At 37.7% G+C, this 144,179-nt stretch overlaps 8 protein-coding genes across 10 annotated transcripts; 2 read left to right on the forward strand and 6 right to left on the reverse strand.

Moving 5' to 3' along the window:
* The first annotated feature begins 1,404 nt into the window (after positions 1-1,404).
* Positions 1,405-6,936, forward strand: depdc4 (DEP domain containing 4). The gene is made up of 9 exons (XM_030149343.1): positions 1,405-1,488; positions 2,247-2,670; positions 3,190-3,338; positions 3,420-3,615; positions 3,904-4,154; positions 4,291-4,433; positions 4,567-4,692; positions 5,309-5,387; positions 5,723-6,936. Exons 1-9 carry the CDS (start codon positions 1,413-1,415, stop codon positions 5,920-5,922), a joined length of 1,644 nt encoding a protein of 547 aa, XP_030005203.1. The 5' UTR covers positions 1,405-1,412; the 3' UTR covers positions 5,923-6,936.
* Positions 6,937-7,793: 857 nt separating this feature from the next.
* Positions 7,794-18,454, forward strand: scyl2 (SCY1 like pseudokinase 2). Of its 2 annotated transcripts, XM_030149449.1 has the most exons (19): positions 7,794-7,927; positions 9,187-9,383; positions 9,551-9,708; positions 10,115-10,259; positions 11,061-11,210; positions 11,360-11,581; positions 11,752-11,868; positions 11,982-12,107; positions 12,359-12,535; positions 12,758-12,769; positions 12,971-13,093; positions 13,264-13,377; positions 14,126-14,258; positions 14,377-14,495; positions 14,666-14,766; positions 14,934-15,003; positions 15,113-15,190; positions 15,286-15,408; positions 15,564-18,454. In XM_030149449.1, the coding sequence occupies exons 2-19, from the start codon at positions 9,207-9,209 to the stop codon at positions 16,194-16,196; spliced, it is 2,778 nt and encodes a 925-aa protein (XP_030005309.1). In that variant the 5' UTR covers positions 7,794-7,927; positions 9,187-9,206; the 3' UTR covers positions 16,197-18,454. The 2 variants fall into 2 exon arrangements, with proteins under 2 accessions (XP_030005309.1, XP_030005310.1); XM_030149450.1 differs by lacking the exon at positions 12,758-12,769.
* Positions 18,455-18,459: 5 nt separating this feature from the next.
* On the reverse strand, positions 18,460-27,601 carry LOC115429749 (uncharacterized). Its single transcript, XM_030149451.1, has 13 exons — positions 27,553-27,601; positions 27,443-27,461; positions 27,319-27,346; positions 25,378-25,510; positions 23,989-24,133; positions 23,767-23,887; positions 23,610-23,682; positions 22,770-22,860; positions 22,409-22,514; positions 21,343-21,424; positions 21,198-21,258; positions 19,459-19,573; positions 18,460-19,323 (listed from the first exon to the last, which is right to left on the reverse strand). The coding sequence occupies exons 2-13, from the start codon at positions 27,443-27,445 to the stop codon at positions 19,262-19,264; spliced, it is 1,020 nt and encodes a 339-aa protein (XP_030005311.1). The 5' UTR covers positions 27,446-27,461; positions 27,553-27,601; the 3' UTR covers positions 18,460-19,261.
* A 1,274-nt stretch (positions 27,602-28,875) lies between these two features.
* On the reverse strand, positions 28,876-41,461 carry LOC115429234 (uncharacterized). Its single transcript, XM_030148512.1, has 10 exons — positions 41,417-41,461; positions 37,593-37,708; positions 36,678-36,861; positions 36,078-36,222; positions 35,154-35,286; positions 34,956-35,076; positions 34,779-34,857; positions 31,479-31,581; positions 30,727-30,832; positions 28,876-29,896 (listed from the first exon to the last, which is right to left on the reverse strand). The coding sequence occupies exons 1-10, from the start codon at positions 41,442-41,444 to the stop codon at positions 29,835-29,837; spliced, it is 1,077 nt and encodes a 358-aa protein (XP_030004372.1). The 5' UTR covers positions 41,445-41,461; the 3' UTR covers positions 28,876-29,834.
* Positions 41,462-45,332: 3,871 nt separating this feature from the next.
* On the reverse strand, positions 45,333-59,275 carry LOC115430850 (uncharacterized). The gene is made up of 10 exons (XM_030151109.1): positions 59,005-59,275; positions 56,283-56,478; positions 50,946-51,129; positions 50,078-50,569; positions 49,619-49,816; positions 48,796-48,912; positions 48,410-48,568; positions 48,119-48,321; positions 47,370-47,465; positions 45,333-46,217 (listed from the first exon to the last, which is right to left on the reverse strand). The coding sequence occupies exons 2-10, from the start codon at positions 56,469-56,471 to the stop codon at positions 46,047-46,049; spliced, it is 1,809 nt and encodes a 602-aa protein (XP_030006969.1). The 5' UTR covers positions 56,472-56,478; positions 59,005-59,275; the 3' UTR covers positions 45,333-46,046.
* A 1,430-nt stretch (positions 59,276-60,705) lies between these two features.
* On the reverse strand, positions 60,706-64,033 carry kera (keratocan). Its single transcript, XM_030149758.1, has 3 exons — positions 63,903-64,033; positions 61,838-62,712; positions 60,706-61,631 (listed from the first exon to the last, which is right to left on the reverse strand). The coding sequence occupies exons 2-3, from the start codon at positions 62,697-62,699 to the stop codon at positions 61,462-61,464; spliced, it is 1,032 nt and encodes a 343-aa protein (XP_030005618.1). The 5' UTR covers positions 62,700-62,712; positions 63,903-64,033; the 3' UTR covers positions 60,706-61,461.
* An 8,935-nt stretch (positions 64,034-72,968) lies between these two features.
* On the reverse strand, positions 72,969-76,779 carry lum (lumican). The gene is made up of 3 exons (XM_030150600.1): positions 76,626-76,779; positions 74,811-75,689; positions 72,969-74,479 (listed from the first exon to the last, which is right to left on the reverse strand). The coding sequence occupies exons 2-3, from the start codon at positions 75,682-75,684 to the stop codon at positions 74,325-74,327; spliced, it is 1,029 nt and encodes a 342-aa protein (XP_030006460.1). The 5' UTR covers positions 75,685-75,689; positions 76,626-76,779; the 3' UTR covers positions 72,969-74,324.
* A 16,785-nt stretch (positions 76,780-93,564) lies between these two features.
* Positions 93,565-111,939, reverse strand: dcn (decorin). 2 transcript variants are annotated; one of them, XM_030150297.1, is made up of 8 exons: positions 111,444-111,939; positions 104,565-104,790; positions 99,601-99,713; positions 98,718-98,931; positions 97,456-97,569; positions 97,009-97,102; positions 96,285-96,423; positions 94,798-94,998 (listed from the first exon to the last, which is right to left on the reverse strand). In XM_030150297.1, the coding sequence occupies exons 2-8, from the start codon at positions 104,770-104,772 to the stop codon at positions 94,798-94,800; spliced, it is 1,083 nt and encodes a 360-aa protein (XP_030006157.1). In that variant the 5' UTR covers positions 104,773-104,790; positions 111,444-111,939. The 2 variants fall into 2 exon arrangements, with proteins under 2 accessions (XP_030006158.1, XP_030006157.1); XM_030150298.1 differs by lacking the exon at positions 111,444-111,939 and having other exon boundaries at positions 93,565-94,998; positions 104,565-104,772.
* Between the last annotated feature and the right edge of the window lie 32,240 nt (positions 111,940-144,179).

Consider the following 144,179-nt stretch of genomic DNA (forward strand, 5'->3'; position numbering starts at 1 on the left):
ATAAATAACTTATATATACAAATGCAATGTAGAACATCAGTTTCATCCGAATACATGCAGAACGTTATGGTGTTAGGGCATGCTTTATATGTTCTAATAGATTTTAGACTGTAGGAAAACAAATCTGAGTCATTTCATGTAAATTAAAATGGCTCTGTTGGTAAATTTATTGTGAGAAAATCTTCTTTAATAAACTAACTTCACTACATTACATTTTTGAACAAATTTATTCATTACTTTAAAACACCATTATATTGGGGAGAAAAGAAAAAACATGGACAAAACAGATAATGTGAATAATGTACATTTATAAAAGTCACAGCCTTCATTTTAGTGCCCTGTAACAAGATTATTTTTGTGTTGACTTGGGGAAAATACGCTAAATACTAATGCTATAACAGGTTAACACCAATTTTGTGATATTACACAATGTTTTTTTTTATTTATTTAACTCCCTTTACACATAATAACCTTCCTCATTGTGAAAGAGTCACTAATGTAACATGATATTCATGACATAATAGGATATCAAATGTAAGATGAAATATAGCATGACATTATATTGTAATATGACATTATGGCTATAACGACGTTAAATTGTCTGGTCAGCACCAGCTTATCCAATTTAAGATCATCCTGAGACTACAATATGCAAAGACGAAGTTACACAAACTCTTTCCAACAGTTTCCCAATTATGTGACAATTGTCTTAGTGAAGAAGCCACTCTTCTCCATAGAAATTATCTGTGTCCTAAATTAATTCCATTCCGGACTAACATTTAAAACTTTAACAGATATGCTTCATATAGAGTTGAAACCTGATCCACTTTTGGTTGTACTCAGAGCCTCTAATCAGTTTTTGCAACTTAACAAACACCACCGGCATCAACTGCTATCTTATGTACTTATCATAGCAAAAAGACTTGTTTTGTTCTGGAAAAAATCAGAAGGTCCTTCAGTTAAATTGTGGATGGAAGAAATAGTTAAACTCTCTCATCTGAAGAGAATGTGATTCTTACTGTTAAGTAAACTAGACTGGTTTAATCAGATTTGGCATCCCCTTCGACAATATATTGATAACTCAACCTGAATACAGTGAGAATTTATGTGACGTCCTTTGGTGTGATAAGTCATAGTCCAGGGGTGGGTGGATGAGGGTTGTTAAAATGTGCATCTATTACGTTTGCTGTCTTTTGATGTACTTTTGGTTTGTTTACTCTATGTTTAATTTTTAAAATATGGACAAATTGAAAAAATGGATGTTTTTGTGATTAATTCTTCAATAAAAAGATTGACATTAAATTGTGTGATCAGTAGGGGGCAGCAGCAGCATCCAGCCTGTCAGAAAATATGGGGTCATAAGAAAACCACAGAAGAAGAAGCAGCAGCGGAAGTTGTCATACGGACCCCTGATGGCGGTGGATTTGACTCCTCGGTTCAGACGCTTAAATAGTCAAACACGAAGTTTTCGTGAAAATATTCAGCATGGTAAGTTTTGACTGAGTATTACCCTGTTGAACAAAGTTTATATCTGCTCCTCTTGGCTGTTTGTATCCTCACAATTAATTCACAGCTGTAAACGTAGCAGAATGTCTTCCCCTCCGCGGATGTGGGTCAAATATTTTTGGCAAACGGTTTCAGATGGTTAACATTCTCATAGGTTAACGAATTGGACATAATTAAACAGTCCATTGTATTTAGACGTTTCTTTATATTAAACAGATTAGTTTTTCAATAGATTTTTTTTTTTTTAATAAACGTGAATTTCTCAGGTTAAATTACATCTGCTGAACAAAGTCAACATTTTCCATACATGACTGTAAGAAAGGCAAAGTGAATGTGCCGACAAAGAACAGTTTTCAAGTTAACTTTACTCATAAATTGGGAATGTCTGCCACTGGGGGAAAAAAACTAACTAAAAATAATTAATATTCCAAAAACAGAACACATAAAGGAAGGAAGTGCTGCTATATTGAATTCCTACAGAAATAGACAGATGGTCTCATCATTATTTCCAAAGCTTTGTGTCTCACAAAAGCAGGATTATAATTACAGTTGTTTCCATAAAGTGGGTCATACTGGCAATAATCAACTGGCATATTTTAAATATTATACAATTTTGAAAAATATTTCTTAATATTGTGATGAGTATCAGTAAACAAGAAGAACTTAATGAAGTCCATCGTCACCATGGATAAAACCTAATTTGTGTGCTGTTTTTTCCTCTATTTTGTGCTGTCCTTTAGGTTTCTCAGGGCCTTTTGGAGCCACTCAGCTATGGCATAACATAATCCATGCCCTCCAAACACAGGTAGAGGTGCGTCGCTGCAGGAGACACCTACGTGTTCATGCGGAATGTTTCACAGGCTCAGATGCTGTTGATGCTGTCCTCAGTTATTTGATGCAGAATGTGGTGTTTTGCACTAGTGAGGTGTCTCGCCTCAAAGCAGCACGCCTCTGTCAGGCTCTGATGGAGGCCAAGGTGTTTGAACCTGTGGGTACAAAGCTGTTTCGCAGAGACAAGGAAGTGACCTTTGAAGATAGTAGCTGCAGCCTTTACCGTTTTCTGGAGTATAAGGTTCAGCCCATCTCTGCCATGAAGGACTGCAGTAATGACACAGAAAACATACCCCCAGAGGAGCTGGAGTCTAAGAAGAAGAAGAGCTCCAGGTTTGATTAACATAATTCCATGAATTATGTTCAGTAAAATAAATGACATTCTGCATAGAGAGCTTAAAAATTTAGCCTTCTGTTATATCATCATCTAACACAGTATAGATAGATAGATAGATAGATAGATAGATAGATAGATAGATAGATAGATAGATAGATAGATAGATAGATATGATGCAATAATTTATTACTGAGCTTTGTAGAATATACATGATTCTGATTGTCGACAATTTTTTCTGTGAATTACAACCTGTTTGTATGGTCAAAGTTTTGATCATGGACTCTGAAGTTCATTTTTAAACCTTTAAAATCATTATTTAAATAAGTATTTTCAGTCAAAAGATTAGCAAGCAGGCAAAAGTTGGCTAATTAACCATTCACAAGTGTTAAAATTAATCCCGTCATGGTGAACACAATACTGTTAGTTTTGTCTTTTTTTAAATTTCATTTTGCTTTCATAAGCATCACTAACTTCCTGTACTTTGTACTTAAATATCCTGTTTCATCTTCTTTCAGTAGGCTGAGGACCATCTCTAATCCCCTTGCAGTTGGCCCTTCAGACAGGAGGGTTGAGAGACTGCTTAGGGCCATAAACCTGCGACCCTCCTCAACCCAGTCTTTTAACAAAGTCTCTACAACCTCTACAACCTTTTTGTCTAAAGCTTGTAAGATAAGCTTAATTTGCTTGTATCTACATTTTGATGGGTATTGTGCAAGAGTACATATAAATATCTCTATTTTCACAGTGGTAGAGGAGGTTTGGAAGCAGCAGACACTCCTCCAGCTGCTGCAAATAGTTGAGCTGCCCATGCTGGACTGCATCTTGGCCTCTCCCTCCAGGGTTCAGCCTCAGGCCTTCATGGCTCCCTTGGCCACTCAAGACCTGGTGATCTCCAACACTTGCCTGGAGAGAGAACTGCCAGAGGCTCTTAACCTGCCCCAGTGAGTGGTCCAGTTTATACTTAGAGTATTTTCTGCACGGTTACAAGATAAGTGACAAAAATGAAATCTGATGAAAATAGAAGTAAACTTGGATTGGCTGTGTTTTAATTTGCTCTCCATCAGAATCTGAATTTGTTATTAAAAATGTATAGTTCTGTGTAATCTGAGAAGGTGCAGGATTTTTATGTCTGAAATATTTAAGTTTATTTCCTCAATATTTTACTCAGTATTTCTGTTTAAGGAGTATTTTTGAATGTGACACTAAACCATGATTGTTTTTTTTCCTAGGTTAGACGAGTGGCTTTCAGCAGCAGCAGACTGCTTAGAGCTCTTTCCTGACCAGCTGATAGTGGTTGCAGGGGAGCATCTCGGTCAGCAGGGTGTCGTTGTCTCTTCAGGTGATGACAAAGCAGAGCAGATGTTGTGTCAAAAGAGACTGCTCTTTGACACCATTGCCAAGTACTACAATGGACAGGAAAAAGCCCCACTGCTCTCAGGGCGGTATCTGGACATACATATTGCGATCCTGAATTTGTTGGGTAAGACATAGTGTACAGGATTTCAGTTAAAGTTTTTGTTTTCTTGCACAGTTAAATTCTGGTAATAACATTTGCTATCTCTACTGATGTAATTGTTTTTGCACTATCCCTTTTTAATGTGTCCTGTTTCATACAGATGGAGGGAACATGCAGGATGCCATTAGAGCATCTCAACTGTGTTTGCGACTTCTGGAGGCAAGTGTGAGAGATGAACTCCGGAGACTTTTGGCCTTCATGGCTATGGCAGCTCACCCAGAAGCCTGCCGTCTGCAGAAACAGGTATAAACAAAATATACATTCTTCTCTAAGTATGGAATGATTTCTATGTATAATTTCACTGATTTCCAAAATTATTTTGACATGCAGCCATGATTCCTTCACTGACACTGTTGATATCTGTCACTGTTTTTAGATGGATAACAGGCCCTTAGTCTGCCGCACCTTTCAAAGGGCAGTTGTCCAGAATCGTGAAATGACTCATTCTCAGAGTGAAACTTTAGTTCTGTTTCTCATGGACAATCACACTGAGCTCTTCAAGGTACACATTGCACATTTGCAAATTTTCTTGGCAGAAAACTACAAACTACACTGATTTCCTTGGAGCACATTATAGTAAAGTGCTGATAAACCTGCAGACATACACTGCCCAACAGAAAAAAAGCCCCCATTTAGATTTAACAAAGTAAATGGTCAGAACTTTTCACTTGGTAATTACTGTGTGCAGTGATGAATATGTTTTAGCTGGAAACACATACATTCTAATTCCTTAAACAACCATCATTTTGCTACAGAGGATAAAGATTTGACTGTAGAGCTGTAGAAAATCTGGACCTGAACCTCACTGAGAATCTTTAGGATGTGCTGGAGAAGATTTTGCTCAGTGACCCAACCTTCCCATCATCTATGTAATAATAATCTTGGTGAAAATGAATGCAACTCTGGAAAGAAATGACTGGTGTAAAATTGCATAAGAACTGCATGGCAGAAACAATGACGTGGTAAATGCATCTCATTATCAAAGCTCAAGATGGTCCAACAAAATATTGTGGATGACTTTTTTTGGCTGGGTAGGGTATGTCACTGGTATGGTTTAATCACTGAAAACATACATTTTTAACATTTTGCTTTTTTGCTTTTTATCATAATGATTACAGACCCCTACATCCCTTATTGAATCTGTAAGGAGGACACTGAGGACTATGCAGCAGGGCAAAGACCCTGACTCTATTCCCAGTAAGTTGAATCAAAAATTAAATTCAATATCAACTTTTGCACATTTCCAGTTTGATTTGGTTTTGATCTCTTTAGAAATTGTTCAAAGTCTTCCATACTATATTTTCATCTAACTTGACCTTTAAACATAAGACTAATGTCTGATGTCTGATCAGCTTTGATATGAACCCACATCTGGAATAAAATACACAGTGACTTTGACTAAATAGAGTTTCGTTATAGGCTGAAGGGAAAGTGCGGTGTTATGAAAATGCTGGACTACAAAATGAGTTCTCTTGATTCAAGTCACCAGTTTTTGTCATGAGCACTGACGTTTCCAACACTGCATGTTGCAGCGTTCACCTTCTGCCAGCAGGTGACACCACAGGAATATGAGGACCAGCGTGAGGCTACCACACTGGAGAGCCTTAAGCAGCTTCTTCATGACATCTCATTGAACGAGAACATGCCTGTCAAAGAGAAGAAAAGGCTGCTCAAAGAGTTTGAGAAACATCACCCTGTGGTCTTCCTCCAGCATTTCTCTAGTACCTTCTGAGAGTAAAGACAGGGAATGCTTTTGGTATGAGTTCCAGGTACACCTCAAAACAGTACTGGCAATACATTTATGTTCAACTTATACTGTAGGACAACTATGATCTTGCGCTCTTGGTACAGAGTACTGAGCGACTAGTCTATGTTTTATTGATTGGTTCCTAAATGTCATTTAATCATCTCACAGCACTACATAAACAGATAATCAAGTCTGACTGATAAAAAGGCTCAAAAAGGTGAACTGCAGAAGCTTTAACTGTTGCCACTAGATTGCATTTTATTTGATTATTTAAGGTTTTTATTAATTATTCAAATTTAAAAATGGAGTTTGTATTTCGTGCTGAAATCTGTTCTGGCTGTACAATAAGATGAAAAGAATTTAAAAAAGCATAAGGAATCAATGAATTTAGCACTGCCATCTAATTAGCAGCAGCTTAAGGCTGTAATGATTAGACAGTTAGTGTACTAACTGATGTATTTCTTGCAAGTGGAATTGAGTTTGACTGTTGAAGCTTTATTTTAATCTTGTTAAGCTGTCTGTATTTGGTGAAATCCAGTGTGGTTTTGCACTTATTTTTCTACATGTCAAATGAAGATGAACAGAATTACAGCAATTTGTTTCTCATTTTAGTTTTGAAGTTTGACTAGAATAATGTAGTTTAAAAAATATTAGCAAAAGTGGCACTAATGTAGCTGAAAGATGTTTTAGCACAGTTTTTAAGTGTTAGAGCAACAATAGCTCAGGTTAACATACTTTATATATGTTTTAATGTTTTTGTATTTTTAATTTTTTTTTAAGATTTACTTGAAAGGTGGATATAATGTCTTGGAAGAGGTATAATAACAGGTGACTACTTTAGGCTACTACTAATTAAATCTCAGATGTTTATTTTTTCATCATCAAAGCCATGGTTGTACAAGTCATTTATAACCAAAATGTCTTTCAGTCAGCATGGTTTGCTCTTTGCATTAACTGTAACATTATTAGGATGCACTTTATGATGCTGAACTGCTTTATTTTCTGTTGGAATAAGTTATCTAATAAAATTGGAGTTGATGTTCTCTAAAATCTTTCTTGTTCTTATTTTAAGTGTTTGCATGTATCCACGTGGTAGGTTCACTAACATGTTAAAGTTATTAAAATGTACCTTTTTATTTACATTTGAAAATAATTTTTAGTTGAATTTCATATAAAGAGAAATTGTAAGAATTTTATCTTTGTTAATCACATGTAGGTTAACAGCTGTATAACTATATTGTAATTACTCAAACTGATGTCATTTTCTGTGCGATTTGAATTCTAGAACTTGAAGTAGTAACAAAAATCAGTACGAGGATAACATTAGGTGATGCACCCTCTAAAATTAATGGTTTAAAGTCACAGTACTAAACAATGTGTCTTCAGGCCATACAATGAATACACTCCCATTGTATAATTTTTGTTTATTTTTACCATCAAAACTCTTAAACATAAAACCCTCTTATTAAGATGAAACTGACAATTTTAGAGGATTTATTGGTTTTTACATATTGAATTATTAACTTTTATTGATGTAATGATTTTATTTTTTCATTTTATTTTAGTGTGAGATTTTTACACTTAAAATTTCATTCAAGAGTTAGTCGGAAATGAAGAGACAGAGGATGCCTAATACTATTAAATGTTTTTCCAAAAGTATTTTATCTGTCAGTTTACCATTTGTCTTGAGATGACAGCAAATCTATCATTACATTTGTGAAGCACGATACACTGTCTTAGTGTGTACTTTTTCGCGAATTATATCAAATGTAGTCTGCATTTCCCCTCTGATGATGGTACCTGATGAAGCACCTGATACTTACGCAAACCCGGAAGTGGGGCTGTGCGTCGCTAGCGTGCTAAGCTAGGTTAACTCATTTCGTATGCAACTGGAAGACATGGGGGCTGTGTCGTACAGCCATTACTAACAGTCATACTGCAGAGAGTCTGTTAAAAATAGGAAAATAAACGGATATCCCTTTTATAGAAGGTAAGTAACGACAGGGTTTGGGACTGACAGTTGTGTACCGACACAAACGGGCTTTGACAATACTCACTGTAACGTCTCTGTCTACTGTTGGCTAGTTAGCTTTAACGGCGCTACATAGCTACCGTGATCTGTTTGTGTAAAAAGCGTTTCACAGTAGACACCGTCGTAGACAGCAGAAGCGGTGAGATTTTACAAAACTACAGGTATATATATATTTAAGAGATTTGGAGTGATAACCTTATGCTGTCAAGTTAAAACTGTACTGCAAAATTCATGTCAGTTTGGGGGGGTGCTAAGGGCTAAAGATGACGTTTAACTGAGCTAACATCAAAGTATTCCCCAACCAGTAATGCCAGACATTATTAACACGTCCTTATGCGGAAAATACAGTATCTTTCTATTAGTGATTAAATTACACTTTGTTCATCCCACATAGGACGTCAGATCATACATACATACCACACTAGTGGTGAATTACTTGGCATCTTGGCGGCTAAACACATCTGTGCTAGGTGTTATGTTCTGCACAGGTAGTTTTGAGAGTGAGAATGAGCAAAACCATGCGGTCATAGGTTACTTATTTGGTACTACAGGTAATACCTGTTGCCCTCCCATTGTATTTTTTGACATAACTTGAATGACAACACACGAGCACCTCACAACTCTGCATTATATTTACGTATAGTTATACTTTTATGGTTCTCTCTGCTTTCATTTGAGGTATCCTGCAAAGAACTTATTTACTTGCACATGATGTACATTTGTGTCCTGCTAAATGCTAATTCAACTCAGTCTTAAATATGTAAGTTTAGAAAAAAGTTTTTAGAAATCCTACATTTCTGGTTTACATATCATACAGGAAGTTATCTTATTTGTTCGGTTGCCTATTGCCTAATATGCTTATTTGAATAATGGTAAAAGGGAAGCATCATTGTGTTGGTTAAATTTGCTCTGAGTCATCTTACTTTTCTGAGGACAGCTGGGGTAGTTGTACCGCCCAGGGTTCAGCCAGCATTGGCAGGACACTGGGCACTTTGATGTGCAAATTTACAGACAGTTTCATTATACTGCATATCTAATGGTTTGTTTGAGGCTTTTTCCATGACTAGACCGGCTGAGACTACAGCTGTTACATTTTATGAATTTTAAGGGCTGTTACTGTGCTCCTACATTGGACTGACTGTGGGCTATAATTAATTAAAACTATTTGAGTCATTTACTTTTGCTTGGTTGTCTTTTATGTCTCTTCCCCACCTCAGCTGCTAGGTCAGACTTGAACATGGAGTCCATGCTAAACAAACTAAAAAGCACTGTCACTAAGGTGACTGCAGATGTCACCAGTGCTGTTATGGGCAATCCAGTGACACGTGAATTTGAGGTGGGACGACACATTGCCAGTGGGGGGCCTGGTATGTGCTGGAGGATCTACAATGGCACCAAGAAGTCCACTAAACAGGTGTGTGTTTTTATATCATTAAAATATCCCTACCAAGGCCAGCTCATCTTCAGAGAAGTTGAATTATTATGTACAATGTTTAGTAAGGGAAGAAATGTTTACACCAGTAAATAGTCAGTTCTGGGACCTGATGATGCTAATTTCAGTGTTTGTCTTTTTCCCTCTAGGAAGTGGCTGTGTTTGTGTTTGATAAGAAGATGATTGACAAGTATCAGAAATTTGATAAGGACCAAATCATTGATTCCCTCAAAAGAGGTGTACAACAGCTGACCAGACTGCGTCACCCTCGTCTCCTGACTGTGCAGCACCCTCTTGAAGAGTCACGGTGATTAACACGCACATGCAGTCTCTTTTGTACACACACTAATATCAAGGACAAATTGAATGAGTCATGGCTCAAAGAGGGGCTTGACATACGGAAAAATGTGTTTATCAGATAGGTTTGTCTCTGTGTGTGAATATGTGATCAGAAGCCTGTCAAGTTGAAAAGACTTTTTAGACTGGTCCCTGAATAATATATGGCCCCAGAGAGCAAAACAAAGTTGAGGCTGTCTTGTGCCTCTTGTTTTGTAACAGTCTGTCTCTCCTATATTCAAAGCAGCTCCTAGTGCTCACTACTTATTTTTTTTGCCTCTACTGATGTTATGAATTGTCTGTAAAAAAAAAAAACCTGAATATCATATTGCGGTTTTCTAAGTTAAACTAATGTGTATCTGTTTTTTCGCCATCAGAGATTGCCTGGCATTCTGTACAGAGCCAGTGTTTGCCAGCCTGTCCAATGTGCTGGGCCAGTGGGATAACCTGCCCAGCCCTGTACCCACCGACATCAAGGAGTACAAACTATATGATGTGGAGACCAAATATGGCTTGCTACAGGTGAGGATGTGAACAGTTATTGGAGATTGTTGGGTCTCATTAATATTAGCAGCAAACAAAGCAGTTCCACAGGTCAAGCTTTCTCTATGGGAAACAGGCAGTAAAGAACACCTCATCTTACATTTAAGACACAGATAGACACACGTGTGTAAACATACTGTACATCTTCTGAACAAAATCAGAGGAATTAAACTTCATATTTTCTGTTGGTCAGTGGTTTCAACAGTCAGATCCATTATTCCTTCTCAGTCTCCAGTTTACATATCAGTTCAACTTTCAGGTTTTCTTGCTTTCTGGTGTGAAGATATAAAAATGACAGACATAATGGCTAAGAGAGACAGATATTCTTATGTTCATTGACCAGTTTACACAGAACTAATGTGCCATTGTGTAGTTGGTTCGACATGTTTTTATAAAGCAGCATATATTCAGTCCCAGGCCCATAATTGCCATCTGGGACCTTCTACTTAGATAGTGTGTTTTTTTTTTTTTTTTTAAATTTTTAATTTTAATTAATAGTTATGCATGCATTGTTACATGTGTCTTTTCTGATTGGTCAGCTTTCATGAAGTCTTCAAAGGAAAGTACACAGGTTTGTGTAGGTATTAGTAGGTCATAACTACATACACAACATTTCTCTGCTTTTTTTTCTTTGTTCAAAACTGAAACTTTACAAACCATCTGCACATAAGCATTACGTAATACTACGCTAGATTTGAATCTTTGATCATGTTTAATTTGAACATCTCACATTATAAGGTATACCCCTGTAACTTCTCATTTAATTTTTTATCTCCTCAGATCTCAGAAGGTTTATCCTTTCTCCACAATGGAGTGAAAATGGTTCATGGAAACTTGTGTCCAGAAAACATCATCCTCAACAAAAGTGGAGCCTGGAAGATCATGGGCTTTGACTTCAGTATCTCCTCGACTAACCCTTCAGATGCTGATGTGAGTGAAATTTCTTTGAGGCTGTTACTTTAAATTTTTGACCAGGACCTGTGCTGTTTGTAGTGCGTTCTACCCAGTCTATTTTGCAACACAAAGCTTGTTGATTAGTAACACATTAATATGCCCCCATATTCTCTCACCCTCTACAGCCTAAGTACACATGTAAAGAATGGGAACCCAACCTCCCTCCACTCTGCCTCCCTAACCCTGAGTACCTGGCCCCTGAGTACATCCTATCTGTCAGTTGTGACTCAGCGTCTGACATGTACTCTCTGGGTGTGGTAATGCATGCTGTCTTCAATGAAGGCAAGCCTGTTTTCCAAGTCAACAAGCATGATATTTTTAAGAGCTTCAGCAGGCAGCTGGACCAGGTGAGTGGAGGTGCCTGATAGACGTGTGCTCAGTGACGGAATAGAGAAAAAAAATGAACACTTATTGGGTGCCAAATCAACAGTGTGTTACCTTTTATCATGAAGGCATTGATTTAATTCTCCTTCTGTCTGTTTTATTCCACCTTTTAAAATGTCCCTATCATCTGTAGCTGAGCAACATAAGTCCAGCGCTGCTGAATAAAATCCCAGAGGAAGTGCGTGACCATGTTAAAATGCTTCTGAGCGTCACGCCCAATGTTCGACCTGATGCTGACCAGATGACCAAGGTTTACATTTATATTATATTCAACATACATAGTATGTTGTTTGTGTCCTAATGCCTGCTAGCTTACAATTGAGGACAAATGTTTGATTTAATTTTCCTCTGTGTGGAATCCAGATCCCATTTTTTGATGATGTGGGAGCAGTGACTCTACAGTACTTTGACTCCCTCTTTCAAAGGGACAACCTACAGAAGTCACAGTTCTATAAAGGCCTTCCAAAAGTTCTGCCTAAATTACCCAAGGTAAATGCTTGTATGTTTTGCATAAGAATTGTCACATGCGTCAGGTATAATGCAATGAAGATTACCACAAAGATAAAATAGTAAGTTGAACCTATAATTGTACATTCTTGTTGAGCAGGGGTTTATGCTTTTTCTATGAAATGTTTATATTCTTATCTACATTTTATTCTAATTTCTCTCTGGCATTTTTGCAGTTATGTCAGTTGAGTGTACATGGTCTCTTACACATTTTTTAATGTCCTTTCTCTCAGAGAGTTGTGGTGTATCGAATCTTGCCAGCCTTGACCTCAGAATTTGTCAATCCAGACATGGTTCCTTTTATACTACCTAATGTCCTCCTGATCGCAGAGGAGTGCACGAAGGAGGAATATGTTCGCCTCATCTTGCCTGACCTCACGCCTGTTTTTAAGCAGCAGGAGCCTATCCAGGTAGACAAAGCAGACAGAGAACATAACGTCTACAACTGTACATGTGCTCACTTTAACATAAAAATGACCCAAATAAGTCTTTAGATGTTTGGGGTTTGTAAATATTTGAGATTTAGCAGTTAGATTAAATTGAATACAGTATAACCTGACTAAAAGCATGTGCAGTATGTCACTTTATCAAGACTTGTCTTTCTCTGTATTTTTCTTCCAATGCTTCTTCAGGCTAGTAACATGGTGAGTGGTCTGTGCTGTGTATATTTTCTTATTACAGCAGTTAGTATGTGTGTTGTAATATTTGTAATCCTAAACATATTCACTAAAGACACTAAAATCACAGTCTTGGCTTACTTCCACTTACCTCCTACTCAGAAGTAGAAAATAGCATGGTATTCTCCAGCTTGTGATCCTTTCTAATTTGGTCCATGTGTTGTGCAGATCCTGCTGATCTTCCTGCAGAAGATGGATCTGCTGCTGACCAAGACACCAGCAGAGGACATCAAGAACTCTGTGCTGCCTATGGTCTACCGTGCTCTGGAAGCACCTTCTGTTCAGATCCAGGTAAAAAAAAAAAAAAAAAAAATCATAATATAATATTCACCCTACAGAAACATGTTGTCATTGCCCTTTTTTGAGATTTGTAGTTAAAAAGTGTGGATCACTGCAGTTAATATTTTATTTACTGTGGTAAAAATGGTATCTGACTTTACTTTTTCTCTGTGGCTGACCAGGAGTTGTGTTTGAACATCATCCCAACGTTTGCCAACCTCATTGATTACCCATCCATGAAGAACTCTCTCATCCCTCGGATCAAATCAGCCTGCCTACAGACATCCTCACTAGCTGTGAGTTTCAATAAATGATTTTGTTTTCTCAGGGTATAAATCACTTGCTATTTACAGTGTTTTGCTTGGTAAATTGATTTAAAAAAAGGCCATGTAATTGTTAATTAATAATTAATAATTTATTAATCAAATTCATCAAACAGAGAATAGAAAGCTACAGCTTATAGACACTGTAAGATGCAAAGACACAATGAACATGTTTGATTTTGAGTTGGCAATGGAGGGGTTTGACGCAATGAAGACAAGGACAACATAAAATATCAGCTGTTAAACTTTTAGGCCACTATTACAAGTTGTAATAGCATAGATTTCAGTGACTATTCTTGAGGTTGACTATTCACCTGATTCTTCTCAAATTCAACCCACATTTTCTTTACTGCTAGGAGAGGTTCAGTGCTAAGTTTCTGGAATTTTTTTTTAAACAAATTTTTTTGAAAATTTCTCCAACTGATTTTTCCAAGAATATTCATGTGATTCTTTTCAAATGTCACACACATTTTAATTAATGCCGGACTAGGCAGGAAATCAGTGAGCAGGAGGGGCAAAGTGTTTTGTGGCAGGGGGGGCTATTAGTAATCTCAGCTTCCTTTTTCACTTGTTTCTAGTTATGTTTTCCAAGATATTTTAGCTTTTCCCACTACTGTCTACAATTACCTGTTTGAATTTACACTTTCAGCATTGAACTGCATATATACTCTTAATAGTCTGTATAGATGTTTGCCTCTTCATGTATCTTTGCCATGTATAGGTGCGGGTGAACTCTCTGGTGTGTCTGGGGAAGATCTTGGAGTATCTAGACAAATGGTTTGTCATTGATGAAATCCTGCCCTTCCTGCAGCAGATCCCCTCTAGAGAACCAGCTGTGCTCATGGGCATCCTCGGTATAGAAACCAAACACTTCACACGCCTTAAGAGGATAATAACATTTCATAATCCATGACTGGAACTGTATGAACATCGTAGGAACCTTATTTTTTTATGTATTTGCTTCTCATGTAGGAATCTACAAGTGCACCTTCAGTCACAAGAAGTTGGGCATTCCCAAAGAGCATCTCGCCACCAAGAGCCTGCCCCACCTTGTTTCTCTTAGTATAGACAATAACCTTAACCTGAACCAGGTAATACACAGATTAAGTGTTTCAGATATGACCCACGTGCAAGATGGTCAGAGCCATCTCAGCTTCTTCTGTTCATTCACATTTTGTATTGACTGCATAAAACATGTACCTATTGTTTTGTGATGAAATGTGAATTCTGAATGACTTCTGATATGTTCATGTTCTTTCAGTTTAACTCATTCATGATGGTTATCCGTGATATGCTGAGTCGCATGGAGGCTGAACACAAAACAAAGTTGGAACAGCTGCATGTCATGCAGGAGCAGCAGAGGTGATTGTTACAGTTCTCTTTAGCCAGTTCAGTATCCTCCTTTTTCACAATGACTCATCCCTATGGTTCTGGCTACAAAGGGAAGATGATGATGATTATGTTATGACTTATGTACTTGAGCCTCTCTCCAGATCTGTTTTGACTTTATTCATTGTTTGTTGTAATAGGAGTATGAACATCTCTAATCCAGGGAGCCAAACAGAGGAGACAAAGAGCCCACCTAACTCTGGCAACCAGGTGAGAAGTTAACAGATGAGTTTGTTTTTCTGTTGTAGTTCTCTTTTCAAGTTCTCAGAATATCTTATGTCTGTGCTGACTTCATTTTCATCTGTTTATTTGCTTTTAGATTGATGATATCTTTGGCAGCACAGGGGTTAATGGGAAAGAGAATGGATCTTCTGCAGCACCTGTGCAGCCCAATAGGGTAAGGAAACAATGCCTCGCCTAATTCACACTCACCTTTTAATGAAGCGGCTAATCCAGTTTGTTCATATCTTGTCTCCATTTCTCTTCTGTCAGATGTCTCTAACTCTGGAGGAGAAACAGCGATTGGCTAAGGAGCAGGAGCAGGCAGCCAAACTGAGGAACCAGCAACCGTTAGCTCCGCTGTCTGTCAAACCAGCCACCACAACCACTACACAGGTAACACACTTCTATATAGCCATTTTAGTTTGAAAGTTTTTAGTAATTGTTTTAGTTTCAAAATTATTTCCTCACAGCTAGATCAAGTCCTTTCTGTAATAATACTCATGCATACTTCACAATGTGTATAACTCTCATCCCGTTTTATTTTGCAGACTAAAGATCTGACCAGCAGCCTTCTAAACAACATGACGTCTCTAAATAACCTGTCCTTGGCCAATACAGCGCGGCCAGCTCCTGTGCAGGGCTCCACCACATCTGCCTTCCCCACCTCCAGCCCCATGGTGGGCTCAATGGGGGCTCCAGTGTCTAATGGCTTTAACACACCCATGGGTTTTCAGACAGGAGGAATGGGAATGGGCATGAGGCCCACAGGCCCCAACCTTTATGGTGGCATGGCCACCACCACCAGCACCCCGAACTTTGGTGCCCTCACGCAGAATCAAGGACCACTTGGCCAAACTAATAAAGCTCCTGACATGTCAGCCTTGGACAGTCTTTTTACACCCAGCAAACCCAAAGTCACCCTCAACCAAATGGGTCCAATAGCTGCACCTGGAAACAACTCCCCTTGGCTCAATCAGTTCAGTTCAGCCCAGAACACTCAGATGCAAGGTGCACCGGTAGGCCTGGGAGGGGCAGGGGTCCCCAGTGGGTTTGGGATGCAGGCAAACCCCTTTTTCAACCCTCAGAACTTTTCTCAACCTGCAGCTGCCCCTAGCATGAACCAAAGTGGGATTAAACACAGTGCATCAGTCAACAGCGATCTCAAAGACTTATTTGGGTAAATGCGAACAGATGCCCGGTTGAATATATTCTCAAAACGACTGTGGACAGGAGCCCTCAGTTCTAACAGAACAAGAAACTGACTGAATGTGAAGATTTAAAATCCTTTCAAGGGTGTTGCTGTCTGTATTTTTAATTGACCTGGGTTAAGTTGTAGTTTTGACTCTCACATTCAGCTGGTCACTTGGCCTTGGCAAATCAGTCTGCAACGAAATTCCATTTATACTTGACCACAAAGACAAAAAGGTCTCAAGGTTGGAACTTCCTCTATTCCGTGTTCTTTAAATGCTGGGTATGAAAATATTTTCCTACTGTTTTGTACTTGACAAAAAGAGTGAACGTGTGATGGGTTGAGATGAATCCCAACTCGGTTTATTCAGGAAGGTCTTGTCTTCATATCATGACTGAGTGCATTGAGTGACTTTCACTCCCTGAACATCAGAATTCTCCCTTTAGCCTGAAAATGACCTGAGGCAGACAAGTGTTTTCTGTGGTGTACATCCGCTCTGCTGCTTTTTCACTTGCTCTTGCTTGTGCACCTTTATTGCTTTTTTAGAGTATTTTAAGATGTGCTGACTGCCTGAACTGATCAGGAGATCGGCTTAAACGAAAACACCAAAACATCTGAGCCTGTGTGGGAGGCAGCTTGACATGTAGCGCTGACAATACTGCAGTCACTGATCTGCATCCAGGAAACCCTCTCCATTCTGCTTCAAAAGGTTGTTGATTATTTACAGCCTAACATTTATTTGCAGCTTAAGGGTAAATCAAGTAACCCCTTTGCGGCTTGTCACCATGGTAACTATTTGTCTGCAGTGATGGTAACCTCCATTTTGAGAACACAAATTGGACCGATGACAACAATTTTCCTGTTTTTCTTTAACCAGGTGTATCTGGGTAATCTCACCTGGAAAAGACTTTACTATCAAACTTGCCCCGTCAGTGCTTTGCTTTTCTTGCTAATGATTCGGGCAATCAACCATTTCATCTCCTTTGGCTCAAACAACATTGTATCAGTTTCTGTAAATGCAGTATGATTGACGTGACTGATGATTGCAGAATATAATATGTGGAGTAGCTAATAGAGCAGTGTCCGTTTTAATGAGATGCTAAAGTGGTGAAAAAGGATCTTGTGCACTGCTTAGGCTACTGTGCCTTACGTGTGTCAAACTAGACAGACAGCACCACACTGTTACTTAAGTATTAACACATATCCCCTTAACATTGCTTTCTGGTGGACACTTGCTTCTAAAATCACTTCAAAGGTTGCTTTGTTGCATGTTACTAATGTTGACCACATGATATTTAAACCCTGATTTCAAGCATCTTTCCAAATGATGATTCCTAACAGTTACAAGTGACCAATGACCTTTTATTTCCGCACTAAATTTACTCTGAAGTTTTTTACGCGCTTAAAAACTGCAGTATACCATTTCTTTTGAAGAATTTGTACAACGAAGGAGATATCACTATATTTTAATTTCAGCACTTTTCAGCTGTTGGAGGACATGTGCTGGTGGTATACTATGAAGTGTAAATATATAATTATTTAAAAAAAAAAACAAGACGAGGGCCGTTGCATTTCTATGTTTGTGTGATAATGGTTAAGAGGCCTTAGATGAGTTGTGTGCAATAATCCTTACTAGTAGCTGAGGGAACATGTCGGGTGCATTTTGATTGGCTCAAGCCGCCACCGATGTGTCATTTTCTTTCAACCCCTCTGACCGACGGTAACTTCATAGATCTGTCAGATTTTCTAAATAACTTAACTATATTGTGTACTCGTTCAAAATCTTACATTTTTGAGGAGAATCACACAATCACATTGTGTATCTGCGTGTAACCTTACGTGTATGTAACGTCTTTAATTGGGTTTTGTTTGTAATAATTCCTCCTAAATTCAGAGCTTTCTCTCCGTACACATGGCAGTGTTATTCACTACTCGGTTTTAATCAAGGTTCTCTTCATTTCCCAGTCTTCGTGGCAAGAATTAAAACATGTCCGATTGAATCTTTGTCATCAGTAGATCTATGTACTACATATGGCTGTTTTTGTGTTCTCATAAAAAAAAGAGAGTGATATTAAGTGCGAATGTAAGAAGTCCTGGCAGCACCCCAAAGCAGAAAACTAAAGCTTATTCTTCTACGAGATCCTTTGTATACTACTGCTGTCATATGTATAGTGTGGCCCTTGTTTTATGTGTAAAGGTGCTGGTCTCTGAGGTGATTCAGTGAAAATCTGTACATATAAAGAAAGTACACAATCTCATATTCTCACAGGTTGTTCATTTGTGTGACGCTTCAAAACAAACACTACACACAGTACAACTCATGATCTAGATTTATTACAATAAATTAGCATTTAGTTTACTGTTACAATTGCACATGCCATCAAACTTCTTTCACATTTTATGTTTAATGTTAAGTGCATTTATTTCATGGCAGTTTAAACAGGCATTTTAAATTCAGTTTAAGAATCTAGTGATTAAATTCACAAAAATAGGCAGTCTTTAATTTTTTTTTTTTGTAAACATCCAAGTTATTTAAGAGGTGTTGACTTCTGTTTTCCACTGATTTCCATTTCCTCTGACCTTTAAGTGTTCCAAAAAGACCCCCGACAAAGCCCTAAACCCCTAGCAGTGTTACAAACCATTACAGTATCATAATAAAAGGTAAACAGTCATTTGATAGTGCATTTCATCAAACTGGAAGCTACTTTGAGGAAAGTACAAAGAAGCAGCTTTTTGCATATAGAAAATACATACTATGCTGGACATTTAAATACCGTCCAGTAAGGACATCAAGGATATCTGTGTGAAGAATTCCTGAATAAGGCAGAATGAGGTGTGGGGTTCTCCTGGTGAACTGGGAAGATCAAGTCTCATCATAGATTGATTATGTTCGTCATGTCTTCCATTCCAAATGTTCGTTAGAGATTTTCTTTTGACGACAGCTCTGATGAAGGCTGAAGCTACAGCCGAAAACCATTAGCATGTAAAGAAAAACATCTTTCCTTAATTCTACTTGTCTGATCACAAGAAAATCTCTAACAAGTCTCATCATGTTGGTTACTGGTTAAGTCGTCGAACTGATCGGGTGGTGTTAGTGGACAGGTTCCTCTGAATCATGGCTAAAAAAACAAAAAAAATAGATACGTTAGCTTAGAAATCTGGTGTAATAACATGTAATGACCAAAATGTAGTATTATGATATTGGGGTGGTTTCTAATTGATAAACATTGTGGATGTCCATGTTTGCCTCTTACTTGAGAAATCCAGTTTGTAGGTGAAGGTCCTTGTTTTAAAGCTCATGATGCCTGATGGGTTCTGCTGGTAGTGAAGCTCAATGTCCTGACTGGAAACACTGCATTGACGATATCCCTACATGACACCAAGAGGATCAGTATAAACACTTCAACCGTGGAGTTTAGAGATCCTCTGCTGCGCGGTTTGATTAGCATATATTTAGTATTTATTTTTAGGCTAGGAGTATGTAGCACAGATTACTGCCACAGACCAAAGTATATATAGCATGGACCAATTTACAATGTCATTCCCTAGCTGGGCTTTTAATGTACAATACAAGCTAAATTAAAAAAAAAAAGAAAAAAAAGGATAAAGAGTGACTTATTCATGACAGTTTGTCTGTTCCCTATGTAAAGAAGGTTTCTAATTCATTTGAAAAGGATTGCAGTTAGAATATGTTACTTGTATTTTCTTCTAAGGACCTAATACTACTTTTACTATCAAAGGATTATATCTCCATAGCATTAGTAAATAGAGCCGTAAGAGCAGGGGTCTCAAACATGCGGCCCAGGGGCCAAATGCGGCCCCCCCAAAGGTTCCAATCCGGCCCATGGGATGAATTTGCAAAGTGCAGAAATTCCACATACAGACCAATATGATCTCAAGTCAAATAATAACAGTGTAATAACCCACAAAAAATAATGACTCCATATTTTCTTCTCAGTTTAATGTGAAAACAATATTACACTGTGGTTATAAATAATGACTTCAAATTTTGTCTTTGTTTTAGTGCAAAAAGTAACATTAAATTTTGAAAATACTGACATTTACAAACTATTCTGTAACAATAAAATGTAAATAACTTGAACAAATATGAACAACCTGAAATGTATAAAGAAAATGAAGCACAATTTTAACAATTTTCTGCATGTTATCCGTGTTAAGTGTCTTTGTGGCAGATACTTCAGGGCAAACATAGGGCTGACAAGCCACTCCAGGACCCACAAAACCTGAAGTCAAAGTCGTCATTGAGACTGATGGACAACCAACAGTGTCTTTGTCGATCCGATCCATAATGCACATGTATGAATGATAAGTTGAGGCATAATATTGTTAAAACTGCACTTATTTTTCTTAAGAATTTTTTTTTTTCAGGTTATTCACATCTTTTTTGTTGGGATAGTTCATAAAAGTAAGTATTTTCATAATTTAATGTTTTGTTTTTTTTTGCACAAAAGACAAAAATTTGGAGTTGTCGTTATTTATAGGTTATTATGCTATTATTTTACTGGTCCGGCCCACTTGAGATCAAATCGGGCTGAATGTGGCCCCTGAAAGAAAATGAGTTAGAGACCCCTGCATAAGAGGATGGTACCTGTTACTGACGTTAGCTTAGTGTGTTTGAGTCAAGCAGTTTAGGTAAATAACTGGCTAATAAACTGGCTTTCTAGATCTAGAATATAGACAATGAACAAAATACACACCACTCCAACACATAACTCATAAATTGTAGCAAATTTGGTGACAAAATATTGAATGGTTTTCCAGTTACAGTTGGAAAATGAGTACATGCTTGTATTTATTCTAGCGCAAAAGGAAACACTTGGAAATTATAACGAGGTTTCTGAAAAAATATTTGGTTTTGTCCAGGTAGGCTGTATGAACACATCTATGAAGGACAAACAGGCTGATCACTACATGCTCCACATTAAAAGATAGGACAATAATAATTCAGCAACAAAAGAAAACAGTTTCTTACTTTACTATACTCTTTCCATCCATTTACATCCAGGAACTGCCATCGTGGTGCTGAACCAGATCTAAAAACACGAAGATTTGAAGTAGAGACATTTGTCGCACAAAACATTCAAGTACTATTTCAGATGCTAAGTGCTAGTCCTGACCTGATGTTCTGTGGGTTCCCAGTACTTGGAGTCCTTCTTACTGCTCTTCTAGTCCCGGTATTGTTATTGATTTGACACATTGCTATAATGGAGATCATTTAGTAGCAAATTGAAGTAATGTATTAAAAATGAGCTTGATTTGATAGAAAAGCAGCTTTGTAGTAATATATACTTTACATCAGGGGCGTCCAATCCTGTTCCTTGAGAGCTACTATCCTGCATGTTTCAGATGGATCCCTCTTCCAACACAGCTGATTCAAATGATAAACCTATTATCCAGCTACTGCAGAAGCCTGATACAGACTGTCAGGTGTGCTGGAAGAGGGAAACATCTAAAACACAGGTGTCAAACACGTGGCTAGGGGGCCAAATCCGGCCCGCCAAAGGGTCCAGTCTGACCCTTGGGATGAATTTGTGAAATGCAAAAATTACACTAAAATATTAACAATCCTTTTAGTTCAGGTTCCACATCAGACCAATTCAATCTCCAGTGGGTCAGACCAGTAAAATACTATCATAATAACATATAAATAATGACAACTTCAAATGTTTCTCTTTGTAAATGTAAATATTTTCATGTGTTTACACTAAAACAAAGTATAATTTTGCATTAAAAGTTAATAACCTGAAATGTCTTAAGAGAAGTAAGTATAATTTTAACAATATTCTGCCTGTTATTAAATGTTTTGTGTGTTTGTAGATCCACTGTGATCTGTAAGTTATAATGTACATATGTAAATGATAAACTGAGGCAGACTATTGTTAAAATTACACTTATTTTTTCAGTTTGTTCATGTTATTCACATCTTTTGAAAGGATATTTTGTAGATGTAAACCATTTCATAATGTAAATTAACTTTTTTTGCTCTTAAACATAGAGAAAAGTTTGGAGTTGACATTATTTATATATTATCATGTTATTATTTTACTGGTTCAGCCCACTTCTGATCAAATTTGGCTGAATCTGGCCCCTGAACTAAAATGAGTTTGACACCCCTGATCTAAAAGATGCAGGATAGTGGTTCTCCAGGACCAGGATAGGACACCCCTGCTCTATATGCTTTACCTGCAAAATTGAGGGTGTAAGAGAACCTCCCGATGTTGAAGTGTAACTGGCCCTGAGGGTTCAACTGGTATTGTCTCTCAATGGCAGGGCTGTCGAATGAACATATCTGCACACAAACAAACAAATGAATCAACCAGACAGAGGAATGCACATGACCTGGACACATGTTGAAATGAATGAAAATGACTGTAAATCTACATTCATTAAGTTTCAATTTGAGAGGTATCACTGCTAATGTTGACACACTATGTACCAAAAAACAGCCCTCGATTTTAGATACGAATACCAAACTGTATCTCAGTTGTTCAAAGATGTGCATTTCTGTACATGTGAACATGCTCTGTGACTTTCTTCTACTTACATGTGCTTGGTATTCTGCCCAATCCCCCTCATCTGCATTGAACTCCCACTTGTAGCCTCCATCAGTGAGCACAGCTGAAGTAAAGTCAAGGCTGCAGAGACATGAAAGGTTAGAATGCATACTGATCTAAAGCTTAGCACTACAAGATCAGTGAGGCCCTCAGAATATTCATCAGTTGACAGGTTAATACAGTGATTTCCAACCTTTTTTGGCTCGTGACCCTATTTTAACATCACAAATTTCTGGCGACCCCGGACATTCAAAATGGAGACATTTTTTTTTTTTGCTAAAATTAATTTGTTTTTGATCGTATAATAGTTTGCTATACTATGTTGCAAATAAATGCTAATGCTTAGAAGACATTTAGACTAAATAATATATATTATTATGGACGGTGGCAGAAAATCCAGGTGTAGATTACTGCACAAAGTGAGACTTTTATTTTCCTTGGTCAGGATATGTACAGTCAGTCCAGCTTGGATTTACAAGGCTGACAATTAATACTGAACAAACAATAACTCAAACTATGAATTATGAAAGAGCTGCAGCATCTGAAACTGACCACAATGAACATTTGAAAGATAAACAGTACCACAGTGCTTCAGTTTCAGCTTCACAGTTTGACATGTCTTTTATGTATTGTGATTGTCTCTCTCAACTCACCATATTTTTATTAGTAAGTTTTTATTTATTTATTTATTTTTTTATCAATTACTAGAAATTTCAGGCAACCCCATTTGAATTCCAGGTTCCCAACCCCAAGGCTGTCAAACACTGGGTTAATAGTTGCAAATTGGAAGCAAAAGGCAAAGCAAAGGGTTTTATGAATATCATTCATACCTTCCTGAGTTGAATTTGGGACGTCTGCGTACTTTCCTGCACATGCCTGTAATGCAGTTTGTTTGGGTCATGGCTGCAGAGTAGATACCAGTAATTAGACTGAGTTTTTTATTTAATTACAGGCTCTCACAAACAAACTGAGCGAAGCATCACATACCACGGAAGTCAAGCTTGTAGTTTGTCGAGCCCACTGTGAAGCTGAAGGTCCCCTGAGGATTTAGAGTGAACTGATGCTCCACGGTTTTACTACTGACTGTGGAGGACATCATGTTGGAACTCTATGGAGGAGAATGAAAGAGGTCAAAGTGAAGTGAAATGCCAAACAAATGAGAGGAAACCCTGAATATTAGATTAGACTTTATAAAATACTGCTGGTGACCTGGGATCCGTATTCACACCAGAGCCTGTCATCTCTGAAGTACCAGCCGATCTCCTCAGCCTGGCCCTGAGGATTAAAGCTCATCCTCTGAACTGTGAAAGGTGCATTCTCAATCTGCATCTTGTCAAAGTCTATGAATAATTTCCTGTTGGAAAAAAGGAAACTTACATTCATTTGATTAAACAGACTTCATTTATTTACCATTGTATACTTTACATGCTATATTTTGGGAAAATGTCCACAAAAACAAAGTCAAATCAACCACATTTTGAAAATAAACACTTACAATAGAATATTCACCCCAATTTGAACTACACTTTTATTAATTTTTTGCTTATTTTCCACCGGTCTTGAATTTATCATCTGTTGTACGAGTGAAAGTATTAGTTCTACTTGGACTCCTTTATCTTGAAATGAACTTGTCTTATTGGTATGATTTTGGTTTAAGCTGTGACATGGAAATGGCAGCATTGGAGTTCACATTGTAAAGTTATCAAAAAAAAAAAAAAAAGTCAATGTAGCAATACTGGTTATGTGACCATATAACAGTTGTATATGAAAAAAACATTAAATAGTATGGTCATATTGCCACTATGGATCATCACAAAACTCTCCATCCTTTGCATGTCTTAAAAAAAAATTAAAAATATGTAACAAGTGTAAAAAATTTACCAGATGATCTAACTTTTCTGATGCACAATGTGTGAGAAAGTGGGGCTGTGTCTTTCCATTTCAGTGGGGTTAAATGATGGCCAGTGTGCAGAATACTAAAAGTTCCCACTGGAGTTTATTTAAAGAGTGGCAACTCCAAAAGGTGTAATAAGAGGACAGTGCTATAGTGTTACTCCAAGGATATTTGAAAACCTCTCAAACACACAGAGGTCCAGGAAGTTGTAAAGTCAGGGCAGTTTTAAACGTACAGACATATTAAGTGGGGATCATCTTACAGATTATTACACTACCACTGCTATTGTTAACAGATTTATATATACACTTTATATTTTTATACAGTTTATACTTCATGTTATCTATTTATTCTTATTCTATGTTTACATCTTTTTTTTAATTGCATGGCTTTTCAACTCACAAGGTGATAGAAAAACAGTAACTCAAATCTCTGTATATCCTGTGCATCTAGTGAATTGACAATAAAAAAAACCTTTGAATCCTCGAATCAGTGATTACAAGTTTGATCTATATCTGAGAATCTTCAAACATACTGAATTATAACATACAGCTGCTTTAGCATTAAAATTTCCACAGGACATACTGGTTAATTCCTAGTTGTTACAAACATAAGTGCTTTCTAGTCCATTCTCTAAGATTTGCAGATGATTGTCCACTATGCAAGAGGTGGAAAGTGAGATGAGTAAAAATGTCAAATCTGACCCGTGGCTGGCAGTGTTGATGCTGATCCCTTTTGCTCCAGGTTGGCAGTAGTGGGTTTCTATCACATGGTCATTGTCGATCCGCTGCCATTGACGTCCATCAGACAACTGCCACTCAAAAGGTTTTCTAGAAACTGTTAAAACAGAGGAGGTTGTGATATGTATTGATAGTTTCTCCAAAACTATATTTTCCAAAACCAAAATGAGTCACTGAGCGGATTTTATTAACACGTGAAAATTCACAACTTGGCCAGATAAAAAAATTCCTGACCTGGATTTAACTGAGCAAATAGTTCAGATCCTTCCATTGGATAATTACTGTATTGATTCATATGTTTCAGCTGCAACACGTTCTTTAACTCTAGCTGATGCAGTGAGTACCATCAGTTGGATACAGAGCACATACACTGGACTGTATCAGGATTCATCGGGTAATTCAGGAAACATGAGTCATCACTTTCACACATGGATTGGATGCCACAAAGTCCAGACCTGAACCACATTAAGAACCTTTGGGATGTGATGAAGAAGACTTCACACTTTGGTCTGACTCTCCCATTACCAAAACAAGATCTAGGCCTAAGATTAAGTCTGGATCAGAAACAAATGCAATGCTCATCTGTGGGATTTTAGTTTTTTTTTTTTTTCCCAGACTGTGTATAAAATAAATTTAGCAGTATTATATAGTATGGATAAAACATAACATGCATATGTGTTTTGTGGAAGTATTTATAAATGTTGACCTCAGGAAAGCCATGTGAAATAAAGAGGAGTCAAATATAAAAGATATAACTAGGTGAAGATGATGTAAAAGAAGAAACAAAATGGAGATGATGTGAAAAGTGTAACAAGGAAAAAAAACAATGCAAAAGGCATGACACAGTGGAAACAATGTGAAAGATGTAACACGATAAAAAATGGAATCCTGGTGGTTTAATTATGATGCTCCTCTAGCCTCCTGACACCGGGGCCACCTTAACCTAATGTTAGACCCTGGGGCTGAGAGGTTTTGTAGGCCCTGTCCCATCCTCCTAATTTACAGAATCTCATTATAAAAAATAATATCCAAGTCATCTACAACAGCAAGTTTTCCTTCTTTGACCCAGAAAACATAATTATATTTTTATTAACATTTCAATAAGCCCAAGCAACCAGCAACAATAGATTATACTCATCTGTAAAGCTATTGAGTGTGACAGCTTCCCTTTTTACCCTCTTCTTCTTTGTGTGTGCTGTTATTATTAGTATTATATTATTTTTTATAATTATAATTATAATTATTATTATTATTTTTTTTTATTGTGTACAGTTTTGTGTGTGTGTGTGTGTGTGCAGTGAGATTAGTGTGAATTTTATTGTGCAACTACTATGGTATGTGTTGATGTGTTATGTATGTTTGTCTATTGGAAATCAATAAAAAGCAAAAAAAACAAAAAAAAACAAAACAAAAACATATTCATCAGCCCACTTGAACATTAACACAGAAGACACTTTTTTTTTTTTTTTTTAGAACAACAACTCAACAACTTATGATGATAATATAACCAAGATGGGTGAAAGTTTGACTTTACATCATATAATAAAAAACATCATTATCAACCATCAGCTGTCTGCAAAAACATATAATAATAGCAGCAACAGATCAAACTAAAAGCCCTGTGAACCCATGACACACCCAGGAAAGTTTAAATATTGGCTTTTTTATATTAAAGAGTTGTTTGGAAACAGGATGATGAAACACCTTTTTCAGATATACTTTTTTTCAGTAAAACTGTGAACCTCTTATCCCCTACACAGGACAATCATCCATTGCTGGGTGCCACTTCAGATACTTTACAAGCTGCTGTCATGATATTTTCTTGCTTACAGATGATCAGCTGTAAATCTTAAAGGTAAATAGAAAGTCTGTCAACCAGACATTAAAAAAAACACCTGAACATACCTGAGGTAGACCCCTGCCAAGACATGTCCTGTGGAAACAGACAAATAATGTGTCATATATACATTAAAGAGGAACACTGGAAAACTGACAGAAAAACATCTGATCCAATATGGTCTGCACTCACCATACTCTGACAAAACGACCTGCAACAACAACAACACGTCTGATTAACCGAATATGCGATCGATTTTAATGTTTATGTTGATTTTACATCGATTAAATGTTATTACTTACACTGGCAGAGACGTGGAGGTTTTAGTCACTTCTTTAAATCCGACTTTCACTTTCGATTCTCAGAAATGAAAGACTGTGCGTAAACGGACACGTCTGCCTTCTGTTATTATGTTTCTGTTTTCACAGGCAGTTATTATGAAGTCTAAAATACATGAAAGGTAATTATTGATGCCAGTTTATATGGAATAAAGACCAAAATACTTCTTCCCACCCCTTTTCGGACAAGTAAATGGAACTATTGTGCTGTTCTTCTAAGATTGTTATGATTGTTGATATTTGTATTGATACTTTTGTTTGTTTGTTCGCATTTATATTAAATTTAATTGCATGAATAAATAATTAAATCACAAAATGAAAGTTACATCCAGTCACTATTATGAGGACCATATTAAGTATAACTGGTTTGTCTCAAACCCATTGAACTGTTTTTTTTTGTTTTTGTTTTTGTTACTGTTGTTGTTTGTTTGTTTTTATTTTTTCCCCTCATACAATCAATTAACCCTTTCATGCATAGTGATCACTACAGTGTACAGCTATTCTACAATGTAATTTAACCTGAACTTCTAAAACAGTACCTCCATATTATCTGCATGAGTGAATATAAAGGCAAGGAAATACAATGTTATTAATATTTAACCCATAAAGACCAAGCACTTCTTTGATGGCAGTTCCCAAATAATTTTTTTCTCTCTATTTAACCTTTCTTAAGTATTTATCACCATTTATTATTATATTATCCTCTGTATTTAGCTTTTTTTTTTTTTTTCCCCAGTGTAGAGTAGGTATTTTCCTATATTTAATCTGTTGATCATGTTGATGTTCATTAAAACTCAGAGTAAATTCAAAGGTTATTAAATCAGAAACAGGGAAAAAAAAGAAAAAAAGTGACTTCTTCAGCAAATCTATCATTAATCAAGTGTGTCCATCCACTGTCATTGATCCAACTCCATGGGTTTTACTGGTGAATCAATGTTTTAGAAGATGACGGTGTTTCCATGGTAACTATGGAGCCTCTGAACGTCCAAATGGGTCATATCTGATGACCATGAAAAGATGACAAACTGTACTTTACACTAGTTATTTACATTTTCATGGAGTTAAAAATGTTTAGCTAAGTGGACATTTTTTTTTTAACTCCATGAAAAAAGGGTTCATAATAAATTTCAATTGCCTTTTCTGTCGTGCCTAAAGAGGAATAAAATCACTCAAGAAAAAAAATATTGACTAAGGTTCTCATAATTCATGCATGAAAGAGTTAATAATCAACCTTCATACAAAATATTTTTATTTCACATCATTTACTGTAAGAAAGAATAGCAGAAATCTGATTAAATCTAATTAAATGTCACATTGTGCTGTTAAAACACAAAAACCAACAGATCAGAAGTGTAAGTTATGTTTTATTGTTTCAATAACAAGAAAATTGTCACTTCATTTTATTTCCAATGCAGAACACATACATTCATGATCAGAATTTATTGCTTTAGTGGAATATTAAACAGAATATGTAAACATAAACCCTATGCATCTGAATAAACCCTAGAATAAAACAGTAAAGTTTAAGTAATCAGTTGGAAAACATGTTCATTCATATGCGTATAATGAAGAAAAATATCCGAGTTTAGAAGCCATGCCAAGTAAAAACCCTGAAAGTCACAGCAAAACAGCAGCACATCAACCATTTGATTGAGAAGTAACGTGATGTGCAACACTAACGGAGGCAGTATGTAAATACAGGGTGTTCCTGTGTAAACCAACATAAAAAGTGATATATATATATATATATATGACTAACAAAAAAAAAAAACTGTTCATGATTGTAGAGGAGTTTAATTAATTCTGACTTAACCCATGAATACAGTATTTTTTAAGTGGCAGTCTGTAACTCAACATAACATTTTATACAATGATCAATATAGAAGTTACAGAGTAAAAAGCACCAAACATTACTGAGTGTGTTTTGATCCTGTATGTTTTTAGGCAGCATTTAGTTGTGTATTAGTAAACTTTATAGCCTTGTCATATAATAATGATAACAATAATAATAGAAATTAAAACAAACCACTACCTTTTTTTGTTGTTTAATTTTTAAATAGTTAGAATATTATTGTGATTTTATATTCTATTATCCTCGAGTTAGCTCTGTAGAGAACAGTTTTCCATAAACAAGTAAATCCAACATGCAATAAATTAAACCAAGATATGAGTGTTACAGCATAAAGTCTGGAATTGCACTGGTTTGTAGATTGTCTTCTTGATGTCTTCAAAATCTCCGTAAATTCTTAGATCAGCACTCGTCTGACCTTGCGTTTGTGTTTGGTAGTGAGGTTAAGTTGAGTCATTGCTGTGGGAAGAAAACAAAAAGGTTGGAACAGGTCAAGAACACCTGCAGCACTTGGAATATAAAACAACTTTATCAACCCATAAAGATCCAGAGCTACTGTTGTTGCAGTTCCTAAATTAAGTTCTCTCAATATTTAATCTTCCTTAAGGGATGTATCACCATTTGCTATAATATCATCCTCTGTATTTTGTGTTTTTTCAGTGAAAATCAGGTATTTTCCTATATTTAATTTACTGAACCTGTAGATGTTCATAAAAGCTCAGATTAAAGTTGAGGGTTATTATGTCAAAAATAGAGAAAACTGAAGAAAAAGTGGCTTTTTCAGCAAAGATATCAATAATGTGATGTAAAAACCAGTGTGTTCATCCATTGTCATTGATCCAGCTCCATGAGTTTTACTGATGAATCAATGCTGTAGAAGATGACAGTGTTTGCATGTTCATTACAGAGTCTCTGAATGTCTGAATGGGTCATATCTGATAACCATGAAAAGATGACAAACTGCATTTTATTCCAATTATTTACATGTATCAATAGATTTAGTGGTTTAGAAGTTATTAAACATTTTAGATCAGTAGATGATTTTGATTGCCAGAGGCTGTTTGGGTCTTTATGGGTTAAAGCTAAACCAGTGGAAAAGCAATAAAAACATTTTGTGTTTCATACAAAAATCTGTCACTATAGCTCAGTTTCTTGGAATGAACTCTATGTATAGGGGTGAAGTCAGAATAGTAAATAGTTCTCTCCAATTAACCATGAAAAAAACAAAAGGAGATTACAAAAAAAATCTAAAGAGTGCTATTGTTTTTCTCATTAAAACAGATGTCAACCTGTGAAGTCCAGTTTGTAGGGCTGTCCGTTCACTTTGAAGGCCATACTGCTCTGGTTTTGCTGATACTTCATCTCAATGTCGTCACTGGACACTGGGCATTCAGGCTGAGAAAAGACCATTCGTTCACATCACTGTGTATGTCAGCACTATCATCCAGATGCAAATACATGTAATCTACTAGTTATAATCACAGACATTTAGAGTAAAGACAGAAGATTCCAGTCTTTAGAAGTAACTCCACATCAGCATCTGTTCTATATGAATGGACTCTTATGGGAGAAGTGTCTCAGTTCCCTAAATCAACAACTAATTCCGAAAACAATTGGTTTCATCCAAATCAAATGGCCTCTGTGATGATCTTTACCATCTTATCCATAGACTAACACATTATAATGCCACCTGACAACATCTGACTTTAACTAAATGATCCTTTTATGAGATAAGTGACAGATTTGAGGTGTTACATCACCTCTACACTCATGAAAAATCATGGACCAAACATACATTTTTATACCTCTTTTCTTCTTTACTATCAAACCAAAGAAAAAAACAAAACAAACATGTCACTAATCGCTCCCATCATGACTAATAAATCCACTCTGCTGAACTACAAGATACTTAAGAGCAGATCAAACACTGATACATCAAAACTTTAACTAATTGTCCACATCTTAACCATTACATTTTCATTATTTGGAACTTTTTGTCTTTATTCTAAATATCTTTGTCATAACTGTGAATTAAACTTACCCTGTTTTTAAAAGTGTGCCACGTTCCACCTTTTCCCTCAAACTGCCACTGTGGTTTTTTTCCCAAAGACATATTCTGGAAAGCTGACGCTGCTTGAGGAACTCTGTAATAACAATGCAAATGACACATTTTATCATAACGTCCTCAGTGGGAAAGCACATTTTCAAACTGGGATTCCTCCTCCTGGAAACTGTGAGCATCAAACATTTCATTTCCTGCATTCTGGTGAATTTTTATACACCAGTTTGTTTTTCTATATCACACACACAATTCAGGCACTGGGAACAGTTTAATATTATCTCTGCTGACGCGCGCACACACACACACACACACACACACACACACACACACACACACACACACACACACACACACACACACACACACACACGCACACACATATATCTTATCTACTCTTTTGTCCTCTTTATTGTCTGTGTGATGGGTTAATATTCGTCCGTGTGCCTCCTGTTCATGCAAACATATTTTACTACTACTACTAGTTACTGTGGCCCATACACCTGGAATTAACTTAAAATGTTTACGTTGATCTCATTAATTCCACAGTTTAATTCTGAACTTAGTTAATTTTATTTCTTAACTCTTATCACTACTCTTTTTTTTTTTGTTAGTGCCTTTTTTTTTTTTTTTTTTTTTTCTAGACAAAACAGATACAGCCAGTGTTTTTGCTGTTTTTTAATTGCTATGTAGCTTAAGTTGTGCCTTCATTCATTTTATGTACTTAAGGTGCTGTTCAGAAGTTTGAAAACATCCCATGTATTTATATGCAACAAACTTGAGAATTTAACTGAATAAAAACAAATGTATAAATGCACAGAAACTGGAAAAAAAAAGTAATATCCATTAAACTGTCACTGTAAATAACAGCAGATTACAATACATAAAACTCCCTATAGACCATGATTCAGTGTACTCATAAATGAAATAAAAAGAGTTTGATGATTCATGTACACAGGTCAATATGACATCTGCAATAAGACAAACACCAGAAACATATGTAAGCGTTGTTTATACAGGGTGCATCAAAAAAATAGTAGACCCCCAGAAAAAACAACATAAAACCAAAATGTGAAGACATCTTGAAAATCTGATATTTGAAAATCATATGTTTACTGACCATGTAATTCTCCCTTGATTGACACCAGTGTCCGGGGTCAGTTTTCATGCTTCAGTGAACAACGCTAATTTGAATTGTGCAAAATAAAAATCTTTTGCATATGGAAGTGTAAGGGTTAATATAAGATCTGTCGCCATGGATTATAAGTTCCATTGGTCTTTTATCTGCATACATAAAATAGGACAAAAATAATTACATGTTAACCCCCTTCCGTTGATACAAAATTTTCACAAATCGGTAAGAAACTGAAGATGAATAGTAAAATTTGCTCAGTGAGTCAAGATTTGGGATTTACAGTTCAGGATTTGAATTGAAGGCACACACTTCTGTTAGTCAAAGGATTCAAGCACGTTTAGTCTTCCACATGGGCCACGTTCCTTGCCACACAAATTTGTACCCTCCTCAACATATCTGCTTGGTTATTGGTCTATTTCTAACAAATAAAATTACCAACAGGGAACACTCAGATGATGCAATGAATTATGTATACTGAAATGTTTCAAATTTCAAATGGTCAGCTCAAGACAAGCTTAAAGAATCCTCACTAACAGCATTAAACCCTTGTGTTTGGCATGATAGACTCAAATTGTTAATGTGAAATCTTTGTATCAATGGTAGGGGGTTAACATGTAATTATTTTTTTCCTATTTTATGTATACAAGTAAAGATCAATGGAACTTGTAATCCATGGTGAAAGATCTTATATTAACCCTTACACTTCCATATGCAAAAGACTTTTATTTTGCACAATTCAAATTAGCGTTGTTCACTGAAGCATGAAAACAGACCCAGGACACTGGTGTCAATCAAGGGAGAATTATATGGTCAGTAAACACATAGCATAGTTTCAAAATGTCTTCGCATTTTGGTTTTATGTTGTTTTAGACAGACAGACACATAGATAGACACATAGATAGATAGATAGATAGATAGATAGATAGATAGATAGATAGATAGATAGATAGATAGATAGATAGATAGATAGATAGATAGATAGATAGATAGATAGATAGATAGATAGATAGATAGATAGATTTACTTTATCAATCCCCAAGGGGAAATTCAAAATACAAAATATGGAGACCGCTCCACAAAAACAGTCATACCACATCAACAATAAATAAATAAAATGCAAAGTATAAATAGCTAAGAATAAGTTAGATTAAAAAGGAAACAGAATTAAAAGACAAAATGTGTATTCTACCTATCACATAAAAACATAAAAGCATAAAAACATAAAACCTCCCAGAGGACAGAAGTGTTCCTGTGCTACTTCCTCCTATACACCCTCACCACCCCACACCTTTTTCTGAGAGTCTACTTTTTTCTGATACACCCTGTAGATAAAACAGTCAGCAGGGTTGGTATTGTTGCTATCTCTCATACCCTGGCCGAAACCTACTCACCCATTCCAGGAAGAACTGGATCACAAGATCAGAAAGAAATATTCAACTAGCCAAATTTTACAACAGAGATGACAAAGTATTTTAGCTGCATGTTTGGAGAAATTAACCATACAGATACCACTTTGAGTGTGCAGAAGCTGCTAAAAAATAATGTTGACCTGGTTTTGTACCTATATCTGTACATTTACATACATTTGTTTAGTCAAAATCATTCTATTCTTACTGTTAAATTATGTAGTTTGTTGCATATAAACACAGGAATATGCAATAGTCTGTCAAAGACAATAAAACAGCGGGTGTTTTCAAGTGTTTTCCAGCATTTTAAATAAATGAATGAGTTGATTAATTTATAAACCTCTAGATTTTTATATCTCAAACGTTTCATCTCTTACTGCTCATGTTCAAAACAAATCACACATCTGTGGTTTGGGATTATTTTCATTTAAAGTAGAGCCTGACAACACATTATGATGAAATCATTGATCAAATTCATTAGAGAATGAGACTTTGTTAAAGTCTCTGTGGCAATGAAACTTATGTTTACCACTAAATATTCAGTATTTCTATGAGCTCATTATTCATACTCATATTTTGGAAGAAAAGAAAAATCCAGTGCTACAGAAAAAAGATGAAATATTGTGTTTATGTTACAACGGTTCAAATGAATCTCTTACATCGTCAGTGAAATCTACTTATGGCGCTACATATTTGACTGAAACACAACCATTCTGTTTACATAACAAAATCCAAACTCACGCTGCTCCTGCTTGTTGTTGTCTGTACAATGGGCGACGGGCAACTTTCCTCTTTCTCTTTTTTCCCATTTGTCGCATTTCTAACAAACAAAGAATGGCAAACAATGACGTAGGTGTCTAAGGATAAATCAACAGTGTTCTATGTGTAAAATCTAGTGAGAGAGGATTATTACTTCACCTCTGAATCTTATCTCAAATGTGTTGGCTCCGACGGTGAATGTAAAGGAACTTGCTGGGTTACTCTGAAACTTCCTCTCGATGTCTGAGCTCTTTATAGGACCAGAGTTGCCCTTTGAATCCTACCAGAAGGAGTTGATACATATTAATAAAACCAAAAGCAAAATCTATTAACATTTCCATCTTAAATGTCATTTACCTTGTCTCCATACTTGACCCACCCGCGGTGCAAGATGCAGTACCACATCCACACCGTGTTACCATCATCCAAACGTCTCACTTTCAGGTCCTTTCCGTAAATTCTCATCTTGGTAAAATCTATAGTCACTGCCCTAAAGACAGAAATGGAATGAAAGGTAAACCCATAAAGACTCAGTGTTACCTTTGTGGCAGTTCCCCATTTAATTCCTCTCTCTATTTAACCTTTCTTAAGTGATTTATCACCATTTATTATAATATTATCCTCTGTATTGTGCATTTTTTGAGTGAAAACTAGGTATTGCCTATATTTAATTTACTAATCATATAGATGTTCATAAAAGCTCAGATTAAAGTTGAAGGTTTTTATATCATAAACAGAGAAAACTGACTGTTTTTTTGGCAAAGATATCAATAATTGAACATAAAACAATTGTGTCCTTCCACTGTCATTGATCCAACTCCATGGGTTTTAATGGCGAATCAATGTTGTAGAAGATGACAGTGTTTCCACGTTCACTACAAAGTCTCTGAACGTCCAAATGGGTCATATCTGATGACCATGAAAAGATGACAAACTGCATTTTACACCAATTATTTACATGTATTGCTAGGATTAGTGGATCAACAGTTATTAAACATATTTTTGCATGAATTAAGCAAAAAAAAAAGTCTTCCAATGGAACAAGAGAAAATTATCGTGATAAGATTTCTTAAAATAAAATTTTCAAGATCTATTGTCTAAAAATAAATTCTTATATCTCACTGAAAAGTTACTCTTCAAGTGATTATGTCTTATTTTAAGTGTGATGAGATATTTTGACTAGAAATGAGAAAAATACACTTGATAAGATTTAGATTTTTTCCAGTGTATGGGTTAATGGCCAAATCTTTTCCACAACATCAGTTGCAACTATATTCTTACCCATATGGTGTGTTGTAGATTTTAATGCTTTTTGTGTGGGGCAGGGAGAACTGAGCCTCGATCACATGGTCGTTATCAATGTCTCTCCAGCCGTTTCCATCGTTCAGCTGCCACTGGTAGAAGCGACCATCGGTGAGCTTTGGGTCTGGTTACAAAAACAAAAAAATATAATAAGTTTAAGTTGAAATGTGCAAAATTTTCAAGCTTTAGTAAACTATAAATTAGACCAAGTATTCAGAAAACAAACAAAAGAAACCCATGGAGAAGTCATAACGGAAGGATCCCAGTGTTGTGATAAGATGACATGTCTGCACCAATACAGGAACTTTTGTAAATATATACTTTCTTGCTTAATTTTTAAAATAAATTCCGTCCATACAACCATTGTTTTACTAAATATCTCTGTCTACAGTACGATTAATAGACAGTGAAAGTGATGTTAGTTGGAGCCCTAAGGGTACAATATGGCTTCATTATGACTAGAAGAAGAATTTATTAAATCAGTAAAGTAATTAATATAAAGTTACAAGTAAGGTGGAAAAGAAAAGTTAGATTTTTCATCAGACAAATGAGTGCTTTTACATCCACTGCTTCACGTACGTCGTTGATCTGATGACTGCTGTCTTGCTGTAGGTGCTGCCTTTTGACCCTTGGGGTGTTTCAGTTTACACTGTAACCCATAGCGACAGTTTCCACTCAGGGCGTACATGCAGACATGTGCGTAATGACAACTGTCCCCAGCCTGACAGTTACCTTTGTTGTAATACTTGCAGGGTGTGATTTTCTGCAACACAGAGATAGAAAAAAATACAACATAAAGTTAAAATAGTATATGTAACATTAATAAATGCATTTCCCCAAAACTGAATCCTAAATCCAAATAAATGTAAGTACATACAGGGTTCCCATGCATCCTGGAAAACCTGGAAAATGATTGACCAATTTTCCAGTTATGGAAAACATTTGGAAAATCAGAAAAAAGGTTATCCTGGAAAATTATTTATCCTCCCCCTGCCTCGTGACCTTATGTGCCTAAACTGAGATGACACAAAGGAAATTGTTTTTTCGCGATTTATTGAAAATATACAAATATTTTTAAAGTGCAGGAGAGAAAGTAAGAGAGAAGAGAAAGTTGAGTTGGGAATTGTCCAGTTGAACATTGTAACTCCAGTTTGTCAGGCTAATGAAGTGCTATGCTGTAATCTGTGTGTGTTTAGAATTATTCTATGATACATTTGTCATAATTATTTTTCATAGATAAGAAATAGACTGCACATCATATGTCTGAGTAATAAACATAGACACAATCTGGGTAAATGCAAATTACAACTGAAGAAAAGAACAGTTCCAAAGAATGAGGGGGACAAGGGAATGTCTTAATGTATGACATGATAATTTGTCTCTGTCCCTGGAAAATAATTTCAGGGAAAGAGTGGGAACCCTGACATATGATATGTTGAAAAGTCTCTTCTCTCTGATCAAAATTAAACCTGTAATCGTAAAATTGATGCTTACTCTTCCATCATCTCTGTCTGAAAACTCCTGGCAGTTGATTTCTCCATCTGTATCTTCACTCTCTGAATTGTCATTGATGTCAGATTCAGGTTCAGAAGAACTGTCTGAGTCATACTCTGGAAAACACACAAACAAACAAACAAAAAAAACAGCTGATTCCAGATCTGCATGAGTTTGATGACTTAAATATGTGAACATTAAAAAAAAAAAAAAAAAAAAACTAATAAATAAAAAACAATTTTCAATCTTGTCCCAATACCTTTCATAGTCACAGGGGTAACATGTGATATGTGCTAAGTTTGTAATGAGCATTATGGACATTATGAACAATAACATTCAGTCAAGAATAAACCTGAGTAGCAGAGCCCAAAACAGGTTCAGTCAGTTGCATTTTCTGGTACGGGTTGTGACTGTTCTGCTGTGGAACCAACAGTGATTGCCATCATGTTTGGGTTGGAGCCTCTTGGTCCCTGGTTTCTATTTCAGAAATATCTGGATGACACCATTCACCCAAGACTTTCATTACTCAGATTGGGTGCAGAGAAACATGAAGCTTTGCAGGATACGATGTTTAAGCGACATGTAGCCCTTCATATGCTTTTATCACATCTTCAACTCGGCTCCACTGAAAATGACACTTTTCAGCTTTTCATTCCATTGGAATGGATTCAGGTATTAAAAGTCATCTGAATTTAGAATTTGTAAAACTAAAACACTGCTGTGATATACCACTAATGACATTATATTGATGTGCTGATGTGCTGGAGAAATTCTGATATCAGATTTGGAATTAGCAAAGATTATTTGGGTGAATTTGGGAATTTTTCTTCCTGTAGCAAAATCATCAATGACCAGTGATATCAGTCAGGCTGGGTGTTGAAATTCAGTATTTTTATGGCACAACTGATATCGAGAATCCAGTTTGATACCAAGATTCAGCACTGAAGAAGTAAATGAGATCAGTGTCAGCTTTAACTTCATAAATATATGTATTTTTTTATGTCATAAAAGTGTTTTGAGTGCATAAAAATGCGACCAAGCAGAAAAGTAAAGCTAAACATCTGTACTGAAAACTATTATGTAATTTTCTTTTTGTTCAAGTAGGAAATTTGAATACAAAAGTATCATTAAGGTACTGGTATCAAAACCAAGGCCACTGTCTGTCCTATAAAGCTGCCAGAAGTTGCTAAATGACATCATAACCTAATTTGCATAATTGCAAATGTGCAAGTAATCATAATGAACAATGTAGGAGAGAGGACTAACATTGTAGGAGACACCAAAAGTGAATATAAAAACACCTTAAATGTGTTTAGAACTACAAATGAACTATACTGTGTCAATTCTTGGTTTTTTTTAATGTCCCAGTTCCAACCCTCTTCCTTTATCTGGTCTTGTGGCGCAGTTAAAGTGACCCAAAAGAGACACTGGTGGAGTTACTTAAGTTATCTATGTATTGGCTTAGTTTTTAGCTTCAATTTCTTCAGTTTTGTTTGGTTTCTAGGCTTATGGTCCACTTAGGAGCCTACTACAATAGACAGTAAAACATGAACATTTTTAATTTTCAGTTTACATTAACTATCTAAATGGACCAAAAAGAGACAATAAAGAAATCAGTCAGTGAACCAATTTTTATTTATATTGTGGCTTGTTGGAGGAGCAGCTGGGGAAGTTTCCCAGCATGCATTGGGACAAAGTAATTTGGGATAGTTTTATGTATTTAAAGTGTTCTAAGTTTAAAAGAAGTGTTGTTCTTGTTTGATAACAGAGTTATGGTGCGTTTTACCCTTTAGTTAGTTATTTTATTGTGGAATGATTAATTCTATTGATTTCATTTTCTTGCACCATGAGCTAAGTTGCTCCTTTGTTTCATTAGACTCTGTAATGGTTAAGGAACAGAACAATTTAATATACTCTGAATGCCTGAACTTCTCATTTAAATACCATAATCTAATGCCAAATCTGAACAAAAATTGACCCATGAGACTTAACAACTAGAAGTGGTCAAATCCAAATGCTTAGTTCTCTCTCTCTCTCTCTCTATATATATATATAAGTAAGTATAGACACTCTAAAAACAGTACTGCCCATGAAATTGGAATAAAACATTTTGACCTCTTCTCATGAAATGATTACCTCCGCCAAGGAGGTTATGTTTTTGCCAGGGTTTGTATGTTTGTTTGTTTGTTTGTTTGTTTGTTTGTCTGTTACTGTGCAACATAACTCAAAAAGTTATGGACAGATTTGGATGAAATTTTCAGGGTTTGTTGGAAATGGGATAAGGAAGAAATGATTAAATTTTAGTGGTGATCGGGGGTGGGGGGGCCCACGGGGGGGGGCACGTTTGTCTGTCCGTTAGTGTGCAACATAACTCAAAAAGTTATGGACAGATTTGGATGAAATTTTCAGGGTTTGTTGGAAATGGGATAAGGAAGAAATGATTAAATTTTGGTGGTGATCAGGGGTGGGGGGGCCCACGGGGGGGGCCACTGATCAGCCTTGGCGGAGGTCTGCGCTCTCCAAGTGCTTCTAGTTGTGACATGTGTACACAGAGTGTACCTGGGACTCAGTATGTAACCACTGCACCAGGTCACATGTGAATACTGATGTGTATAAATAGGAATAAAAAGAGGAAAAGAGGAATAGGCCCTTTCCCACTGCAGGAACTTTTGCAGGAACTTTCTGTATTACCCTGAACTTTCAAAGTTCCTGGTGCGTTTCCACCAAAAATTACCCTGGTAACTGACCCTCCCCCGGCCCCGAATTTACCCCGAAGAAGTTCCTGGTACAGAGGTAGTACTTTCCAGATTACCAGGAACTTTAAGGGGCGGAGCTGTGTTCTGGAGAAGGCTGAGTGGTGGACTATGTGGGCGAAAACAAAATTATTCCAACTTTATGGGAAATGGTGTATATCTAGGCTACAGGAGGTGAACATATAAAACTCTGAATAAAATTAATATTCAAAACAATATTTGACCACATACAACTTGGAGGTACACAATTCCGACTTAATTCTACCACATATTTGAAAATTTTTTGTGTTAAAGTGTTTTCGGTCCGTGCATGTGTTTTAATTTACAGCAGGGGTCACCAATCCTGGTCCATCCTGCATGTTTTAGATGTTTCTCTCTTCCAGCACACCTGACGGTCGTTATCAGACTTCTGCAGAGCTTGATGATAGGCTTATCATTTGAATCAGGTGTGTTGGAAGAGGGATACATCTAAAACATGCAGGATAGTAGCCCTCGAGGACCAGGATTGGTGACCCCTGATTTACAGCCTGGGACTACATTAAATAACTGTGTATTTACTGCCCTCTGCTGGTTGTCTAAATATGAGGTTGAATCACAACTTCTCAGTTTGAAAACTAAAGCTGAACATAAAATGCGCATTCTGAGTTTAAATCGTTTGCACACTGTGACATAAAGCAAAATTTTCAGTCGATTTTACTTTTTTTTTTTTTTTACTGTCAGATTTGGGCTCCAACTCAACACAGATGTTTTATGAATTTAAAACCAAAACGAAAGTGAATATACACAATAACCTTCACGACATTTTTAGGTTGTTTAGAAAAACGTCATGACTTATGCATATGTATGAATATTTTTTATGATGATTTTATGATTTATCAGTTGTTTCTATAGGATGTAACTCTGCCGTATAAATGAACATGCAGGCATATAATGAACAGAGTATACACATAGTTACCGCTAGAAGGAGGCACTTTTATAAAAGAACAAGACAAAAACAAATAAAACGTGATTTAGCATCAAGCAATAACTGAAAGCAGAAACAAATGCAGTTTGTATGTGAGTAATACTTACGTTCAGCCTGCGCCATGTTGCAGTTCATACAGTCGATTACTTTCGTTTTTACCAGTTCCACTTTTGCCCACACCCAGCTGTTGTTTGCCAAGAGGCTGGTTCTACCGAAGTGTCTTTGAGCAAAAGAGCATTCTGCCTGTTAAACTACTAAATACAGTAGAAAGTCAAGAGAGGACACTGGATGTAATAATAATAATAATAATAATAATAATAAAACAATGTTATCATTATTATTGTATATTGACTAATTTGACACCTTAAGTTTGTCTTTCATGAGACATGGTCATCTGTGTTAATTTTTGGTCAATGTGTTCTGTACAAAAAGATGAAGCTAGAAACAACACAGCCCATGTGTGACTCTCCTTACATGTGTTTGGGATGTATGATGACCTGGGAAGTGTAGTGAAAGTAGCATCAGAAAACACCTAGATATGCCCACATGTTGTGTTAGACACAAAAGAGTGATCACTTCGTTGCTTTATTTCATTTATATGCAGTATTATTTTGTCATTTCTTACTTTTGGCAGCACAATTCATACTTCTAAATATCCTTTTAAAATCCTTACTTCAGTTCATTACAGATAGGTTATATATTCCTGTTTAAAATGCAGCTATTTGTACAGTATGTTCTATCATGTATAGTCTGATTTGAATTTTTGTCATTAATTTTGTGCTTGTTTGATTACTTTTGATCATTTGTGTAAACCTTGTTAATTATTTATGTTCCTAGTGCATTAATTTTGCATTCAGTTTTGTTAATTTTATTAATTTATTATATTACATATTGTTAATTTTGAGAATATTATTGAGGATTTTGTTTATTTTGTAATAACTGTGCTTTGTTTACTTTATTAATCCATTCATTCTGCTGAATTTCTTTTTATTTTTAATTATGTTGGTCACTTTTTATATTTTGTGAGGTGTGATATTTCAGTTTTTCCTCTGGATAAATTTGCAAAAAATTCTAAAATTCTATTTTCACTTTTCACTGTCATCATTGGGCACTGAGTGTAGACTAATGTGGAAAAAAAGAACTTAAATGACTGTAGCATCAGGCTGCAGCCATCAGTGGCTGGTGAAATTCTTTTTTGGTCAGTCAGTTTTTGGATGCACGATACCCACATATCACCACTAGAATATGCTAAAGTACATGCATCACTATTTAAAAATACTAATTAAGAAAAAAACAAAAAAAACAAAAAACAAAAATAAAACAGAAGTTAGCCTTTGAAGAAAAAAATAGATAGAAAGTTGTTCCTACTCCTGCCAGGATTGGAACCCAAAGATCCCGCATTGAAGAAAGTAGCTTTATCTACTGAGCTATCCAGCTACAGGTATATTTTAAGTTGTAAGATGTATTACTTAGCTATCCACTAGCATAGATCTTAATGTACTAGAGGTACATTGTTTTGTCTTGGTCACTTTAAAAGTAGTTCACAAGCTGAAAAAGTGTGGACACCCCTGGTTTAGATGATGTTGTGACATTGCTTTTCTGAGGAAGGTCTTGACTCTTGTCAGGATGTGACATTTGCCCCTGTGGGTGGTGCTTGGGTGCAAATTTTTGTGCCCCAAGGCTCTCTTATGTCTTGTATTGAAGGGGGGGGGGTCTATTGCACACCTGCCATTTATAACAAGAGTCTATAGGGATTTCTCAATATGCGTTCTTGTCTGTTCTGTTATTCTTGTGAAATTTCAGCAGTTGAGGCCCAAGTCCTGTTCTATTTAAAAGTTTACACAAACCAAGATCCAATAGAATATCCAGATGTTGTTCTCGTCTGATAACTTAAACCAAGGAAGCACTGGTAGGTGACTCGTGGGCTTGGCTGGCAAATATCCCGAGATGCATTTCATGCTACTCTCGAAAGCAATGGCAGCTTCTGTGACAACTTACCTCAGAAATGTTTTATCAAGTTGATGACCATCACAAGATGATGGGATAAAATGTTGTAACACCCGCAAGAGGCAGAATAGCGAGAAAATTTGTCTTTATTATCATGATACAGGATTAAACTAAATTTGTTTTTCCAGTTTTGAAGAATATACATAATGTATAAAAAATATAAATGAGATATAAATAGTACAAATGTATTGAAATCGAATAGTGACATAATTTGGTGGATTGCAGAAAAGGAAGGAAAGTTCACAAGTATGCAACCGTTCCAATAACAGAGACTTACACTCGTAGGCAGTCCATACTCTGGGGCCATTCGTGCTAAGACTGTACTTGGTGAGTTCAGACTTGTGTACTTGGCAAGATTCACTTGATATTGAGAAGTGCTTTATCGTAGTGTTTCTCAACCTTTTTTGAACTAAGGCTCACTAACGGCATCATGAGCCTCCTGACGGGGAGGGGGGTGATGTTTTGGGTACATTATTATTGTAAAATATTGTAAACATATTGTGACAGACCTTTATGCGGAGAATGTCACTTCATCATTACCCACCAGCCGGAGGAGGGGTATGTGCCTTTGTTATACGTCGGAGTTTACACAGGGTCTTTATGCGGGGGGAGGGGATCGAGTGGTGTATTATGTTGTGGTGTACAACAGTAGTCGCTGATGCCCCCCATTTGTGCCTGAACGCCCCAGTCTCAACCTTTCTTGTCCCAAACGTCCCCCAACAATGGCGCTTGCGCCCCCCCAGTGCGAACACCACCGCCTGTTGTAAAGGGACAGGGACAGACCAAAGAGGAAACATGTGACTCGACTGCTACGTTTTTAAACTACACTAGAATGCAGATTACACACAGTACTCAGGGCTGTATCTTGTATACCTCGTTTATTTAAATATAAACATTTTTGTGAAATTACTTTATGTGAGTCCTTTTGTCTTCTTCATGTGAGACAGGTGGGGCAGCGCCCTTATACCCTCTATTGACGAGCTGCTATTGGCTGCAGCATAACTAAAGTTAAAAAACTGAAGGGGGTTCTGAATTCGTTCTGAATGCACTGTATGATGCTATCTGCTTTGGTAGTGGGAGGGCCGGAGACTGAGGTTTTATTGAATGGAGAGGAACATGTGACAGAGGAGGGAAGCCACAAAAAAGATCACATTGTGCAAGAGGTAGAAGATGAGAGGAGCATGATGGACAGAGAAAGGCAGGTTATGGAGAGGGAGAAGAAGGTGATGGAAAGTGAACATCTGGTATTGAAGAGGGAATGAGCCGTGCTGGATGTGGACGTTGCTGCTTTGGATCATGCTTCACTTGAGACTGAAAAGGCAGCAATAAAGAGAGGGTGATGGTGGAGAAGGACAGGGAAGCTGTGAGGAGAGGTTAACAATCACTGGAGCAAGAGAAAGCTAAACTGGGAAAGTTGTCCATATCTGAAGACAGGACTGAAGCAAACATCAGGGTGGAAGACTCAAACAGCATGGACAAGAAGGAGCACTTCCTCTTCTTATTTGAAAAGCTCATTGATCCTTTTTGAGATTCTGTTTGGAACTGCAAATCTCTGAAAACTGTACTGTATTCAGTTTGACAATGTGAAAATACTGACTTCAGTGACCTTTGTTCAATCGTATTTATTTCAGTTTGTACAAATGTCTTTTGAGCAGTTTTAAAATTAGCTGCTTCAACGTATCATCTGTAAGTTGTCAATGAAAACGTTGAGCCACTCCTAGTTCGGAGAGGTCTTCAAAACAACTTTATTCACTTGTGGTTATTCCATACAGAGCACACAATAGCAAGCTGTTAGCATTATTCTTACCCCATCCACAATCAACAGCCCCCCTCCCAAATCAAACAATAGTCTTTAGTTGATAAGACTCCAGACATTCGAGTCTTTGGTATAGGCTATTGTGCACGGTTAAAACATCACTTTTTGAAATGTAATATACCAAATATTGCAGTTCATGTAAAAAATCTCTTTTCAGTATATATATTTTTATATTACAGTACAGACTTTACAACAAATGATTGTGTTTAAATGCGTCTTTTATTGCATTAGATACTCAATTTACCTTTCATTAAGCTCCAGCTTCAATAAGTTTATGCTAGTATACATTTCCAAAAGTGTTAGATTGGTCATTAATATTAATATTATTATTTTTATTTTTACAAAACAAACATATTTAAACAATGTCACTGGGTTTTTTATGCCAGTTTTGAACAGACACTGAACAGAAACATACATGATGTTTTGAGGGTTTCATCAATAAACTCACTTCTCTGAATGTCACCTTTTATGAACTTTTGATCAAGTTGTGGAAAAGTTTTGAGTTTTTGAGAAAGTTCTAGCATGTATGTGTGTATTTGTATGTGTGTGCATGCATTTTGGTCAGTCAGGGAATGAATTATACTGTGAAAGTGTGTATATGTGATGTTTTACAAAGTGTAAAAAACAACAGGAAGAAGGTGCATTAGATCAGTGCTTGATCACCAGAATCTGACTCGTAGTTCTAAGCTTGTGGGTGTTTATGAAATATAAATGTCCACACAGTGTTGCACAGCTCTGTAGTACACATCAGCAGCACGTTTGACACTTTAAAATCTTGCTCTTTTATTAATTTACTGACTGAGGAGTGAATAAATGGTTTGCGTGTCTGTGTGTGTGTGGCATTTTGTGTCAATATGTACAAAGATGTGTGCATGTGGTTGTATTTGTGGGAGTCAGTGTGTGTGTCTGTGTGGTTAAATGAGATCCCCGATGGGTATACGGGGCAGGCAAATGTATGCCTGTGGGGTCCTGCTGAGGTTGATGGGGTTGCCGTCCAGACGGATGTCCTCCAGTGCGTTCCTGATGTAGTTGAAATCTTTCAGGTTGCAGAATGTGTCCTCGTGCATCATTTGAATGTTGTTACGCTGCAAATGCAGACAGAGTACATTATGTAATAAGAAATCATCTACTTGTATATTAACCCTTTCATGCATAAGTCACTCCAGTGGACAGTTATTCTACACCTGTTCTCTTGTATATTAATGGGTTTAGTTGTTTTAGTTCCATATCAGCCAACACAGTGGACACTTACACATCATCTCATATCCTGACATTCATACCATACTATAACTTTGCTGTTCTTGATAAACCTGATCTGCACTAACATGTTTGAGTGTAAATCAATTGTTATTTGTTAGACAAGAAGTTTTTTTTTTTTGCACATTATCTCGATGAAGTGAGGAATTAATAGCATTAGAATATGTTAAAATGTGAGAAGACATCAGATTAGCAGCATTAAACATGTTTTTATTTCATTGTTTTCTGATATTGGGTTTTAAACACATGCTTCTTTACTTCAAAAATTAAATGCATGGATATTTTTGTAACTCCACAGAAAAAAAAAACTTGATTGCATTGTTTTTTTCATGCCGAAGGAGGAATAAAAACACTGAAGAAAAAAATCTTGACTAAGGTTCTCACAATTAATGCATGAAAGGGTTAATTTATCATCATAGAGAGATCAATGAGTAGAGGTCAAATGGTGGCATTCAATAAGATTTGAAGTTATTAAATGCCTTTACTGTTGTAGTAATTTGCTTTGAAGCACCCAACAATTACAAAGACAGAGTTAAGATGGGCACCAAATAACAGATACCTTTTGGATCTGGTTCCAGGTAGGTTAAGCATCTGCTGGGTTCAGTCCAAAACTTAGCTCAGTCCATATAAAAGAGTGTGTTTACCAGTCTAGTTATTAGTTTCATGAGTGAATCTCTGAAGACATTTATACCCGAAAATGTATATACTTGACTAAACACCAGCCTTTGGTGTTGGAATACACCACTTCTCCATAACCTCCACTGGCTCCCCATCACTTCCAGAACTGAGTATAAGATGACTCTCATCACCTACCTATGCATCCATGGAAACATCCCGACCGCCTTAAGGACCTTAAGGACCACCCCTCACACATCCACCCAAAACCTCTGGCCCCCCAGCGCCAACCCCTCCCAGAACCAAGCTTTGGACCATAGTAAATAATACAAAGGCCCCACAAGACATAGAGCCATATCAGGCACCTGTAAGTGTAGAGATCGCAGGCTGTCTGGTAGAGGCACAGGGATGTAATCAAGATTGTTGTCTGTTAGATACAGGTACAGCAGGCTGGTCATGTCCTGGACACAACAAAACATACAGATTATTATTGGCCTTGACACATCATTGATTGTAAGTATATCTTTATCAGGAGAAGATCTTTCAGGAATCCTCTACAAGTCTTAAGGTAAATGCACATGGCTGTAGTTTTACAGAGAATGAACGTCCTCTGTGCTTCAGCTTTAAACTCTCTACTTTCTGGTTCTGAAACCTTGTTTTTTCACCATACGATTAAACCATCCTCCTCAGCTCTCACTCATCTACTCCCAAAAAAGTCTTTAAAGGTTCATTGTGTAAGATTTAGGATTTCTCTGAAATATAATTAATTTTCCTGTTTTCTTTAGAATAAAATCACCTGGTTGTATTTTTGTTACTGTAGCGTTAGGTCTACAAAGGGAACAGGTCAGCCCATGTTGCATTGCCATGTTTACACAGCAGCTCACAATGGAGTCAGGAGGAACAAACTAAAGACTGACTCTAACATGGGCCTTTTGTTTTCACAGTTCTAGCAACCACCATAGAGGAGAGTGAGGGGTGTTCACCCACAGATGCCAATAGAGATTACACAAGGAACCTTAAATTACTTTTTGTTATAGTTATAGATAAATTAATGTTCATTTTTTAACAAGGATGCACAGGGATTATGTGAAGGGTGAAAGATCAGAATACATACTTTGAAGGCCTCTTTGTGAATGCCCTTGGTGCCAATGTTGTTATGGCTGGCATCGATCAGGGCCATTGTCTCTGGGAGGGCAGGCAGCTGTGAGATGTGATTTTCGCGGATCACCAGCTCCTCCAGCTCAGGCAGACCAATGAATGCTTTCTCATCAATGGATGTTATCTCATTTGCAGTCAAGTCGATCCTCTTCAGTTTGTCTGAAAGCAGATGGGTTAACACCAAATGAGATGCATCTTGGGTTTTTGAAATTACACTGATTTATTTTCATTCAAACAGGTAACATACTCATGAAGGCGAAGTCGGACTTGTTGATCTTGGTGATTCTGTTGTAGCGGGCATAGAAGTGAGTGGTCTCTTTGGGAAGTGGAGGTACATGATCCAGCTTCAAGTCATCACAGTAGACCGAGCCACCCAGGCATGTGCACAGCAAGCAAGTGGGCATTCCTAGTGCACATGACAAGGAAGAGGAGAGGAGTAAAATATAAAAACACAAGACTCAGAATAAGAAGGTGGTAGTTCACTGAGTCCCTTCAAACCTCCAAGAGATTTTCACCATCAAGGAAAAGAAAAAGTAAAAGTTAAATCACAATTCTAGATATCTTGACTTGGTAAACTAGATTTTGATCATGCTTCTTTCTCTAAATTTTGTTTCAGCATTTCTCAGTACTGACCTCGCCTGTCAGGTTCTTCAGTCTCATCAGGCTCTGGAAGTCCAGAGCCCACTGACCCTTCTACACCGCCTGTACCCTCCTGAGGAGGCTCTGTTGTAGTCGGAAGCAGCCCCTCCTCTTGTTAGAGACAAGATTAGGTGTTAAAGAAACAGGTTAGATCAGCGAGGAAATAGAACAGCAGGTTTGGCAAGCAGTAGCCCACTGGTTGCCGCAATGATTGATATGAGGTTAAACAGTATATTAGCAGTGTTAAAGCAAATGACATTTAACTGATGATGGAAGTTAAATGAAAGTGGCTTTTGGGTGTTAATGAAATTACATGTGATTAACATGATATTTGTTAAGACAAAAACAACAACAAAAACAATGATAATTTTAGAGGAAGACAATTGAAATTGTTCTGGGCTTCTGAGTTTCAGTTGAACTTTGCCTACTAAGTAACCACAGTGGACTATTCTTGAAACCAAAGTCCTAATCTGTGTAATTTTTCTTTGTGCCTGCAAAAGCTACAGCTGTCACTGTCAAATATTGAAAGTATACTTTAAAGGAAGTGAGACACAGAACATGACCTTCAGATAAATTTTAGAAATCAACAGTATTTGCATTTTTAGAGATCCCAAATTTTTCATAGCCTTTTTCAGGAAATAATTGAACATCAATTTACTTAATTTACACATTTTTAATGAGATTTTTAAACTTTTTTTTATTATGTCTTATAACATTATTGAAATGGGTATTTAATCATTTTGTTCTGCTTTCTGATGTGTGAGGTTTGGACCTTTACTTTGCTGTTAAACTTATCTCATGCCAGTCAGATACTGACCTTTATCAATGTCAGGGACCAGAGTTACCTCAGGAACCTCTACATCTCCAGAGCCAGAGACACCAGAGACTCCAGAGACCCCTAAGTCTCCAGAGACATCCCCTGAAGCCCCAGAGATTCCTGAAGTTCCTGAGAACTCCCCAGAAGCACCCGATGCCTCGTGGGGAATAGTCTCTGTAATGAGAGGCAGCTCCTCCTCTTGTTAGAGCAAAGGGGTAGGGTTAGGAGACAAAAAGTTAGGACAGTGAGGGCTGGGGTGGACAATCAACAAACACACAGTGCTGCAAATAAACACAAAGTGATGATCAACATTTAACTACACTGAAAAAAGAAGCAGTTAAATGGAATAAAGTACAATTTGCCATAAATCACAGTGTAGCAAGCGTTATATATAGACAGATGAAGGAAAGGTTTGTCACAGGCTTCACTAGCCCACACCTGAACTGTAAATGTACTAACCTCCATCTATCAGTGTTATCCCTGAGACACCGGATTCACCAGATTCCCCAGAAAACCCAGAGATTCCAGAGGCCCCAGAGATCAGGAGATCTCCAGAGAACCCAGAACCAGACAGGTCCCCAGACCCTCCAGAGCCCACGGGGAGTTCGATGGCAATTCCAGAACCTCCGGAGACAAAGTCCCCAGAGGCTCCAGAGGTTGCAGATCCCCCAGATAAATCCCCAGATCCCAAGAGATCACCAGAGCCTGAGAGATCCCCAGATATCAAGAGATCCCCGGATACCAAGAACTCCCCGGATCCCCCAGAGCTGATGAGCTCCTCAGAAACTCCAGAGATGAAGACAATGTCACCAGAACCCCCAGAGCCACCAGAGACCCCTGAGGCTCCAGAAGCAGATGCCCCAGAAACTCCTGAGGCCCCAGACCCCACGGAGCCCCCAAAATCCCCGGAGACATGAAGGATGTCAATGGGCGTCAGACGCAGCTCCACCTCTTGTTAGAGACAAGATTAGGTATTAATAAACAGACAGATGAGAGTGAAATGACACATGAATCATGACTGGAAACTGTGAGTTCACAATGATGATTGGGTTAAAGTAAGAAACAAACAATTAAAGAACAGTACACATTTAACCATTTACAGCTAGTTAAATGGAAGAAATGCACAGGAAAGATGGTTTTGAAGACATAGAAGATGAGTGTAGGACCGATTAGCATCACTATCGTTTGAACTTTTTCCCCCTGTGACTGGTTTCACAGTTCTATAGTTCAAGGGATGAGCAAGCTCTTCCCTAAAACTCAAACGTTGGGAAACAATTGTCCATATGCTTATGGGTATGCTGTCTGACTTATATGTTGTTTTTCAGACCTTTCTGTGTATTTGGGCCCATGAGAACTCCAGATCCCCCTGAACCCTGAGGAATGAGCTGGGGTTTTAGGGGCAACTCTTCCTCTTCCTCCTCCTCTTCCTCTTCTTCTTGTTCCTTTTCCTCCAAGGAAGCCTCAGGTACAGGGTAGTTATAGTCCGGTGGAGCCAGTGTTCCAATCTCTATCTGAGGGAAAAACAGCAGCAGTGAGTTAAAAACATATAGATATATCATTAAGATATTCAGGAACAAAATAGAAAATAAAGTTGCTGCACATCAATGTAATGTTTTCTCAGTCTGACAATGTATTAAAATCATTCAGTTGAAACCTAAGCAGTGAGCTCTACATCTGTTCTATGTCTGCTCAAATTGTCTATTGAACACAGTGCCATTAAAATAAGTTTGTCACCCACACATTTCACAGATGCCATTTTAACAGAGACGATGACAAATTGATAGATAACAATAATTCTCAGAAAAATATGAGATCATTATGACAGAATGAAGGTGATGTTTTTCTTATATAAAACCCATGTAACAAACTCTCCAAGGGTAATATTCTGAATCAGACTTGAGTATAGGCATCACACTCATCTGTACAGTATTAAATATATACATTAAATGTACACAGTTTGTGATACATAGATGATAAATATCGCCCCTTGCAACAACAACAACAACACTGTTTGACAATCCAGTAAAATGTTTATAACATCAAAGAATATTGAAAGAGCACCATTGTGTTTTGTGTACTGTATTTATAAAATCAAAAACAAATAAATGACAAGGATAGATAATGTAACTTTAGTAATCAGGGCAGCTTTGAAAATGTTGAGACTTTAACATGAACATTTTGACATATCTTGTAGTACTTTATTTTCTGCTAGTCTCAGAAAACTGTAGCACTCTGTATGAAGCTGTATGAGTAGGAAAAACTGCCTCTTCTGTCAGTACTTTTATCATACAAATGAAATATTTGTTTGAAGCAGTGTCGAATGAGGTTTTCCTGAGACAAAGTGAAGCAAATGCTGAAGAAATCATTTTTAAAATCATTTAAGAACCTGAGATTTTGCCGGAGCAAGAAAAACATTTGCTTATATAGCTAATGACAATGTCTCTTTGTAGACAACAAAGAAACCACACCTGCATTCTAACCACAACAGCAAATATGTTTGACATGTTTTATTTTGGCCAAATCAGTAAATTGCTTGTTAGAACACACACACACAAAAAAAAAAATCTATAATTTTTTTTGCATAATAATGCCTATGTATCTTGTATAATATTTAACTTCTGCCATGTTAACTGTCCTGTAAATGTGTTTGGTAGATACTGGCCTCCAAGGCGTGGAGGGTAGAGATATTCCAGGTCTGACAACTTTATTGTCAGTGTTTTTTTATTTATTTATTCATTCATTTTTTGTTCATGTTTGAGGTTATATGTTAGATATAACATAATATAAAAGCTTATACTTTGGACTATTGTGGTGATCTGTGAAATACAAGTTTCAGATGTGTTCTTAGTGATTATGCCATCTTCCAGTCATTTCTTAATGACTGCTTGAAAAGGCAAGAGGCCAAAGATGAAATCACTGACACAAACAGAAAAAAAATCCAAAACTGCAACTAAAATCTAAGGTGACACAGTTCAACTGAGGCATCAGTGAAATGTCTCTGAGAAGAGCACAACAGGTTCAATCACAAGATGGCAGCAAAGTGCCCAGTCCGCTGCAGAGACAGCATACTGCGGCTTCCAACGGCCAGAGAGGACACAGTACAGTAGATACAGACTTTGAATGCAGCAGTTTACAAGTAATAAACATTTGCACCTGCGTAATGCAAACAGCATATTCTATAATTCAGTGTACTGACCTGTATTTGCTATAAACTAGATTTTCACTGACTGGTGTGTTGCCATCTTCTCTACCACAGGACCAATTAACAACAGCATGAATTTCAAAAGTGTTATTATATATGACACAACTTTTTGTTGATTTAGATAAATTAACCACTCTATATGTTGCCTATTCCTAACCCCCCCCCCGCATTATTACTATTTAACAGCTGTAGGACTGATATTATTGTCTGGTCTTCACAGATATGTTTAGTTTTTTGGTAAATGTAAGCCACCAGAGCTACTGATATTTCCACTGTAGAGCAAGATTTCAACTTCTGTCTGGCTAGAAAAATATGAAATTACTTTATAAACACTGTTTCAGCACCTATTGTTATCAAATAGAATGTTCATTAAATAGTTATGTTGCGAAATGAATGAAGTGACAACTTTGTAAACCAGCAAAGCTTTATGAGCCACTCTGCTTTTGGTTCCTTCATTAAAAGCTTCAGGAATATCCATCTAGGTTTGTACTTGTGTGTATAGCCTTTGCAGCTGCTCTTTGATGATGCTAGTGTTTGTTGAAACCTGCAGTTCAGTCATTCCCCAGATGAGGGCAATGAACCCTCACACACCGCCACAGGTAATACCTGCCACTCTCACACTCAACAAGGCTGACTCAATCCTCCAAAAAAGGAATGGTCCTTGTGGAACCAAGACACACATGGTGACTATAAGAATTTATATTTTAGTGTTTTTAGTTACTTTCATTTTAAGTAAATGTCAATAGGCCAGGAGATACCCAAAATGAATGTATATCAGTACAATCAGTGCTGTTCAACTCAGTAAATCCTTGCGGGTTAAGTTACCAGAAATATAAATGAATGAAAAAAATTCATGCTAAGACACTAAATGCACCAATAAAAAGATATCCAGCACTGAATGTCACATTTTAGAGCTTGGCAGAGATGTAGTTTGGGATACAACAAGGTAGGCCTTTGAAAAGTCTTGCACAGAGTTAGCTTGCTGCAGCTCTCCCCTTCATTTCCCCCTTTTCCCAAAGCAAACATATACACCCGAGGGGAAAGAAGAGGCAAAACGCTGTGCAACCAAAAATATTGAGAAAAAAAAAACTCAGGAAACAGCATGGGAATACAGAATGCACAGGGAGAAACTCCGAATGTTAAGCATCAAGTGAAAGCAAAATGTTATGTTTCTTCAATAGTACATAGAGTAGATGGAACAGCAGATGTAGTCAACAAGGTAAATGGATGATGTTTCAGCTTCATGTAATAAAAGCACTGAAAGGGAAATGTGACTGTCCTCACAACAGTGGCACAAAAGTTCCATTAAATGATCATCAAACTTTGGAATGATCCATCAGTCCACAGGCTGGCAAATCCAAAACTTCAGTCACCTTCTCTCTGCACAGTTGGTGCTCAATACATACATGTGTAGAATAAAAGTACTTCACATAAATCTGAATAAAAGCTATAAAAAAGGAGGAAGCTGGACAGTCAATTCTTGATTTGAAATGGCACAAAAAAGTCTGTATAAGTATTAAGAATGCAGCTGAATATGACACAAGCAATAGATCAAACCCGTGACAGAGTCTCATCACCAAAATGTAATACACAAAGCTCCAACTAAACCAACTGTCTGATATATTTGAACTTGGACAGTTATCAAAAGGCAGTTATCCAGATGTCTGGGACAAATTAAGAAGGTCCCTGAATGAATCTAAAGTTTCTGATTAAAACATCTGCAAAGACTGTTGAGCACAGCAGACTGAAGACAATTTGCTTGGATAACACTGTGGATGAGTCTCTACTCCTTTCACAAGGGACAAGCCCTGAGGAGAAAAAGAGAAAAACCAGAAAAAAGCTGGATGTGAAAAGTAAAGACTCAGCATTCCAGAGGCATGGAGCTCATCACCGCTTCATTTCTCTCTTCATTTGATGTGTATGAGAATAAAATCCATTTAATCTTCACCCTTCTTTTCAACTGACTATCTGTCTGATGCTCTGCCCTCTCACCTTTAATTGTTTTGTCAACAAAACAAAATAACAGATCCGTGCAAGATGCTATTTCTCAACACTGCAATTATTCACTGTAGACAACAGGATGAGAAAGATTTGAGTAACTCTAATTGCACGGTTTCTCTTCTTACTACTCCCACAAGCTCCCACAAAATCTTGCGCAATGTGCTAAGTCACATCCAGGCCTGTCAAACACCGAGACATTATCAAAGCCATTCCTGTCTTACACATTAAAACTATCCCACACTGAGTACTGTCATGTGTAACACTCAGCTGAATATGGCCAAGTTCAGATTAAAGTAAAAGGTTGTACTTGTACTTTGTGCATTCCATGAGTTTCTTCTCATATTTGCACATGGGATAGGACTTAGATAACAGCAGCAGTGTGAGTGCAATCCACATCAGGTTTAACTTATGTTGCTGGCTTAGGGGAAGCCTGTTGAAAATCCTCTGTGGATGACTTGGCTCATGCCATCTTGCCTTGGCCTAATTTCCTTTTTACAAAGAAATATAAATGGGAACATGAAATTTGGCTATGCTTGCCATGCTAGACAGACCATACCAGGCAAGCATATTCAACTGGAGCTGATTTAATGGGCACTTCATTTTTCATATGAGGAACCCTTTTTGGTTCACTTCATCAACATCTATTAAGAAACAGAGAAGAATAAGAAAAGAGCGGCTCCAGCAGACAGAGCAGAACATTGACTCTTGGTAACTTACAAATATAGCCAACAAAGCAGAGTCCACAGCGTCTGTCCTGCAAAACTATCTACTAACGCTTTGTGAAGACTGAAACCAGTGTTATATTCAGAGGGCTGTGAAAGCAAAGACATGCACACAGTAAATACTTTTATGCATTTGCAGCAACACACTGTAGGCAGTTGCTGTTGCCTGAACCTGTAGCGGTAGGATTCAACTTATAAGCAACATAACAACAAGAACAAATGATGAAAAGCATGTGTAAAAAACAACTTTTAACACCTTTAAAAGGCAGTCCTCTAGGTCATAAATATTCCTTCACATCACACCTAAAACTTGGGAAAATACCATTAATGAAGGTGGACCTAGGTAAAAAAAAAAGTGAAATATTTTGGCCACATTAATGCGCTAAGCTGGAAAGCAGTTTGTTCATGTTCCAAATGGCTCCTGTTGATATCAGCAGGATGTCGGTCTGCTTCATGAACCTGGTGACCTCAGTTTAAAACCAGCCAGTACACCAATATTACAGAGCCACAATTGTGATTTGTTGTTTGAGGAAAATAAAGAAAGTTTCTGAAGTTTTTAGTGAGCAACATAAAAGACAACCTGCTGTGAACCATGTCATAAAAAATAACTCTGCAATGAATCACTATCTTCACTGACTGCCAGAGAGTAAAATCATCAATGGTGTTAAAACTGTGTGAAAAGCCAGTATTTTCCAGCACAACATTGAAAAAACATATTCATACTTATTCATTTTCTTACCTGAGGATCATCAATCGTCAGTCCATCTTCATAGTCGTATTCCTGGTTCTCCAAATTTAAATTGTCTAGATCCACATCGTAGTTGGTGCTGTCATATGAGTCTAAGTCCACTTGCCGGGAAAATCTGGGACTGGCCACCACCGTTTTGAGGACGAAGAGTCCTAACACAAGCCGTGCAAGCATCCTCATAGTCCACCTTAACACCAACAGGAAAATTTAAGTTAAAAAGGAGGATTATATATTCAATGTGGAAATACATTTAGTTCCCTCAAAAGTTGAGTTTTCACTTATTCATGGTCATTCACCCCTTTGAAAATGCAAACATTTTGCACAAAACTCTGATACATTAACTTTAAATCAGGACCATAGGGACAAAACTATCTTTGGTTAGAATTGGGGATTCCTCCATGTTGGTACATTTCAGTGGGGCTTGTTTCACAGATAGATTTCAATCACAGTCTTTGAGACATCCACTGACTACAGTAGAGCTGGACTTGTTTGCTCCAGACCAGAGTTTGACATTGTGACATCACTAAGGTCAGTGCATTCATTACCGAGGTGCAGACAGCACAAGGGATTGAAATATGAGGGCCTCCTGCCTCGCTGGAGCCAGAGGCGCAAATCAGCGCTTGACTGTGGTGTGTCAAAGGTCAGAAGTCAGAACTGATCTGATAATGAACCTTGGGAAAATTTTCATTGGTCTGCAAAGATAAACACCTACAACACATGTCAAGGTTTTTAAGGTGTTTAAAGAGCTCACAGTAGCTCCTTTTCCTGTGCACTCAGGTTAAAGTTTATTTTACATTCCTGTGTTTTTGTCCTGAGTTTCTATTATTTTTCCAAATAACCTCCCCCAAAAAACCTCTTTTGGCAGGCATATGAAGCAAAATACTTGGTAAATTTGAAAAATATGGAAAAGAAAAGAGAACCTTCTCTACTTTAATCTACAAAATTATTGTGTCATTTCCAGCGAGTGCAGATCCATGATAAAATGCCCTGACCTACATAGTTGCTATTCATAATCTTCCATTTCCTCAGACGTACTGATCTACTAAGCTTAGCAAGGTTGAATTAGTTCAGAAGTGTGCATCCCCGGTGGAACAGCTAATAAGATTAGCATATGTTAATTAGCTCCTAATTTACTGGCCTCACGAACATTGGACTGAAGAATTAATCATCTGACTGTTGGGAATTTCATAGTGCATTAAGAGTAGGTGTAGCCACAGGTCAGCAGGCCTGAGATAGATCATGTCAAATCCAAGAAATGACAGATGAGTTTAAAAAGAGTCCTCAAGGTTGAGGCAGAGAAACGGAGAGCAAGGGAAGGGCAGAAGAAAAGTCTGAGATAGAGAGAGACGTGGACAAGATGTTGGCCCTCAGGGTTAGATGGAGAGAGTGAGGAAAAGACTGAGTGGGAATGAGCAAGCAAGAGAGAGAGAGAGAGAGAGACAGATTTTGAAGCTAACTCAACCCCTCACCCTTTACAGAGGGCCTTTATGAGGCCTGGTCGCTGCCTGTCTCAGCACTCAAACTCCAAATTCCACCGAGGTTTGTGGACAGGATGGCAGTGAGTTACGGCTGCAAGGAAAAGCTTCATTGAGCAGCAAGGGTCCTCAAACACACATATAGATACACACACACACACACACACACACACACACCTGGAAAGACACATCCTCTCACAGATGCATACTCTGTTTCAACACACCTATCATTCACAGAGAGAAAATTAGAGAAACCTCTGCTGCTATTTTTGGGATGAGGGCAGATATAAAACAAAAAAACACGATTGGCAGGTTATTTTAGTCATGAATCTAATCTTTGTTGATCCATGAGGGTTTGACTTATTATGCAAATTACTTTCTATATTGTCCCATGGAAATGCCTAACATGCACTCAGTGCACCCTTTTCAGACAGGTTGAGGTGACTGGTTAGCATTCCCACTAAAATAGACTTTCTGTCACGAAGCTATGAAATCCAGCATACCTGCACTCAAAGACGGACTATACTAGAGACAGAGGTGCGCTTTTATACAGGCCATCACAGTGTACAGTGTGTGGAAACTGTGTATGTGTGTATGTGTGTAGCCTTCAGACAAGCTCTGTGTTATGCTTGGCTACGCATTGGGCATTCCTGATATCCAGTGATTCTACATTTTTCCCTCAAAAGCCACAAGCAAACTTGATGGACGTGCCTTATTGACTGCAAAGCAAACTACTCCATTTTTATCACCAAAATACTAAAATGAACTCAAGTATCCATCTACAGAAATTAAAAAAGGTCAGACCAAAGAGAATACATAAAATTGCTCTTAATAAGAAACAACCACCTCTTGACCATTTGTGATATGTAAAAGGGGATGTTTTGAGAAAAATAATTTCAATTTCTGCAAAAGTCCTAATTCATCTAGTCAAAAGAAAAACAACAAAATAAGTAATTTTCACCCAGATTGTCCACCTGTTGAAGACTCACATCTACTGAAGCCTCTTAAACCTCCAGCCAACACTTCCCTTTCACTAAGAGCTCCAAAAAACAGCCCAGATGAACAAATCCCTGAGTGAAAATAACGCTCCTGCATCAGCAACCACTTAGCCAAGCTGCTACTATGCAAGCTGTGACTCGCTGCGTTTTTGTAGAGGTCACCTGAGCCACTCTGCCTTCCTAATCCCCTGCACCAAAGAGCCATTGAGCCAGTATGAAGATAGCACCAAGAACGCTTACCTCTGTCTCCTGCTTTCCCGAATGGTCCCTTCAGCCGTGATGGAGATGCTGAGGGCTCCGGGACTTGGCCAATGGTGAGAGGTCGTGCAGGGTACCTTGAAGAGGGAGGGCGTGTGTGTGTGTGTGTGTGTGTTGAAGTGTGTGAATGGTGTGTGTGTGCGTGTGTGACTGTGACAAGTGTGCAGGTGTGTGTGTATGTGGAGGTCTGTGCGCTCTGGCAGACCTGAGTGCCCTGCCTCTTATGTGTGAAGGTAGGCACTGAGACTGACTGGACCAGAGCAGATTGCTTTTGGTCACTGAGAGTGCACCCACCCCACTCTCACAGTACACCTACATGTACAACCCTCTACTACACACATACACATCAGACACAGGAAAAGAGCAAAGGCCCCCCAATGGCAAAATACCTTTTTATCCTTTACAAGAGTAGCCTTTTATTTTTCTAACACTGTGGCTCAATCAGACTAAAATATTTGTCCGCCTTTTCCTGAGGTGAAACTCTGGCATGTGTTACTTTCATGTATGGGGGGGATCCACGGGGCCCTTGTACACAATGGGACCACTGTGAGGAGCCCCTGTTAGCATGGTAGTGAGAGGAAGTCCCAGCTTGGAGGAAGGCCTCTGCTCTCTCTTTTGGTTGAAGTTGCTTTCTCTTTACACCGTCCCTTTGGTAAATGTTCTCCTTCAACTACAGATCTGCATTCAGTTGTAAGACAAAGCAGTCCAACTTGAGGAAAATGAAGAAATCTGAGTTTAGGGCTGCAGAGGATAAAAGCAAACACACTTTCCCTCAAAAACACAGACAAGCAACCTGCTGTACTCTGTTAGTTGTATTTGGCCGCATTTTCGCATCAACCTGCCTCTTTCCTCTCTCATTCCCATAGTAATTCAAGACTTTTTGATGAGTGAAGAGAAAAAGGGCACAGTGGGAGTGCCAGAAATCACTCTGCACCTGCTATAAACTGGGATTTATATTCAGGAAAGGATCTGAATATCTCAACACAATGCCTATAATGTGACACAGAGAACTCAAGAAGTCTGGCAGAGCTGGTTCAGTCAGAAGAATTGATGGTAATCGACAAATAGATGGAAGTTTCATGCCAGCATGTTTCAGCTTTAATTCTGGTTGATGAATGGGATTCAGTGGAGTAATTGTAAGACAAGCTATACTAGAAGTACCAAGAAATAATACACTAATAATACTTCTTGCACTAATGTTCACTTAGTTTTTCAGTGCAGCCTGTACCAGTGTTGGAATGCAGCTAAATACATTTACTCAAGTACTACATTTATGTGATTTTATACTTTTACATTCTACCATATACATTTATACTACATAAGAGACAAATAATGCACTTTTTATTCTTCTATTTTATCTGATACCTATGGCTGATAGTTACTTTTCTAATTCTTACAATTAATTAAAAAATTAAGATTTATGATCGTGATTTATATTATTATAGATTATGCTTTCCAGCAGTACATATAATAAGTAAAACACACCCCATCACTGGCAGCTGCAGTGTTAAAGATGAATATTAATGCATCAGTCATTTTAATCCATCATTAAAATGGATAATTCTGTACTATTTTAAGATGTGGTATTGGCACCTTTACTAAAGTGAAAGGTCTGAATAGTAATTCCAACCACTGATCTGTATTTGTATACAGGGTTTTGAACAAATAATGACAAAAATCGTACAATGTTTATTAAGTTTATTGAGATTGAAAACAAATGAAATGAATTCTCTCACACAGACAGAGAATGATCAGAATGAAGTAATTTGGCATTTCTTAAAAACAAATATCACAGTTTTGTGTACAAAACTTAAAGGAAATATTGTTCATATATATTCATATGGTTCTCAGTTTTAAACTTATTTTTTGTAGTATTTAAATAAAAATAAATTACCTACAGTAAATATGCATATATGTAGTACAGACTAATTTATCTCATGTAACAAGAGCTGACGCTCATTTAGTCTTAGTTCTACAAATATGCATCATGTTTGAAAAGTTTTCCTGAAAAAATAGAAAAAAGTATTGAAAAAGCCTAAGTAAAAACCTACTCATTTATAAATTTTGTTTCCTGCTTAGATTAGATTAATCCCAATCCTCAGATTGTACCACATGTTATAAATACATATTGTCCTCCTATGTTTCTCACTATGCTGTCATGCTACTTTATATTCTGGTTTTTATTCAGAATTTTACATGCAGATGTTTATACTAACAAAAGGCACAACTAGTGGTCAACAGACTGAAGCTTCGTATCCATCAGTTCCTTTTAGATTGTTGTCAAATTCTGATGAAATATGCATTTATTGCAATAAAATAAGTTGATGCCAACTAACGTCTGATTTGAGTTCAACAAACATACAATGTGTCATCAGTTGACATTTCCAAGTAACCGCATGTGGGTAATTAGAATTACCCGAAAAAATGCTGGTTCATATTTTAGATGACAATCGAACTCAGGAGACGGAAGCACAGAATGATGTCTCTGGGAATTGGTGGTTTAATATCGTTGCCGTCCAGTCTGAGGTAGCGCAGTCGAGGAGCGCTGTCATTGACGGTGTCGTCCAGAGTGTCGAGTGAAACAGGACAGACACTGGAACCTGTTACATCTGAAAATATATGAAGGGAAATCAAATTATGAAGATGAAATATGTCGATGGAATCTTACTGTGATAAACCACTGCATTCTGTTAATCCATAAAAAACATGAATACAATTGTCTACACTTTAGCAGAGTAATATGCAAGTAAATATTGCTCATAACAACTCTATGGTGAACACATTAAAATGTATTGAGGAAATATGTGAGACGTACTTTTAATGTTGTTGTGATCAAGGTGCAGGTGTTCGAGACCAGATGGAATGACGGGCACTTCAGTCAGCTGATTGTGGGACAGCTGCAGGTCCAAAATACTGGAGACGTTAAACACGTTCTTGGGGACTCCACTGCTGCCAAGCTTGTTGTGGTTGAGCCTCACAAATGCCACCTTTGGTAAACCTTTAAAGTAGCCAGCTGGAATCTTCTCAATGTTATTACCATCTAGGAAAAGCTGGGTGGTGGTGGGTGGTAGTCCAAGAGGCATGCTGGTCAGCTGGTTCTTGGCTAAGTTGATCTGTACGAGGGTGTTTAGACCCTTGAGGCTCACTTCTGTCACAGCATCATCCATCAGCTTGTTTCCTTGAAGGTCCAAGAGGTTGAGCTTATCGAGACCAGAGAAAACACCAGCAGGGATCTTGGAGATACGATTGCGAGATAGTCGTAGATGCTCTAGGCTGGCAGGCAGGGGAGATGGCACAGAAGACAAGAGGTTGTCATCCATGTACAGATGAGCGAGGTGAGACATTCCACTGAGGACACCTTCTTCCACACCTTCACTTGTGATTTTATTGCGGTTCAGGTTCAGCCAGCGCAGCTGTGTAGCATTACGCAGAGCATCTTTTGACAGTGCTTCAATTAGATTATTCTGGAGGTAGAGATACCATGTGTATGGAGGGATATTAGGAATGCTCTTGAGGCCTTTATTGTCACAGTAGACAGCCCGAGGAAAGTTGGGAGGGCAGTGACACTCTCGAGGGCAGGCTTGGATCTGGGCCATCAATTCCTCGTAAGGCATGTCCTGTCCAAGAGCTGCTCCAACCAGGCACAACAAGCAGATAAAGCTCAGGAGACGTGCCATTTTGGTGCTCAACCTATGATGGAAAGGAGTGAAAAAATGTTATCTCAGCGAAACAACGATAAAGTTCTGCAGTGTTTCAAACAAAGTAGGGCAAAGAGACATCTGCTGCTCTTGGCAAAGAGGATCGGAGCGGTGTTATCATTTGCAGTGGATTGGGGACTTTAAGGAATTAGGACCACACTGAAATTGACGACCCACAGTCAGTGTACCATTTCAACAATTTGTCTATTTTCATAACATAATTTTTGAGAAACATTTGCATTTAAAACATAATCAACACTCATTAACTACTGCCAATGATGTGACAAGCTCAAAATAAAAACAGATCAACTGATTAAGTGTTCACAAATGCAGACTGTGGCCTGCATTAGCCACCATCAGTGCATGCTGTAACACTAAGATAATTATCTCGAAATTCCGCTGCCAGCTGCCAGCAAACCAAGCTAACCTACTGGTACTGGGTTGTAAGTGTTCTTGACAATGACTAGTAAGCCTCCAAAGACAGGATGCTGAGCCAGTTCAACTGTAATTGCATTACTACCTGGCAGAAGGACAACCTAAAAACTCAAGCATGAAGACTTTGCACGTCAGTTGTGAGATGTGTGCTGTGCATCAGACTGTACAAAGCAGTTAACCTGTAACACCTGATGTTATAATGATAAATGCAAACAGGCATTTGAGCTGAACATTGCACACAATAAACTGAGGATTGATAAAGATGGCAGTGAAGCACAGACTTCTTGGCCTGTATTTGTTTAATCAGATTAAAGGCCAAGAGATGCAACAGGTCTAAAAACGTGAAGACTATAAAAAGTAAAAAAAGCAAAAAATAAAAAGACTGGAAGCAAATCACATGTGAATTCTGCCGTCTGAACCTGTGTCCTGAGCTTCTTCTCTCCATCTGATGCTTGTTTAAATTCTTGATGCACTCCACACATTTGTCTGGAAATGATTTGGGAAGGCCATACTTTTCCATGGATGGGTGCATTTCAAAGACAAAGCGGCACACCTGTTTCATGAGCGGAGCCCCTGCTTTCTCACTGTAAATGCTCCATAGCTTTTGAAGAACAAGACGTGGTGGTGCAGAATACAAAAGCATGATACATGCTTTCATTTAGGTAAAATCCATTCACTAATCTTGTGAAGCAAAAGATCTCAACACTACCAACCCTGTTGCTGCAGATATGTAGCTGTTCATCTTACCTGAAACCCTTGCGTGTGTAAATTCCTTCTTGCCTTTGCTGACCCTTCGGAAGTCGCTGAGGGTAGTCCTGAGTAATGGGTCTAGCCCTGTCACTCTGCCTGTATTTGTACCACTAACGTTTTCATTCAACGTGTGCCAGCCTCTTACTGTTGATGACACCAAATCCTCTCCTGGCCAATCACATATTGACTGGATCAAAGGTCATAATCCCAAGGTGGTGGATAGTGTGCTAAGCCTTTTTAGCACTTGAGACATGGCCCAGTTAGAAACAGGCTAATGCAAATCTAACTGTTCTGTGTTTGCTAGCTTACACATGCACAACCCTCCCTCCCTTGACTAAGATGCTTAATCTCTTTTTACCTTTTTACTCACAAATCCCTGCAAGTCCTTTTCTGCCCTTTGAGCTAATTTTGTGTTGCTGCTGTCAACAGTGCAATTACAATTAATTAATCAGCTTACTTTGTATTATAAATATGTATAGAGTTTGAAGTCAACAGAGAATTTGGAATCACAAGAAACACTCAAACACTGTGCAATAAATGGGCACAGATGATAATCGTTGGACTTTAGTGAAAGAAATACCCAAAGGATCACCTCACGAGGTTAGCACCACTGTCTGCCAACACTATGAGCATATGATTAAGAAAGCCCAGCTATTTTAATGGGAAAGAATGCTGCTTGGCCTGATAAACCTTGGCTCATCTTTGATGTTTGGATGTCAGACAGACTAATGCATGAGTTGGAGATGGTTCAGGATCCAGTGATGTCATATTATGGATCATTAATATAATTAAGCAGGTGCATATTTTCATTCACGAGTGGAAGCAGGTCAAAGACAGGTCTAAAATTATAAATAATTATAATCTAGTCCTGAAAAATCTGGAACCATTGACACTTTCAAGTTGCAGAAATAAATACGATTTTTAGATTAACCGAAGCTTAACCTAAGATACAAAATATTTATTTCATGAGGACATTGATGGCATCCAAGTTATGCTGTTAGCTGATAGGAGCTGGGACACGTTGTTCAGGTATTACAGACACGGTGACGAGCACAAAGATGACCTGTACTGACGCACAGTTCATAAGGACAAAATGATGCCTTCAGGCATGAGAGCTAATGGTGTTATGGAACACTTAATCTGATGCCGAGGCGAAGTGTTGTTGTAGAAGCCAGTTAGTGTCAGGACTAGTGAACCCTTAACATGCCAGTGTGAGATTGCACTAATTTCCAGTGATGACGGAGGAGAGCCTTGAAAGGATAATCCCACTTGACTTGTGTGAGGATAGCAGCAACACTTATCCATGATCAGCCACGTAAACTCATTAGAACTCCTCCAGTGTTTGCCAAGTTAGGTTCGAGTACACGATCAGTCCTCAGCACATGTTTGTAATCTTGTCTGATCAATTAAACATTTGGACGTTAGATCTAAGTATTTATAGGGACAATACGTCAAAGACAAATTACATTGTTATTGAGTAGATACTGTACTATCATGCTTTACTAAAATTACGTGGTGATATGGTCCTCTAGAGATCATGTATGTTTCTTATTTCTGTCACTAAAATGCATGTGATGTAGCTGATCATTGGTTTGCTGGCAACCTGCAGAGACAACTGAACATTTAAGTGCTTGGCATACAACATCTGCCACCTGTCTGTTAAGCAACAAGACATCGTATTTGTCTACTCTGAACACTAGTAGTACTCAGCAACCTTATAAAGAGCAGAGACATAATGCCCAAATGTCCATCTGAGTTTTTACTCCAACAGTTTCTGAGTCTCATCTGTTCATCTGTTGTAAGGTGCATAAGCTGTCTGAAATGTGAAATAAAAAATGTATGAAATCATGTATATGTGAATTTTAATTTACCATAACTGAAACGCACTGTTGATAAAAACATTCCCAACACAATAGTCATTAAAAACAACATTGGTCAAAATTTATAGATAAATATCCAAAATGTTGAAAACTGCGAGTCTATGAAAATGGAGCATATATTCCTGAAAACAAATGTTGGCCTCAATATGCCTGACAGACTAAGAAGAAACACATGCAGAGGAATATGATAATGCTAATTTCCTGCCAGGGGCTTTGTGTGTGAGCCAGCTATGTTAATTACACAACAGACTGTATTTGTGCTGCATGGGTTTGAGGATCAGTTCCAGTTGATGGCTTTGCTTAAATCCACATCATGATTTTGAACCAATTGGAAGAGTTGGTGTATTTTAGTGAATCCAGACTTGAGGATGTATTTGTGGAAATTTGTTATGTGGAAAATAACATGTCTGGCATTAAAACATTTTCCAAGATCTTATTTGGAAACATCTGATAATTACAGTCACTTTTACTTAGCTCATTAATAGGTTTAGCATAAGCCTTAGTCAGTGTTCTTGATTAGCACCTGAATACTCTTGAAATGGAGAAATAGAAAAAAAGAATCACCTGTGACAAAGAATTGATATCACACTTTGAATGTTTTTCTAATTTTCCACGGCTACTTTAATCCGTGCAGGTAAAATCTGACTCTCAAAGATAGAGACGATTCCAATCATATGCAAATAATCTGAAAAATGTACTCCATCTCTATCCAACACTTTTCACTCCTTTATTTTAAACAGATGTTTTGCAAAAGAAGGACAAGATAATCAATACCTGCTCCTCCAACTGATGTCAGAGGTCTGCATGCAACCAGGTGAAGTCTGGTTCGTCTTCTCCAGTAACTTGATCCAATGATTGTTAGTAGTTTGTGATGTGACTCACCTTGTTAGACTTTGGTTAATGTTGATTTGATTCCCCAAAGGCTTGCACCTCAGACATGCACCGGTTGAACCAAGAGGATGGAGCCCGAATTGTTGGTGGGAGGACGATTGTGCGTGAGTTGGGATGTCCTTTTGGAGTTTGTGTTTGTTCTCTGCCAGCCCAACACTTTTTTTCCTTGCCTCCTCTTTTTTTTTTTTTTCATCTGTGAGAAGGTTAAACTGGAGTCACCCCTCCCAAGTTAACCATTTGGTCCTGAGAGGAGGATCACTCCAGGGGGAAGGGTGGATGACAATTTTATGGCTCATTTCAGTTCACAGGCCTTGGGGTGTGTTTGCTAGTCTGTCAGGTGAGGTTAAAGAGGGGCTTAAAGGGGGTTTGCACTCAGACACTCACAACCAACATTTACAAGAAAACTCCACCTATTTTACAACCTCTGTATTCTCTTTGTAGTTTTCCCCTATCATACCTATCACTTCATAAAATATGACCCATGGACATCACTGCAAAGAACTTGCACATGGCTTCTCACTGCAACACTTTCTTCTATGATGGAACAGGAGGCTCAACATTGAAATCTAACCATCGCATAAACTTGTAATTTCTATAAACTTGGCACAGTAGACAATCATTTACCTGTCTACTACAAAGAAGTGTGTCTTTATTTTGACATCTAGGCCCAAAGCACACAAACTGCATGTGTGTACATTTAGCAAATCAAACACCTTTACTGTAATGTGTGCAATACTTTACCATATGTGCATAAAGCTAAGTGGGCAAATAAGGCCAGATTAGTAATGGTCCTGACCAAGATCTAGGAAGTACAGTAGTTTGGCAATGCAACACATAGTTAAAGTAATTATTTGGGATTTTGCAGTGTCTTTTCTTTTTTTTTTTTTTTCAACCACTTTTAATCTCAAGTGAAGCTTGTGCAGCATACCATGTGGGTAAAGTTATGCATGGAGATTTAAAGATTTAGAGTGTAAACAAAGCAAAAAAACAGAAAAAAAGAAGAGATGGTTTCAATTAATGCTTCAGTTTTTTTTTTTTTGTCACCCTTTCTTTTTGTTTTGCTACTTTTTCTCGCTCAGTCCTTTGGGTTTCTATGATAAGTCACATCTGGAGCACATGGAGAGAGAGAGAGAGAGAGAGAGAGAGAGAGAGAGAGAGAGAGAGAGAGAGAGAGAGAGAGAGAGAGAGAGAGAGAGAGAGAGAGAGAGAGAGAGAGAGAGAGAGAGAGAGAGAGAGAGAGAGAGAGAGAGAGAGAGAGAGAGAGAGAGAGAGAGAGAGAGAGAGAGAGAGAGAGAGAGAGAGAGAGAGAGAGAGAGAGAACAAAAACAGGAAGGACAATATTAAACATCAACTACAAATAAAAAGAGTAAGCTGAGTGACAACAGTTAAAAGGCCAGAATCATGCTGAATGGATACCAAATATAAATAAAACTGAGATAAAAACATTGAACAGCTGGAGAAGACCCAGGCTGCAGGATGATCTTCAGACTTGAGCGGCCAGGTTGCAGTAGCTGATTATACTTTCACTTACCGTCTGAAGCAGGAAGATGTCAGGCTTAAGGCTTTATAAAAGGAGTTTATTGTCTAGACACAGGCAGCAGGAGCTCCAGTCTGGATTTAAATAAAGGCGACTCAGGAGGAAGGGGAGGAAATTGTCCTAGATTTGGAATCAGCACAAATGATGGTATAAAAACATGTGAAATGTGAATAAAGCTTTTAAACAAGCAAGTTACATGTTGTTAACAGGGGTGGCAGTGAGTTGGGTTTCTACCTCCCCACAGGTATTGAGTTTATTTGAGCAATAATAGTTAAACTGCAGTTTTAAATGATTCTAGTATTGAATGGCACGGGGAAGTAGTAGGTATTTAAATTTCCTCTCAGCACGTAATAATATACAGACTGCTACTGACGAGCACTTAAGTGGGTCAAACTGTAGTACAAGTGCCCTTTACAGCTGTCTTTCATTGCAAACACCTATAGAGGGAATAAAACAAGCACGTGGAAGTAATTTAGATTAAAAATTTGGATTGGGTCTAAAAAGAGTGGATTGCACTCCTTAATTATGCAGGGAACTGTGCAGCGTTTGCACCTGCAGTCTGTTCTGTTTTTTTCCCACCTATTCACATAGATTTTTTTGGGCAAATGATCTGCTACCACAAACACAAGTTCATGCTTCTGTGGTTTTTTTACATGTGTAACACAATATTGAGCTGTCCATCAAAATAGATTCCAGACGCTAATTCTTGCAAGTCTGAAACATTTAAGACAATGTCATGTGTCACAAAATTTATTTATTTGTTTATTTAGCAGGGACAGTACACATTAATGAACATTTCTGTAAATGTGCCAGTATTAACAAAAAAGCTATTTTTCAACTGTTGTTCCCGGGTAAGAAGTAACGCGCCAGCATTCATAAAATTCTATCTATCTATCTATCTATCTATCTATCTATCTATCTATCTATCTATCTATCTATCTATCTATCTATCTATCTATCTATCTATCTATCTATCTATCTATCTATCTATCTATCTATCTATCTATCTATCTATCTATCCAGGATACACAGTTAACCTTTAAGTATTAGTACAAACACCTGGACAGACATTGGTGCATGGGCAGGTGGTCATGCAGCACAAAACAGAGAAAACTTGATTTCAGTGAAGATGAATATGAACAATTTACTGGTTGCAAGCAGCTCTTGTTAGTGAGGTGCAGTAGTACAGATTATCCGGACACATGGGAGAAAACACGCAACGTGCATGTATCTGGGATCTCACAGAAACAGTCGTACAGATGTTCTGTTTGGTGTCACAGCTGGATGTGTGTCCCTGTGTCTCCAAACTAAAAACCATTACTGTGTGTATTAATGCACAGCTGTTACTTCAACAGCAGGTCAGTCAGGATCTGACTGTCATTAATGCTGTGTTCGGCAATTGCTAAACAGGATTTTGGGATTCTGAGGACATATGGATTTGTAATAAATCACTCTGATCCTCAGCGCTTTTTATATTTAAGTACCAAACCTCAGCAATAATACAGATATCAGGACCATCCCTCTAATATCTGACTCAATACCTGATTTTTTTTTTGCTTGACATCATTAAATATTAAATCAATATCATTCTAGCCTCACAACCTCAAAGATTTGGAGAAAGAGGGAGATATAGAGAGATACAGATAGGCAAATATAAGTTTGTGCTCAGTTAACACCAGCTTTCACCAGGTGGTATTTACACCAGCTGAACTGTGTGCAGAAATTTCTGTTGGTCTTTTGTTAATTAGATATTTTTAGCAACAAGGCTTAGTTGCATATATCTGCATAGAAATGCAACGATTTTGCAGCCAGTGTCTGAATATGAAAATAACATTTACATAGATCTAAATTTTATCTACTGGGCAATGCAGTTTGCAGTGACGTCTTTATGCATTGAACGCAATATTTTTGTCTCATTTGCAACAGTTTTGCACCCACAGACACCTAGCAATCCTTCTTTGGATCTGGAGTTGTAAAATGTCTGCTGATAGAGCAGTTCTCAACTAATACTAGAAGAAGAACCTCATGATTTCAGCACATGTGGCACACATCAGCCAGAATTTGTGGCTGTTAAAGTTCAGTTCTGCAGCAGCACTGATACTTTACAAAGATGTGACAAGTAGATATTAAGTACAGATGCAAATATAATGTCTATGAAATTTTGCTTCATATTTATTATCTGCTGTGTCAGGACACTCTTATATCACTGGTGATTTTATAGAGCATGTTACAATATATTTTAGTATCTTTTATTCTGTCATTTTCATTAGTGAAGGCATCTATGGAGTGCAGAAATGACAACAAAAGAGCTCAAATCTTTTAACATCCTTCAAAAATATTATCAATAAACTAATATAAAGCATATTCTCATCTTTTATACAAACATTTATTTGTGCTTGAATGTAAATGTAGTTACTTTTTCTCAGTACAGTGTCTTGTGTATTATGTCTGGTGTCTTCTATTGCCATCATAAACTTTTTGGAACAAGTTAGGTGGTGATAAATAGCAGACTTTTAATACTCTAACAGTAGCCTTTTTCTGATGATGTAGACATACTTTGTTCCAGTCTGGTGGCCATTATGATTAAGTGATACACACCACATGCTCTACAGATTGCATTACAGTTAAAGCTCAAAGAAAGAAAAACAAATGGAAAGCATTTCCAATCTTGTCGAAACAGCTGTACCGAATATAAGTTAAAGTGTTTATTTGTATTTGCAAACACACATTTTACTGTAACGTGTGAAAGTATTAAGGGCAGAATATACTCTCCTCAACATGCACAATTTCTGTAAAAACTGTTTAATATTCTGACAGTTAAATTCAATCTTTTTGACAGATCTGCAGAAACTAAAAAGAATCTGCTGGTTTTATTGTTTGCTTTCCGTTTAGTGTCCTTTGGAAAACACATTTTTCAGATTTCTTTCCCCATGAGAGGATAAGAACTTCACCAAAATAAATTCCCTTTAGTAAGTTTGTATGGACTTCCATAAAACAAGGTTGATGAGTGATAATATTCATCACTCTTGTTCACAAGTGATGGGAGTGATGACACAGATGATGTCCCGAGGAGGTAAATATGCAGACAAACATATGTCTTATTGGAAAAAGAACAGTTGAACATTCTTCTCTTGAAGAAACTGAAAATATTTTAATGCTGAAGCATGAAGCTAAACCCAGAAACCCCTGCATCCCTTGAGGACCGAGAGTTTTTGTTTGACTCCACTGCTAAATGGAAATGTCAGACAAAGCAAAGATGATTTGTCCCTGTATCTGCTTTAAATGATGACTCAAGTAGGTCAAAACTGGGAAAGAGGACTGCATAACAGAGCTTTTTGCAAACAATCAATGTTAATCGTGCATGTCTCAGATTCAATGATGATCACCTCTTTCCTGAACCTCTTTCATTTACTTGTTGCTAATTAAATTATTTTATCTAAAAATTCATGTTAGAAATGGAGGTGGAACCAGCATGGATGTAGTTCAAACTGTGTCAAAAAGCCTGCACACTCCACACACTGCCACTAATTACATCCTGCTGCAATGTTTAGAGGATGTTTGACACAACACATCTAAACAGAAGAATGACGCATCATTTCTGCAAACAAGACTATAAACTGTATGGAAAGTGGCTCATGTCCCAGAGGTGTTACGTGTATGCAGCCCATAAATACATACAGAAATGTACGCCAAGTGTTTTGTACCATTATAGAGCAAGGTCTGTTTAGCAGGTACACTGACCAGTTACAGATATCTGTGTACTATTGGTCAGCTTATTTACAGTATCTTAATGCATTACATCTGATTTACTCATAGTGTATCATTTGGAATTCATGTCTTTATCACACTAGCAAAAAGAAATGTTCTTAAACACAATCCAAGAGTTGTTGTACATTAATTCTTCATTAATTGAGGCCTTATTCAAAGAGGTCATATTTTGCTAAACCCACTTTTATTAGTCTTTGGTACATTTATTTGTGTATTTGTACCCTAATAGTTCAAAAAGTTTGAATTTGAACCCTCCAGGTGCTGCAAAACTATCTTTATATTCATTTTGGCAAAAATCGAGTGGATTTAAACAACCTGTTTTAATTCCTACTTAATTTTTTGCGTCTATAACTAGTTACGTCATGACATTTGCACATATAAGGTCAAGACTTCTGACAAACATTTCTCTGAGTACGACATAATTGTTTGTCAGCAGCAGCGGTTGTTGTCCATACTGAAAATATGTCCAAACTTTAAGCCGATTACCTAAAATGTTCAGTCGTTGGTTGTATTAATGAACACAAGTGGCTGAATAGGATAGAAAGCACAGTAAACAACCTGGGGTGGGGGGGTCATGAAGTGGCTCATGTGCATTTAAAGGGCCAGCACTCAAAACGACCTTTCTGGTGTCATTACTCAGAAATAGGGTTGAAGATGGACCTGTGGAGTTTAATTAATAAAAAAAATCAGACCCACAGCATTTACAGTTTATGTAGACCACAGGGAAATGTTTTAAAATGCATAATTCCATTTAAAAAAAGCAAAATATCACTCCATTAAGACTTCATTAATTGGTACTTTATAAACCCTTTGTAAAGGATGAAAGTGGTACTGAATTCAGTCAACTGTCTGTAGCTGCAAACCCAAACTGAAGATATTTTAATACTACAGTTATTTCTGCTCTAACTCAAGAAATGCCTTTCATTTTGTTTCAATGCAATCTCAAGAGTAAATTAGGTATAGTGTTAAAAAGCGATATCATACAAATATTTTGGAAACATAGTTTATTCAACTGTGTTTGCTTTCCTCACAGTATGAGCAGTTACTGAGTCAATGGCCACAAAATAAATCATCATAAAATGAAAAATTATCCCAAACATAATGGATTTTCTAATAACATAGCTACACCATTCAGTCATGAAATGCTGCTAAGTTGACTTTATATTGTATGAAGCATTTATCAGTCATGGTAAACAATGGTAACAATGAGAGCACCTTAACTGCAAAAGCTGTAGTTTATTATCAATGAATGGTACCATTAGATGCATGCAAGTAATGCAAGTGTTGGATACAAATCAGCAATGCGCATGACAGCTAGAAATCAGGTAACATATAGACACAATTTGATTCATGATGGCAATGTACTTTTACTTGTATCTTTTTTTTACCCTCTATTTTCTAACATCAAGGACTTTATTAGTATTTGATGCTTGGATTAATTGCTAGCTTGGATAAAGGTATGTTGCTACATTGACTATATTAACAAAAAACAATCAATGGAACATCATATTTACTTCAAGGCACCATTTATGCCAGTTTGAAGTCTGAAGGCCAATTAGGACAGACAAGAGTAAATAACACTGGTACTGACTTTAAAAACATTTCAATTCATTTAAGACATTAACAACACAATTGCTATTTTACAATTTGTTCATCATTTCTCACATTATATACTGAAAAATGGATATGCAGTCCTTATTTGCTGGTCCTTTGCACAGCAATGGATTAATTAATGTATTCTCATTTTATTATACATGCTAAACACTGGAACATACAGGACAAAAAAAAAACAACAAAAAAAACAAAAACAAAATGACACTACGATTGAGACACTACAGATACAAACAAAAGTTACTGTTTACTGCGCTGTGTCTAATGTCAAGTTGGAATGTTTAAAGTGTGTGTTCTATGATCAGTCATTTATCTTTGTTTAAAGAAAATTTTTAGATTTCATTAAATTTTTATGTTTTTTTAAATCTTTATGTTAATCCATAAATGACAAATATCATTAATACAATAGCTACAAATATAATGAGTCAAATATTTTTGACTGATTTAATATTACCTCACTGGATGTTTCAAAGACATTAAAAATGAGGAAAATTGCTTTGGTGATTGCTTTCATGCAATCTTTTTCACCTCAAATTTGCTCAGTTCATTATTTATTAAAGACAAAAATTAACTGATAAAGATGCCATTAAAATAGCCCAGATTTGTATACTGAATACGTCAGTAGTAGACATGTGAGTACCACAATGCAGGGATATTCTGACGTGTGAATCCATAAGGCTTTAGGCTGAGCTGTGGGGGACATGTTGGGGTTTACAGATTAAAGGGACATCCTTATTCAAACATGATATCTGAGGCTTGGCGCAGACAGTTGACGTATTCACTGGGCATGCTGCTGTGCGTGACGTAGTTGGCGTCCAGACGCAGATGCTTCAGACGGGAATACCTGTCAGGTGCAATGACCTTGCAGAAACTGGACAGCTCAAACTCTGCAGCAGATGAAAAAAAGAGAGAAAGCCGTTGAAGATGATAAAAACAAACTGAAAATCTCTCAACAAATTTGTGAAGGCACTCATTAGTACTTTATGGATGTCATTCTAGTTAGATGAACTTTTACTCAACACTTCAAGCACTGAAAAAAAACCCCAACCCAAACTTACTTATTTCATGCTTATAATAAACATCTGGTTCAAAAGTCAAAGTCAGCTTTATTGCCAGTTTTTGCCATATGTGCATCAGATACAGAAAACTGAAACTACAAGACTCTAAGGCCCAGAGTATCATAAAAAAAAAAAGAAAAGATAATCATTTGCCACTCACTGTTGATCTCATTGGCTTGGAGGTACAGCTGCTCCAGCAGTTCACTGATCTCAGGGATGGACTCCAGTTTGTTGAAAGACAGGTCCAGCTCCACCAGTGATGACACATTGAACACCCCAGCAGGGATTCCAGAGTCCACAAGCTTGTTGTGGGAGATCCTGAGGTACTGCAGGGATGGCAGCTTGTTGAGGTATCCCGCCCCTATGCTGTCAATGTCGTTGTAATCAGCATAGAGGATTTCCAGTGAACTAGGGACCCCGGCTGGAAGCTTCTTTAATTTGTTGTGGCTCACATCCAGGGACAACAGCTTCTTTGGCCCTTTGAAAGCCCCTGCAATGCTTTCGGAAGTCAGTTCGTTGTGCTGAATGTTGATGGAAGTTAAATTCTCCTTATCAGTCAAGAGTCCAGATGGGAACTTGTTTAACTTGTTGTGCATCATCTTCAGCTCATCGAGGGACTTTGAGGGGGGGATGACCGGCTCTGTGATTTCATTGTAGCTGAAGAACAGTTTCTCCAGGACTGTAAGTTTGTCAATTGTACCCTTTTCTATTTTGGCGTTGGTGATCTTGTTGTTGTCCAGTACCAGCCAGCGAAGTGTTGCAGTGACATTATCAAACACTCCAGACTTGATCTCTTCAATCTGGTTGTTCTGTAGGTACAGGTACTCGATTTGCGGTGGAACTGCAGGAATGGATTTGAGCTTACGGTTGTCACAGTACATGGCACTTTTGAAAGTAATCGGACAATTGCATTCTGGATGACAGTTGGCTGAAGAGGGCCCGAGCATGGAAACAGGCTGGTAGTCATAGTCATAATATTGGCATAGGGCAACACTGACCAATACGGCCAATAAGGGCGCACGGAGAGGAAACATGGCTTCTGGAGATACAACAGAGAGAAGGAAAGGGGAGGGAGGGGTTAGAGAGAAATTTTAGAGTGAGCAAAAACAACCAATTGTGAACTGATAAGTTTAAACAGAAGGCAGAGTAAATTAATCGCATTTGAAAATAATGTAAAATAATTGAAATATTAACAAGAAACTTTGAAACTGTGATGCTAAATAGATGTTTGTCCTGCCTCCTCACACACCCCACTCACCACACCTACTCCCAGGAGCATTATGTAATCGGTCAAGAGTTCATTTAACCAACTTGTCAATCAACTGGAGACGGGTGAATCCCACATTCAATTATCTGTGTCCAACCACATCTTTACAGCTGCAACTTGTACTTTCAACACTACCTCATCAATCATCCTCATCTTCATAGCTTTCTAAAAATAAGAGCAAAAATGCAATGCAGATGTAATATGAATACATCTAAACATAAAGCTATGTACCAAATGCATTGCATGTTAAGAAGGTGGTTATTATCATTTGTTACAGGAATGAAGCAAACACAAAATGGTGTGCTAAAAGAAACAGATGCTATTGTACTTTAAGATCAGTGCAGGACAAAATCAACCCTGCACAACAGGCAAAACCGCATATGAAATATGCAGACAGACACAAGATCCAAGTGCAACAGATTTTTCCAGCGTCTGAAATCTATGAAGCAGGAACAGAACATCCCCCAAAAAGCCTTATATTTATGTAATATATAGTTTAATAAGCTTTGTTGGTCATACTGATACAATTCATCAAACTGTAAGCACCCTATTTTGTCCACACACTATTGTTCTTGGTATCTGTGCTGCAGCACTAGCCACTGCCCAAAAGGTTACCAGTGACAGCTGACAATCCCATTCAGAAAACACAAATAAACGACAACAGTCAAACAGGAAATGACAAATCCATTCCTCCATATGCAGGCTTACCTGTGCTTGTCTCTTCGTGTGCGTGGGGTTGAAGGCCAGTAGGTAAGAACACTGGTGTTCAAAAACTGGAAGTCTCTGGAGAAAAACACAGAGGGAAAGGAGAGAGGGGGAGGAGAGAGAGAGGGGTAGATGGAGAGACAGAGAAGGAAAAAAGGAGGAGGAGGAAGAGGGGGGTGGATGGGAGGCTTCGTCTGCAGACTGCAGTCAGGTCGTCATATAAATTGAAGATGTCATCATGTCTGTGGAGCACCATCTAAAAACTACTGCGAACTAACCATGAACAGGTGCAACAAGGAAACAGGGCACATGCATGTTGCACAAATAAGGTGAAGAAATATATAACGGGATAAAGGCTCACAACTTTTTTTTTTTATCATTAATAATCAGTAGTTTCATGCACGTCATTGATAAAAAATGTCCTCCTAATTTCAGTAATTATATCCCTAAGTGTTGCCATGCACAGACTCCAGTTTAATTTGGTAACCTCTGCATGGAAAAATACAAAGAGTCAGAGAAGCTACATGTGGAAAAATGTGAAAACAATCTCTGGCTGCCTCTTAACCCAGACGCCGGTAATGAAGAAGAATAAATTCAGCTGTACCTCTTAGGTTGTGAATAAGACTTTGGAAAATCTGACAAAAGGGTTATGAGGCGGCCAGAAAACACTTGCGTAACACATGACACAAGTATTTCTTCTCCTTTTCTGCCTCTGAAATGTATGGCATTGTAAGGGAAGAAAGGTAAACTAAAGAACATCCAATTGATCCCACATGTCTCTGCTATAAATTATTTTGTTCTTTCATTCTTGCACTCTGACATTTTTCTTCATCACACACCTTAAAAAACCTGCAATCATTTTTAAATTATACCTCTTTACACAAATAGTGAGACAATGAGCAAAATGGAAAAGGGTGGTGTTTTACACATCTTAAAGATGTAGTGGAAGAGGGGGTGGGGGAGAAAATTGCCAAATGTTTCTCCCATTTGTTGGTAGACAGCCATCTATCACACCGTCAGAGCATGCTGGGAACTGACACCTGGATTTAATTGGTCACGGTACAGTCTGTAACCCTACTCACATACCATTTTTAGAGACCATACTGGATCATGAATTTCATAAATGTGAAAATAATCTTCAATTGCTTACCTTTTGTAATGTTTAATTTCCACAAATATGTAAAAACAAAACTGAGCTAATGTCTCTGCCTTTGCAGTTTTGGTCATGCTTGCCTCAGCAGACTCTTATTCAATAATTACATAACAGTGAAAAATTTTTCTTCTGTCTTTCAGTGCAATACTTTTACATAAGTTATTGCAAAAACACAAAGCTGTCTCCTTTCATTTCATCTCAGTCTTACATGTAAATAGTCAAACGGTAAACACTGACAGAAGACAGGGTGGGTTCATTTTTGTCGTAGTTACAAGTGTCTCTATGGCTTATATTGTATTTCTCACATTTTTAACTTCCTCCTGGGACCTTTATAGCTAAATAAATGCTGCGTAAAACAATAAAGTACAATGTAATATCAACAATATTGTGTCTGATTTCACATTGATGGAAAAAGTTCTGGGTTTGCATCCAAGTGTGTGTCTCCTCCTTTCACAAAGAAATAAGATCTGGGTTGACAGATCTCTGGAATGTCCCATCATGCAGACCACTGTTCTGTTAAACAAGGGGAAAGTAGTTCTAAACAGCGGGATGACTAAAACAAACAGTTTGACCTTCAAATCTGTCATAATGAGAAGGCAGGAGGTAAAAGTCCAGCAGAGAAGATTAGATGCATCTGTTTGACTCATCTCTGTTTTTATACATTTCAGTAGTTTTAACTCTTCCAGTTGTACCATATATTGTTTTCCTTCATTTTTTTTTTGTCTCTGCTTCTGAATCATTTCTCTTTCGTGCAAACTTTGATGATAAGCCCCTCCTTTTTCATCACTCATTTGTTCCTCACAGCTGAGGGCTAGTGAGTCACCCATGAAGACTGTTGAAAACACTGTAAACACAAAGGCAAAGAAACACAGCATTTTTACTTGTTGAGTTTGATTAGTTTATGCTGTCGTCTTATTTCAGCTTAAATGCTCTGTATAAGCATTGTGTGATAGCATATTTTAGATTATATGACATATAATTCATTTGATGCAAGAATTTATCTCATCAAAAAACAGGAGCAGAAATGCTGAAAGCTCAAATATAAATAAATAAATAAATAAATAAATAAATAAAAGTTCTTATGCTTGAGAAAGGTGAAAACATTAGATAGATGGATCCAAGTAAGTACAATGGATTTAACACGAAATTATGTATAACTGCATATGTGGACATACATGGAAACCACAGTGTAATACAAGAGAATGAATTAAGAATATTAATATAAATGCTGTATTAGATGGAAAAAGCAATGAAATTCCACTGTGTATGATCCAGTCCAATACAGTTTGAGGGTCTGTGAGGTTTATGTGACCTCTTACATCTATGAGCTCCAAAATCAACAGCTCAGGTAGGAGTTATTGTATGAAATAATAAATCTAACTGTTATAGTTTAACAATGATAATTATGGAATCTATTCAAATAGTAGTAATGTTTAAAAATGCTCATAAGTTTCAGAGCTTTCTTTAAAATCAAATATCAATCATTTTACATTTTTTATGATTTGGTTTAATGCTTATTTTAATACAGAAAAAAAGTTAATAAAGATATGATTAAAAAAATTAGTCAAGATGTACTTTAAAAAAACAGAAACAAAAACAATACAATGTTTCCTATAAATAATCAAAGCACTTTTATTACCTAAACTTGAAAACTTGTTGGAGCTGTGATGCAATTTGAGTCTCTAGTGGCTGAGAGCTGTAATCAACCTGAACCTGCATTTATTAAGATTAAGTCGAAGGACCGCTCTGTAGCTGTGTCTCCATGAAATGTCAAACAAATTTGAAGAAAAAAGTCGCACAAATGAAGATTTGAATTATGTACGTTTTCAAAAAAATCTTGACCTCACAATCTAGGCTGAGTTGTGGCTTCAACAGGTGGCGCTGTGGAGTGTATTACACGTAGGTCTAATAAACAAAAGAGAAGAAGTAGAGTAGACCAATTCTGACATGGTTTTTCATGAAAAATGCCTGTAATATTATTGTCATAGATGGGACAGAGGATATTACCTGTTGTACAGCCATACAAGTTTTCCAAACTTCATTGGTAATATCTTCTAAGTTGCACCAAATAACTGATCAGTCAGCTGATCTATCAAGTGAAATAAGTGAAACTGATTTGACAAAGGTGTTTCCATTTCTATCCGCATTAAATTTTTTGTGATAAAAGGCAAAAATTACCTCAAGGAAACAAAATATTTTAGTGAAATTCAAGATTTTTTTTTTTTTTTTAGCTGTGTGTTACCTTAAGTATTTTCCATGCAAAAATTCAATATATAAATTAGATATATTTATGGAAATGCACTTAATAACAGATTAGGTTGATATTATGGGTCTGTTCAAAATCCCATATTTTGTACTCTGTTAGCATACCTTTGTCTAAATAACCTGCTGAATGTATTATTACCTCCGCCAAGGAGGTTATGTTTTTGCCAGGGTTTGTTTGTTTGTTTGTTTGTTTGTTTGTCTGTCCGTTAGTGTGCAACATAACTCAAAAAGTTATGGACAGATTTGAATGAAATTTTCAGGGCTTGTTGGAAATGGGATAAGGAAGAAATGATTAAATTTTGGTGGTGATCGGGGGTGGGGGGGCCCACGGGGGGGGCCACTGATCAGCCTTGGCGGAGGTCTGCGCTCTCCGAGTGCTTCTAGTTTTAGATGCGCTGCTCAGGTGTGAGTACATGTTACTTCCTTCTGTACCAAATGGGGCTGATTTCACATCTATCCGTATGTGTGTAACAATATGGTTTACCCATGTATATAAGACAATGACCTGTACTGCATGTGCGTAACACAATGGACTGTCCATATTTGTGTATCATGACAGACTACAGTCTACTGTAACTGCATTGCATTATGGGATATTTATGCTAATGAATTGCATACTGTAATATTTACTCAAAAATAGCATGCAACTCACGTACTATTGGTTTCCTGCATACTGTTTTAAGCTACTAATCAACATGTTAGTGTGACATTTTGGACACAGACTGTATGTATCAGTGATGGCAATGTTTCGTTCTTGTGGGTTTTTTCTACCATCCTATGTGGCACCAATACTCTGTAAAAGTCTGTACTGCACCAACAGTACAGACTGTCATATTCAGGTGAAAAAGTTTGCTGAGGAGAAAAGTTGAGATTTTCTCTTAGAGGCTCAATTAAATTATTTCATACCACTTGGGATCCATTTTTACAGTATTTCAGTTCTTTAAATTTTCCTCAGAATATAGATGATTAAACATCATTGAGAAAGAGGGGAAAGGAGAGGAAAAGAGGGAATGAGAAATTATGTGTAGTCTTTTCCTTTCTTCTCTTATTTCTGTGTACTATACTAACTTTTTACTTTTATGATTTGAGTTCCTTTATCATTATTTATGGTTTCCATTTTTCATTTTCTTTTATGTTTTTCCTTATTTCTTATTTATTGATGGATTTTTTTTTTTTTTTTTGGCCTGTGGGTTGGGTGGGTGGGAAGGGATGGGGTGTTGACAGTCAGATATGTCATTCTTGATTGTGCATTGACTGTTACGAATTGATATGTCTGTCGTGTTCATTGAAAATGTTCAATAAATATAGTTGGAAAAAAAAAAAGTTTGCTGAGGAAGTAACCTTTGAGTTTAACAGGCTTTAATAAGACATAATGACACCCACCTGGAGCCATGTAGGAACGTACAACAGGATACTCATAAACTCCCTATTCTCTTTTCCCCAAGTTTTAGACATGGCCTAAATCCCCTTCACTGTGGTCCTGTTAGCACCAGATCAACAACTGAAAAAAGATGTGTTCTCACTATGAGACATGGTGCCTTCAAATATTTCTGAACACATGGGAGTAATACCATATCGTATTCCCTCTGCACTTCATTTATTTCAGTTCGTTTAAGGGTAATTTAAGGACAAAAATGAGACTTGATGTTTGTTATTGTATATTTCAAGACCGAAGGATCTATAAAGCCTCAGGATGCTGAATAACAAACATCGGTCCAAATGCAGTTCACATTTGTACCTTTCGACAGTGAGTTGCCCATAAATGTTTATTTCTTCAGAGTTTTTTTTTTTTTAACCTCTGTTCCTGGCAGTGATTTGGTGTGAAACCAGCTTAAGCTTTTCCAGACTTTTCACACAGCAGAGCTTGGAAAACAGACATTTTATAATGTTGCTTAGTCATTGTGCGTCTTTTTTCCCCAACTGTGTTAATGTCTGCCTCATGGCCCAATATTCTTTCCATTACACCAGATGGCAGACATTGGCTCTCAACTATGTTTTCCAAATTCGTTGTTTGTACTTAACTGTTGATTTCCTTGTGAAAATGCCAAAAGACGAATTACATGTTTCACTACATATATTAGAAAAGAGGGAAATGTGAATGTGACCAGTTCTGACACACATCAAAATAATGTATAGGAGATGAAAATCATAGATGATAAATGTAATTTTTATTATTTAAATCTAGAATTTATGTTAATTTTTGAAGATAATAATGCTCTGATTTGTTTTCTTTCCTATGAACTATGTTGAGAAAATATTGCATGATTTTCTCTTTTATGTAACAAATTCAGAAGTCCATATTTTCAGTATGAAAAGGAGCACAGAAAATGAGAATAAATAGCTTTCAGTGCATATGGTTTGTGTGTTTTTGTCCCAGTGTTTATTTCTTTTAAGGTTGGTTTGTCATTTACTGGCAGTGTTTGTGTGACCCTAAAGTGATACTGCCACAAACTGATGAAAGCTGGAAAGTACACATTTGGACATTTCATTTATTCAGCTTGTGTCCTCCTGTCAAACATCTTCCTACTGGCTTTTATCACTGTTACGTCTGTTTCAGTTCAGTCAAGACCACTTTTGTCAAAAGTAAATTTTATTGCAGCAGGTATTTTTAGTGGCATGGACCTTCCATCCACATACATGGAGGGGTACGATCAGTTGAAAGTGAAGATTTATTTTTATTTATTTTATTTTATTTATTTGCACACCACAAACAGCAAGAAAAAAAATTTAAAACAATTTTCATGCAAGTAACACCATTGTGAAGGAGAGGATAGAAGCCAAAAAAAGGCTTATGTAAATACCAATACATAAACATAAACATAAACATAAATAAACAATACACACACACACACAAAAAGAATAAAAATAGGATATAACTGAAATAATAATCTAAAGTAAAGAAAAACAAATCAAATGATATAAAGCCTTAAAAATTTTTTTTTGTAAATTAGAGTCCTTTTCAGATGCTTTTTAAATAATGATAAAAAAAGATGTTCATTGAAGTTCAGGTCGTAGATCATTCCAAAGATGTGGTCCACAATATTTTAGAGAATACTAACTGACAGAAGTTCAGCAGTATGGAAGATAAAATTTGCTTGAGTATTGTGTAAGATAATTGTGTATAACAGAAGACAACATAGAAAAGTTCTTGAAAACTTTTGGAAGGACATGAGTAAAGTGAACATATTTGTAGACACAGGTCTGGTAAACATTCACATCAAAAACTGAGAGAAGTTTGAATTTTTTGAAAAGAGCAGATGAGTCGAGTCTCCTACAAAAGCTGATCATTCTTGAAAATTTCTTTTGAATTAGGAGAATCTTATTGAGATAAGTGGGACAGGTTGCTGTATTGCAATAAATAGTGTAAGGATAAATTAAGCAATAATAAAAAATTAAGAAACAGGAATGATTTATCAATGAACATCAACATGAAAAACTAAATTTGCACACAATCATTTATCAAGTGGGCTCATTTTTTAGCCAAAGATCTCTACCTTTTTAAAATACCATTTGTAGAAAAAAACTTACAACCATTTTTATTGATTGTACGTTTTACACAATAGCCATGCCTCAGACATAAAAAAAAAATAGCTTGAATTTGACGCTAAAAATTATGGCAAAAATTTTTGAAAATGTATTCAATCTGTTGATTGTATAGATGACTGCTGAGTTTCAAGTTTTAGACTTTCATTATTTTGTGAATATTATTGATATTTATGAGTTTGAAAATTTGTGAGTTACTTAAAAGGTCCTGTCCACGTGTTAGTATTAAATACATTAAATAAAACATTGTGATTATATTGTGCTTGTTGTTTTAAAAAATAAGTCAACATTTTTGGTGACGCGTATGAAGGTAAAGGGTTGCCCACGTGTTACTATTGCAGCCTGTCCATGAATTACCACATTCTCATGTCAATAAAACAGAGGCTTTTCAATATTTAATCCAACATTTATTTTTATCAAAGTTTAACATAATATCTTAAAGGTTTTGTTCTATTTGTTATCAATTTCTGTCAAGAACAGCATGTTTTGAATGTTTGCGTAAAGCTTAAAAAATTGATGTCCGTTTCAAGTCCACGTGTTAACGAGCAGTAATTTGACAATTTTCATCTAAAAATTTTATCTCCCCACATTTTGTTATACATAATGTTAAAATGCTCATAAATACCTACTCAAATATGTATAATACATGCATATAAGTTATTCTGATTACATGACAGAGACTGTTGAACACCAAATGTGTCCATGTGTTACCGCTTAATCGGACCCAAAGGCCTAAAGCAGGGAGAGCAGCAGCATCACTGGCCAAACATTACAGCCATTTCATATGTAACACAGTAACAGAATTCTCTGCTTCTTCTACTCAGTGTATTAAAGCGATGTGTACTGTAGCCTACAGCACCACTACTTGATGACTCTACACAGCGTAGATAATGCTCTTCAAAGCCGTGTATGTAAATGCACATTCACATTTTATTTGTGCAAATTTTTAAGGGTTCGCGTCAAATTTTCTTGACATTATTTGGGAACACTACTAGTATTTCGTCTTCCAGTGCAGGAATGTGAAATAACTTGCTTTACAAATCTGAAGTCAACATTTTTCTAAAAAACAAACCTTTATTTAAGTAATAAAGAAGTCTGAGTCACATCATTGTATTCTATAAATATACATATATTGAAATTTTGATCAACCACAAGAGACTCTTCTGGTAGTCGGAGGATGAGTTGTGGTTTAACACTGTCACTGACTAAAACATTGTCAGTCTTTTCAAACACAATATTTCTCAACACATAATTGGATATAATTTCAGTCCTTCACTACCCACAGTACATAACAAAGTGAAAGGATTCAGGGAGTGTCAGTGTGTAAAAACCAAGCATGGAAACCACTGCTTAGGGCATTTTCACACAGCGTCCTCGAGTCCGTACCGTACTTGGATACTTTCACACCTTTCCCGCAGATGTTGCATTAGGATGTGTGTACCGCGGCCTATGTCGAATGGGCATGAATGAGTGTTACAGGGCCGAAACAGTAGGTGGCGATGTGGAAGGAATTCTATCACTATCCGACAAACGCAGAAGTCAGAAGAAGGCAAACCCTTACCTATCTGTTAGCCTGTTTGAGGCAAAGAGAAGCAGAGCGGCCTTCGTTGTGGTTTGGTTGGTAAGGTGAGCCTGTGCTGTGTGGATCCGGGGCTTTTTCAGGAGACAACAGGAGCGCCATCTATGTTCTCATAGTGCTTAACCCACTTCCGTTGTCGGAGTGGTGATTAGGTCATTTCCAGACTTGGGCACGGATCACATTCACATGGCAACGTACCGTGGTGGAGGACGGGCAGTCCAGACAAAGGACTACCCTCTACTCAGATACGGACTCGAGTACGCTGTGTGAAAATGCCCTTAGTGTGTGTGACCTTTGACCTTTAGGAGACATTAAGATAAGATAAGATAAGATAAGATAAGATAAGATAAGATAAGATAAGATAAGATAAGATACGACAAGACAAGACAAGTCAAGACAAGACAAGACACGATAAGATAAGATAAGATAAGATAAGATAAGATAAGACAAGATACGATACGACAAGACAAGACAAGACAAGACAAGACAAGATACGATAAGATAAGATAAGATAAGATACGACAAGACAAGTCAAGACAAGACAAGACACGATAAGATAAGATAAGACAAGATACGATACGATACGATACGATACGATACGATACGATACGACAAGACAAGACAAGATACGATAAGATAAGATAAGATAAGATACGACAAGATACGATACGACAAGACAAGACAAGACAAGATACGATAAGATAAGATAAGATAAGATAAGATAAGATAAGATACGACAAGACAAGTCAAGACAAGACAAGACACGATAAGATAAGATAAGACAAGATACGATACGATACGATACGACAAGTCAAGACAAGACAAGACACGATAAGATAAGATAAGACAAGATACGATACGACAAGACAAGACAAGACAAGACAAGATACGATAAGATAAGATAAGATAAGATAAGATAAGATAAGATACGACAAGACAAGTCAAGACAAGACACGATAAGATAAGATAAGATAAGATAAGATAAGATAAGATAAGATAAGATAAGATAAGACAAGATACGATACGATACGATACGACAAGTCAAGACAAGACAAGACAAGACACGATAAGATAAGATAAGATAAGATAAGATAAGATAAGATAAGACAAGATACGATACGACAAGACAAGACAAGACAAGACAAGACAAGATACGATAAGATAAGATAAGATAAGATAAGATAAGATAAGATAAGATACGACAAGACAAGTCAAGACAAGACAAGACACGATAAGATAAGATAAGATAAGATAAGACAAGATACGATACGATACGATACAATACGACAAGACAAGACAAGACAAGATACGATAAGATAAGATAAGATACGACAAGACAAGTCAAGACAAGACAAGACACGATAGGATAAGATAAGATAAGATAAGATAAGATAAGATAAGATAAGATAAGATAAGATAAGATAAGATAAGACAAGATACGATACGACAAGACAAGACAAGACAAGATATGATAAGATAAGATAGGATAAGATAAGACTTTATTGATCCCACCATTGGGAAGTTTCACAGTTTACAGCAGCAACATACAACACACCAGTGCAAGAGAAAGACAGGTAAAAAAAAAAATTAAATAAAAAAATAAATAAATTGCACACAAAATCATCATGCTACCATGATGAATACAGACACATAGGCTTAGGAGTACTCTGTTACACCCTTGTCACTTAACATAGTCTGCTGGTTCCAGAAATGCTACTTGACACTACATTACACAAGGATGAGGCTCTTCATCAGTTCTGTGTAGAAACTTCTCTGAGCTCTTCTTAGACGGTATGGAAGGCAGTGGAAACATACGCTGTGGTCAGGTGGGTCCGTGTTTCAGTTCGTTTTCAGGGAACACGGATATTGGGTTCCATCCAGGCTTAGCAGTGAAAGCTGCAAAGCCAGAATCTGTGATGGTCTGGGGGTGTCCACATGGATGACCTGCATATGTGTGAAGGTATCAAAGTAAAGGTAGAAATTATTACATTATATATTATTTGATCCCATCCACGGACCTTTCAATGTGGAGTTTGCATGTTCTCCCTGTGTCTGTGTGGGCTCTCTCTGGGTACTCCTGCTTCCTCCCACCATCCTAACACATGCACTGATAGGTTAATCAGTTAATCTAAACTGTCCATAGGTGGGAATGTGTGTGTGATTGGTTGTTCATCTCTATATTTCAGCCCTGTGATGAACTGGCGACTCGTCCAGGGTGTACCCCGCCTTCACCCATAAGTAGCTGGGATAGGCTCCAGCGACCCCCGTGACCCTAGTGAGGATTAAGTGGGTTCAGAAAATGAATGAATATTATTTGAATTGTATAGAAGAGTTACTGTGTATTTTGATTTTCTCATAAAATAAAAGGAAGTGCAAAGTAACTCTATAAATACAACTTTTTTTTTGGACACTTTCAACTCATTCTGTAATTTTTTGTGCAACAATAAACATTTTTTTCTCCTCGTCACTGTACACTAAAAACAAATGTAGTTAGAGGTGTCACAATAATGAAATTTTAGTTGAGGTTTAATTATTATAAGAATAATTCTGTATTATAAACCAAACAATTGTTTATTTATATACATTCAGCTCACTTAAAAATGTAACAAATAACAATTACATTTCAGTTTACATTTTTATATTGGACAGATTGGACAAAGTGAACTTATAACTATAAAAAAATAATAATAGTAATAAAAACGTATTGCTTAAGCATACAAAAAATTACTGATACTGACAGTGATGTGGAATTAGTGTTTATATATTTATATGATTATGCAAACTAATTACTGTGATATCAGGTTGGATTAAAGGATGGATTAAGCTCAGTAGTTGCACAAAAACACAATATCTGACAGAACTGGTCATTGATGGCTAATCTGTACTAAATTGCTCTGACAAAGAATATTTATTTTCTTCTGAAGCATATTTAAAATGAATCATGTTAAATGCACAGAATTATAGTCCACTTTCATTGTTAGTTAGCAGTTAGTAGATGTGTTCTGTGAAATCACAATGACCTTTGACCAGTTTATCCTTGAGCCCAAGTAAATATTCTGAATTTCAGGATATTTTATGAGATAACACATTTTAAAGATAATGAGGACTGATGGAGAAACTGACAGATAAACCTTACAGAAATACATGGAAGTGTAAGGGTGACCTCTCACATTCTAAACAGGTCAAATGTGATTAAAATAATAATCTTAACCCTTCTTTGCAGAAATATCATCCAGAATTCCCCTCTTTTCTTGAGTTATGACCATGTTACATTCAAGTTTAAAATAGTTAGAAAAAAATGGCCTAAAAAAGTTTCTCGACTTTGTAGTTTTTTCATACTTATACATAACACTGTAACAGCACAATAATGAGTTTAACGTCATTGTTTACAACTATAGCTGTATAAGTGGACAAGGCATACTGATACTTTCCTCTTGTGTTGTGACCTAAGATTTTATAGGTGATGTCATGACTGAATCTGCATACATGTTCTGTCCAAGTGTGTTAGTGGCAATGACACAGTGTGACAGGCAGATAATGTATAACACTACTGAAATCTCACAGTCTGTAGAAGCTTTAAAACAATGATGTTGGACAAGATGCCACTTTAAATGTGCCATGAAATCTACACAAGGATTTATACTATTACAGTAAATTCTGTTAGTTCCTTGCATTAATGTCAAGTGATGAAAGACATACTCTAAAAGAAAATGGAGTTTAACAGCAGTGGTTCCCGACGTTTTTTGGCTTGTGACCCCATTTTAACATCACAAATTTCTGGTGACCCCAGACATTGAAATCAGAGACATTTTTTTTTGCTAAAATTAAATTGTTTTTGATCATGTAATAGTTTGCTATACTATGTTGCAAATCAACATTAATTTTTGGCGATATTTAGTCTATATAATGTATATTATTATGGACAGAGGCAGAAAAGCCAGGTGTAGATTACTGCACAAAGTGAGAATTTGATTTTCCTTGGTCAGGATATGTACAGTCAGTCCAGCTTGGATTTACAAGACTGACAATTATTACTGAACAAACAATAACTCAAACTATGAATTATGAAAGAGCTGCAGCATCTGAAACTGACCACATTGAACATTTGAAAGATAAACAGTACCACAGTGCTTCAGTTTCAGACTCACAGTTTGTCATGTCTTTTATGTATTGGGATTATCTCTCTCAACTCACCACATATTTTTTATTAAGTTTTTACTTTTATCAATTACTAGCAATTCCAGGCGACCCCACGTGGGGTCCTGACCTCAAGGTTGAAAAACACTGGTTAACAGCATTTATTAGCTCAGCGTACGACTATTCATAGTAAAAACGAATCACATAAAATACTCCAGTTTGTTTTTGTTTATAGACAGACTCACTATTAGACATCACAAAAACACTACTGATATGACAATAATAGAGAAGTTTACTCTAAAAAAAACAGAAATATCATTTTAACTGAAGGAAGCAACAGTAAGTGAGTTTTGTAACATTTGTTTTTAATATTATTCATTGCCACTTGCAAAGAAGAGGTATAAATAAATAATGTTTAGCTTGTATATAACTGCAATATGGGATCTGATATAAACAACCTAAATAAAACTATGTCTGCAGTACTGAACTTTATGTCTTGCACTTAATCAACATGTACCAACGTATATTTTAGTAGGCAAGATCCCTTGAGGTCAATAGCTTCCTTTTAAGGGAATATTTGTTCAGGATTATAGCATTTCAATTCAGACAAGACCCCAAAACATCATTATCATCAACACAAATGTTGTCACATATTGTATAATCTTTTATCAAAATTAAGCATGAACTCCTCAGCATTTGCAGAAATACCCCAAACATCAATATCAGATGATATTAACCTCAAAGTTGATGTTATTCCTCCATCTCCATCTTCACACTCCATTTGCTTAGTAACTAAATCAGCACTAAACATGTGTCACATACACATAAAGGATCAAAAATATCACATGAAACCATCTGTCTTCTTCTTTCTTTCCAGCACATTCAGATTCACAGGTACATAAACACGAGCGCTTCAACAAAAACCTTTCACGAACACACATGCTGTGACAGGGAACACGCAGAATGAGATCCAAGCATATTAGCAAACAGGGATATTCTGGGATGTCTTGGCACAGACACACAGAGGCTTCTAATAAAATCTCAGACGGCACCCAGACACCACCTTCTGTTCCTACCATGTGGCCATGTGGTCAGCATGCGCTCAAAACACAGAGACTCAAGCAGGCCAAGTGATTCTCTCACCTTGTCTCTCATGGGCTCACATGTGCAGCAAGCAGCTTGAAAGCAGCAAAGAAAATCCACTTATACACAATAGATCTGTGTTCCTGTTCTGTACAAACACATCTTGAATTTTAATTACTAAATTACAGGATAAAGCACCAGATCTTGTCTTTGTTTTTATATAAACCTGCTGTCTGATAGACGGTAATTACTAGCTTTAACACATCATTGTAGTGTTGATAGGAGGATTTACTGAGGTCTTTACTTTCACAGATATTCAGACAGGTATAAGCTGGATGTATTTGTATGTCTTGGCTACGTTTGATTAATATAGTTTAGAATAGATACTTAGACATACATCTATTACACAACTGCTGTTTGGCTGGATCTCACCAGTCTTTACATTCTATATGGTGTCAGAGCTCATGTTACTGTGGTTGCATAACTCGACACAAACATGCTCAGGTCAAAACTGATTTTCTCCTATTGCTCTGTAAGAATTTTGCCCATTTACGGAAATCTCCAAAACACATTTGAGAGAAGATGTAGATCTAGAGAAGATACATTCATATCAGAAATACAGATGTTTACATTACAAAATTACAATGTGTGTTTGCAAATGGGTGACAAATTAAAGGAAAAACCTAATGGGAGTGGTCTGGTCCAGGATGATAATGCTCTGATCCACAGGGAATGAGGTTTCAGTGAACTGTGTGATGAGCATGACTATAAGGTGAATCAGGCTCTGGTGTTCAGAGGTGTCACCAAATCTCAACACAGCTGGACCCATGTGTTACACAGCACTGTCCACCAACACCATCAACTGGAAGCATGGTGTTCATCCCTCCAGTACTGTTCGGAAACTACAGAGAAACCCTGAAGCTCTTCTATCAAACGAACACCTCTGGCACTATATATTAGTTTTTCCTTTAATTTGTCACCTGTTGTGTGTGTGTGTGTGTGTGTGTGTGTGTGTCTTTCAATGACAGTGACGGCAAGAGAACAGAAAATGCTGTGCCCATAATAACCACATGGGGGCAACAGATGGAAGTACATTCATATTCTTGTGTTACACCAGGTCTGAGGTGCTGGGATGAGCGCCAGAGCTCCAACACTAATGCTTTTCAGACTGTCCTTGTCTGAAGAAAAAACAAGACCATATCAGAGGGGGTGGATTTTGAGCCAGTCATAACTCATGCATTTTCTTGTTTTCTCACAGCTTGCAACATGTGTTATATGATCCTTCATAGTTAGCGAAGAAGATAGTTTGGATCTGATGAGTTAAAAGCATACCTGAATATGTACATAGACAAAATATAGGAGGGAAACATTGAAATAAAGTACCACTAAAGTATAGCTGCATCATGTAAAGTAGAATGCCATCATGTACATTATTACCTTTTTTGCAGGTTATATGCAGCTTTTTTATACACACTTGATAATGTATATCTTTTTAATGAGCTAGGGAGGTAAAAATAAACAGTCATTTGGGAAAATGCCCCTTGAAAGTAAATGAAGAGTGAAAAAAAAAAAAAAAAGTTGCTTGTGCTTCAAAAAAAATAACAAAGAGAACTTCTTCCAATTGGACTGTATGCTATTTATTTTTGTCATTTTGATATAGTGTAAAATAACAGTGAGAAGGAACAAAGTGCTAACAGTGCAACCTGCTTTAGTCTTTACCACCAAATGTCTCGGGGGAGTTCCATGTCTTTTTTCTTTAACCTAAATATTCCCATTACAGTCTCGTGAATGACTGAAACACTATAAATCACCCATGGCTCTGAGGCCAGAAATGGTTCCTGTGCAAATATTTTTTTTCTAGCTCCAGTCCACAAACCCATCAATATGAGTTAGAGGCCCTAGAGTTAGCTACAGTAGAGGTGGATTAATCTATCATGTGTTTTATTTGTACTCTCCAGGAAAGTGTTTTTGATATCTGTGACACCTGGACGTGAAGGTGGAACACTGTTGTGGTCGAATTGTCGCCTTATAGCAAAAGGGAGAATTTGAATTTGCTTGTTTTCTCCTTGTCTGTGTGATTTCCACAGGGAGCTCAGGTTTCCTCCCACAAACCAAAGACTGGAGACTCTAAATTGAATGTGCCGTCTGTCTATTTGTATTTATAGATGTATATGTTGGGTAAATATATACAGCACATCCTGTGATGGACTGGCAACCTGTCCAGAGTGTACCCTGACTCATGCTTAGTGGATGCTAGGAGTGGTGTTGAGAAAATACAGAAAGGATGAATGGATAAAAAGTAAAAACGATGATAAACCACACTTGTAATTAAAACTATATCGTATATACGTCTATGTTTGTACATTATCAGTTTGAGGAGGCCCAGTATTGTTCGTAGAAGTCGGGTCAATGACAGGATACTATCACTGATTTATGTTACTGTTTTAATTAAAGCTGAATAAGTTTCCCCTGTTCCCAAACCCATGCACTGATGAATGGCTCCCAGGTTCTAATCTTTTTGCTCACATTGGACATAATAGAAACCAGGCCATCCTGTATGACTACTTGACAGTAGCGCAGCCTCAGTGGTGTATTGTAACATCTGTAACCTGACTTATTGTTCCCAGATGACAGGAAACCAATTCTTTGTTCAAAGAAAGTGGATAAGAAGTCAGATAAAAGTGAGGATGATTGATGACTTCTAAAGGTGCCCATGAGGCCAAAAGCCAGACTCTGTATACATTTTATTTTTATTTTATTATGCAGTCCACTGTTGGATACACAACTAAACAGAAGCTGATCCTATGTTGAAATTGGTGAATGTTGCTTTAGGCCACACTTTTATTCTGTATATTTTATCTTACCAAGCATGAACTCCATAAATACTCCCAATGTGATAAATAGATTCAAAATATTAGACTAGTTTTGGAACAACTAAGAAATTAATCAGGCTAACACACAAGTTTAAGAGTTTCAATAACTCTCATCTGTTATTTTAGCTAATGAACTTCTCCTCTGGTGTTTTCTCTGCATTTGTCATGGTTTCATCATTCCTCACCTGTCTTTCTTACCTGTGCCTCCTTTTGACCTTGTTCGCCAAGAACCAGCAGCGCCATCCGGTGACTGGGTACACTTCTCCGATGATAATAATGTACACTCTAATTACTACATTCATCAAAAAAACTTTTTCCATTAGTATTTTTATTTTGTTCAGGACACCGAAGCTGGAGCCCCTGCTCCGGAAAAAAGAGGAACACCTTTGTTGCCGATATATTACGTCTGAGCTATGGTAAGTGCTTGTGCCTTTAAGCAATGAGAGATCTCTTTTTTTATACAGCATTTATATACAGCGTCTATACATACAACATTCACACGAGCAGGGGTGCTGTGGGCATGCCAGTCCACATTCACCCTCAAATTTTTCTTAACTCTTGAAAAAGGGAAACAAACAAGAGAAATACATACAGGCATTAACAAGAGATTCCAGAAAGCACCAGGTTCAAGTTGATAGGAGAAGAATAAGAGCATGCATATAAATCTTTGGGAATGGCTTCGCTTCAAAACATATATGGTTTATTCTACGTTTATAGAAGCTATTTTTAATCTTGTTTCATGGAACAATGTATACTACAAGAGGGACAGGGTTGGAATGGACTGAAAACAAAGTGTAAAAAAACAAAACCAGAACTGAAGTAAGCACAAGAAATCACAATGTGATAGAAGTCACGGTTGCTTTTATCTCTACTTGAATTGAGTACAATACAATTCAAGGAGTGCAACAAGGAAATGTTACACCCTGAATGCTAATCCTATTACACAGGTAATACCTAGTACATTCTAGCATACCAGTTGTTAAAGGTATTGTAAAACACAAGTTAACCCCCTGCTGCCTGCTCTACAGGCCAGCCGTCTTTCAATTCATACAATGGCTAAAGGCTGAAACAGTTTATCAAATTGAGATTTATTAACATTTTCCACTGAGTGAGATTTCAGGTATTTTTGGTCGGGGTTTTCTTCTGTTTAGCACATATTCTGCACAATATTACATTATAAATGTGAAACTGTACTGTAATGTTCATTGTTGTTGAACTAATATGAACTGGTTTATTACGATGATGATCTGCTGTGCATGTGAGTATCACTATAGTATGCTGGTGTTAGCTATAAGCTGTAGGTACTGCTGTGCTGTTGCACCACCCTTGAAGCTAAATAAAGTTGTTCTTGAAAATGATATGTTGTGTTTGAGGTCCATGTCCACTAAAGTTTTGCGTGTGTGGAATTATGACATCATCTTCAGTGGGAAGACAGTGCTGGGAGGGGTCAGTGTTGCGGGGCTGTGGTCAAACACACACACTTACAAAACTTTCACACACTCATTTACAAACACACACTTCCTCGCAGAGGGGCGGCACGCTCTACTTCTTCCGGTAGTTGCCGAGTTGAATGGCGGAGCGGTCGAAGACGCAGCGGAAGGTGATTGGCTGGACTTCCCAGTAAGGCACAGGGTTGCTGAACAGGCTGATGCCAGAGTACATGGCCTTCTTGGTGTTGAAGCCAGGAGGACAGAAGTCCTCTGTTCCCACAGCAGCAATCTTGTTGGAATGGAGGTAGACCACCTAGAGGAGGGATTTAAATAATGACAATGTTAGGTCATTGAATGAGATGGGTTTTACAAAATAAAGTAGATAAAAAAGATAATAATAGACTACTAAATACCACTTGCTGCTCAAGAAAGCCAAGAGGATTTTTTCCTTCTTCAGTTTGAAAATACTTTTTACATGACTACAGTCCATACAACTGTGATGCTGAGAACAAGCATGTTACAAATGAGTGTCGAAAAAAAACAGAAGCACAAAAAGTAGAAATGAATGCGTGAGTCTCTATAATAAGCATAAAGTCCTGTAGGTGCTAAATGATCCTCATCGTGCAAGACTGAGAGGGATAAGAAGGATTCAAGACATAAGAACAAAAGAGGGAAAGTGCCACAAAATCAGTGGGGCAGACAATATAATGATAATTACAGACTCCAAAACAAAGACAAATCTTATAATGAATTACCGTCATACACAATGACGCATACAAAGGAAAGAAGAAAACAAACAAGCTAAAGAAATCCCAAAAATATAAGACTAAACACCTCATTTACTGTTTTTTAAACTTCATTTTGATGTTAACAGTTTGACGTTCACAATCACATTTGTTTTGACCTGCATTTTTTGTTTTATTTGAGACTTAAAAACAATCCAATTAATAGTGAAAGTTGTGTTGTGATGTTTCAATATACTCTCCAGTTTACACCCATGTCTATGTCCTGTTACTGCTGTGATGTCCTGTATACACAACTAGAAGACCCATTAGTTGAGTAAATTATGCTAAAACGTTGTAACTTGTGAACTCAACTGTGGTTCTTTGAATCTAATTTCACCACACTACAAGAGGCACAGGTCAGGATTGATGCAACTTTAACTCAGGCTTAAGAAGATCATTAAAATGAACTAAAAACCAAATTCAAAGTTAAAGGGGATGGGATTGAGTTTGTTTAGTTTCCCTTTTCCACCAAAATCTGTAACATCATAGCGTGTCAGTCTACCAACACTCTACTCAACAAACGGGCTAAGTTATTCCATATGACTTTTGTTTTGGAAGCGTCGGTTCACTTGTAATTGGTCGATATTAACCAAAACAAACCAAATGCAAAAATGCAACAGAGTAAACTTTTCCAACATGTTTTCAGTTAGAGAAAATGAACTGTGTTTGATCACACCGTAAGAAAATTAGAAACAGAGGTATAATACTCAAACTGAGTTAATTTGCTGGAACTAAATGGTTGTAATAGCAATCTACAGTATATGTCGGTGTTGTATACTCAAAACCGATTGTTGTTAATGAAAGCTGTGTGTACCTGGATGTACTTATGGTCAGGCAGACCAGGAGGAACACTAGTAAGAGCGTTGTTGTCGAGGTGCAGCTCTCGCAGGTGGGGGGCGTTTGCCAGTGAACCATTTTCCACAGAGCTGATCTCATTGTAGCTGAGACCCAGCCTGCAGGCAAAAAAAGACAAGCAAATGAGATGTAGATGTGCAAATTTGTGAAAAATGCATGAAAAAGTGAGCCCTGAAACCAAAAACCTGATGGGCAAATGGTCAGGCAAAGGTTGTATTATCTCGTAAATGGAGAGGAAATGAAGATAGTGAAATGTATCTACATGCCTGTCACTAATTTCCCCACTTCCCATTACTTAACTATAACCAAATGGAAAAATAAACACCATTTTACACATAGACCCTCTCCAACTGACTTATGCGGTGTCAAAGCCCTCCTTGTTCTTACTTGGCATGCTTTTCTTCACAATCCAAGCAGTGATCTTATAAACACAGTGTATACAGTTTTAATGAGCATTTTGAACATCCAATAACTACTGTTTAGGGCTATAGATTCTGTTTTAATTTAGCTGAATGATAATACCCAAACCAGTATGTCACATAAAGTTAATACGCATCAAACCAGTGATGAGACGGTATGAATAAATGTGTGAAAATGTTACGTAATAGATTCCCTGTGTGATAAATTCTTGTGTAATTCCAAGACAAAGTAGCTTTTAAATGGAGAATCATCTTTCTCATTACTTAGCCAGGTTCTTCAGGCCCTTGAGGCTCTCAGCTGTCACTTTGGTGATCTTGTTTCCATCCAGGTGGAGCTCAGAGAGGGAGCTGGGCAGACCTAGAAACGCACAGTATACGGATTACCCCTGTGAACCAACTGACAGCGCCAGCAGCAGTTTATGATATTAAACTGACAGTCACAGTTATACTGTAGCTATTCGGAACATTAAATTTGACCTCAAACAGCAGATTGAGTTTAAAGTTCCCACCGTGATGTATGGCAGTGTTGAATTACTGCAGTGAAGTTTATGTGTTCACTGAGAACATTGTTTCATTTCAGATATAAAACACATCCTTTTGATAGAAGATGGGTGTTTTTGTCTGAGACAGACTGCATAAGACTGGGATTAAAGTAAAGCCCCTGATTTAGGTTTTTTTGTTTTTTCTTGAAACAAATATCAGTCTCTGTACCTTTGGGGATCTCTGAAATGTTAGTGTCTGCGATGCGGATGTAAGAGACTCTTTTCAGGTCCCCAAAAGCACCGGCCTCAACTCCTGCACTCTTCAAGGGATTGGATCCAAGCTCTGAAGAAGAAAAAGTCCAAATGAAGACAGGATTAAGATTGCAGAATGAAGCAACAAAATACAAAGAGAAAACAGCAGCGATGGATCACATCTGTGACGAAAATTCCCCTCTGGTGTGTTACGGGAACTCAGAGCTGAGTCATGAGTAAACAGTGCTGAACGAGAGAAAAGCAGCTCTGCCTTTTGATACACCAGCTTTCTTGATTTGTCACGGCAGGATTATGATTCTTGTATCAATGCATTTTAAGTAAGTGAATCTACATTTTGTTAAACTTTAGTTACAGCATAACAATATAATTCAATAAAAGTCTTACAAGTTAGAAACAGGATCTCAAACTTAGGGACAAAGGCAGAATATAGAGATAAAGGACAAATTAGTGATTTGTTTCTATAAAAAAACAGCACATAGTCTGTGAAAACACATTTGAGGCTTCACAGTTTTATCATCTTGTCTACAACAGGCTGAGTGGGAGAATCCACTTTAGATATTTGACTGAAGAACAATGCAGCTAATCATACACACTGATACATACAAATAAATATACAATGACAAGGTACCACTGCAGTGTGCAGATATTCTGTTACCACAAAGCAGTTTCTTTTGTTATATTTGTATGATGGATGTCTACGTTTCACATAGCTATGGTCAACATTTATAAACTCCTTCACTGACCACTTTTCTTCCATTCTAATCAGGAAAATTAGGTCAAATACCATGTTATTGTTGTGTGTTTTACTCAATTTGTGAACCAAAAAGAAAAAAAAAAAACAGCTCTGTGACCCACTTTTAGTTCCAACCCTGGTACAAAAAAAAGAGCACAAGAACATTTTCTCCTTTGGTGTCTGTATTCACTGCAAAACATAACGCACTTGAAAAACTGTCTTAGGAGATATATTTCAATGAATCTTAAACGAAGCGGCACAAAGATGTTAAATAAAAAAATGTGTACATTATTGCCTATCTTTCAGAAACAAACTGTATTAGTCTTGAAATTCACTCTTTCCACAACTTAGGCAAAAAAAGAATAATGTATTTTTACACTCAGTCTATTCTGTAGAAAGAAAAAAAAAGGATTATTACTGGAGTGCAGCTGTCTTTTACATTTTCTAATTCTTTTTAAGTGTTTTTTTTTTTTTTGATTACATACCCATGACGATGATATGGGACATGCCCTGGAAGGAGGACTTTTTGATCTTAGTGATCTCGTTCTCATGGATCCTCAACTCTTGCAGGCTCTTGGGCATGTTAGCAGGTACGTCCTTTAGCATGTTCTTAGACAGGTAGAGACGCTGCAGTTTGGTCAGAGGGTTGAGAGCCTTGGCATGGATGACAGTGATTTTGTTGTTTACCAGGATCAGAGCCTAGAAAAAAGAAAAGAAAGAAGGTAAGATATACAGTACATGTATACTGCATAAATACTGGTCTGTGTTGCATTTGCATGTTGTATTTCCAAAATCATCATTACCACTGTTCTAACCTTACTGCTAAGTGCTCATTGCTGAGAGTTCAATGTACTATGGGACAGTTGAGAATTTGTAGTTTCTGGATGAAAATTGGTTTGTACAGTGCAAGTTCAAGTCCATTCTGCAGTCAGAGTTAATGCATTTTCAGAAAAATTTCACTCCCACTATTCTGTTCTTGTGCAAGTAGACACAAGACAATGTGAAGTATGGGATTGATTCCTCATGAGGCAGAAGTAACATTACAGTGGAAACCGCTCAGTCTCAGACAGAGGTATTTACTGCCAGTAAGAAAGGCGTGAGCGTGTGCAGCCTTCAGCTGAATAGTTTCCATGCACCTGTAGACTGGGAGGAGTACGGTTCTGTGAATTCACTATTTCTGCGTGGTGAATTTGGGAGGAGTATGAGTGGCTAAAAATGAGAATACAGTAGATGCAATTGTTTGACAATAGATCACCGAGGTTTTATATTAAAAAGTCCTTACAGTAACAATAGTAGTGAAAGTGACATTAAAGCAAATGTTACACACATGACAAATAATGCACTGGCACAAATTAAAGTGACTCTTACATGTAATCCTTTCAGGTTCTTGAAGTCATTCTCCTTAATCTCAGTGATCTTGTTGTTCTGCAGATCCAGCAGGGTTGTGTCATCTGGGATGTCTCCAGGAACTGCCTTCAGACCTGATGGCACATTATGATTGTTAACGTTACTGAATACTAATGTGAGCTAATGGCTGACAGCTCTTGTTTGAGTCATGAAAACTGAACCACAATAACGCTTCAACAGGAAATTAATACAAAATTAAGTCCTGGTTTCCATGAACATTACCAGAAACTCAATAGTCTGTTTTGAATCAGTATCAGTCCTGTTAGTGAGGTTTACTATAAATTGAAGTCACACATAGAAACCTGGAGGAGAAGGAAATAGTCACAGTCATGCAACAGGAACACTGATGAATATCAAAGGCTGTTTTTTGAAGCATGCTACACAGTTTCTGAATGATAGGGACTGAGGGGAAAAAATGGTTTTATAGTGACATTCCAAAGGAACAAACAACTATTTGACATGCTCCAAGGCACATATGGTGGAAATGGACCTTGAAACAAATTTCCTTTGGAGCATGTCGGTGACTGCATACCTGGACACTGAGCTCATGCTAAATCGTTTTGCTTGGACTTTAGCGTGGCACGTAAAAACCGTGTGACATAGAAAATGGTCTCGGTAGTGAAAGACTGTTTAGTTGGGTGGACGGTTTTGTAAGGGTGAGCAAAGACAGCTGGGACTTCTGAAGTACACACTTTTGCATCCGTGGTAACATAAGAAAATACACTGAGATTCATAATGGGCAGTTTACATTTCAGAGGAAGAGGCATAAAATAAACTGTTTAACAAAGAAGCTTACACTTTGTATCTCCAAAAGTCCACATACAAATGTCTGGACACATTTTTTCTTAAAAGCTTGTGACGACTTTGGTTCAGCTCACCCAAACATTACTTCCAGCTACGTTTGCTTTTCTGTCAGCTTTTCCAGCTCTGCAGTGGATGACCCACAAACCATCACAGCTGTTTGTGGTCTCCGCCATCATTACAGCACTATATTGTGTACCTCTATGTTAGCGCGCACACACACACACGCACACACACACACACTCCTGATTTGTGACTTATTGTTCTTATTTAAAACACATGACTTTTCCCTTTCATTGTAGCTTTTTATGCTTCTGTTTGTTCTAAACACAAAATGCTTAACATCCCTTTAAAATAGTCATTATTAACAGTTAAGATGACAATTGAATCATGTTATTTTTAGGGCTATTTATTCTTCCTTAACTTACACATACACTTTTGTGGACAGTTATAGTAAACAAAGCCATTTTATAACAAAGACAGTACAAAAGATGTTTGACGTGAGCAAAAAAATATACCAATGGATTGTGGTAAGAAACAATATGATGCTGTTCCTTTCAACTACCGGTGGAATTACAACAATAATGTGAACAAACAAGTGAGTATAGACTGTCATAGTAAAGTGTGACACTTCTCACTTTTCACCCAACAGTCACTAGAAATGAAAAAGTCTGGACTTCACTATTATATTCACCATGAATCAAATGATTAGGATATGAAGTGGAAGATTACTGGGACTCAATTGTACTAACTTTCAGCCCTTACCCTGATTAATGCTGATTTTTATATAATTTCCTTGTCTGGCTTTTTGTTTTCAGCAATACAAGTTCATATGGCTGCATCCTAAAAAAACAGAACGCCTTAAGGGGATGAGTGGGATGAGATTTTTGCACAGTAGGTCATTAATTTCCCAGTTAAGGGTAGATGTAACAACGCACTAGTGCAAATAAGTACTGCAAAGAAAATATATGATACAGGTGATTAGGTTATAGTATAATCTTCGCACATCCATACAAAATAGTTCTTTAAATCATTCGTAGGGAGATGAACCATTTTCTAATAGACTTGGCATATATAGTACTCACAACTCATGTGAACCCTCAGCATTTTTTTCTCTGAATGTTTTATTTGTCACCTCTCCAGCTGCAAACCACTGAGAAAAATCCACATCTACAAAAGCGAATTGCTACTTTGTGATGCTGAGCAGACTCTCTTGCCCAGGCCTGTGTATGCGTCCAAATATATGCATATACGTATATGTTTATTCTTATAAGTGTCTAAGTGCGGGAGTGTGTATTTGTGTGCCAGTGGGTCTGGGAAACAGATGGCGGCTCGGAGCCAACAGTGCTGATGCAGAAGAATGAGAATCCAGCCATGGAGCTGTGTCTCCGGGGAAAGTGGCGCTGACTGAGGCCCTGGCTAAAGCACTGATGTAATGGAACCGGCCGTTTCCCGTACATCACTCTCTCCAACTGTCTGTCTTTCTCTGGCTGCCTGTCTGTCGCTTTGACTGCTAAGCCACCTGCCCATGTGGACGTATCTGTGCTTATGCTCCCCCTAAACTTCACATTCTATATGATCACTCTCCTATCAGTCAATCAATCAATCAATCAATCAATCAAATTTTATTTATATAACACCAAATCATAACAAAAGTTATCTTGTGGCACTTTACATATAGAGCTGGTTGAAACCAGGCTCTCAAGCCAATTTACAGAAACCAACAGAATCCTATGAGTGTCCTTTCATTTAACCCTGGAGCTCATTCATTCTGCTTTTGACAGTTCAACTAAAATAGTTTTGCGCTGAGTGTTTCTGTCTGTTTCTTTTTTATTTTATCATCATGTTCCCAGTTTGTCCATTTGTGTCACTCCCCCCTCTCCATCATCTTGATTCCTCTACCCCTCCCTCTCCAAATGGCTCAAAGCTGAGCCAAAAAACTGTCATACCCAACTGTTAAGCAACACACTTTAATGAAACATACAGGAAATTGCCAAATTACGTCAGGGACTTTTCTTTGACAAACTTTGCAATTAGACTCAGAGTCATTGTATATGCTATACATGAGATTAGACAAACACAGTCGATAAGCTCCAAACACAAAAGATGCCAAATGAGTAAACTGTTGTGACTGCACTGAAGTAAAAAGCCAGGTTAGTAATTGTAGACTTTTAATCTCGGCGAGTGAGCATTACACTGAAAAACAATCTCTGGAACATTTGTTAAAAGTTGGAAAGGTTTCTTCTGTCCAGTGTGACCTTTAATTGAAATCACTTTAAGGAAACAGTTTGCCTCGGACAGACAAAAAGATGTACTTGTAACAAAACTGGAAAAATGCTTAACACCATCTGTGAGCATTTACTGAACCAGTTGTTTGTGTGACGCTCTTGGTGGGAATCCCCAGTGATGCGTAACATCAAACACCCTTTGTGTGAACTGGTTTATTTGGTTGAATGGAGGAAAGATTGGAACATGTAAAGTCAGTGACCTCCTCCTTTTCTTACAGTAAAATCAGCACTGTTGAAGAGAGCAGTCATTCTTGTGCAGCCACCCGTCTGACCTCAGCAGAACACCCATTATATTGAGTGTGGATGTTTGGAATTCACATCAGAAAGCCAAATGGAGGAGTGAGTGAAGAAAACACAATTGATTTCCCTTGAGATTTCTGTGCATTATTACCCTATACATTCATGAATGTTAAACGCACAATATGTAATTTCTGCTGCAATGAGTCTCAAAGCAATGATAAAATACACTGTAAATGATGATGTGAAAAAACAAGTAATCAGAGAATGTTTAGTGATGAGGTGATGTAGTAGAGTTTAATATCCATGCTATACTGTTTTTTTTTCAGATTAATACCTTCAAGTAGCACTAAATATTATATTTAACATTTAATATGTTAAAGCTAGTAAAGGAGTTATGGTCATTAGGGCATGAGACTCTTAAGCTCTGGGTCATGGATTTGAGCCCCATGTTGGGTGACAGTACGTTTGAGGGCAGCCTAGAAGGTTTGAGTCGATCACTAGTTTGATTGCCTGTTAGATGTGGCATAAAATAATAGACATCTGTTAATATGAACTCTACATCCAGAGGCAAGAATTTAGAAACACAATCTATATCACGATACAGGGGTGCAATTTGATATATTACAATATGATACTGTAGTGAAGGAAGTATATTGTGATTTTTTTCTAAGCTAATTTAAAGAAAAATAGTCCTTGTATAAAGATCACCCCACCATATACTATTTACTGTGGTGGCTGCATTCATGAAGTGACATAACATAAGTAAAGAAATTAATGAGTTAATATATTTGTTTTATCACATACTTTCAGGGTTATACAAACAAATGTATAAATTAATACATATGAATGTGGATGAAGTGGAAACACTAAATATGTGCCAGGAAACAAAGTGTTCACCTCACTGCATAATCCCCAAAGTCATATATTTTTAAGGTCATAGCCAATGTTGAAAAATGAACCAGCAGTGTTAGGAGAATAAAGTTATACAGGCCAAAAATATGACTTAGGGAATTATGGTATAAGGCTAACGGTATGTGAGTATGAGCTCAGATTTGATGTTGTGTTTGTTCATGATAATGTACTAATTGATACTTGTTTGACTTGATATTTGACGCTTTGATAATTTTCATTAGCAGGAGGTAGACAGCTAATATCACAACGTAAAGTAATATTGTAATGTTGGAAAGGAAGTAATATAAGGGTTCAGTGCTGTTGTTAACATAGACAGAACAAACTTAGTGTGCTACTATCATTAGCTCTATCTCCTCAGAGCCTTCTTTATGAGGGAATCCAAAATGAACCATGGAGTCAGAACTGTGTTGGATTCAGCTATCACTGCAGAATGTACCAGTGGATAACTAATATTAACTAGAAAATTCACAAAGCAGTTTTATGCATCATACAGTGTTGGTACGTATCAACACACCCCTGAGTAAATTCAGAGATGAAGTTTAAGATAGTAACGGTACATATCATAGCATGAATGAATAGTATGGACACACTTCTTTTTACTGAAGCTATCTGTGCCTTGGATGATTCTGCCACCTATTTCCTGTAATTCTCTTAGAAATAAGAGATGAAGGTGTGTTGTCTTACCAAGGTCAGAGCACTGGATGACACGCAGGTGGCACTGGCATCGGAAGGGGCACTTGGGGCCCTCGGCCATGGGAGGGATGCTTATATCTGTGGTCGGATCACCCGATCCTACCTCATCCTCCATCATGAAGTCTAAGAAGCCAGACTGGCGGAAGGGCAAAGCCCAGCAGGCAGTGACCAGGAGCAGAGAGAGACAGGCCGACCTCATGGTGCTGCTGTAGGGAGCCTGGAGGATGAGAGATGTTCATAATAAATACAGAGCGAGAAGCACTGGTAAAAGTCTAGAAAGGCAAAGGGCAAAGGTGAGATGTGATATGCCTGGGGTTAGAAGGTTAAACACCAGGGTGTAAAAGTTTACAGAGGTTGGTCAAATATGACATTTAAATTGTTAGTTTAGGAGGAAGGTGAGGGGTCTCTTAGAAATGAAAAGAAAACTAGACAATTTTTTGTCTGAAGAAACAGACTGATGTTTGTTATTAAGGGGCCAAAAACAAACCGAGGACATAAACTACTGATAGTGGAACTGACAATCGGTCTGCTCATAAATGAATAATAATTCATTGTTCTGAACATAACCTTGTGGATGATGCCATATGCAATTTCACAGAATAAATTCACTTTTTCCACTCAGAAAAACACAACATTGGCCTGATAAGTTGCATCTGCATTAGCTTTCAAAAGGAACACCCTGGGGACACCTAATGGGAAAATGTACAGCTTCCACTGTATACAACTGTATTCCATTTTCATCTGTCCAGAGATAAAGACTCACAGCAACGGCCTGTTTACCAGCAGTATCAGTGCATACCTTCTTTAGCATCTGTGTGTCCAAACACACAATGGAAACCCAGTGTTGCAATAGTTAAGAGTCACTGGGAGAACCCTATTACTCCAACACAGTCTTCTATTTCTAAAGTCAACCACAACCCAGATGACACACACTCATACGTCTCAAGACTCAAGTTGTCAGTGAAACTCCGTGACCTTTCACACACACACTCACACAAATGCATCCAGTGTTTCAAAGACCCAGCAATCTGCATGTCATGTATATAGCCAAGGGTTGCTCCTTCCCTTTCAGTGCCACAATAATTGAAGAGTGGGTTTGAGCCGCAGCTGCTAACAAATGATTTGGGAGCAGTTGGGCTGCAGCGGACCTTGACCCGAACATCATGACCAGGATGATGAAACTAACCCAAAACCATCAGCTGGCTCGAGTCACGCTGTCCTCGTTTATATAGTCTGTGAGCCTCTCTATGATGCACATATAATGGATCTTTGCTTAGTTTATAGTTGTATTTGTGTAGTTTACAATGTGACTGAGTCAAATATCAACAAGTACATGTTCTTAGATCTTTTTCATATGTATACTAATACATTATATGTATACATGTAGGTTCAGATAATGTAACAGATGCAAATACTATATTTTATAAAAAATTATAGCAGTCATTGGAAAATATGGCAGACTGAATCAGAAGGAGCGGCAGGTTAGGGTTATGTCAGGTCATGGGATCACAGCTCAGTGACTCCCAACAGCAGCAGTAATTATAGTCCTCATCCACAAAAGAGCTACTGCTTTGACACACTGTACAACTTCAGTCCAGTGGTTACAGTGCCTGCATACAGTATGCACACGTCAAATCACTTTGATTCAGTTTACTGCATATGCTAGATGGGATTTCTCTTTAACTCTCTTTCTTTTTTACTCTGTTGGTATGAAATGGAAAAAAGTTTGAAGAGGTGATCTCATTCATCAGCTGTCACATCTTGAAATGAGTCAAATACGTAACAGCAGTTTTCCCTACATTTTGGATACATGGAGCATGTGCAAGGAGTTGTTTGACCAAAATGCTCCAGTCTGAAACTAAAGTAGATCCAGAGGACAGGATGTTCTAGTCTCCAGACTGACTAAGCTTGGCTGCCTCCAACTCTCTTATCTAAGCGAGGTCGAGAGCTTAATCCAACAAAAACCTTGTTTGCAGATTTGGCAGGTGTATTCTGTTGGAGGTAAAGCACTCTTGGGTTAGATAATAATTGTAGATGCTTTGGATGGTTTATTTTATCCTGCTTGAATACCAGATGGGTGACCTCATCTTGTAGAATGATACATTAGCTGCAAAGTATTTTAAGGAGGGTATATCAAATGTTTGTACACATTCACCTATTTGTGAATTCCACACATACCTGACACACCTAGCAAGTTAAAATAATTAGAGAAAGCTAGTCTTCCAGTTCTGGTCAAACGATCAGAGGCACACATGAAATAACAGTGGTTTCCTTGCTCATTGCTGAACCTTATCTCTCAGGTCTGACCCATGGCCACAAACACATACACAGATATACATGCACATGTGGGCTAGATTCCAACAGCCCACCATGTGTTCTACCATTAATCCTTAACCCTTTGTCCATAAACTTTTCGGCAGCTTTTAATATGTGCCAGACATACAGTAGAACCATCTAACTAAGCTCTTTCCGCTCTTAATTGTTTCAGCGTTACTGCAGACGGACAAGAATCAGTGTAAGTTTGTGGGTCACAGTGTAATCAGGCCCAGAAGCTGTTGTTGGGAATAAAACAGGAATTTGAAACAAAACCAGGAAAAAGGAATAAAAGGGATTTGAAGGGAATTATTGCTTTAACTATCCACCTCTAACAGCAGCCAGAGAATAAAAACTAAATGTTGCTGATATTATTCAGTTAGGGGACTTTGGGGCATTAGGAGTTGTGCAGCTATATATTACAAGTATTGGTATGTGGTTATCCAGTCGCTGGCCAACTGGTGAGCATGAAAATAGCTTTAAATTCCAAACATAGAGTAAGGAATAATACTTGAATGCAATCTTCAAGAAATAAATTAAACAATATTTTAGATGGCTTTCCCAGCTGGATGATGATGCATGAGACAACCTGCTGAGCTTTAGGCATCAGGTTCTTTCATTAGGTCCAAAGGCTTGATGTCCTGCTCTAATAAGATGCCCCCACCTCACACACACCTGGAGCATCTACTAAACACATGAGGCAGACTCTTCAAACACTAAACCCAGAGGGATGAACACAACATGCCGAAACATGACTTAACAGGGCAGACCTGCCAGTATTAGTATATCCTTTCCTCTTTAAGAAGATGGAACCTAAAAAAACATAAAGTCAACATTTTTACTGAAGAATTCTTTTAAAACCTCAGGTTAGGTTTGATATTGCAAATGTTCAGTATTTGCTTGAAGGTTTGCAAATCCTACTGTGACATTATAAATCATTTCTTCAAAGCGATGCACCTTTAGGGTAATATTTTAAAGTGATTTAATCTTTATATTCTCAGATGTGTTTCATTTTGGTTCCAGTGAGACCACATCTACCTTAAAGCTGTCAGATGGTTTTCCTTCAAAAGAATGGTTACAGTATCATCAAACAAGTACATGAAACCAAAGTTATTTTCATGTTTCAGTTTAGTGTTGCTTCAGCTGACAACAGGGACAGTACAGACATACTGTGGCACAGCTGTTTGTCAGCATACAGTATGTAAAATGGACTGGATTTAATCACAGGAAACCACCTGAAAATAAAGAGTGCAAATGTGGCAACAAAGAGTACCTGATTATCTTAATGTCAAAACATATATGTATATATCATAAGTAAACCAGGCACAGTTCACTGGAAGTTTACTTTGAAAGATGAGGGCAGTCCTTGTTACAGTAATGTGAATGGGGGTCTGGTGAATATTGAAAAGATGTATCTGTGCTGAACAAAAGCACAGGCAGCTTTGTTTTGAATTTACCCTGTCAGATTTATAACCAACTATATCCCAGTAAGAGTCGTGGTAAATGGAAACCAAACCATTTTTATCTTCTTCTCTTTTAAAACCTGTGATTCATCATTCATGTCTGACCAAAAGGAGAAAAAAAGGGGACAGAGGTTGACATTTCCTGTAGTAGCAACACCCTTGTCAATTCTCCTGTCTTCCTCTTTTGTCTCATCTCTCTTCTCTCTCTCTCTCTCCCCCAAGTCTGGCCTCAGCATTACTAATGATTCCCAGACAGGAAGCAGAACTCGCATGAGGGAGTAAGGTAATTTTCCCTCCTTTGCTCTGTCACTTTCTCCTTTGTCATTGAAAGTTTGCGCTTAAAAAAAATAAATCAATGAAACACCCTTGCAACACTTACCATATCAAACAAACTGGTGCTGGTATTCCCGCACAACTTTTGCAGCACCTTGTACATGCCTGAGCATTAACCTGTCTGGACTTAAGCAAAGCAAAACAAGCTGTGAAGTGGAAACAATATAAAGTACCAACTACTATCTGATCCACCCTTGTCCGTCAACTCCCCCATTTTCTCCAACTCCGCAAAGACCCGTGTCTGCCTCTGCAGAGCGTCTGTCAGCAATGAATCATTGGAAGGTATTTACAAGGCCACAGGACATTTAAAACACGTGTGGCCCTTTTAACCCATCAGCACATGAATGTAAGCTCCCCTCCCACATGGCTGCATAAACACGTATTTCAAACACAATCATAATCTGTAAAAATGGTAAAATAAAAATAAAAAATAGATACATTTAAATGGCTTTTCTGGCTGAGGAGTCTGCGGTTGTTTTCACAGATTTCTGATATCAGGGGATTTTGTGAGTGAGAACATGTGTATCTGAAAATATGCAAAGACACAGCCAACAAACAATTTCAGAGCCAAAAGGTTCTTGTAATATGTCTTTGGCCGAATCAGTCTTGTCTGGAAACTGATCGGAGTCCATGCAATCAACTGTACTATAAGTCTGCATAGAACACTGTGGATCAGGGATATTAATTCTGATTACCACAATAAATAGAATTTCTCTGCACATCCAAGAAAAAAGTGCTAGAGCCATAAGTATTATTAGAGACGTTTACGGTCTCTAAAGCATGGCTGTTGTTTGGAGATACAGACACATGAAAAAGCCAGTGAGTGGTTAAACCACATTTCAGCTGTTCCATGAGAAGAGCTGTCGGCCTGCCATCAACCTCAGTCCCATTATCAACAGTCTGTGCTGCACAGACGTGGATGAACTGCCCAACCTTCACTCCCTTTCTTCTCTTTCCATCTCCTCCTCCCATTTTGTCCTCTTTCCTGCTCCGGCTTTTCTCCCATAGCTTATGGTATTTTCTTCCTCTGTCTGACCCTTAAAATGTTGCCCAGAAAGACTGACATGTGGAACTTTCTGGTATTTCAGTGAGCAGGGGCTGTGGAGGGCTTCATGGCTGATGTCCATTCAACTGCATTGTTCTTTTGCTCTTTCTGACCCAAAGAGTTGTAGCCCAGATGGAAAAATGCAGTCCCTGAGTGCAAATCTGGGCCTTGTCTCCTCCAAACCTTCCCTTCTCTCATTTCTGTTTCAGAAGTTAAACATCTGCTCAGTTCAAAAGTATGAACTACTGCTGTACTTTTATAGCTCTGAATGTATTTTAGTTCAGTGTTTAGGCCCTCTTTTTAGCCTCTTTTCTATTCTAAGTCCCACTTTGCATTCTATTTTGTTTGCCTCAGTTTTTCCTTGTTTCACTTGAGTCCATTCAGTGCAATTCATTGCAGCTGAGCCTTATTAGGTTTTTCCCCTCTTGGCAAAAAGGATGTAATGAGTTAGCTGGGAGTTGTGTGGTGGCTTGTCGGGAAGCCTTCAGACCTCTCTTTGATAGAGGAAGCTGTACCATTATGGGATTAATGGCACTATGTGTTGCCAGGTACAGTTTTTTTTTTTTTTTTATCTCCTCTTCAAAGCCTCTCACTTTAAGTTGCCCCTAGCAATTTGGGTTTTCTTCTGCTCCTGTGAAAACACAGTCACAGAGCCACAGTGAGCAGAAAATGCTCAAACTGAGAAGAAACAGGTCCACAGAGGAGACAGATAAGAGATTAGGGTTGAATGGTCTAGTTGCAGTCCCAAATGAACTGCTGAAATGGAAAGTGTGAGACATGCTAAAAACTTTTCCAATCAAAGTCATGATAAACAGTAATGGGCTGAATCAACACAAAGAAATCCTCTTTGTTGTTTCAGCTTTTTTTCCTCATTTGCTTGCAGACTGCCCAAACACCAGAGGGACTGAAAAAAAAGGAGGACGAATGAAAGAAAAGTAAACAAATGAAACAAACTCTAATCTTTTCCACTAGCCCTTGGGAAACAAAAAATTCATGTTCTGTTTCACTTTCTCAACTCCTTGAGTTTATGTAAGCATACCACATCATGTTTGCCAAATAAAAAAGTGACATTCTAATCAAATAAATTGGCAGAACGCAAAACCCATACGGGGTACATCCAAACAGTCAACAAACAGATGTCCAAACAGTTGTCAGGGAAAAACAACCAAGAACATCACATCACACTTTAATGAAGGGCCAGAAGAATAGGCTTTTGGCAGAAGGGAGAGTATCAGCATCAACAGCGCTACCACACCCCCTTTCCTAGCCGCTGCTCTTTTCACTGAGCTGTATGCAGATTGGACTGGAAATAATTAAGGTCCCTCATCACAAAGCCAAGAGTGCCGTGGGAACAAGACCTGGCAACATATCTGGAATACACACACAAATGCTGTAAAGTAAGTTGGAAATAAAATGTTACATAAAAATTGAGTGGTAGTCTAAGAAACACATACACACAAAAAAGTGAAAGAAAATAACAGTCAACTTCTGAGATAAAAATGACATCACCAACAAACAATGACACTTTAAAATCACCAAAAATGATATTTGTCAGACTTCGATTTGAGTCTCAATCCAGCAAAAGCTAAATGATTCCCTGGAGATTTTTTTTCATATCTTAGAAAGAAAAACAAGCTGTAACTCCTTATTCCTAACACATCCATCCCTGTAAAATCCATACATTCTTCTCTCCCAGAATTAAAAGGATTGACCTACCTGTTCTCAGTAGAAGCAAGGCAAAGAGAACAGAAGTGAGCGAGATGAAGCTTGACTCCCAAAATCCAGTCGAGTGGGGGGGATGAGACTATGAAGAGGCTGCGAGGGCCTGTGGGGTAATTGGACTCGGAACGCGTGCAGCCAAGATCAAGCAGGTGTGCTCTGTCACAACAAGGGGAGGAGAGAGAGAGAGAGAGAGAGAGAGAGAGGGAGAGAGAAAGAGAGACAGAGGAGAGAGACAGAAGGAGGGAGGGGTCCCACCGCCGAGCTCCTCTCAGGACCGAAACAATTGGTGGAGAACTTCCCCCGTTCTCGCTGCCTGCTCCAAAAACAGCTGGAAATGGAGAAGGGAGGAAGACGAAAAAAAGGAAGAGAGTGAGAAAAGGGAGACAGAGGGAGTAAAAAGAGAGTAGAAGAAAATGAAGAGGAGAAACAGGCAGAGGGTTTGGTGTTTAAGGCAATGAGCTGTGATTGGGCTGGCAGCCACGCTCACTGTGACATCTGGTAATGATAGGTCCTGTGTGGAGCTGAGCACAGACTGCTGCACACAAACTCTCTTTCTCCCTCTTGTACACTCTCTCTGTCATTCATCCCCATTCAGCCTCGACCCAAAGAAAAAGAAAAAGCACCACACAAACACACACACATGCACATACACGCACACACATACACACAGTCACAAGCATACTGGACTGGTCTATTCACATCTGATCCTCCCTCTATTGAACCTTCATTCCTGTTTAACCCCATCCCCAAATCTTCACCAGGTTTGTTCAGGGTGCCTCAGTTAAGGATCTATTTAGCTTTATTGGACATAAAAAAAAAAAAAAAAAGAGCAGGGGGACAATTTTAGAGGTAGCATACTCCTAATTTTTATGGTCCTCTCTGAATTTGCTGAATCTTACTTTCTAATGAGCACTTACCCAGAGATGAGTTGGAGTATCTGGCATTGAATCCTGATGGAACCAGATTTCATCTTATCATAATGACTGAAAGGACGTGGGGTTAACAACAGGAAAGTGGTGGGAGCGGCTATCATATGCTGCAAAAAAGGGCTGTCGGAAAACAAGATAAAAACACTAAATCTGAGGAAAAATGTACTCAAAACAAGTGAAATATCTGTCCATGCAGCAAGATAATTCCACTTGACAAGATTTCTTGACTTAAGATTGTTAAATCTTGAAACTAGAAGCACTCAGAGAGTGCAGACCTCCGCCAAGGCAGATCAGTGGGCCCCCGTGGCCCCCCCACCCCCGATCACCACCAAAATTTAATCATATGTTCTGTGTGCCAGTATCGACATTTCCTGAAATTTTCATCCAAATCCGTCCATAACTTTTTGAGTTATCTTGCACATGGACAGACAAACAGACAGACAGACAGACAAACAGACAGACAGACAAACAGACAGACAAACAGACAGACAGACAAACCAACGCTGGCAAAAACATAACCTCCTTGGCGGCGGTAATAAGCATGTCTACAGATGTATGGACACTTAAAATAAGAAATTAACTCTTAAACAAGATAAATATCTAACACTTCTAAATCTAAGCTTTTTTAAATTCTTGGTAAGAACCAAATAATTTGCAGTGTAGTGCTGCAGGAACAACACTATAACTTTTTCATTGGTTTGCATTATGTTTTTGTTGGCAGTCGTGCACAGTCACAGCTTCGATCTGTTCATTGGAATTCACTTTGGGTAGATAAAAAGGTATTCAGAATTAACATGGAAATGCTAGCCCAAGGATAATGCATTTGTTAGTAATCTGGGTGCTTGCATAAATCCAGGATTAGTTCCGCTTTAGTACATCTAACCACATCTGAAATTTCCACTGAGTCAGCACTGATTGATGTGTCATAACTTGAAGATACTGAATGTGTGTCGATGTGGTCTTAAGTTTAGAAGTTTATTTCCCAAGTTGAGGTGCATTGAAGGAACATTCTTGTATTGGACTTGAGTCAAAAGTTTACGAACAAGCCATGTTTTTGCAAACCACAGATACATATAATTTCAGCATTTACAAGCTATGTTTCATATAAACATTTCTGCATATGTGTCTCTTACAAATTAAGTCCATATGCTAACTACTGAGTGATTTTTATATTTAATGGTTTTGGCACTAGTAGCATTTGGTTAGAATGATAAGAGGCCTTGGTGTTTTCCAGAAAAAGTCTGCAAACTTGTGATAAAATTGACACGCAATGTATTTATTAATATACACACCGAACCACAATCTTTTCTTAACCCTTTCCAAAGTGGTTTTACTGCCTAGATATAAAACCTATGGGATTTGAGATGCAGACTACACTTTGTGGAAGCAAAATCTTGAAGTTTATATGGTTTGTACTCTATATATTCACCATCCATCCAAACCAATAATTTCCAGCCAACGGAGGGATGTGACGCTGGTAAAACAATTTTAACACCGACATACTCATATTCAATATATACATGACACATATTATTGGATTCGATAAATGTACAATGCAAACACTTTGTTCTGGTGAATGGGTTCTTATAAAGGCAGATTTTATTTTGAATACTGACACTATTTTACACATAACCATTAACCCTTTATCAGGCAAGTGACTGTTTTTGGTAGTCAGTGGTCAGGGACAGCAACAGTGGGACAATACAATCTCAGGTCCAATGTGGTCTGTAAGGTCCACCTGTGCATGAACAGTGAGTGCACCTGCTTTGTTAGGTACCATGAAGTAATGGTACTAATGTAAGGAATGATGTTCAAAGGGGGAATGTGGATGTGGACACGTGTCTGGATCAGCACTGATGTTGGTCTAATGGTACAAAAGTCATGTTCCTTTCACCTCATGTGTTTTTCTTTTATTTTTTATATATACTTTTTGTATACATATATTTTTTGCCACTTACAGAATGGACCAAATATGGTAACTTCATTGAACTTGATTTTCTACATAATAACATTTTTTGAAAACTGTCATCAAAGTAATAAGGTCTTGTTCTGTCCTCTAATAACACACTAAGGTTGAAATTTAGAATTTCAGAGTCTTTCTGAGTGCCCTATAAAGCACAGGTGTCAAACATGCGGCCCGGGGGCCAAAATCGGCCCGCCAAAGGTTTCAATCCGGCCCGCGGGATGAATTTGCAAAGTGCAAGTTAGGGCATCAAACTCAAAAATAATGTCATAATAACCTATAAATAATGACAATACCAATTTTTTCTCTTTGATTTAGTGCAAAAAACATTAAATTATGGAAATGTTTCAATTAACAAACTATCCTTTAACAATAAAATGTGAATAACCTGAACAAATATGAACAACCTGAAATGTCTTAAGAAAATTACGTGCAATTTTAACAATATTCTGCCTGTTATTAAATGTTTTGTGCCTTTGTAGATCTGATCCATAATGCACAAGTATATATAAGTCGAAGCATAATATTGATAAAACTGAACTTATATTTCTTTACAAATTTCATTTTTTTCCAAGTTATTCACATCCTTTTTGTTTGGATAGTTTGTAAACGTAAATATTGCCATCATTTAATGTAATTTTTTGCACTAAAACAATTTGGAGTTGTCATTATTTATTGGTTATCATGCTATTATTTTACTGGTCCAGCCCACTTCAGATTAAATTGGGCTGAATTTGGACCCCGGAAGAAAATGAGTTTGACACCCGATATATAATTATGTTATTATTTTACTGGTTTGGCCCGCTTCAGATCTAATTTAGCTGAATGTGGCCCCTGCACTAAAATGAGTTTGACACCCCTGCTATAAAGGGTTAAAGCAGAATATTTTGATGATGTCCTAGTCCTACAAGCAGTAAAGGGAGACTCAGAGTTCAAATGAATATGTGAACAGCTGCAGTTCTGAAGGTGTTCAGGTTGATTACTTGGATCATATCCCTGTCTATGCTCTCTGGTTGTGTCTTCATCAAGCTCTTGGTTTGATCAAAAGAAAAAATGCTTGATGAGTTTTATCACAGAAGTCTTACTATCTCATTCAGCTGCCTCCTCAGTCCTTATGTATATAGGTAGAAAGAGTCATATAGCAGAAAAGCAGGTTTCATCCTGTCTGACTATTCCTTCCTCAATATGACTATTTTCTTTACATGAAGGCAAACCGCACATATGATGATACACTTTAGAAACCATTCAACCAAGTTTTTCCTTCAGATGGATAATCAATATGTCTTTTATGGTTTTTGTGCAAAATAATGACTTAACTCGTACATCTTGTCACTTTGGGTCTAAGCTGTAATTTTCAAATATGGGTCTACAGAAAGAAGGAAGGAAGGCGAAGAGGAAAAGGAGAGCATGGAAAGAGGTCAGAGGCCAAGAGGATTACAGCATGATGTGGAGCAGTGGACAAAACCAGGTGTCCAACACAAACGCTGAGATCATACCTGGCACATTCTACAACAATGGAATAAAGAGAGATGAGGAAAGGCTATAGAAAAATTTGTCTGCATCCTTCAGTCTTTGGCTGATAGAACCTTGGCTCTTTACGATACAATAACTTTTTAGTTGCTTGCAGATATTTTGCCATGACACGTGGCTGTTGCACAGACATGAAAGCGTTGTGGAAATATAACCTTTGTCCTTCTGGTCACTGGGTGGCCTCTGCAGAAGACAAACCCTAGGCAAACTAGAAACCGCTCTGTAGGGGAGCTGATGTCTGAATGACCTTAATGGAAACCTTTGTGGGAAAGTGAAAAAATGTACTACAACAAAAAATGTATTCCATCTATGTGTATGTGTCACTATGAACGACAGAAGAACACAGACAAAACCTTCAATGAAGAGTAAAGGATCAAACAGCAAAGAGAAGCTCAAGGACTTAAAGAAGTGAAAGAAACACTGGACTGAAGTAGGTTTTCAGGTGACCTCATATCTTACATCTCTCTCTAAGAAAGAATGGAAAAAGGGGGAAGATGTGCAGGGCATTGCAGGTATTATACCCTAAGGTTTAAAGTCTCAGAAAGAGGTCATGGATTCATACCAAACACTAACTTTTCTATTTGTAGAGGATTTACTAAAAAACAAAAGTACAATGCAGTGATCTAGAAGTTGCCAGCTGTGCTTCTGAGAATAGTCCAAAACTGTGCCACTTTTCTGCAAATATTTTACTTTTATTTGAGGTATAATGCAACCATAGCTGTTCAATGTATGCTTGGCCTGTGCAGACGTGTTCAAGTAGTAAGACTAAACTGTGCATCATTGCCCCATCACTCAAAATGCAAACACAGACACATTTTCTGGAAAGTGCTGGAGGCTATATGTATGGTCTACTTCACTCCTCTATCCACCATATGGCTTCAAGAATTGGCCCTCGTCCAACCACCTATCTGGCTTACTTTGTGTCATAAGAACTTGTCTAAAATGTGCAGCTTTTATCCTATTTAAACTACATTTTCCAAGGCAAGTTGATCATTCAAATACAGCTTAGTGCTACCATTCCCACATAGTTGGTCCCTATGATTGTAAATTAGGTATAATTAGTCTGCAATGACGAGATTTTTAGACCATTAAAGTCAGTCAATGATGCCCTTAAGTGAAATGATGTCTGACAGCTTTAATGGCAAACACTTATATTGGTGTAGACGACTGTTTAATGGGTTGTATCTTCAGGTCAGGACATACATTTGATTGATGAGCGATGGGATGTGATTGATGATGCATGTGTGTTGTTTTTTTTTTTCATATTTACAAGCATTTCATTTTGAGTGTTTTCTTATCGCCATGTCTTCAGGGTCGACTTCCTTCTTTTTCATTCTGTTGCCATATACACTATTGAAAGGCCACCTCAGCTTTTCACCCTCATATAAACTTTAGACTTTACTCTATGCAGGTTAGCGTCATGATGCTAGTGGAGACTCATTGTAACTAACGCCTTTCTCCTCCTGTCTGTACAGTTCATATACTGCAATAAAACAGCTGTGTAACCCACGGAAGCACCTTCTCTTGGAAAAAAAATCCGTGTCATGTTCTCGTATTCTGAAAATGACCCGGCATGTCGTTTGTGGTTAGCTAGACAGCAAACTCTACTTCTCCATAATGAGGTAAAATGATGTTTCATTTAGAGAGTCACTTCAAGAAGAACTTTGAAGTGGCTTGATTTACCATTGAACTGGGATGTGATGGACTCTGAACTGCTCCATGTGTGAAATCATAAAGCCAGATGACACATACTGGTACCCACTTCCCCACTTCAATCAGCTGCATATTTGTGAAAATTACAACAACGTATACTTGTAATTCGAAACTAGCATCACACTCTCAAAAACTAATTCTTCTTAAGAGAAAATATCTAAAATAGATACACACCTGCAGGATCTTATAGTAAAAAACACACTCCACAAAGAAGAGTTTTATGCTTGTCATTCTCATGACAGACCAATGGAAGCTTTATAAGCGGTTACTAAGTAAGGACTGCGCACACAAATCCCTGGTCTGCTTCTTTAAGTAATTTAGCAGCACTGAAGCGGAGGAGCACTGTCATTCCCATCTCTGACTGGAGTATCTCAGACATGATGGACAAAACAGACTCAAGCGTACACACATACACACACGTAGACACACAAATGCAGAGCGAGGGCATCGACAGTGACAAGCTGACAATTGGGCCGTACTGTGGGAAATGACCCTATTCGAACCAATCATGAAGAGTCTATGTGTGATTCTTATTCATATGATAATTACACAGGAGGAATCCCATCAGTTTGGTTCACTGTTTACACCCTTTAAGCCATGAGAGACCGTTCACACACACACACACACACACACACACACACGCATGTACACATACACACACAAACTCAGCCAGTTAAATGCCAGCTTTGATGGGTATTTTTCATATTTGAGGTGAGATAAGTAACATGTTGTGGTTCTGATAAACCATTACTGCAAAATAAAAAACTAGTAACTCCATCATTAGTGGCCTTGATGAAAGATGCCAGAAAGTAAAAGTATTAAAGTCCAGACTTTTCCTGTTAGTAGCCATCCATTATTAAATATGCTTTTATTTGATCTTTGGTCTCCAATTCTTCAAATGGACTGACATAGAGAGTAAATACCCAGGGATTAAAGTACAGAGTGCACTAAAATAACTGTCAAACTTGGAGGCTGCTATCCATGCTGATCTCAGTATTCCATATTACTTTTTGTGTGAAGAACTGGATGGAAAAAATGTTGCACAACATCTCTGTATTTCAAGGATACGTTCATCACCAGTGTATTGTTATGCATGTTCACACAAAGGCCTTTTCAGTGGTGTGATTCTAGCATTCACTGTTTCTCCACAGCTCCACATGCTTCGAGGAAGAAAATGCACACAAGTGACGGAAACACTCGCTCAAGTGGTGTTTTGGTATAAACGTGGCCATTCAACACCGACAGGACTTTTTGTCTCCATGGTGACAGACTCCTGCTTTGCGGAAAGCTTAGTGAAAGAGGGAAGCCTTCACAACCGGCCAAGTTTACATCGCACCCTGTAATAAAGAGAGATAGACAAACACAGCTGCCTGGCTGGTGAGCAGCACAGAATTACAACAGTGATTAATTGTGATTGCAAGTTTTTGAAAAATGGATTTTCTTTATTACAGGTAGAACATTTATAAACCCAGTTCATGGGGAAAAGGACAAAATAAGGACAAATATGAGTAAATGTGCAGTCCTTGGGCACTACCTCACCAATGTTACCTCTACATAATTAAATCATTCACAAAGTCTCATTATAAATAGCTAGTCAAATGCAGCTGTCTGGCAGCTTAACAGTATGGTATTAGAGTGCTGATTTAAGGTGATTGCATGGTTTTAAACACAGGGATGTAGGATTGATTATGAACAAGAGCAGTTGTGCAATAAGCAATGGAACAGATTCAAAGTGGATTATTTATATGGAATCTTACAAACTACCTTATCATCATGTGACTCAACATAATGAAGCCCAGTATTTAATTCAGGATATTTACAAGCAATTTCAGGCAACTATGTGTGGTAAATTAAAAGTGGACTATGTACAGACATCCAGCTCTTAGCACAAACCAAGCTCTGATGTAAACTTTATACAAGCACATAGCCATGCCCAAATCTTACATAGGGAACATATGAACTTGTATGCAGTCAAAATTTAAGCTGCTGGCAATATATGCATGTGAAGGGTGAGTGGCAATACAGAAATCCAGGCTTATAAATATGACCACAATGGAATGTATCCCAACAGTGTATAAATTAAATAATTCTACCTCTGAAACTAAGTACATGTAATGTAGAACTTAAATGTGTTCATCATGATGAAAGCAGAACAAATAATCACCAGTGCTATCATTTTAGCCTCTGATGAATGCTTATTTGGTTTCCCAGTACATTTATTGCTTGGTTCAGAGTCAGCACTCTCAACGATCCTACTTTAGAAGCAGCAGGCAGCTTTTAGAAGTAAACAAACTCTAATAAACCTGCTGTACACGACTTCTCCAATAACTGAACATAAACCAAACATCTCCATCCATTGTCACTGATCCAACTCCATTGGTTTTACTAGTGAATCAGTGTTGTAGAAGATGACGGTGTTTCCATGGTAACTATGGAGCCTCTGAATGTCCAAATGGGTCATATCTGAAGACCATGAAAAGATAACAAACTGTATTTTACACCAGTTAATTACATGTATTGATAGTTTTAATGGATCAACAGGTATTAAATATTTTGCATTAGTAGATGGTTTTGGTCGATGGTGGATGTTTGGGTCTGTATGGGTTACCAAATCTGATCCTATAAATATGATGAGCATGAGGTAGTACATGAAGTCTATTTGTGGTTAAATCTATATCTCATGGATTGTGTTTTTGTCTAACATAAAGGTATCGGTGGTGTAAAATCTCCACCAATGTGAATTTATAAAGTTTAATTGTAATTGTAATCATCCCATTGTCAACTGCCTAGTTTCTATAGAGTGTAATACAAATCCATCTACCATTTTGATGTGACAAAGAATTTATAAATCTACTGTGTGGATTTACTGCACATGTTGAACCCCTGAAATGATCAATACTGATGGTGCCCGTCTTCATCTTGACAACTTTAACGAAAAACTAAGAACAAGCATGGTACCTTTGTATTTTCTACATTGTAACAACATGCACACAACACTCATCTTGTGCTACTAAGGTCATGGGTGCTCCTTAAGAGGACAGTATCACTTTTTTTTTTTTTTTCTGAATTTGACTTATTTTATTGAACAAATAAAACATAAAAAAATAAACAAAGAAAATAACTACAACTTGTGCTCATTTCCATAATCAAATCAATCAAATTCAAATGCACCCCACATAACTTTATTTCTGTCATTTTACTGATCATCGAGCTGTCGTTCAGATTAAGAAAAAAAAATCATATGAGAGAGTATGAAAGTGTGTTTTTTTTTTTTTTTTTTTTAATTCTTATAAGAAATGTAATCCTTAGCCAATTTTATACTTAGTGCAGTTGTGATAATATAGCTTTACAGAAATAGTTATACATAGATACTCTGTCGCCAAGAACAGAAAGCTTGTTAAAAGGACAGATGTCTCCACTCTTGTCAGAAGAAGATACTGTCGGGTTGTTACATTGTGTTACCTTGTGTTGATGACAGAATAACTGCTCCCTCATCAGGTTTGCCTAGAAGTACCTTAATTTGCATTAATTTGCACTGCTGTTTATAGGTTGGGTTTGTAATGACTGAAATTAACTGGCTACAATTTGTAGTCTTAAATTTGGACACTGCTCGACTACAGAAAGGACCAGCTCTTTTGGTCCTGTTTTGGATTATTTTCATTCATTAATTTCTTCTCTTTAGAGAATCTGGCCCTGGGTGTCCCATCTGTAATCTACGGTTCATCACGCACCATAAATTACTGTAGTACAAGTGTTTTTTGGACGTTTCAGAGACTTCATTAATCTCTTATACTTTTGGTGGGCATTTCCTGTCTTTTCATTTCAGTCTGTTTCTGATTTGCTGGGTTAAAGTGAACAGCCAAGCAGCTCTGGTGTCTGCCAGCGAAGCTAGTGTGATCACCAGAGCCATTTGGACTGAACGTATGATATGGAAGCTGCCAAGCTCTCCAATAAAAAAACCTTAAAGAGAAACACCTACATTTTCCCTTAATAATCAGATGCGATGGAAACACAGTAGTACTGTATATGTAGTTGCTGATGATCCAAAATGCAACAAGTTTTTATTGTGTAAGGCTGCCAGAATTATCCTTTATAAAATTAATGGATGGAAAACATATACACATTGCGTTTTACAGTGTTCTGAAAACATGTTTTCACACAAATTATATTTTGCATATTTTTTCTGTAAATAGTTATTGGAGCCTTAAATCTTCAGTGCACTGTAGCTCACTGGTTCACACTGACACAAGGAGATCCTGGTTTTCAACCACAGACTGTATATAATTATTGAACTTATGAACTGTTTAAACTTTGTAATTTGGCCATCACCATGTTGGTTTTTGAACCCAGAAATGATCATATTTAGACAAAAGCAGCAGAAAAGGGGTGTGCAGGGGTGAGCTATAGTGACTGGTAGGATGGTAAACTTCATCTAGTATGATGTAACAAAGTCATTTGATAGTCTTGTTAGTGGAAACTATGAACCACAGGTACAGTGGTCAGGAAAGTATGCATTTTATTAAACTGAAACTGTGAACTCAGCAGGTGAATGGGATGTCATACTGCCAATCAAAAAATGACAGACATCAAAGCTTCAATTTGCTCTGAGATCTGAATAATGGAGCAAAAACTAAGTGACTCCTGGAAAAAATTATTGACTTAGTAATTTTAGAGTTAAGGTCAATGTAGGTCTACAGGAGCCAGTGCTTTGGAACCATCACCAGAGGCACTCAGCTGTATGTATTACCATTTTGAGGAGAGATATTTGCCCATTGGTCTCAACCCAGAGCCTTCTCAATCTGAACTAGATGGAATCATGAGAGTGACTACTTTTCTGTTTTCTACTTTATTATGGTGGCATCCAGTATGAAGGTGTTTTGCTGACACCTTGAACTCCTTAACTAAAAGCTTGGGGAATATTGAGGTCTTCTATGTTTTAAGTGACCACCATAAGGAGGGTGGTGTTGAACTGTTTGCAGTCTGAAACTCCACTCATAGATGCCACTAAATATCACACATGGAACCTTCAAGTACAGATACATAAACTTCTGACGTGCTACATAAGTACTCTGTGGTCATGTTTTCATTAAACAGCTATGACACTACTACCAAGACCTGGAAGCAATGATGTTGGAAGAGGAAACTCTCCAGTTTGGCCAAAAACCTTTGTGTGACCACATCAGTATGATATCTACTTGCCTGGAAAGTATTATGTTATTTTGTTCTTTTCTACTATTGCCTAAGTCTTGAATGTTGTGTTCACAAGCTATCCAACATCAAGGCTGTGTTTGCGGAAATAATGTACATGATAGCCTCATTTTCTAAAGAAATTTACACAGAATATTACAAATAAGAAGCTGGTTTTACATGTCCTTGTTATCAATGAGACATCAGGAATAAATCATAGTTGACTTAATTCTTTAATTAAGACTTTTATTAAAAAAGGATTAGAGTTCTTTTTAAATTCACTACATTGAGTTTCACTTAAACACTGGAAAAATGGTCTAGTTTGTCCTTTACCTCTGATTACACTGTGATTCAGCCAATTTCTTACAAAGGTTTATATTTAACGTACATTTTTCCTCTGCATGTTTGACTCATCTTCCTGTTTCAGTAAAGTGGACATAATTACTACTGATTCAGACCCAAATACTGGAATTTCACCAGGAAGTTGCAGTAAATGTTCATGACGGGAGCACTTACAGGCAGCACCTTGTCAGCATTTTGTTAGAATGGGTAACTCACCAAAACAAGACTAAACCTGTCCGAAGCATTCATGTCACGCCAAAAATAAAGAAGGTGATACAGTTTTACTTGCTGGTGATTCTGCATAGAATCATGAGATATAGGCAGGATGCACAAAGCACTGAAAATAAAGCCCTATGGGCAAGCCTGGATTAACCATATGGGCAACTGGGCAATTGCCCAGGGGCCCGCGACCTCTGAAGGGCCCTGGGTAGCTCGGGCATAACAAAAATATCTGGTTATCTTTTGCTTATAAATGAAACTGTCCGCTGCCCGGAGCCATTGCACTGCACAGAAACCCTGCTCCTGCTGTCTGTGACTGTGAGCTGAGACCCTCTCCTCATTGGTCAGTCCAAAAAGCGAATCAGCGGTGACGCAAATCAACGTGTGTGCACTGAGCGGGATGTGAGACGTCTGGAACTACGCGACATATGCGACGTACGCGAATCAAAACATTGCAAACATGGAGAAGCAGCTAAGTGGGAGCGCCAAACGAAAATTAAAAAGGAGAGGGACATTAAAAAGCTGAAAATTTAAAGAACATAGTGGTTTAATTTTAGATTATACTGATGCTAATGTGTTTTGTTTTCATATCATCATATGCAAGTGAGTGGCCTTGACAAGAGGCTATAGTGGTGCACTTGTAGTTCTACGAGAATTTACACATTTGTACATCAAAATGCATTTGATGATAGTTAGATATTGAAGTATGGGGTATATTTACATATATTCCTGGAACTTATTCTGTATTTTGCCAGATTATAGGGATCCTGGGGTTGTGATGATGGGGCCCTTGAATATTGTTGCCCAGGGTACAATGAAGTGTTAATCTGGCCCTGCCTATGGGTAACAACTAAAGAGCAACAGAGGGAAGTCAAAGGCATTCACTTACCATGAATGAGTCCAAGGCCCAGTAAATCACTGCAGTGTAGATACTGTGGAAGGCAATAATCAGATATCAGTTGTTATATGCTCACTAGGGCCTTGAGCTGTGGAGTCCAGAGTTGGTAAAATGGGGAGCTGAGCTAAACTTACTGGTGCAACAGACAGATTAGGAAAAAATATAATAGCCCTCAGTTTGTTTTGTATTGAAATCAAAAGTAGCAGAAAAGAATGCATTCATAACTTTACCTTTTATATTTCTTTGAAACGGCTTTACATCAAACTGTATGACTTCATCACATTCACAACACTTGGTGACTTGACTAAGTTTACTGGTGTAACACACAGATTAAGAAGAAATCCAATGGCCCTCATATTGTTTTGTGTTGACATGGGTGTGGACCACAGACCTGAACACTGCACTGGACATGACAGTTTACTGTGACCCACTGCCGGCCTGTGTCCAGACCCACTGAACTCCGTCTGACCGGAGTCTGTCACCGTGTTACGGTGAGGGGGGGTGGTCCAGAGGTGGGGACCAGTCGAGTGCCACAGTAATAACTACACTGACCTTGTTAGTGTGTGATCCCGTTGATCCAGATCCAGCCCCCCACCCCCTTTGTGGCTGTGAATGGACTCCTCCGCAGGCTGCCTGTAAGCCCTCTGTAATTTTATGATGCGTTCCAGGTCGGTTTTTGAGCCCGTAAGTCACGACTTCGACGTACGACTCACGACTTTGTAACTTTCCAGTCAAGTCACGCCAAACTGTTTAAGCGCAAGGAATTGTGGTAGTTAGATGTAAACAAACCAACATGGTGGACGGTACGTTATGCTCATTTACAGTCATTTCTATCGCCAAAGGTGCTCGTTTCTTGCTTATTTGAGGGAAACAGAGGAGTAAAAACGGCGCATAAGGCAAGAGAAGCTGTTCTACCTTTTATGTTGTGTTATTTGTATATTTGTATACATCAGGGGTGTCAAACTCATTTCAGTTCAGGGGCCACATTCAGCTAAATTTGATCTTCAGTGGGCCGAACTAGTAAAATAATAACATAATAATATATAAATAATGTCAACTCCAAACTTTCTCTATATTTTACAGTGAAAAAAGTAAAATTAAACAATGAAAATGTTTACATCTACAAACTGTCCTTTCAAACAATGTGAATTACTTGAACAAACTGAAAGAATAAGTGTAATTTTAACAATATCATGCCTCAGTTTATCATTTCCACATGTACATTATAACTTACAGATCACAGTGGATCTACAAATACATACAACATTTAGTATTAGGCAGAATGTTGTTAAAAATGCACTTATTGTTCTTAAGACATTTCAGGTTGTTCACATTTGTTCAGATTATTCACATTTTTGTGAAATTATACTTTGTTTTAGTGTAAATACATGAAAATATTTACATTTACAAAGAGAAAAATGTGGAGTTGTGAGTATTTATAGATTATTATGATAGAATTTTACTGGTCTGACCCACTGGAGACTGAATTGGTCTGAATGTGGAACTTGAACTAAAATGATTGTTCATTTCTTAATATCTCTTTTTGCATTTCACAAATTCATCCCATCTCATAATTTAAGGATTTTTGCACTAAATCAAAGAGGAAAAAATGGTGTTGTCATTATTTATAGGTTATTATGACATTATTTTTGAGTTTGATGCCCTAACTTGCACTTTGCAAAGTCATCTCGCGGGCCGGATTGGAACCATTGGCGGGCCGGTTTTGGCCCCTGGGCCGCATGTTTGACACCTGAGGTATACATATTTGGTATTAATTTATTCTTGCACTCAATGGACCAAAAACTAGCTAACGCTAGAGCAACTGTTGATTATGCAGACCATTTGCAGATAAATAATGTAAGCAAGTATGTAAGTAAATTTTATTTATAGAGCACTTTTCACAGACAGAGTCACAAAGTGCTTTACAGTGCAAAGTACAAATAAACAGTAAAAAATAAAATACTATTAAAATACCATTATAACACACTAAAATACAATTAAAATACAGTTAAAATATGATAAATACATAAAGTGCAATCAGTTTGTAGCAGCCCTGAGTCTGTTGGGAAATTCAAAAGCCTGCTTGAACAGGAGTGTTTTGAGGTGTGTTTTAAAACTCTCTACAGAGTCCATGGACCGTAAGTGTAGTGGTAGGTCATCCACAGACGTGGTGCTACAGCTTTAAAAGACCTGTCACCCTGTGTGCTAAAACAGGTGCAAGGAACCATCAGCAGGTGCTGCCCTGGAGATCTCAGGCTACGAGCCGAGCTGTAAAGCTGAATCAGGACAGTAATGTATGCAGGGGCCTGGCCATGTAAAGCCTGGAAAGTTAGCACCAGAATTTAAAAATGAAAACGATATAAAATAAGGAGCCAATGGAGTGATTTAAGAATGGGAGTGATGTGGACTGTTTGTGTGGGTCAGAAGGCTCGCAGCAGAGTTCTGGACAAACTGTAGACGAGTCAGCTCCTTCTTGTTTAAGCATGTGAACAGGCTGTTACAGTAGTCTAAGCGAGAAGACACAAATGCGTGGATGATCATCTCACGCTCATTGATGGACACCATAGACCTGAGTTTGGAGATGCTGCGAAGTTGGAAGAAACAGTTCTTCACCAGGTGTTTGAAGTAGTGCTCTAAAGACATGGCCTGGTCAAAGATGACACCCAGATTCCTCAGTTTGGTCTTCACTGAAGAGCTCAGGTCACCGAGGTGCTGTTTAATCCCTGGGAAAGCACAGAGCAATACCTTGTTTTAATAACCAATAGAGGGTATGCGCATACGTCACTTCCCCCCCGGGTCACGCCCCTCTAAATCAGACTGAGTGGCAAAAAACCCACCTGCTCAACATGACGGAGTATAGCAGTAAACACAGCGAGACTGGGAACATGTAAAATATGAAATTAAATTAAGGACTGGACATGGATCCATACGAGCTACCAAAGAACAAGTGGTCCATGAACATTGACATGTAGCCCAAAATCACATATCCTGACATCCAGGGTGTAGGGGATCATCGCTATTTTTACCTGCAACAAATATACATGGTTTCATTGTTACTGACAACCAGGGGCCAAAACTAGACAGAGAACCAACTGATCCAAAGTCCATTTACAGTAGACCGTGGACTGACCCCAGTGAATATATGCATAATCTACTGGTACTGAGGATATTTACGTCTAGTTCATATCTAGTACTTTATACAACACAGATACTACTGCTGTGGACCAGCAGGGTACAAGTTTATTCTTGTAAATTATGATATTTTTCTCACCTGTTTTTAAATTACGACATTATTCTTGTAATATTATAGCTTTATTGTTGGAATATGACGACTTTAATTTCATAAACGAATGACATTTTTGTGAGGTTTTTTTTATAACTACGACTTTATTCTCAGAACATTGTGATTCTTTTTGTATTCGACTTTATTATCATAAAATTACGGGTTTTATATCGATATTTTATGACTTTATACTCGTAGTGACAAGTGTTTTTATTTTCTCATGTTGCCCTAAAACTCCGTCGTAGCTTTATTCTCCAGTAACCCTATATTTGAAAAACTGGGTTAGCCTCAGTTTAAATTATTTTACAAATCATGTAGGACAAGGTTCAGAATCACAAAATGAAGACAAAAACCATGAAAGATCTGATCATGAAACCAAGAGCTTTAATAAGAAGTAACGTTAGCCAAAACAATACATAATGTAAGGTATGATTTTACCCAAAAATACAGCATAAATTAATGTTACCTGACACCAAATGGGATCCACAAATCTAGGTTTGGTTTCCTGGATTTCTGGATCCATCTACTTCTTTTTTCTTTGACTTTCGGTGTCTGTAAATGATAGCTCCGACTGCTTTTCAAACCTGTTCATACAATCAATCTCTCAACAGCTCTTCCCCATTTTTTTTAATTACATATTGTTCTTCGTGTTTAGACAGTATTGAAGCCAACGCTGCTACTCTACTCCCTCTTTCTGTCACTCAGTGGGCGTAACCGCGGTGACTTCTGCTAGCAGTGACATCACGTGCATACCCTCTATTTGCATAAACACTGCATCCATGGGGGCCGCCATTGCTGCGTGACGTCAGAGCTCGGAACTGGGAGCACATCAATCTAGAATGAGTTCACAGGTGAGAAGTCTCGGGTTTGCCTGCCATTCCAGTGCATTTTCACCAGTAGAAGGTTGGAAAAACACGAGTTATGGGTGGCCTGGAATGCAGCATTAAAAGCAACTAACTCCAAAAGTATTGGTCGTATCAATAAGCAGTTTTCGCCTGTCTGATCCTTGACCCTAAATACATAAGTACTCCAAAAGGTAAAGGCTAGCTCTGTCCAGTTTGTCAATTATAAAGCAGACACACTTACACGAACACAGAGGTCACTTGGCTTTTATATTATAGGGATTTGATCATCAAAATACTGTAAATTTGAAATTGTTGTTTTTAGACATTGAGCATAGCCTATTTTAGCAATAGACATACTAACATCTTTATGAAGGCTGCAGAGTTTCTTTTGTTTCAAGTTTGCATATTCCACATGTCCAGCGCAAGTATATCTTTATATCTTTATATCTGTCAACATGTAACCAAAATATTTGTGAATGCACTATCTGTCTACTGTAGATGTCCCCGTAGAAAACTATAAGAATATAAGTGTACTTTAGTGGAAACATTCAGTCTGGCTGTAAAATGAGTGATGTCTTCACCAGGCGACCCAAGGCTCTCGGGTGTCATTTGACCGGCCTGAGCCAGAAAGTGTCTGACTGGGAAAAACATTACCAGCCAAATCCCACCATGGCACTGTCAGCTCAGCGTGGCAGGACACTCATCCCTAACAAGGACTGGTTTGTCTGATTTTCACTGTACAGGTCTGAGTGAGTCAGAGAGTGTTTAAGGATTTAATGAGCTCAAATGTCGTGGTGATATGAGGAAAGTAGCAAGAGAAATGTAAGACGTCAAACATCCTGTTTTCTAATAACACAGAATTTGAAATTACAGTAAAATTTCACAAGCTAGTATACATCTGGACTGTAGTCAGCCAGCCCCGGTACTTTGGGGGAGCATTGCTGCCAAATAACTAGATAAACAGATGTTGACATCACATTCACAGAAAGACAGACACTCACAGAGTAGCATTAGGCAATATTTAATGCACCATTTCAGTGAAGATAGCTCTGTGGTCAGTGCAGATGTTCATGTGATGGACCAGCCAGTTGTTTCTTAGAATGTCAAATATGTTCAGTATTTTTCATCGTAGTACAAATATTACATAAAATACAGAACCTCTAAAAAGAACTGCTGTACACTAAATACATAAATTACAAACAAGATGTCAGCACGACAAGACCAAACTGTTCCTGAATCTGAAGAACAGCATAACCTATTTAGATTATCCACTTGGAAACAGGATTCTACAAAAAACACATGGAGTATGTGTGCTTTTCTGTAAGTAACAGAATGGCTGTCAGACTGCTTTATGCCCCACTGTCATTATTTCCATGGCATGCACAAATGGCATGGATAAAGCATTAGGGACATCATGTTGATTGAGTTTAAAAGTTGACTTAAGCCATGTTTTCCAACTGTTGAACTTCCTTTTTATGTTGTCTGTAATTGGTGTTGATTTTATGAAATACTCTGAGGCAGCTATAGAAAATGGTAAGTCACAATGACTGTTAGTGCTCACATATCTACTTTTTTCTCTTTTGTCCATTTTGTTTTTCCATCTTAGTCTTCCCCCTCTTGGAAATTTGAGCCACAGCTGTTCTAACTTCCAGGTAGGTATAAAATCAGGTATGCATTCGTCTTCTATGAATGAGTTTGGCTTATTAAGCCTCAACTTTCCTCTTTCCTAGGACCTGTAAAACAGCATTTGTGTGTGTCACGACTGAATGTTCCTGCCCGGTTAGAGAAAGCAGACCACTACAGGCCTTATTGATTTTATAACTGAGTTGGCAAGACATTTGTTACACTGGGATACAATTTCAGTCAGTTCATCGGAAAAAGTTTTACCAAACATCTTGAACCATTACACAACAACATAGAAACACAGGCCAGTCTTGGTCTGTTCATAAACCTTAATAACTGAGTTCTGTTCATGGAAAAAACAACAACTTCTAGCTGTAAACTGAGCAAATTGTCTGAAATGCCCTGAAAAGCAGATTAACCTGATTTTGAACAGATTGTGATCTTGTAAATGTATATTATGCCCATATTTCATGTGTACATTTGCATTTTTCATTTTCTACTCTCAACCTGTGAATGTCTCGATGTTTTAGGTTTCAGTATCAATGCTCTTTCTTCAGCCTCTTGTTCAGACATGTCCATAAGAAACAAAAAAAACAAAACAAAAAAAAAAACAAACCCAAAAACTTGTATGAGGTATCTGGCCTACATAGCCTTTCATAAGCCATCATGATGTCCACACCCTGCACTGGCAAGTGTGTAACAGGGCTTTTAGTGAATAAAGGTCAACAATCTTTTTTTTCACTTTACATTTAGGCCAGATGAGGGTTAAGTGCCAACACAGATCCTAATGAAACAGGGAGTACTGGGTAACTTTCTTCAGACAAAACATTTCCTTTGTATACACTGGGGCCAGTTTCCAGCCAGACTGACATCAAAATGGACAGATGGCACTGTTTGTATCCTTAGAAAGTTTCTCCGGTTCCATCCACATTTATCATTTTGTGTGCCAGAGGAGTAGCAGTCCAGCTTCCCTTTTTAGCTTTCAGAAGTTTATTTCTTCAGTGTGTGGTAGGAACCTGCAGGCTTATTACAGGAACAGTTTGTGATGGAGGGAAGTAAGCGAAGCTCATAGGAGAGTGTGTTATTGTCAAGCACCTTGCTTTTATTATTTGCAGCCGTATTTATGTATTTTGGGTTAGGATGGAGAATTCTTCATACTCATTCGAAATGTCATGCTTATTTTTCACTCCCTCGGTGACATCATGTCAAAACTATGAAGCCATATCCTATCTCACTTAGAGCTACACATGCATCCACACTTTAGAAATACCTGAATTCACAAGGGGCACAACTGAAACTACATTTAGTATCCCTTAATATTCAATGAGATTTTAGCTCAGGTGTGAGGAAAAGTTTGTACAGTGACACAAGGGGATGGCCAGTAGTGGAAAGTGAGCTAAGGGCTCCTAATGTCTGAGACATGTGCAAGACACATGTTAAAGTCAACTGTGATGGATATTGCACAGCATTTTGGCGCGGTAGAGAAAAGCAAAAGGAGGAGCTGAACAAGGCAAAACAAGAGGCAAAGAAAAAGAAGAGTTTTGGTGGAGTCAATTAGGTGTTGGCCACATCTGTTCTCTCCCAGACTCTTGATAATTTATCTGTGGTCGGTGGCAGAGCAGCTTTGCATGGAACGGATGAGATGTGGTCAGTCTATTCTCCAGTGTTCCCATGAAGTTTTCCAAAGTGTAGTGAGCTCCAAAACTTTAAAAAACTCCATGTGTCCTTCGCTGTAAGATGATATTAAATAATCTTGGAGTGGTCATCAGTGACCAACCCAGTGGCACTGTAGCAGTCAGTTTATGGCAGGGAATCAGAGCACTGGCAGCCAATGACTCAGTCTAAGGCTTTACTTATGGGGCCCAGTGTTTCTGATCCAGAACTTTTCCCTGGTTGAATCTGGATATTTTACCTCTTAAAAGACAGCAAGCCAATGGATCATGCAGTTGCTCTTGGATTACTTTAAGTTTACTCAAGAGTCTGCCCCCATTCTTTCCACATACTTCACATATTCACATCCAAGCTTGCGTGGCTTTGCAAAGTCAATCCTGCATGTCTGTAGTCTACCAGTGATGGGAATGATGACCACACAAAAGCAGGTGTGGACACAATGTTTTAAGGTACAAATCATTAGAGATACACACATGCAAGACGATAGAACATTTCAAGGCATTTAATTTGAGTTTCTAACACTTTAATGCAAATTGTTTAAGCTCAGAGGTTTGTAATTTGAGAGTTCTTAGAAATAAAAGAACAGAACAAATTTGTGAAAGTGGAATTCTGATTTTCTCACACCATGTGGAGTTATCAGAAAATGCAGATCATTTTAACTGGATAATATGACAACAACAGTCTTTGGAGTTCATTAATGAAAACATACATGTATCTGAGAGTTTAATTTCACTAATTGTTAAATTACAGTACTAATACATTTTTTAACAAGTACAGAAGAAGAACTGAATCAACTTTTGAAAACAGTGGAGGCCTGTTGTACAGATGTCAATAGGGCGACACACGTTCTTCTTACAGTACATTTGGAGCCAAACCAAGGTTTGGCTCACAGACAATACAGTGATCTACTAATGTAAAATGTGAAACTTCCATTCACCTACTGACATCTTTTCCCCACAATCCTACTATAACATTTCTTCAGTGAGACATTTTGATGATGCTGGAAGAAAAAATCAGCAAATGTTAAACTTGGCTGTACTGTATTTTCATACAAAACATGAATGAATGGTCTAATTTATATAAAACTTTTTTCTTACTTTTTTACTTCTGTCAAAAAATGTGTCCTTTTTCACAATACCAAGGACAAAAGATCAATTGTCTATAAATCCTTTAAGAAAACACAAAAACAAAAAACTTGAAGTTAGACAGTTTATATCTCAACTCCTCGAACACACCCTTAGAGGAGGGTCGTCTGCCTTGACCAGAGTGAGAGAGAGTTGGGGGGAGGGGGGCAAATAGATGCAGAGCAAACTGAACTATAACTATTAAAAACTAGAATTGCTGTTATTAGTATAAGTACCAATAACTAGTACATATATCCATAACTGCTAACACTACTACTCCAAATACAAGTACTAACAGTGGATATATGTTACACCATTTATTATATTCCAAAAATACTTTAGATACACATTATTTAATTGCCTTCATATTGATATATCAGTGAAAGTGAGAAAAGGTGAAAGTTAATATTTTCATATTTCTGTTTTTAGGTAACTAGTTTTCAGTGGTTTGGTTTTACATAAGTTACAATGACAAATGAATCATAACAAGAGACTTAAATTAATGGGTTTAAGGGGAAGATGTTGGGCGTCAGGCAAGAACATTTTCATATTCATATATAAATCCCTTTATATGAGCACCCACAACAAAGTTATTAAATGCTCATTACATACATATCCTTTATTTAAGCAGGTGAAATCCTCATTAAAATCAGAATTTCTTGATCTCAGACCTGGCCATGTGAGATAACTGTGTAGATAACCTGCACAGATGCAATGAATACAACCTGTGCTACCACTGAAGAGTAAAAAATGGGCTTTAGACTTAAACAATAATTGAGAACCACTTAGAAATTGTGTTTGTAACTGAAAGAAATGTTGAATGTGGAAGGTTCTCCCACATCACTCTTTTAAGAACAATTACAACCAGTTGTTCTTGCATGAAGCCCATTGATCCTAATAAAATCCACACTCACCTTCTCTTCTTGGTTAAAACAGACTTGTGGTTAAGTAGATCTGTGCTCAGCATGTTAACTTACAACAGAAAACTCTGCAAATGTTTGACGTCCCTGGTTTGGCAACGTGTCTGAAAGTTAGATGTCACAAATCTGTCTTCTGACTCCTTTCTGGAAACACTGAACTTTGATGAAGAGTTAGGTCTGTTATGTTTTTGCCAAATGTTGCTTCAGTCCCTGCTGATGCAGCAGATACCATCACTCTTCAAAAAGTGGATCAAAATCAACCTGAACTTTGGGGAAAATAAGCTATTGGGTTAAAGTGTCAAAAGTAGAACAAAGTCTTCTCTTTTTGCAGCTAAAACAGGAAGCTGTGAGAAATAATAAAACAGTATGTGGCAATTTCAACTTTTCTAAATGCATTGTAGGACAAGTCAGATAAGTAGCATTATGTGAACCAGCTTTTTACACACATATTACAAGGATTTATTGACCCATAAAGACCCAGTGATACTTTTGTGGTAGTTCCCAAATGAATTTTTCTCTGTATTTAACCTTTCTTAAGTGATTTATCACCATTTATTGTAATATTATCCACTGTATTTTGCATTTTTTCAGTGAAATTCAGGCATTTTCCTGTATTTAATTCACTGGGCAGATGTTCATTAAAGCTCAGAGTAAAGTTGAGGGTTATTATATCAGAAGCAGAGAAAACTGAATAAGAAGTGACTTTTTCAACAAAATATATTGTTAACTGAACATAAACCCAGTGTGTCTATCAACTGTTATTGATCCAAATCCATGAGTTTTACTGGTTAATCAATGTTGTAGAAGATGACAGTGTTTCCACGGTAACTATGGAGCCTCTGAATGTCCAAATGTGTCATATCTGATGACCATGAAAAGATGACAAACTGTATTTTACACCAGTTATTTACATATATTGATAGGATTAACGGATCAACGGGTATTAAACAGTTTAGATCAGTGGATGCTTTTGGTTGCCAGTGGCTGTTTGAGTCTTTATGAGTCAATATGCTCATGTTTACATCTTTTCTTGTCATAAGTTTTAAAGTGGTCTTCTACTGAAGTTCATAAAAAGCATGGCTGTCTAAATTTTTTAATGTAATGTCAGTGTCACTTAAAGGTGCGGGAGACTTTTTGACCAATTTTTCATCAAATCTGTAAAACCTCAGTCATAGCCTAAGTATCACAAATCTGTAAGTCTTTCTGTGATTACTCACCTGAATTCACCTGCATTACGGTGAACAATTTTGAAGTGCCATCCACCATAAACAAACCATATGTTTACATTCAGAGCCAGTAGGCAACTCGGGCATCTTCGGGATTTTGTCACGACGTGCATTGTGGGAAACGCTGGTTTGTGCCGCTGTCTGGCAGCGGCAGCAGCTAAAGACACAACGTGGAAATGGCGGGAGCTCCCTTCCCTCTGTGCATATTCCTCCAGCCATTTCCGCGTTGTGTTTCATCCATATAATATCATATGCTCACACTGCTGCTGTCAGGTGGTGGTGCGAGCCTTCGCTTCCCACAATGCATGTCGCGACAAAATTCCGAAGATGCCCGAGTTACCACCCGACTCTATTTGTAAACATACGGTTTTGTTTATGGTGGATGGCACTTTGAAATTGTTCACCGTAATGCAAGAGATTCAGGTGAGCAATCACAGAAAGCCTTACAGATTCGTGATACTTAGGATATGACTGAGGTTTTACAGATTTGATGAAAAATTGGTCACGAAAGTCTCCTGCACCTTTAAGTGTTTGATGGAAACAAATCATTCATGATGATCCTTTTCCAGTTTGTTCAGACACTCCGCTCGAACTCCATTCTGTCTTCTTGTGTCTTGACTTGCCTCATTCTCATTGAAGTCTTCATAGCCTCCATGCTCCAGTTACCAACCTTTCTTAAATTGTGTCGTACCCTTCCTGCTCACATTAAAGTGGTGTAATACCCACTGTAATCAGAAAAAGAAATCACCTCTAATTGCAATCCTGTTGCCAGTGCTACTAATTCACTTTATAGCTGTCAGATTAGAGACAAAACAGGAAGTGGAGCAAACTGTTGTCTCAGATGTTTCAGTGCTAGTCGATGACAGATTGTGATTTGTGGTGTCAGGTGATTTGTTGACTGTTTTATGCAACCCTTGTTGTGTATTTGGGTCATGTATTGTGGTTCTGGTGCCAGAAAAATGTTACTAAGTGGCCTTGGAGTGTTCTTAGTAGTTCTTTCCCAACATCCACTTTAATGACTAAACTGGCTTTGTCCGCTTTACTTTCTGTTCTCTGACTTTCAAAACAGACTTCAGTAAAAATGGGAGTAGAGGAATGATTGCTTAGGTAATGTCTGCTGCTTTGCATGGAAAACCTAGCTGTAAGCCTTAGGAGACATGCACAAGTGAAAATTATTTATTCATTATTTATTTTTAAAGGCTTGAACAGCGTGTGCTTACTTTGTCACTTCATTTCACTTTTTTTGGATCCTTAAACAATGTGTTGTTGTTAGTGACATGGTTTGTCTCACACTAACCTGTCTAGACTTTGATTAAGGGTGCTACCATGGTAATAGCCAACACAGGAAGAAGGAGAAACAGGGGAAGCGCTTCCTGTGGTAACCTTGTTTATAGTTTTTGGGTGTCCTGTGACTGTCCCTGGGGCAGACAGATGGCTCAACATGCAAGATGAAGCTGTTTACAAATACTTAAATTACAGTTAGTTTAAGGAGAAGGAGGATTCACACACCATACGTGCAGATATTCATATCACAGATATAGAGGTAGCTATCATCCTACACACTTGTTAAATTGGAGTCACTAAAAGTTGATCCATTAATGAACCCTATAAAATTTATTACAAGCCCACGTGGAATGCTATTAATCCCATCTGTGGTTTTGACTTGTTTTCATTCGCATCGGGTGGACACCTGAAGGCTTAAGGGGTTTTCAGTTTCACTGGTCTGCCAGTGTAAAGTCAGGAATGTTCAGGAAGTCAGTGGGGAAGTTTAACCTTTGACTTAGAGATCTGATGATCAAATCAAAGTAGGAGATAAGTCTTACTTGGGCAGGATACATATCCAGATTTCCAGATTATCTGGATGTTTGAGAGTATGGGTTAGGGTCACTGTTTTAAGGCTGACCTGGTTATCACAAAAAGTGCTACCAATGTATGTTACTGCAAAGTGATGAATCAAGTTTCAATGCAATTTGTCTTTAAAGGCTCTGTGAGTTGTTTTTTTTTTTTTTTTTTTGCCTTTCAAAAGCCAGGAGGATGGGTCTGAAGTGGACACTGGTTTTACAAAATCCAGGACTTCACCACTAGGGTTTAGAGCTTGCATCCATACTTCTATTAAGTGCTTCATAGTTTTGGTGATAAAAAGCATCTCCTCCTAACTAAGTGATTGGTCTACAACTAACCATAAGTAAGTTTAAAGGAGCTGTATGTAAGAATTATATTCTAAATGATCATAAAATGGCCCTGATATGTCACCAGACATTGAAGAATCATGTTCATTTCAAATACTGATATCATTGACAATAGTTGTCCAGCCAGAATATTCATATTTGAAAAGCTAAATGTCAGCCCACAAGTAATGTTTATGTTGTCATTTTGTGTTTTGGTCTGATGCTCCGCCCATCATCTACCTCCCAGTCACCAAGTCAGTAGTGTTTCGGCATCCAGGTTGCCAGTTCCCACTGAGCTGCATCGAGGGACATTTCTGAACATAAATATCTGACTTTACTGAACCGAAATGGAATCATTATATTCCCAAACTGGGGCGCTGTTGGGGGGGCGGGTAAACATGACAAATTCATGGGGCCCAGCATTCCCAGGAGGCTCATACAGCAGTGGAGGGGCCCGGAGACTTAGGGCCTGATTTACTAAGATCGCAAATAACGGGCGCAAATGTGCTTGTGCTAAAAAAAAAAGCGTGTGCTATTGATTTGCGTGTCAGGGGTGATCAGGTAAGATTGCCTGCGCAAATGGCAACAGGCGCAAAGTCTTGGAGATCGCCCTAATTAAATGAGGATTTTGCCTGCGCCACTGGTTGTCGTCATGGAGACAGTGCACTGTAAAAACTGCTCTGGGATATCCCAGCACTCGTAAATATGAAGTTGCTCTTTTTCCACACAGAGGGGTGAATAGATATTTCTCTGTTGTTGTTTGTCAGTGGTGAAATCTGACAATCATGGACCACCATCCCCCCTGCTCTGACAATCATTAACCACTACCCCCCCACTCCAACAAAGTGAGAAACAAAACAAGGATATGTACAGGAGATGCTTCTGAAAGATGGAGACGGCTGAAAGCAGAGAGGATTTTGAAGACTGAAGCCAAAGTTGCTAATTTTCCCTGGACAGGTAAGATTCAGCTAAGTTTGGCTAACTTAATTCTACTTATTGTAAGCATGGACATTTCAAATATTCTCTACAGTCGAATAACGTTGTGCATGTTTGTCCATAGTACGTTAGGCCATATGCAGGTGGATCATCGAATGACCAGGTAATAAATTGTTTCAGATACAAAAACGGTGACTTGTTGCTAACATTCGGAATGTATTATGCTGAGACACTGTTAGCACGGCATGACAATATGAAACGTAATTAAGACATTACATCAGTCAAATGAGTCCTCTTTCAGTCTTTACACATAGTATAGTTGCCTGTAGAAGAGACAGCAGGAGCATACTGAGGTACTGGCATGGATTCTGTGGCAGACGCCTGGGTGCCATGGCACGTCACTGTGGCACCCGTGGCTCAATCTTTAATTACTTCGCAAACCATCATACATGAAACATAAACATAATTAATAGATGATAAACTTACAGTGTAGGACTCGTCGCTTGCCATGGTAGCTCCTTGTAGTAACGGTCATGCTGGATCTGGCAACCTGTAGTCTTGGGGGTGGGGGTACCACACTCTACAGTATTTTGAATGTAATTGCAGTACCAGTTTTGACCACAAACCCATATGCGTCTCCTTTACTAATACTGCAATAATGCTCAGAAAACATGTGAAATATGGTGTCTGTGAAGAAATGAAAACTACATTTACATTTATACCAGGAGCCATGAGTGGCTAAAACAATATAACCTTGACATACCTACAAATACTGACATGCAAGTACTTTGGTCCAGTTTATTCTGGCACATGGATTGGATGGGCACGTACAGTCACCATCATGGTTTGATTAAAGATGCAGGGCATTTGCAAGTGGGCTGTTGGTTTTTTAATGGAAACTGAGCTTTTCTCCAGCTTCTTTTATCCAGTGTAATAGTCTGTTTTCTAAAATAAATAAGTTAAAATGAATTAAATTACATTTAAAAAAGCCTGGAAACAAATGTACATTAATCTCTCTTCAGCTCTGACTTTGCTGATTTCTACATTTAAGCCTGAGTCCTGAAGTGTCTGAATAGTAACCAGAGGCTCAGGACCCCAATGTGCTGTGTGAGGTGTAGTCTCTACAGCCACAGGCCCCCTTGTGGAGCTCCTGAATAACAAAGTGCATATGTGCACAGTGGGTGCATGTATGCAAACAGAGAACAGAGTCCTAGATAGTTCCATTACATGTATGTATGTACATAGACTGTTGTTTTTTTTTTTTTCTTTTTGCAGTTTTGCAGTTTTGACAGTAAACAGCATAGTGTTGTGAACATGTGCTTCTGCAGAACACTGTACCAAAGCTATGAATTGTGTGCTTGTATGCGGTGTGTGCAGGTCTAGCCCTGGAGCAGATGATGGGCTGCATGAGTGTGTCTAGAGGTCCCTCTGGCTCCCATGGTTTCTCTCTTTATCCCCTCCTCCCTCTCACTTTCCCCTCCCTCTTCTCCTTCTTCCCTTGTTTCACCTCTTTCTCTCAGGCAACTCAAGCGCCACCTCCCTCTCACACATGCAATAGCAGTCTGCTATGGGACAACCTTTAACCCTTCACAGGGATTGCTCTAAGATTAAGTTAGAGATTTAGAGCAGTGAGGTAAGTGTGGTCAATCATAACTTCAGCGTTCAGGTTTAAGGTTAGAATTAAGATTAAATTCTCTTTGATTTAAGGTTCAAGGTTAAGTTGGCTGAGATAGATGGGCTTTAGGGTTGGACTTAGAGGATGAATGGAGTCACTGAGAGTTTTGCTCTGAAAAGTACAGTAATACAAACAGCTGTGTGTGAAACAGCCATCTCTAGATGCATTATGGGAAGGAGGCCTCTAAGTTCACAAGAGAGGAGTAACGTCAGTTTAATAGTTCCACGACTCACTATGTCTGCCTGGCTGTTTGTCTGGCTGGCTCATGCAGGGTGTGGTTTAATATCCTGTTCCCTTTGTTTTTTCTTCTCTTTTCTTCCTATTCTTTTCTGGCATGGTTTGATTCCACGCTTACTACTGGACATGTGGTCAGCATTAAACTGAAGGAGTCAAAGGGCATGAATTTAGAATTTCCACACCAATGCGTAACCCCTCTGAAAAATGTCTACGTTTCTAAGGAACTGCTTGTGATATTCATCGTGAATACAGGATTCATAAAGCATTATAAAAATTACAAGACTCCACTAAGGCCAAGATAAGTAAAACTAATGACAAGACATTCAGATGTACCAAAGTGCTCTCCCATCCCTGACAGATGGTTGATAAAGGGCATCTGACATTTGGCCACTGTCTACACTTGCACTGCTTTAAATATTACATTTGACTGAATAACAATAATCAGATGTTAATAAATGCTTCATGTAAGAAAGAAATAACACTGACATATGTAACAAAATAAGGAACTCCAGCAGGCAGGTGCTGCACACTGACAAGGAGACTGGCTTTCCTGGAGCTGATGGCAGTAGACGCCCTTACTACTAATCCTGCAAAGCTCCTGTTGGGATAAGCTTAAATATCAGGCTGCATCCAGCACAGGATGCAAATAAATTCTTGATCTTCTAAACTACTTAAATGGGCACATAGGTTTAGACAAGGGAGCAGTTCAGATGATCATTGCATATGCGACTCCCACACATACACTGCAGGACTACTGCATATGCTGCACCAAATCTTGCATATGCTCTTTGCACAAATGCATTAATAAGGACAGAATTGGTGAAAGAAATTAAGTGTGCAAGAGGGAGAGAGAAAGTGACATGTAGGGAAGAGACACAGAGGTCATGAAAGATATGGGGATAAAGACAAGTAAAGTAGGATAGAAGGGTTTTAATCTGATCCAGGTAGACATATGGTGTAGTGATGCAAGGTCAGGGTCCTGCTGGACCGTAGGGAGGTACTGGTAAGCTCCCTGCCCAGCCGAAGCTCTTCCCATCTGGACACATGCTGAACCAGTGGAGCCTGGATCCATCCTTCAAACTCTCCCTCCTCCCCTTTACTCTCTCTTCTTCATTCCCCCTCCTCTTGGCCCTCCCTCTCGTCCCCCTCCTCCTGCTCGTCTTTCCCAGGCTCGATGGGTGCAGTGCCACGTCGCTGAGAGAACTTATTAGACTGAAGGAAAAAAGAGAAAATGCTAAGCACCTCCACGTCGGCTAATGCATCTTCTCCACTTCTACGTCCCTTTTGCTTTTCCTTGGTTCCTCAATCTTAAAAGAGCATAGACTCATTTGTGTATAATGATGTTTAGTTTTTCAGAGCTGAGTAATCTCATGTTGCTGAGAAAAGAGGTTCATACATTCTCATTTCAGTCATCTTTCCAATAACTCATACCTGCATTTATGTAGTTGAATGTGTTGAGATACATTCAACTCTGGTGTGAACCTTATATCTTATAATTTTATATTTTCCAACTGGCAGTATTCCAGTGTATCCTGTTAAATATCTGTGTGTGTCATTTTACTCTTTGAAAACAGAGGTAATACTCAATTAAACTATTTTCCTTATACATTACTGCCATCTAGTGGACTTTTTGTCAACATATTTACAGTCTTAACCTGTTAACAGAAGGCTGAGTGCATGGGTGTTTTATAGAAAAGATAAATAGATATAAAACAGAACCTACAACACAGGCATTAACTGTACAATCACATAAGCAGGCCATAACAATTGCATCTTTCACATTTCTTGTTAGCTTTGTATCAACGACACCAAATATTTCAACTTACGGTTGTTAAACATTTACATAACTTGATGTTGCACAGATCCTGACATGTTAAGGATTTTCTTGTTCTCATGTCAATTCCCTGCAGAATAATTTTTGCATAAATATTGTACAAACACAACATTTGTGACCGACACATGGAAACTGGTGGAAATGCTCTAACAGTGGGACATTTGTACTGGTACTGATTTATCTGCACGGGAAAACAGATGTAGAGTAACTGCAGCATTTCAACGCTGTCATTTTTTTTCCATGTTTTCATTTTCAGTAACTATCAGCCAGGAATGAAAGCCAAACCTTAGGAAATTTCAAACAGAAAACAAAGAATTCTTACGTAACATAATCTCAGTGCCATGGTGCTTGTGGTCATTTAGATGCTCATGGATACACAATCTTGTGCCCTTTTTGATCCACTGTGGGAGTACACAGAGCTACATGTTTATAGCCAGAAGTGTCAAAAGTATGCCCATTCATTACTCAGGTAGAAGTATAGATGCTAGGGTTTAAATATACTTCTGTACAAGTTGAAGTATCAACTCAAGCTTTTTTCTCAAGTAAAAGTGTAAAAGTACTGGTTTCAAAACTACTTAAAGTACAAAAGTAAATGTAAGGGGAAAAAAATACTATCAGAAGAAAAGCTTAGTCAGCGCTACAGGGGTCTATAGTGCACTACCCCACCTCCCAAAAGACATTTATCTAAAGGCCATAATGACTATAATGTTATATTAAAATGTTACTGTTGAAACATTTGGGATGCACTAGTCTACCTGTTTCAGATGCATATATGCCCATTGAAAGTGAAGGCATTTTAGTCCAATGCAAATGTATTGAAGAACCATATATGTGTCCTATTGAGCATTATCATGTGTTTCATGGAGTGGAAGATATGATGACTAGTTGAATATAAGTATTGGAATGGTGCAAAAAGTCAGGTGTGATGGATCGCATACAAACCAATAGGGTGTCAGAATGGTATGTGTTTATAGTTCTCATCCAACCACAATCTATTTCACTCTGTCTGGATGGCACCATTTATCTGGATATTTTTTTTATTTGAATGAAGCCAGAATGAAAATAAGCCGAAATTAAATAGGAGTGGTGAGGCTATTTTTAAAAACTGTATGGATTAGAAAGTACAGATAATTGCGTGAAAATGTAAGGAGTAGAAGTAAAGCCTGAAAAAGAATTACCATAGTAAAGTATAGAGAACCAAAATTTCTACTTAAGTAAGGTAACAAAGTATTTGTACTCCATTACTTGACACCTCTGCTTATAGCAATCAGACTCTAAAACACTGTGAGTTCAACATTGCAATTTTAGCAAGAAGTGTTTAGGAAGAAAACCACAACAAATCCCCTAAGTGCCACAGTGATTCACAGGTAACTCAAATCACAAGGTAATCGTCAGAAACAGATTACACAGAGAAGAGACTAATGGTGAAAGAAAACCTCCAAAATATACTTTCAGGTTCCACATTTTACAACAAAGAAGGAATGGACGGTGAATTGTTAGTAGTGTTAGTATTCAGCCACATTACTTGTGATTTTCAAATGAAATGTTTTCACTAAATTTAGTGTAAAAGCTATAGGAACAGGGAATTTAGCAACTTTGCTGGCCTGATTCATAATTATTGCACAGAAACTACTAACGCTGGTAAAAAAAAAAAAAAAAAAAGTCCCACTATTAAACATGTTACTTGTTCAGTACTAACTTGAGGACAAAAGGAAGATAATTTTTGGATCAGGGACCATGAATCTCAACATTATTTCATGGTTATTACTGAGGATAGGCATGATAGTTTATTATAATTATTATAATGAATAATAAAAAAAATAATAATAATAATAATTTTTAACTACTTTTTTATCAGTGCATATGTTAAATGCATTTATTTAACATGCAGCATGCGAGCAGACATGATGCCATAAACATTTGTTCCGTGTGGTTAACTAGTGAACATCTCAAATAATCATCATTTTTGACTTTCAAGGCATTACTGCAGTATTAGATACCAAACTGGAAGAAAACTCCAAGGCGCTCTCTTTAAACATTAAAATGCCTTTATTAACATAGCACGGTCATATCCAGACCTACAAAAACATTTCTACACGTTTCGGCTTCAAGCCTTCATCAGGAAGTCAAAATGTCAAAAATTACTGCAGTATTATTTCATTATAATCCCAAAAATGCCATGTTATTCCAAGTTGTAATGTAATGCTTTTTGTTTACTCAACCTTGAATATTACATGTATATACAATACCTTTTTTCATTGTTGTTTAAATGTACTGTTTATTTAAAGGTCCACTATTTAAGATTTAGGATGAAACTGTAAACACTGACAATAATATTCATAACTTTACTGTACGTACACATGAAAAGAATAACCTTTCTGTTTTAATTACCTGAGAATGAGTTGTT

The sequence above is a fragment of the Sphaeramia orbicularis genome, chromosome 12 (genome assembly GCF_902148855.1).
Source record: "Sphaeramia orbicularis chromosome 12, fSphaOr1.1, whole genome shotgun sequence".
Classification (NCBI taxonomy): Eukaryota; Metazoa; Chordata; class Actinopteri; order Kurtiformes; family Apogonidae; genus Sphaeramia; species Sphaeramia orbicularis.

Bases quoted from the DNA above. Each gene is read 5' to 3' on its own strand.
- depdc4 (XM_030149343.1), top strand. From the start codon at position 1,413: ATGGCGGTGGATTTGACTCCTCGGTTCAGACGCTTAAATAGTCAAACA. The intron at 1,489-2,246 runs GTAAGTTTTGAC...GCTGTCCTTTAG, and splicing joins TCGTGAAAATATTCAGCATG to GTTTCTCAGGGCCTTTTGGA. The intron at 4,155-4,290 runs GTAAGACATAGT...TGTTTCATACAG, and splicing joins TGCGATCCTGAATTTGTTGG to ATGGAGGGAACATGCAGGAT.
- scyl2 (XM_030149449.1), top strand. From the start codon at position 9,207: ATGGAGTCCATGCTAAACAAACTAAAAAGCACTGTCACTAAGGTGACT. The intron at 15,004-15,112 runs GTGAGAAGTTAA...ATTTGCTTTTAG, and splicing joins CACCTAACTCTGGCAACCAG to ATTGATGATATCTTTGGCAG. The intron at 15,409-15,563 runs GTAACACACTTC...TTTATTTTGCAG, and splicing joins CCACCACAACCACTACACAG to ACTAAAGATCTGACCAGCAG.
- LOC115429749 (XM_030149451.1), bottom strand. The intron at 25,511-27,318 runs GTATGTTCAGGT...CTGTTTTAACAG, and splicing joins TTGGCAGGGGTCTACCTCAG to TTTCTAGAAAACCTTTTGAG. The intron at 21,259-21,342 runs GTCAGGACTAGC...TCGTGTTTTTAG, and splicing joins GGGAACCCACAGAACATCAG to ATCTGGTTCAGCACCACGAT.
- LOC115429234 (XM_030148512.1), bottom strand. From the start codon at position 41,444: ATGAACTGCAACATGGCGCAGGCTGAAC. The intron at 36,862-37,592 runs GTAAGCATCAAT...TCTGTGTTGCAG, and splicing joins CAGACAGAGATGATGGAAGA to AAAATCACACCCTGCAAGTA. The intron at 36,223-36,677 runs GTACGTGAAGCA...TTTTGTAACCAG, and splicing joins GCAGTCATCAGATCAACGAC to ACCCAAAGCTCACCGATGGT.
- LOC115430850 (XM_030151109.1), bottom strand. From the start codon at position 56,471: ATGAGGATGCTTGCACGGCTTGTGTTAGGACTCTTCGTCCTCAAAACG. The intron at 48,913-49,618 runs GTCAGTATCTGA...GTCTCTAACAAG, and splicing joins GGTCCCTGACATTGATAAAG to AGGAGGGGCTGCTTCCGACT. The intron at 48,569-48,795 runs GTCAGTACTGAG...CATGTGCACTAG, and splicing joins TGAAGAACCTGACAGGCGAG to GAATGCCCACTTGCTTGCTG.
- kera (XM_030149758.1), bottom strand. From the start codon at position 62,699: ATGGCACGTCTCCTGAGCTTTATCTGCTTGTTGTGCCTGGTTGGAGCA. The intron at 61,632-61,837 runs GTACGTCTCACA...ATATATTTTCAG, and splicing joins TGATCACAACAACATTAAAA to ATGTAACAGGTTCCAGTGTC.
- lum (XM_030150600.1), bottom strand. From the start codon at position 75,684: ATGTTTCCTCTCCGTGCGCCCTTATTGGCCGTATTGGTCAGTGTTGCC. The intron at 74,480-74,810 runs GTGAGTGGCAAA...CATCTGCTGCAG, and splicing joins CCAAGCCAATGAGATCAACA to AGTTTGAGCTGTCCAGTTTC.
- dcn (XM_030150298.1), bottom strand. From the start codon at position 104,772: ATGAGGTCGGCCTGTCTCTCTCTGCTCCTGGTCACTGCCTGCTGGGCT. The intron at 97,570-98,717 runs GTATGTAATCAA...TTTCTTCTTCAG, and splicing joins GTCCCATATCATCGTCATGG to AGCTTGGATCCAATCCCTTG. The intron at 97,103-97,455 runs GTACAGAGACTG...GTGCGTTTCTAG, and splicing joins CATTTCAGAGATCCCCAAAG to GTCTGCCCAGCTCCCTCTCT.